Consider the following 144,179-nt stretch of genomic DNA (forward strand, 5'->3'; position numbering starts at 1 on the left):
ATAGTAATTGCAAATGGTGAGAGCTAAATGACATTAGCAGTTACACCCCTGCTGACCAAACAGACGTCAAGACCCACAGGCACATCTTTCCACACACATTTGCAGACAAAGTCATAAAGCAGAGGGTCATCATGCACCCAGTGATGTTCATAGGAACATACAACATCCCCAATCCTGCTCCATTACAAACAACTGCATCAAGAGGTCCCTCCTACACGCCACAGCAACATCCACACAATCCTCAAAGTAGGTCACACTGCCACTCCATATACACAATACATCGCATCATTGCAAGAAACAATGTTCCACAACACACTAGCAGTTAGACTCCACTATGGCATGAGGCAAGGTAATACACCACACTGGATTGTCTCCTCCCTTGCAGACCAGAGCAGATGATTCAGCCTAATACATTTCACAGCACAACACACAGAGTACTGATGCTGAGTTCCTCAGGGACTGTCCCTCAGTACCTTTGTCTACTATGTCTACATGGCCCCACTTGCTGAGAACATCAGTGAACATGGACTCTGCATAGTACCCTACGCCTAATACACCCAGCTCTGCCTCTCCCTCACCAAGGTACCCAACATCACAGGACACAACTAACCACAATGGATGCAAGATGTGCCAACAAGTATGTGCCTCAGCTGGACAAATATCCATTTTTTGTCAAAACAGGCCATCATCCTCACAACAACCCCTACCACATGGGACTATACCTGGGGGTTCCCTGGGCTGGATGAACAGTTCACCACTCATATGTGCCATACAAACTATACATTGTACAGAACACATCCCTCACCCTGTCATTATGGATAATAGCAGTATCCTCACCATACTTCTTCACCCTCTGCAAACTCTGCAAGAGCATCAACATAATTGCCAACAAATGCATTGAATAGATCAGCCACACATCCATCATCATCAGCCTGTTCAATGGGAAAGCCCTGAATATCAGTATCATACATTCCCTAAGGACAAAAATGATGAATGTCCAGACAACCGTAGATAGACGTTCCCTGTGGCTCCCATGATAATACCACTTCCGCCAGCACATACAGGAGTTCTACTGCATCCACACCCATACAGATATACTGACACTCAAGGAGCTCACACACGCCTACACAGTCAGCCACAACCCTAGCCCAGCAAACCTCTACCAATGAATCTGCTTCTAGGCCCACAAGACATACCTCTGCAATACAGACCTAGCCATGGTCACATTTCCCTGCATCTACATAGCCAGCCTGTGAACCAGTTTTAGTTTCCACTTGCAGGAAAGACGTGGGTCATACTGGCCCTCAGCATTGGGACAACACTGCAAACATTGAGCTACAGTCTCAATACCAGGTGGCCCAATTAATGACGGCCCTTGTGCCATCTGACCCTCACTTGTTGTGACGTTGTGTGACGCCTAACCCTGCCTAATAGTCATCAGCCATCACCAAGGCACATAGTCATGGGATAATGCTGCATGCAACAAATCCGATCCTTGAACGCATTGATCTGCGTTACAGGCACGTGCAATGGGTGTTGCTGGGTGCCTTCCCAGCAACATCCATTGGCTTTTGACACTGCCCCAGATGTTATAGGAACATGAAATGTGAGGCACTGTCCAGAAATGACACAGACCCAGGGCAGGCGTGAGGAAGGCACATTGTTGACAAATATGATGAATTCTCCTTGTCTTCCCTTTTTCTCACAATGCAGTACATATAGTAAGAGGAAGAGGCCGTTGTGATGATTGATTAACTGACAGGTGTCCGTTCCTATACAAGTATGATGTTGCCCGCAAGGCAGACACACTTGCCCCATTGTGCAAAGGTGACTGCGTTAGCGCTGAACAAGACATTGTGCTACAGTGCTGGTGAGAACAACAAGACAGCGCAGTATCTTGCAGATACGGCACGGTCCTGCTCTTCATCCTGCAAAAGGGTAGCGCAACAGGAAGGCCTGCTGTGCTTCCCTACGGCAAAACGTCATGAAAGAGGTCCCACAATCTTTACACATGATTGTTGATCACATGGGCTCACCTGAGACGCAATACCTAAAGTCCCTCAAGGATGAGTATTGGCCTGTATGAAATAGTGATAGTGTAATGAACATTTGGCTTACAATACCTAGCATGTAACGGTAATCTCAGATATGAGATCATTGTTGACATTCCTTGGCCAGCAAGTGTAAGGCTCACCCTAAGCTGATTTCACAACTTCATATGCCTACAAGTCGGACTCATTGTAAAAGAAAAACATATTTTATTTACAAAAATTGTTCACACAAATAAAAAGCTATGGTAAACTACACTACACTTATTAAAATTTGAATTAAAATCCTACACTAAGCTAATCTAAGGCACTAACATCTACACTTATCTTGTCTAACTGTTCCTATACCTACCTCACACATAATACACAACACACAGATGAGCCCCCACCCCCTATGCAACAATCACACATCTGGCATACATACACTTAATCTAAACACATACTAATTAACCTACCTAACTAAACAATGATATATTTTTTTGTATTACATTTTTTTTATACATCTTCAAATACATTTAACATACACTATACATCAACCCCCCACCCACTCCTAATAACTTAACACTTATCCTAACACTATTCCTAAGTACTACAACTATCCTAAATGCTAACTAACAATAAAAAAGGTAAACAATAACAAGGTCCGTAACTTGACATGTGACATTCCATGTCATGGACAACGACCACAGTAGTGATGGCGTTGTTCACTCAGTGTTTATTGCTGCTCGTCCATTTGTTGAATGGTGGCTTTCATGTCAGCAACCATGGACAACAGGGTGGCCAGCTGCAGTTGCATGCCCGCAACCTTCAAAGTCAGTTCCTTTTGGGCCTTTTCAATATTGTCCATTTTGCCCTCAATATTGCAAATTTTGGCCATCAGGAGCACACTGTCGATCTCTGGGGGAGCTGCTGCATGCCCTGTTGCTGTTTGTCCGACTTGCGCACAAGCCAGGTCAGGTGGCGCTACTGCAGCTCCATCTGTCTTAGTTGCAAGGGGCTGTGCAGTGGTGGCTCCAGATGTTGGAGCAGTGGTTGTCACAGGGGTCATATCAGAGGGATGTCCAGAAGTGGAATCACTTGAAGATCCGGAAGCAAGACTAGCTGTGGGTGCGACCAAACCAGATGTTGATGGTGCTGAGGTCTGTATGCCTGAGGGTCCACTCTGTGTTGGAGATGCAGTTTCCATTTGGGGATCTTGATCTTGACATGATCCAGTTGCTGGTCCAGAGTCCATGTGTGAGGTTTTTGGCTTTTGCTTCCTGCTCCGCATGTTGCATGGGGGAGTGGGAGTTGGTGATGTCCAGGCTCCAGCAGCACGTGAGTGGTCATGTCGGCATCCCATCTGCCTGAATGAACGACCAACATTCTGTATGTGGCGGTATCTTTCGAGACGGATGCGATACTGCCTCTCCTCATCTTGTGACATGTTTTCTGTAATGGAGCAATGACATCCACATCAGTCTGCACTTACACATTAACACCTGTACACATGCACATTAATGCAATATTCGGCACTTTTTGTCAAGGGCCTATCGTTAACAGGGCATCAATTTCAAAGCATGTTGGCATCATCATCGATGGTCATACACAGGGATGTTAAGTGATGTTGCGTAATACCTAACATGATAAATAATGTAGATGACATGTAAGGCCTCAATACATATGAGATGGTGCATTCCAATGCATTTGTCCTAAGCATGAACCCAATGTTCGCCATTCACATATGCAGGCCCCTTCTCAACATGATGCCAGTGCATCTGTGTGCAGGCAAGGTTTGTATAGGCATTGTAAGTTGACACTTCATACGCAGATACAAAGCAAGGTATATGGACCATCATCCCTGTATGATGCACAAGGCAACACACATGTAAAATGCACCATGGAAACAAAACATGGGCAAATTAGGATTGTGTTGCAAGGAAAAACACAGGTGTGCAATGCTATTGATTTGGGCACCGCCTCCTATCATTTTATACTTGTACATGGGGTGCTGCTTGGGAGTAAATACGTGCTGCGTTTTCACACAACGCAACACACACTGCACAACACTTTCATGGTAGACGCATCTTGACAGGGGACGTCATATCATGCCCAGCATTAAGGCCTGGTATGTGGATTGACTATGCATGATAAATGATGCAATGACCATTTAAACACATGTACATCATTGCATATTTACTACTGATGTCAATAGGGAATTCTGCCGGTGACCCTTTTAGTTGCATAGGTAACAGCATGAATGTTGTGCTAATTAATTATGGACTTGCAGCACTGTTGCATCCCTCTAACAATGGCAAGTACTGACACACGTGGGGCACAAGGAAATCCTACATGTAGGAGGTATATCTATGTTGTACTACAATTAGCATGTGTCATGTAGCCATGGTATAAATACACTGACTGTCACGTAGCCCAAGGCTCCTTGCTCAGCACAACACTCTTCGACATCTCCATGAGCACCCTTGCCGCCATTGCATGCACACACCACCACAACATAATCTCCTATGCCAATGACACCCATCTGGTACTGTCCCTCACCCAAGACCCAGCCCCAACCAAAAACAACCTCCATGAAGGAAAGGAAGACGCTGCAGAATGGAAGAAGCTCAGTCAGCAGAAACTGTAGACACACAATACAGAGGTTATCATCCTTGGCAAATCAACATCCGCCAGGGACGACGCCTATTGGTCCACAACAATGGTCACTGCAACAACACCCACGGAGCATACACCCCACTTGGGATTCATCCAGGTCTACTCACACACAACGAACAAACAAGTGGACGTCATCTCATCCTTATGATTCTACACCCTGCGCATGCTCCGATAGATATCCTGGTGGTTCACCACCGGGACGTGTGAGACGGTCACCCAGGCCCTCATCAACAGCCAACTGTACAACGGGAATGCCCTATACACAGGATCCACTGCCAGACTTCACTTAGAACTACTACCCATAGTAAATGCATCGGCACAACTCATCCTTGACAGCCCTCACCACAGCAGCATTTCTACAGGCCATATTGACCAACACTGGGTCACCGTCAACACAAGGATCACGTTCAGGCTCCTCACCCACACACACACAGACACATGACATGGGCCCAGAATGACTCCTCAACCGCCTCTCGTTCTCAGATCCTACCGGCCACCTCCGCTCCACCAGCCTCCCACTAGCCACCATCCCAAGGATTCACTGACCCACCACTGGAGGTAGATCATCCTCCTACCTGGCCACCAAGACATGAAACTCCCTTGCCGCACAACTACGACTGACCAGGACCATCTTACCTTCATTAAATAACTGAAGACCTGCCTATTTCATCAGTAGCAGCACACCCCCTCCCTTCAGTGCCTTGAGACCCTCACACCTGAGTATGGTGCTCTATGGAGGTATAGATGTATTGTTTGATTGTGGTCTCATTTTATGTGATAGATACTTTCAGCAGCACAAGAAGTGTTACTGTGTCCCTTGCACACTGCAACACCTCATACATGTGACCCTTATCTTTGAGTTTATGCATTTTCACATAGTGCCATTCAGTCCTTGACACTTCCATGCACATGTGATGTGTAAACATGATGCATGCAAAAATGATGCTTTTGGACTGTCTGCATACAAGGCATGCATGAGGAGACATTGTAAGCATACAGACAAAGATAGTAATGATTTCACACTCACCAATGGCCTTAGGATTCTTGAAGGACTCCACCTCATCCCTTGTGTATGGTGGTGGACCACCTACAAGGGAAAGACAATAGACCAGATTCTCGGCGTATGTTGCATATTTCAACACAGTTCAGAGATTACATGAGAGTCAGTGGTATCTTCAACATTGGCTTACGTTGCGTCCCATGAGGCAACCTGATTCATACAACAATCTCTGGCTAAGTGCTTCACATGTGAAGCAGACTCTTCCACTGCATGTATAACACACATGTGATCCCTTGTTTGTGGTGTCACATTGAGATGGCATTTGCCAAATACATGCACACTTGTCCCATATAGCAAATATGTTTGCATTGTGTAGATGTATGTGATTCTGCTTTTATGGGGACTTTGGTACAATGGTGAATGTGAGCATTTGAGTATTCACAGATGTGCCAGCAGAATAATGCGTCTCACACAAAAAAGCAAATATCCGCCATATGTATTCAAACAATTGTGGAATTTACGTGGCCTTTTAGAGAAGTTTGTCCTCCCTAATACACACATGGCTTGTCATTTGTTTATTCATCATTCACAGATGTACTGGCACCCTTACATGTGTCAGTGTGTCAGCTTCTTTGATATGTGCATTGTGACAACAACTGCTAGCAACATGCAATTACACACATACACATTGATCTGTGTGCAAGTACCACATGTACACGTGTACATGGTATTAACATTACATACACTTTTCCAGGCCTTGTAGATGTGTGCCTATTTGCCACGTGACTTAGCACAATAGTGGCCTAAAATTGTGATTGATGTTGTTGTTTCAGCACAACAAACATGTGACCGGACGTAATCCCAGCTGTATGATGAATCCTATGTTTGGGTATGCTAACAAACCTTACTCAGGCCATGGTATGCCATCATGTTTGCACATTGTTGCATAAGTGTATTGTTATTATCATGTTGTTATCCATTCTGCACTGCATTTAACATCACAAGTAGTTACTGTACATCCAGTCATTAAGTAGAATCCAAGTAATTAAATGTGATACTTCCTGCACACAGTCATGATGAAGGAGTGAAGGCATTGCATGGTTTGCACTCAGTTGACACTTGTGCATCTTCGCTGCATACAGATGGTAATGTAGCACATTGTGCATAGTGAAATACACGTACAAACACATTTGTGGAGAGATTTAGAACCACTACAAGGTTACTGGTGATGCTGGCAGACATATGCTCCTCTGAGGTGAAGTCCCTGTAGATCCTTACTGTATGTACAGGGCCTACAATGTGTGATGGAGGGGGGAGCATGAAGTTTGCATCCAAGTTGCTGTTGATGTTATGTACTACTTAGGATGTTTAGGCCCATTGTTAATAGGATATTGTCACTGCGTGAAATATTGTATCAAGAATCCATCATGCATACATATGATATACCAGGATGGAACATGTTGTTCCCTTAAGGTAGCATATTTGTGCCTTTCCCGGGCCTTGCCCGCAAAGTGCTGTCATGCAGTAGGACACTACCTTTTGCACCATGATGCAAGGGTGGCTGTGTTGTTTGGAAGAAGTTTTTTGTACCGTATGGGATACCTTCCTGTACATCAATGGTAAGACACTGCATAGACTTTTTTCATTGTGTGCTGCACAATGCAGCTGCACACAGGGAAATATGAAATACATGGATACATGAAAACTTCACTCCCCGTTGCGCATCACTTACACCTCCCCAGGGCAGGCATGTGCTTTTAGCGCTGCCGCAGACTCGTACATCTCTGGCCTTCTTTTCATAGGCCTTGCGCCGCCAGAGCCTTACTTTACCACATGTTCATGAGTGATGCTGCGGCGGCACAAGGCCTTCATTACAAAGGCCCCTGGAGCAGTGACTAAAGGCCATGGATGTTGGTGTAGACATGCCGAACAACACCCATTGCACGCCCCTCTGACACAGAACAATGCATTGAAAGGGCGGACATTTATCATGCATGATTATGCCTCAATGAGCGGCATAGTCCAGCATGATGTAGATCACTCTGGCTTGTGCATTACCAGAACGTCACTAGGGGCCATATGTATCAAGCCTTTTGTGAATTGCTAAGTCTGAAAATCGCAGAATTTTGGCGTTGGCAAATTGCAAACGGCCTATTTCCATGTCTTAGGATGTATGAAACATTTGCAAATTAAGGAATAGCAACGTTTTGCAAATCCTTATTTTGCCATAGCATTGACAGCCTGATTCATCAAGCCGAAATCGGCTCGCAAAGGGCCAGATTCTGAGAATCTGGCCCTTTGCGAGCGCTATTTTTGCATTTGGGATTCATCATCCCAAATGCAAAAATCGGTAATAGCGATTTCGCTATTTTGCGAGGAATTACATTTAAGGAATCTCTATTTGAGATTCCTTAAATGCAATTAATCATCCATTTAAAAATTGTGAAATCGCTATTTCGGCCCGCTATTTACCGCGAGGTCAAACCTCGTGGTAAATAGCGAATACTTAGAAAAATGTTTTTAAAAGCATTTTTCTAAGTTGCATGTTGCACACACACATGTCCTTTGGACATGTGTGTGCGCAACACCTGTTTCAATTTGCAATCAAGGGGTGCTACAGGGTGTCCTTTGGACACCCCTGGCACCCTTTAAATCGCGATCTTATTTGCGATTAGCTAATTCCTAATCGCAAATAAGGAATACTCCCCATTCATTCCTATGGGCCCTTTGGCCCATAGGAATGAATGGGGAGTTATTCCTTATTTGCAATTAGCAATTTGCTAATCGCAAATGAGGAATGTGTAGGAATCGCAATTCTTTTTGCGATTCCTACATGAATCCCGTTTTGCGAGTCTATAATAGCGATTCCTTATGAATCGCTATTATAGACTCGCAAAACGGGTATTTGATGAATCAGGCTGTTAGGGAATTGCAAATTTTCCTTAAATGCTAAGGGGCAGATTTATGAAGGCCTTGCGCCGCCGGTGCGTCACTTTTTCCCATGTTAAAAATGACGCACCGGCGGCGCAAGGCCTTCATAAATCTGCCCCTATGTATGTAGCATTTTTGTGTAGCAAATTATGTTTGAGATTTAGCAAATTAACACCAACGTGTAGTTGATGGTAACTTGCGTTTTTTTTCCAAAAATGCACATTTTAGCATTTCTGAAGGTGGCTTGTGATGCACACACATGCCCATAGGGCATGTATGTGCACCATATGCACACACATATACTTTTGAGGGGTGCAGCAGGGTGTCTTTGAGACACCCCTGCACCCTTGCAATAATTCACAAATAGCGATTAGCAATTTGCTATTTTGCAATTAGAGAATTTTTTTCTAATCATTCCTATGGGCCTCCTGGCCCATGGGAATGCATTGAGAATTATTCCTAATTGCAAATTTGAAAAATGCAAAGTCGCAAATAAGGAAGATTAAGGAATTCCTACAAAATAGCGGATTTTCTTCATACATGCCATTTTGCAATTCATAAATAGCGATTCCTTACAAATCACTATTTATGATTTGCAAAAGGGTTTGTTAATAGATATGGCCCTATATCTGATGTTACAGCGGCGCAAGGGGATCATCTGTGAGGCCCCTGTAGTTTCACAATGGAATAGCTTAACTTTAGAATACAGCTGTTAATACATGAAATAAATGTAATTTGACTTACCAACTGTTCCATCAACCTCAATTCCGAGGTGGTCCAGGAGATCCTGCTCACGGTTGATGTGATCAGCCCACCGATGCTTGTACTGTCTCGGGGTCCTGTCCACTCCAAAGATTCGCAACATCTGGTACCGCACCCTCTCCCACCTCAGCTTCCTTTCTTGGGTTGGGTAACCCATCAGTACCCTGCCTCCACTCCCAATCATATTTGGGAGGTAGTGGACTATCAGCCACAGTAGCCCCCCATACTCCTGCTCAGTAAGGTTCCTAGACCTGGGTGGCATAGTGACAAAGCACAAGCCACGCTGTGTGAATGCTACAAAAATAATTTGGCTTTCACAGGAATCCCCCTATTACTATATGTTCCCCAAAACAAAACACAAATACCCCTATTACTAAGTATTAAATCCACTAAACAGAACACTAATCCCCCTATTACTAACTACAACTGTATCTGAAACATCAACTGCTACGAACCAGGAAAGTACGACTGCTTCTAGCGCCAATGGCATGACCATTAGCCAGGAAGACATGGGTCTATCAATACGGACTGAGGATGATTGCCGAATACTACAAATAATCAGGAACGGCAAGCAAGAGAGTGCGCCGGGGCCAAATGGCATTCCGCAGGCAATCTACAAAGAGGACCCCAAGTTCTGGGCACGCAAATTTAACACACTCTTTCGGGCAATTAGCAACTCAGGTCGGGTCCCGGAAAGCTGGAGGGGCGCCATCATTAACCCCATCTATAAAGGCGGAGACTGCAAAACCCCAACTAATTACTGCTTAATAGCCCTGATTGACGCGGAAGCTAAATACTACGCATCACTGGTGCTAGCTGATCTAACACAATGGTCGGACATGAATAACAAAATCCCGCTAATCAGACCGGGTTTCGTCGCGGGACAGGTACCATGGTAAATGCAATGGCGTTATGCTTGATTGGTGAAAAAAGTCTACAAAACCACCAGGAACTTTACACCTGTTTCGTCGACTTTAAGGCGGCCTTCGACCGTGTCAACAGGAAATTACTATGGGCCAAACTGAAGCAGCAGGGCCTGCCAGACTCAATCCTAACGCCGATCATTGACCTGTATAGTAACACCTGGACGCAGGTAAAGATCGACAATGGACAGAGGCTAACTCGAAAAATCAACACCTCTGACGGATTAAAGCAAGGCTGTGTGCTGGCCCCCCACCTTTTTAACTTATTCATGGCGGATTTAACAGTAAGCCTTGACCAGACCAATGCTCATCCACCGCGGCTAGGGAATCTCTGCATAACACACCTGTCCTATGCCGACGACGTGGTCCTATTAAGCCAGACAAGAATAGGCCTACAACGTCTATTACAGGAACTGACCCGCTACACTAAACAGAACTTGCTAGCAATAAACAGCACAAAAACAAAGACTATGGTTATATCCCGACGCCACAAAGCACAACCAACCTTCACCATAGACATTGTCAAGCTGGAAGCGGTTGATAGCTACAAGTACCTTGGGATACTACTAGACAAGCGTCTTAACTTTACCATGCATTACAACAGCATGGTAAAAAAGGGCACAGTCCTATTGCACGCTTTCAATAGCCTGGCGACAGAACTCAAAGGCCCCCTGGTCTCCCCCCTGTTAACAACAATGAAAGCAAAGCTACTCCCAACTATAGCTTACAGGAGCATCCTACATCACGGCAAGAGCGCACAACTCCTGGTCAAAATTCAAACGAAAACCTACAAACGTGTATTTGCGCTGCCTAGCAATGCATCACCGGCACAATTAAGACTTGAATTTGGCTTGCAATCCCAAGTGCTGCTGAAAAAGTACGAGACGATAAAATTTTGGTACGATGTTTGGATGAACCAAGAAATTGCTCTACATCGTGCCTTGTGGACAACAATCAGTAAAAGTACTAACTCTCACTACGCCAAATACCTCAAATCTTCATTAGAATTAACTGACTTGATTGCACTTTGGGAATCCAAGATTCCAGTACTCTCCTTCAAACAGCTGGTAAAGAAGGCCGCCAACAGGCATTCGCTGCTCGACGATAAACTAACTTTCAGTCGTCGGTCCCATGCCTGGATGACAATTCAATCATACAAAAAACCAGCACAGGCAGCCTACCTAGACCTTGCATTTTCACCAGTCATCAAACGGAATTACCTTAATTTAAGACTGGGTAGCTTCCCAACAAATGCAGAGTCACCAAAGTGGAAGCCCCAAGAATGTGATGGATGCGGTCTATGTGGCGCAGGAAGACAAGACCTTATCCATCTGATCTGTATCTGCCCGGACCTGATCCAGGAACGTCGGAACTGGTTAAAAACCAAATTTAAGGAATATGGAACACGCACCTGCCGGTCGGCGATCATACTAATCCTGTGCTCAGTAGATCCGCAACTCATCTGCAGAGCAGTCAAATTCATTGACAATTTCGAGAAAAAACAGAGAACTCTCGCAAAGTCTTGATTCTGAAAAATGCTTATTATTTTAACTCGAAAGACACTTATTTATAACTTTTTATGGCACACATAGCAGTGCAAATCTTCTATGTTTTAGTACATTGCCGTATATATACTTTGTAATGGTTTTCATTAACTATACAATAAAGTTTCATTTCATTTCATTTCATTTCCCTATTACTAACTATGACACCCCTAAACAGAACACTAATCCCCCTATTACTAACTATGAAAACCCCTAAACAGAACACTTATCCCCCTATTACTAACTATGAAAACCCCTAAACAGAACACTAATCCCGCTATTACTAACTATGAAAACCCCTAAACAGAACACTAATCCCCCTATTACTAACTATGAAAACCCCTAAACAGAACACTAATCCCCCTATTAATAACTATATCAATTCAATTCAAAGATCTTTATTCGGAATAAATCATCCATAAAAGTGCATAACAAATACAATGACAATGACAATGAGTACAAAAATAAACAAACGAACGAAGTTTAGTCTATCCAGCTCTACAACAATGCAAGTACATATTAAAAAACAGTATATGCGATTTATAAAAATCCGATCATTTAAAAATAGCGACGACGTTATTAATTTTTAATGCAAAATCAAAAACTAAAATCAAGGCAAATATATATGCAAATAACAGACGTGCAAATTGTTTAGCGATATAAAGTGCGAAAAGTGCAATGTGCAAATTTTATCGATCAATGTGCAAAGTGGCTCGTGAGCGAACAGCAGCTTTGAGGAAACAGCTCACTCTTAATCTTATTTCATCTGATTCTAACATTAATAAATTCCTCAACGCTATCTTAAAATCCGAGCAGTCATGTTTCCGACAGTATGGCATTAAGTAATGAACAGTAAACATTTTATAAAAACCACAAAAAAACATAAAATGCATTAGACTTTGTTTCATAGTCGGATTACATGAACAACTTAATGTTTCCAGATGTCTATTATAGCCCAAGGGAAAATTTAACAAATTTAGGATGCTCCCGTCCCGAAAACGGAACAGTAAACTCCTGTTCCATCTACCAAGATTTAAACAAAGGTATTTCTGGTGGGGGGCAGGGTAACAAGCAGAATGCTCCAAATAGCCCATATACTTTACAACTGTACATTTTTTAACTTCATTCCTTTCTCGCTCTTCTCTATAGATGTTATACAGAGCCCTTTGAATCAGGATCTTATGTGAGCGGTCTATAAGATTGGGAGATGTAAACAAGTGACCATGCCCTACACTTATTAAACATTCATTCACCGCTTTCAACCATGGTATACAGTGTGCCCTGTCACACTTTAGACAATCTAAGATTATGTCACGTGTCAGTGAGGCTGCAGGGTTCTGCCATATCTTTAGCCAAAAAAGGGCCGGTCTTGATCTGACAAAGTCCTCTATAAAAGGGATATTTAGTTCACTGTGGCATATGTAGTTTGGGGCACCAATGACTCCACCCAGCACCTTCCGACAGAATCTATTTTCTTCTGTCTGGATATGGAGACAATTTGTGTATCCCCATACCTCTGCGCCGGAGGTACCTGTCGGGATGCATTGGGTTTGATAAATCTTAAGTAAAGGCGAAATCACATCGGCGTGATTCGGTTGGCGCAGAGAAATTATTGAGTTAATCGCTTTACCCAATTTATTCCTCGCGTAGGAGACATGTGGTTGCCAAGAACCAGTGTTAGAGAACAACAACCCCAAATATGGGAAAGTGCAAGTGCTTTTTAAAACATTTTCCCCTGACATGATCTCAATACTTTTATACTTTTTTGGACCACAGGACATAATAAGTGACTTTTTAAAATTTGTGGTTCAACCTAAATCGGCCATAAAAATAACAAAACCTGAAATTAAAATACGCAGTGCCTTCGGGGTGCGGCCCATTAGGACCGCATCATCCGCGTAAAGGAGAGTAGGTATGGGAATGCCGTTTACATATGGTACATCTTTTGTTAAGGTGCTCAAGGTGCTGCTCAGCTCATTAATGTATAAAATAAAAAGCAGAGGGGCCAGAACACAACCCTGTCTGACCCCCCTGCCAATTAAAATATCACTAGAAACTTCGCCCGTGTGATTTATACGCACGCTGGCTCTTAGGTCACTATGAAGGTAGGATAAAAAATAAACTAAATAATCATCTAAACCATAATTGAGTAAAACAGACCATAAACGGGAGCGATTTACAAAATCAAAAGCAGGACTCAAATCCATGAAACCAAAATATAAGGGGGACTTTTTTGCAATAGTATATTTGGCCATTATTAAGTTCAGGTTCAAACATTGTTCTACTGTGCCCACGTTGGCTTGGGTGTAAAATAGAGCTTTCCTCCGCCCAAGTTCTAATTCTTTTAAAAATAACCCTACCTAAAACTTTCAACGTATTATCAATTAATGATATTGGGCGATAACACCCAGGGTCCTGCCTATCGCCTTTTTTGAAAATAGGTACGATGGTGCTGCAAGACCATGTTTCAGGGATAGATCCATGGGTTAGGTTATTAAAAACATTACACAGCAACGGGGCCCAAAAGTCAATTTAACTTTTTAGTTGATCAATAGAAAGGCCGTCAGGGCCAGGGGCTTTGTTACCGGCACTTTCTATGATAGCATCCTCTACCTCCAGCAGTGTGATATTCAAGGGTTTTGGGGGGGGGAACAATTTCTGTGGGGTTGCCAGATTCAGCATAGATCTTCGAAAAATGAGCAACCCACACAGGCCCTGTGATGTTACAGTTAATTGGTGTTATGTTTGAACCGAGAGATCGTAGGTTCTTAACCTCCCTCCAAAAACCTGGGGTATCCTTTAGGGCAGCCGTTCGGGCAAGGGATTCCCAATGATCTTTAACTAATTCATTGGATCTAGTGCGAAGGTTAAATTTGTACCTTGCTCTCAATAACCTCACCCGGGAGGTATCCCGCGGTTTGGCCACGAGAGCAGCCCTTAAATCCCGATTTGCTTTTGAACAAGCGGTGTCAAACCATCTTGGAGTTTCATCGATGTTCCTGGATGCTGGTTTAGAGATCTCACTTTTTATTGCGGAGCAAAGTTCACAGAATGATTTAATCATATTGCCCCCGCAACTGTCAATAGCAAGACAGTCCGAGATCAGTGCTGGATGTTTCTTAATCACACTGGCCAATACACCCTTGTTATCTACCCCCCTCCAGACAACCCTTAATCTGTCCGTCGAGGCTTCCAAATTAGTTGCCCCGATTTCACTATGTGGTATATTACCACCTAATGATTTCAAGTAAATCACAATTGGGTAGTGATCACTGTGTACGTTACACACTACCTCTGCCTTTAATAAAACATCCGCAAGGGAGGGAGACACAAATATATAATCGATTGTTGTTGCGCTCCCATGGCCGATGTAAGTGGGGACCGGGACAGAACTTGTACAGGTACCGGCAAACTCCATGGTGTTCACGAGTTCTCTGGTTGCAAGGAGGTTGGATAGTTCTACACCTCTCTTACAGGGGGGATTTCTAGAATGAATATGTGCGTTGAAATCCCCTCCTATGCAAATACCATCATACTTCCCATATTTCCGTCCCTCCACTATTTCATCAATAAAATTGAACAGATTAAACAAATTACTATTAGGATGAGAAATAAAATCATTGTTGTAGAAGTTGATTAGACACAGTTTTACCTTTCTTGTGTATGTCAGTGCCATAAAACTTGGATCGTTAGTTTGTATTACTTCTGTTTGTACATCTGCAGTTATCTTTACTCAGATCGATAATCCCCCACTAGGGCGGCCAAGAGAAGGGGCCAATACAATCCTATTGTGACAATTATACCCTTCAAATAACAGATGGGTTGTGCACCAAGTTTCCTGAAACATCAAGACATCATAATGGTTTACCCAATCTTTCCAGGCTTTGGTTACCATTTTAGCCTTCAGCCCAGCGATGTTCCTTCTTGTAATAGACAAGTCCTCAACGGGTATTGGACGAACATCCTGGGAGGAGGCCTTGGCAGTAGCTGTTAATTTGGCTAATGGATCACATTGTACATTGGATAACAGGGGAACGTCAGATGGTATCAAAAACCCCACAGGTTCTGCTCTCTGCGAAAGTTCAGAGTCGGACACCACTACTACTGAATCTTCCTTGGAGTCTTACAGTCAATCCAAAGTACCCTGGTCAGATAGTGCCGAGAATCTATTATATAAAGGAAACAAGGGTGGTGGTTGCAACATTCTATGTGGGGGTCTGTAAAAGTAACTCAAAGGTAAGGGGGTCACCACAGTAGTTGGGCCGTGCTGGTTATGATTCTTATTTAGTAAAAAATGTACTATGCCCGGGTTCCTGAAGTTGATTGTGATACAGTCTCCATTGATGTTTTTGATCAGGGGTCCGACCCAGGTCACCCGGCGTGCAGAAAGGAATGCATTGAGAATTATTCCTTAATTGTAAATTTGAAAAATGCAAAGTCGCAAATAAGGAACTATGAAAACCCCTAAACAGAACACTAATCCCCCTATTACTAACTATGAAAACCCCTAAACAGAACACTAATCCCCGTATTACTAACTATGAAAACCCCTAAACAGAACACTAATCCCCCTATTACTAACTATGAAAACCCCTAAACAGAACACTAATCCCCCTATTAATAACTATTAAAACCCCTAAACAGACAGACACCCCTTTACACACAACACACAGGTAGACAATACACTACAGTACAGAGACTATTTGGACACAGCAAGCAAGACACACACTGTAAAACAACTGCAGGACAGGACACAACTCTCAAGCACTTGGCAAACACACTCATAGACCTCTCAGAGACTACAAAGGAGAGAAATAGAAAGTGAAAGTATGATTTGACTTCCTGTTTGTGAGCAGGGCAGGCTGGTTACATCATTTCCTGTTGCGATGCGACTCGTTTCCGACGATGCGTCATAATTGGCATGCGACAAAAAACTAATTATGTCGCATCGTTAATTAGAAGCATGTGACATATTTTCCCCTCAAGGTGCGACCAGTTGTAGTAGAAGCGTCATTATTGGCATGCGAATAAAACCTAATTATGTCGCATCGTTGATTTGAAGCATGGTACACTGATAAAATATTTACCCTTACGGTGCGACCAGTTTTTGTCGAAGCGTCATTGTTGGCATGCGACCAAATCATTATTATGTCGCATTGTTAATTTGAAGCATGGCTGACTGATGACATATTTTCCCCTCAAGGTGCGACCAGTTGTAGTAGAAGCGTCATTATTGGCATGCGAATAAAACCTAATTATGTCGCATCGTTGATTTGAAGCATGGTACACTGCTTCAATATTTCCCCTTGTGGTGCGACCAGTTATCGTCGATGCGTCATTATTGTCATGCCACCGAATCATTATTATGTCGCATCGTAAATTTGATGCATGGCTGACTGATGACATATTTTCCCCTCAAGGTGCGACCAGTTTTACTAGATGCGACATTATTGGAATGCGTCACAATCTTCATTAATGGCGCATTGCTGTTTTTATCTGACAATGTTGTTGCATATATTTACAGCTGTATTTTTGACGCTGGGCAAAAGATGCGTGTTTACGCTTAGCATGAAAGTGTCTCAACAGGAACACTAAATGTTTGCGTGTAAATTTGTGGTGTTTGTATATTCAGCTGAGTCAGACTATGACATATGTTGACCAAAGTCACTTTTGGGCCTTGTGTAACGTCACTTTTGTGCCTAGAGTCAGAAAAGCATGGGTCAGATTCTGACTTATGCAGACCTAACGTCTCCCATCTCCCTCCTCCCGTATTTCTCAAAATTAATGGAGGCCCATGTCACCCGATGTCTGTCAAACTACATTGAATCCTCCTGTCACCTCGAGCCCAATCAAGCCGGCTTCAGACCTGCCCACTCAACAGAGGCAGTTATCTTGGCAGTCTTGGACACACTCAGGAGCAACGCGGACGCGGGGTCCCCCCAAGCCCTCGTACTCCTGGACCTGTCATCCGCGTTCGACACGGTGGACCATCCCATCCTTCTCCACCTTGTCAAACAGGCAGGCATCCAGGGCACCGCTCTTGAGTGGGTCAAGTCCTTCCTAACTGGAAGAACTCAAGCGGTCTGCCTAGGACCCTATACTGCAACAAAAACCCCCACGTCCTGTGGAGTCCCACAGGGCTCCTCCCTTTCACCGCTCCTGTTCAATCTATACCTCCGGCCGCTGATCCATTCTCTTCAGAAATGGGACATTATTGTCTATAACTACGCTGACGACTTACAGATCATCCTCCCGGTCAATTCACCTCATGCCATCAACACGTTCCACGCTGTCATGATCCACATCCAATTATGGATGAACCAGAACCAATTGAAGCTCAACCCCGGGAAAACCGAGCTCCTCCTCCCTGGACTCAGTCATGCCCACTGGGGCCCTCAGTTCTGGCCCTCGAAGCTAGGTTCCCCCCCAGCCCCAGTAAACTCAGTAAAGAGTCTGGGAGTGATCATTGACGCTGAACTCTCCCTCAGAGCATCAAGTGGGTGCGGTACTTTCTTCCTGTATGTACCAGCTCCGGAAGATCCGTAAAGTCCGTCACTTACTCCCTCCCACCGCACTTACCCAAGTGGTCATCTCACTCGTGCTCTCCCGCCTCGACTTCTCTAAGTCCATCTACTACAGTCTCCCACAATCCCTGGCACACCGCCTCCAAGTTGTCCAGAATCAAGCGGCCCGTCTAATTCACAAAACCCCCAGATGGCAATCGGCCAAACCTCTACTCCACAGTCTGCACTGGCTCCCAATAGACCAGAGGGCATCTTTTAAGGTGGCCTGTCTCACATTCTAAACCTTTCACTGCTCCGGCCCCGCATTTCTGAAATCTCTTATCTGCCCTCACCGCCCAACACGAACCCTCCGATCAGCCCACCGTCATCTGGTAGTCACTCCCAATACTAATACCAAGAAATTTGGCGGTCGCCGTTTTTCTCATCTGGCTCCTGAGCTTTGGGATCTCCTTCCTCTCTCCATCAAAGACTCCCCTTCCCTTCTGAACTTCTGGAAATCGCTTAAAACCCACCTTTTCCCTTCCTTGGGCTAAATTTCCGCCACTCACGCTTCCTTCCTCACTCACTCAGTCTTATAGCGCCAGGAAGCCTATGGTGTCAGTGCGCTCTATAAATTTCACCTAAGATAAGATACGATCAGACAACGTCACTTTTGTGCGTGGAGTCAGGAATGCATGGGTCAGATTCTGACGTAGGCAGACCCAACGTCACTTTTGTGCGTGGAGTCAGGAATGCATGGGTCAGATACTGACGTAGGCAGACCCAACATCACTTTTGTGTGTAGAGTCATGAATGCATGGATAAGATTATAAAGTATGATACACCAACTTCATTTATGTGCCTGCCACATTTGTTCTATTATGCAAACTTGTGTGAGCACTGAGGGCTACTTTTTCATGGATGGTCATATTTTGCCTCACATCCACTGTGTAACATATTAATGAATGTAATGTTTGTCCTATTATTTATTTACTTTCAATATGACTTTGCAACATACAAGTACTTTGTAATAATTTTTCCTGCTGTGTGATTTCATTATGTGGGCTCATCTTCACCTGTGCTTTTTTCATTTTCTGCACCACAAAATCTGGATGGTAAATGTTGCTTTTTGACAATTGTGAATTTAGAACCAAATTTATGACGTTTTGGCGTTGAATAATACAGCATGCATTCCTGCGGCACTTCCCTACAGCAAGCAAATAGGGCGGGAAGGTGCTGTGTCTATGACATACGTGAGATTCCTGTGCGCTGACGCACAATGGCCGGCCTGCCTACCTGCACTATGTATGCTGTTTTGCATGGAGGAATATTTTTGTACAGAAAGGGTCACCTTCATACATACACATGCGCATTCATACCCTGCACACAGACACACATGCACTATGGTGCCAGGGTACCTGTGTTGGCCAGACACTGGTGAGTGTGGCCATTGCAGGCGAAATTGCAAGGCAGTACAATGTAAATGGATGTGTGGCCTGATGTATGTCTGATGTCAGCCTCCAGACATGAGAGTAAATGTCATGTATATACTCCACATAAGAGATTGTCATGCAACTTGCAGTGTAAATTTTGGAAAAATAATCATGCACAAGGTACAAAAGGTTGTATGATGTAATTTAATTAGTGCAAACAAAAATTCAAGAGGCATAATGATGATGTTATTTTTCACATTTTTAAAAAAAATTACGCACTATGTCGGCACGTCTGCGGATGCCTGCTGCTGTGCTTTGGTTTACTGGAGCATGGCCTGTACATTGATTGAATATGTATGTTTGCGATTTATGTACAAATGTGCAGTTGCTGCCGGAGGTACTAATTGCACATGTGTACAGTCAATGGCACCCAGCACATGGGGTAAGCCTGCTATGTCATAGAATCCTTGCTTGATCTCCATCTGCTGTTGTGGATTGTTGGGGAAACGGAGGTAGCGGGGTGTCAGATGGATGATGGCATCCAGGACAGTTGGTAGGAATGATGAGAAAGCTGGCTGGGATATTCCTGCCACTTTGGCAACTGTTGTCTGGAAGGAGCCCGACGCTAGCATATGCAACACAGCCAGGAGCTTTGCCTGTGGCGGTATGTTGGTAGGCCTGATGGTTGTTACCTCTAGCCTTGGTCCAATGAGTCGTAGCAGATGTTCTATGGTCTGCTTCTTGAGGCGAAATAGACTTATGACCTCCTCATCCCTGAGGCCTCTCAGGACGCTCCTTGGACGGAATGATCGCTCCTTTCTCCGGCGTTGCCTTGGGGGGTGGGGGGGGGGGTGGATTTTGTGGGGCGGGGGGGTGTGGTGGGATTCCTGCTAGTCGTCTCTGTCTGGCAGCTACTCGCAGCATTACCACCTCCATGGTGTGGGGATAGTTGCAGCAATGTCCACTCTGGCCTCTCCTCTTGATATGTGCCGATGCGTCATTTCCTGCACGTCCGTTTTGTAGGCGCATCAATTCTGACGTAACCGCGACGCTGCGCTATTTCAGCTGCGGATGCGTCGAAAGTGGGAAAAGTCATAAATGTGGATGCGTCACTTTTGCGCATGTTTTTCCGGAGTAACGCCCACCTTGCATACATTAATACTTACGTGTCGCAGGGCATTGTGACGCAGTAGTTTTTCCCGCACAGCGTGCTCAAAGTGGCGCTTCGTCGGAGATGCGCCACTTCATTAATATGGCGCATGCGTTGCGCCGACGATGCGTCATTATATTTGACGCATTGACGGCGCAAGCTCTTCATAAATAAGGGCCCAAGTGGCAAGTACAGAGTAGTACAGGACCTGAGACAGGTGAACAAAATCGTTGTTCCTTGCTGTCCTATTGTTCCAAACCCAGCAGTGATTCTGTATCAGATCCCCATGGATGCTGAATGGTTCACTGTGATTGACCTATGTCACGCATTCTTTTCGATCCCTTTGCATCCAGATAGCAAATTTCTTTTCTCATTTGCTTTCGACAGTCACGTGTTCGTTTGGAATCGCGTCCCCCAGGGGTACACAGAAAGCCCCTCAATCTTTAATCAGATTCTGAAAAAATGTCTTGAATCTTTAACCTTACCTGGAAACTCAGTTTTGGTGCACTATAGAGACGACCTCTTGGTGGCGTCTAAGAGTCAGAAAGACTGTGTTGTTGACACCATTGCCCTACTGAACCATCTAGGTCATGGGTACTCACAAACTTTTTCTCAGGGGCCAAAATTACAGTCTGGCTTGTGGCCGAGGGCCGCACAGATGGGCCTGCGTGAAGGTGGCGGGGGCGGTTGGAGAGGCGGGGTCAGAAGGGGCAGGGCTGCTAGGGTGAAAATAAAATCACCCCCTTTTCAAAACATAACTAGACAGCGCTGTATTTCAAAATGCGATATATGTGTGTATGTAAACCGAATAAATGCTGTCAATATTTTATTTTTATTGGGATCTGTGTGTTTCTGACCGTAGGTTTCTATCTTTGCCTTGTTTTGTCAAAAACACAGTTCCCTGCTCTTAGGCCCTCAGTTGCACAGATACTTGGACACACTCTTCATTTGTCTCTCAGAAGACACAACTCATACCCCTATGCCTCTTAAAGTCGCTACAAGCAATCCTTAATGGCCCTGTTGAGAGTTTATAGTACCAAATCCCAAGATCATCCAGCAAAACTCAGAAGCGTAAATGCTAAGTGGATTGATAGAGGTAGGTTTTCTCTCCTCTATCCAGCCCGCTGTGCACACCCAGGCTCATGGAACTTACCACAAGCAAGTAACCCCAGGTGAAACAAGCATCAGTGACAGCATGCTGTTATATTCCTAATGGACCGAGACAGTACATGCATAAATGGTCCCATGCTGTAATGTGCATGCTTGGGCCCACACAATACATGCATTCATGTACTAAGCTGTAATGCACATTTACAATGGCACAATGTCCGGCATAATGGGCAAGAGAGGTGCTGTGTCTTACGCTGCCTTCTCCTAGTCAATGAACTCTCCAAACAATGCAGCAGAGGTATTGTAGTGTCATCTCCAAAATGACTATCAACTCAGGTAGCTGCATGTCATTTCATAATAATGCATGTATCAGGCAGCACGTCTACTACTATTCTTCCCTATTCTTCCCAGAGCCTCACACTCAATTACTCTCCTCTTAGGGTCTGCTGTGATCCTATGTTTTCACTCTGTCCCTGCACTCTGACTCTGACCCTACTGGACCCTACCTTATGACTGTTTCATGATTGCCATATTCCTCTACTTTAACCCCTCATCCTATCACTACCCACCACTTTGGCCTTAATAATTCAATTTTTTCCTTACCTGTCCCACAGCCTAGCACTCTTTCTCATCTTCACACTTCTATTGTTTTACCCTCCATGTACACCACTTATTATACCTCTCCCCCTACCCATGTTTATTTCCTTATCTCATAAATGCCCCTCACCCTGTCCCTACCACCACTTTCTATTACCATCATCGCAATCTGTTCCCAGTACCCCTTTGCTCAGCTCATAAGCTTCCTCTGTTTGACCCTCCAACTTCATGATTACACCCCTCTTCACTCTGCTTATACTCATTTCCTGACCCTTCTATTTCACTATGCTCATAGCCTGTCTTTTTGCACCTACTCTGGCTCCAATTTCTCTCCACACCTTGACTTTTTAATGCTACTCCTACTCTCCCTCCATCAGACTCTAACCCTATCTGGTCACACCTTTTTGGTGCCACACTTGTCTACTTTTTTCAGCATTTTTTCTCTCACTCTCCTCATAAGCTATCAAACTGCCTACCCTCTAATTGTGACCTAACACCTCATCCTACACCTAACCTTGCACTGTACGCTAATGCACCACTCTGGGCCTACCCTCTCATTGTGCCCTACTGCGTCACTCAGCGCCTACTCACTCATTGTGCCTGTAGACCTTCACTCTACTGAAGATTCACTCTATTGATAAGACAGTCCCGTTGTCCTTCCTGCAGTTCTGCACTACACCTTCACTCCACTGCTTCCATTGTTGTCGTAACCCTCACTATTTCCTTGCCCATGTCCCCGGCTTAGCACTCACCTTCCATATATATCGCTCAATATAGTCCTTATGTGTAGAGCAGCCCACTCTTCCTTTCCTTACTCTGCTCCTGCCCCCTTAGACACCTCATAACCTTCAATACCCTTACTCTGCGCTAATATTTCACATTGCTCCTACTCCCTCGCTCCCTTCTGTTAACCCCTAACCATTCCATACCTTCTCACTGCGCTTTTCATTCTGCTTTATGCTTTACTCATACAGTGTGCTAGTCCCTCTGTTTTTCCTTTCTCTGCCCCTTCCCCTTATCTTTACCATCTAATTCTGCCTCTGCCCATTCATCTCTAAGTACACACTATACACACCCTTCAGCTCTGACTCTACCTAATGGTTGCCAAAACAATAACTATTTGCTGTTAAATTCTGCAGCATAAAAGATCTGATGATACATCTGTGCCACGACTCAGACAGGTAGTGTTGGAGGACTATACATTATTACACTTTAAGTAATGCACAAAGCAAGTTCAATTGCCTGTAAGAAATGTGGGGAAGCTGGGATTTATATATAACTGTACGGCTGCTTCCGAGGCATATAACATTGTGTATTAGCTGCATCACCCTCCCCCAATTCCATCTGTAAACTTTTCCTAGCACCACTGTTGTCAACAGTGAGCCTATAGGTACCTCATGTAAAGCCATACCGTAAAACAAAAGGTTAGGCGCAGCCAAAGGATCGACATGAGGACATTGCTGGATCTTCGTTTTATTTATGTGGTTTACACCACGTGCGGGCATTGAGAGCCTGAGGAAGGAAATGCCGAGCTTGACTGAAACCTAACCCGGGGCCATAAAATTATACATTTAATTAAAGAGACAGCTGTTTTAGTATCACCCATTGAGACATTAAAGAGGCCACACTACGAGCAGCATGCACCAGCAGCACAGAAAATGCTCTCAAAGGCTGCGTGAGAAAGTGATGTCAGAGAGGCAGGTGCGGGCGGGGGCACCGGGTGAGAAATTGTTTTTGAGTCTGTGCCTGCTGTCTTTCATGGGGGGCCGCATGGAGTGACCTGGCGGGCCGCAAATGGCCCGCGGGCCGTACTTTGAGTACCGCCGATCTAGGTGAAGGAGGACATAAAGTATCACCTGACAATTTGCAGTTCTGTACAAAGTCAGTAAAATATCTGGGGCACCAGATAGAGAAAAGTATCAGAAAAGTTACTTCAGAGAGAATCAGAATAATTCGAAACATGCAGTTACCCAATACTCAGAAAGAAGTCAGAATGTTCCTTGGAGTTGTAGGTTACTGTAGGCAGTGGATTGTGGGATTTGCAGTCCTAGCCAAACCTCTGATCAAAATGACAAAGAAAGGAGCAAAGGACCCAGTGGAATGGGATGAGGAAAGCCTGACAGCATTTACTAAATTACCAGAATGTCTGTGTACAGCCCCTGCATTAGGGATGCCGGATTATTCAAAGGAGTTTGCACTGTTTTGTGATACACGAGACAATTGTGCACTGTCAGTCTTAACCCAAGCCCATGGGTTGACTAGACGTCCAGTGGCATATTTTTCTGCCACTTTGGATCCAGTGGCTGCTGGATTACCTGGATGTCTGAAAGCTGTAGCTGCAACCTGCACGAGTCTTGAACAAAGTGAATCCATTATTATGGGACATCCTGTAACTGTGTATGTTCCACATGCAGTTGTAATCCTACTGACCAGAACAAAAACCCAGTATCTCACCCCTAGTCGGCTGACTAAGTACGAAAGGATCCTAGTAGGCGCTGCAAATGTAGTCATTACACGGTGTAACATATTGAACCCAGCAGCCTTGTTGCCTGAGTCACTGATTGCAGAAGCAAAGGGAGAGGTCGAGCATGACTGCATTGACCTAACTGAGTTCAGTACTAAACCACGCCCAGATATCAAAGAAATGCCCCTGCCTGTAGAAGATTGCGAGCTGTTTGTGGATGGCTCATGTCTGAGACACGAACTTGTAGGCCTAAGTGCTGCTTATGCTGTAGTTACGGTAAAACGCACTATAGAAGCATCTTGTCTATTTGGAGTAAAGTCTGCACAGGTAGCCGAATTGGTCGCATTGACAAGAGCCTGTAAAATTGGGAAAAATAAAAGAATAACAGTATATACTGACAGTCAATACTGTTATGGGGTTGTGCATGACTTCGGCCAATTGTGGCTGCAAAGGGAGTTTCTGACTTCTTCAGGTACTCCTATAAGAAATGGAAAAGTTGTACGAGAATTACTGGATGCAATCCAGTTACCTAAAGAATTGGCAGTGGTCAAGTGTGCTGCTCACAAATCTGGCACTGATCATGTGACAGTAGGAAACCGATATGCTGACGAAGTGGCCCAGCATTGTGCAAGACATCGAATGTCAGTAAATATTAAATTGGGGGGATATGGAAACAGCTGCCAACTTATGGTATTTGAGGAGGTGCCTACATGGGAAGAATTGAGAGATTGGCAGTATGCTGCACCATCAAAGGAAAAAGAAAAATGGAGAAAGCTTGGTTGTCGACAGAGAAGTGAGGATGGTGTCATTGTGGGCCCTGACAGTATGCCTGTGTTGCCTAGACGCTTGCTTGCTTCTATGGCCAGACTGATACATGGAGAGACACACGTTGGTAGGGACGCCATGATTTGTGTTTTCCAACAGACATGGTACAACCCGAAGTTCAGGAAGGTAGCAGAATCACTCTGCCAGAGGTGTTTGACATGTCAGCAATTTAATGCTGGGAAAAGAACTGTAGTCGAATTGGGAAAAATTGGGAAGTCAGGAGGTCCCTTTGTAAGATTGCAGGTAGACTTCATTCAATTGCCCCTTTGTAAAGGAATGAGATACGTCCTTTTCATTGTCTGCCTGTTTTCAAAATGGGTGGAAGCTTACCCAGCCAAAAAGAATGACGCCATGACTGTAGCCAAATTGTTACTACGAGAGCTAATACCTAGGTACGGGGTTCCAGTCACAATTGAATCAGATAGAGGTGGGCATTTCCAGAATGAGGTAATCGATCAGCTATGTAAAGCATTCAAGATTACACAAAAGCTGCACTGTGCATATCGTCCAGAGGCTTCTGGAGTAGTGGAACAAATAAATGGCACTATCAAGTCGAGATTAGGGAAAATGTGTGAATCTACTGGCATGAACTGGATAGAGGCTTTACCTCTTGTTCTGATGGAAATCCGAAGTATTCCAGACCGAAAAACAGGCCTGAGCCCCCATGAAATCCTGATGGGAAGAGTGATGAGACAAGCATGGGTACCAGGAGACAAACTGATAAGCATTTCTGATGATTTGGTACTTGAGTACTGCAAGCAACTGGGTGACCAAGTGCGTTCTATCTCTCGCCAGATTGGGGAAGACGCCGTCGCCAGTCCAACAACTCCAGTCCATAAATTGGTTCCAGGCGACTGGGTTGTACTCAAGAAGCATACTCGTTCAAATTGCCTTGCACCGAAGTGGAGAAAACAACGCCAAGTGATACTGGTAACCACGACAGCGGTGAAGTGTGCCGGCGTTCCTAAGTGGATCCATGCCAGCCATACCAAGAAGGTGATCAGAGACAAGAATACTGACGCTGAACGTTGTCCAGCTGAGGGGTCTCCAGACGTTGGTCCTGAAGTAGCTGATGACGAACAACCGAGCACCAGTCAAGATGAGTGCAGACCTATAATCGACCTAACTGATGACCCAATCAGAACAAGAAGTCAAACTTACGCAGACAGAGAGTGAATAGTGAGGACGAGACAGGAATAGGAGAGGACAATCAGATTATCGAAATCCATGTCAAATCTGAAGGAGAAGAAGAACAGATAGGGACAGAACAGGTGATTGACACACCTCCAAGAACTCCTGAAATTGAAAAGTGACAGACAGAAATTAGGGCGAAAGTTCAAGCGGAAGAAAAACAAAGGTTTCGAAGTGCTTGAACAGGATCAGATAGAAATAGACGAAAGTGTTCAGGATACTGAAAGTGAAACACCCAAAAGTCAAACTCAGTTTACACCTGAACAAGGCCAGCTTAGCGACCAGGCAGAAGAAACAGATACAAGACCTGGGACTAGTCAGACAGGAAGAGAAGAAGCAGAAGCAGAAGTGCCACAAACCAGTGAAAATAAAAGAGCCTTAGAAGAAAGCCAAAACACAGTGCCAGCTAAAAGACTAAAGAAAAAGAAACATACTGAACCAAGGTTTATTAAAAGACTGAGACTGAGACTAAAAACAGTAGAAGAAAAACTTGAACAAAGAAGACAAAGTTCCCGTATAGCAAAGCAAACTGGAGAGAGCTCCAAAAGAAGGAGTGATCGAATAAAAAGACTGAACGAAAAATATCAAGATCCTGAATGGACTTATTTAGTGTTGGAGGAATTTGAGGATCTTGATATTACTGACGAAACTGACGAAGAACAGACAGCTGATCAGTCTGCCGAAGAAGACGAACCAACCTGAAATTGTTCAGTGTAAGCTACCTGTGCAAAGTTACAAAGAGGGGTTGAGAAAAGCTTCTTTTGAGCAGAAATGTCTGATTCAAATGTGAATGGAAGGCCTAGACGTAATTGTTGTAAAACATGCTGCAAAGTATGTATATGTAGTATAGCTATAGTATTAATATTATGGATAGGACTAACCATTTTTATTCCTTATATAGTGAGCAAAAATACTAATATTGACCCTACACAGATTGTGACAAAAGACACTGAAGAACTGACAACACGAAGTGTAGAAAGACGTGAGAAAGCACTTAGCCTCAGACAAACAAAACGAGACTTAGAAGCACCAGATGAGGAAGGACTATATTATCACGGAGTTAAAAACCAGACTCATTTAAATGTATTCGCAAACTTGTTAGTGCATTACGTAGAAACAATGGAAATAGAAGATTGCTATGTCTGCATGAAGCTACCTACTTCTGTGGCTGAAGGCGTGACTTATCATCACCTGCCCTTGACTTATGGAATTTCCTGTAGTATTTTAGCTAGCTTATTTTATAAAAGAGGACCGTTACAGTACTATTACTCAAACTCAGACGTGATATTTTCTGAACTCCCTATACGTGGAAATCTGAATCCTGTACATACTAAAAGTGACGTTACACGTTATATGGGAGAATACTTTCTGACTATAGGTACAATAGATTTAAATGAAGCACACAGAGATAACTTGACCTGTTCATTACATGAACAAGAAAAAATGTTTCTAAACATGGCAGAGAAAAGGAGGGAAAGTTTCCAAAGAAAGGCAAATGATAAAAGACAGAAAACTCCTAAATGGGCTGAAAACATGGAAAGCACCTCAAATGGTGGGAGTGGTCCTGCTTTGTTGCTGGATTTCGAGAGGAAGGGAAAACTTTGTCTTTACCGCGAAAAGACTAGTTATTATAATAACATTTTCATTGGTTCCAGTCAATGTGAACACAATTACAAGGTAATTGGAGGTTGGGGTTTCAAACATGGGTCAGAACCTGTGTTTCCCGGAATTTATTATATATGTGGAAACAAGGCTTATTTCAAATTGCCGGATCACTGGTATGGAAGCTGCTACTTTGGCATTGTCTTCCCGAAAATATACCATGTGAATGAAATTGCTGGAAGCAATGAAAACACTAATGGCTTAATGCGTAGTAAAAGAGAAAGCGTAGGTGAAATAATGGGTAGTATTTTTAGTGCACTGATACCTGGAGTGGGAGTGGTTCTGAACACACACAGAATTTGCAAATTGTCAACAATAGTGGATCTGTTGTCTACTGACACAGCTCATGGATTTCTGTTGGTCAATACCGAAATGGTTGCGATCAGATCTATGGTTTTGCAGAACAGACTTGCTCTTGACACTTTATTAGCAAAAGAGGGCGGAGTCTGCCGGATGTTGAAGGCGCAACATTGTTGCACTTACATACCGGACAAAAGTGTACAAATCAAAAGGTATGTAAGGAACATTACAAATTTGGAAAAGGAACTCAAACCACTGGAGGTTGACAGTGCCTGGAAGAGACTTACTGATGGTCTCTCCGCTGAAGGTCATTGGTTTTCTAATTTAGGTAAAAGTTTCTTGTTTAAGGTTCTGATGCCAATTGGAGTAATAGGCTTCATCATATTCCTCATATTTGTCTGTTGCAAATGTCGCAAACACCAAAAGAAGTACACTGTGAATAAAAGAGGTGTGAAAAGGAGTGTGGATGAACTTGAATTAGAGGAACTAAATAATCAGATTTACAAAAGGGTGAAAAATTCTCACCCTAACAAAGAAGTTAAAGAAAAACTGAATCGAATGTTGGAAGAGATTGAAATGAACAAAGTGTGAAAAAGTTGGCATCTGATTTCATTAGGTATGATGATAGTAAATATCATCAAAGAGGGGATTGATGGAGAAAGGATTCACATATTACGCGACTTGCTTGGATTCATGAACCTCGAATAATTTATAACAATGTAATTCAACCTGTTTGTCTTACTAATTTCCCTTTATTCTGACATTGGGGTGTCCTAGAGACGCTTGCATACGTGTTTACTAATTCAAGAACTCTCGTTCCTAAAATGGCCGCTGCTTGGCGGGTTTCTTTCTGCGCATGCGTTAGTCACACTCACGTGACGTGACGCACTTGCAGTTCTGGTGGGAAACTTTGGGCTTGCGCACTTGCTTTTAAGATGGCTGTCTGTGTTCTCATATGGTGAAGCTTGCGCTAATGTTTTATGTTGTTGTCTGTTGCACTAAAATCCTAACGCCATAGTATATTTTTAAATAAAGGGGTATAGAGTAGCTATTCATGGTATACAGTGTATTCATTTATTTCTGTGTTTTAATTTGTTTTCGCTTACTTTTCATGTACCACGTTCTTGAGGGTTTGCGAGACACACATGAATCCATCTTGAAAAGCTCTACTGCGCATGTCACCCTGGCAGAGGGAAGACAACCTTGAACAGTGGAACTCAGCCAGCTGGCAGCCACAGTCAAGATGCTCCTGAGAAAGTGACCTGCGACCCAGCAGGATGGAGCCGAACTGTACTGCAAACGATACATTTGTATTATTTCCATTGTATTCTGTAGAGCCTGTCATGGGAACCCCAAATTCACTAGGCGGTCCCAGAATATGTAAATATGAGCTTGTAGAAGTAAAATGTGATTGGTGTGTTGACCTATCCTACTTGGGGACCAATCGAAATTGGGGATTCTGACACTTGCAACATTTGGGGGGTGGTACACTGACCCGAAAACAGTATAACTAGCCTAGGTTTAGCTAGAGAAATTGTCCGACTTGTCCGAATAGCTGACCTGTCACTGACCCAACGCACTCAATAGGTGACTTTATACAGAGGGCTGAGGAGCACTCTGTCCGAAATATCCATAGACTCAGAGGTTTTACTAAACCTTAAGTGCTGGCGAAGCACTTTGCTGGAGAATTCGCTAACCCAATCGGGGTTCTGGCCGATAGCTGCAGAGAGGGTGGAGCGCAGGGGTTGCTTCCAAACTGCGGGTGCTGGTTGTTTCCTTGGGGGTCCTGTCCTGATCCTAATCTGGGTTTCCTGTCCTGTCCTTGGGTGTCCATTCTGCACCTGCTGTCCCATTGATGACTGCTTTTCCTTGGGGTATTTTCTGTCCTTAACTGATCCGTGGCCAGGGTTGGTCTTCACACCATTCTAGGTAAATATATAGTGCTGAAACTCTATACTGCACCTTCTATTTTCTGTCTTTTGCTTTAATAAAGATCATACCTTTGCATATGTTGATTTTCCATGCTTTCGCAAACTACTGAATGAAAGCTCATACTTTATTACTATTTTCTAGCATGATCCTATGTTACCCTTCCTTTAAGCACATTTCTCCAGAATTGTTTATGAAATATAGATGTGTTTATAATTTCTTCCTTATTGCTAACTGAATTGATAATCCTAGAATTATAGCGTGTTCCCTTTTTCCCCTTCCTATAGTGGTATAGGATTTCCAAACTTTCACCTAACCTTTGAAGTAATTCCTAGTAGTGAAATTCTAGTTTGTGCCTAAGTCTGCTCCACTTATAGTTATTCATTCTTGAGTTCCATACCTGAAAATCTGCTTAGCAGTTTCTTATTCTTAATCTTCCTTTAGACTCATAAATGGTTGCCCTGATTTACTTCTTGTATGGATATGTGCTTTTCGTTATCTTGATTATTGATTGCCTCTTGGTTGTAAACTTGATGATTTCCGAATCTGAACTTTAGATAAAATCTTTAAAACTTCCCAGTAGTCTGTGGTCATTTAATGAAAGTATAAGAGTATATGTTGGTATTTGGTTGTCTGCCTTTCTTTCACAGCTAGCTCCCTGATCCATTGTGGTCATAGGTACCCGTAACGGTGGATTGGTAAGTCGGGTACGCGAGAAATAAATAGGAAAGGAACCAGGGTTGCTGGTAGTAGAGTGTAAGGTCACCTGATTAACGTATATAATAAAATTTGGTTATGGGCCCGATACGTATATGGTGAAATTGTTGGCCGGGTGACCTGTGCGCTCTATCAGTACTACGGTGGTGTGATGTACCCAAGTAGCCTAAATCTGTGAGTGTGGCCAGGTTTACATCTTTGGCCCCAAACAGCCTGAAAAAGATCCACAACACTTCTTCAGGACCCAAATAAATGGGGAAAACCCTTCCATACACCTAAGACGTGATATGCAATGTAGGTATTCCCTCAGAAGAAAATACCTGTTTGAAAATATTTAAAATTGATTTTCCAACCTAGACAATAAATGATGAGAATAAAGAAAACACACAGTAAACAAATGTTTTGTATGTATGGTCATATACGCCACCAGAATCGCTTTTCCAGCTTACTGTATCAGAGTGTCTCCAAAGGTAGACATGTACATGCTATTGTTGGCGCTGATCAGTCTCCACAACCTGAAAGATGTGAAAAAAACACACTAGTGCATAAAATATAACAGAACAGGCAAGTGGACATACGTGGAATGTGTAATTGGATTGATTGTTCTCAGGGAAGAAGGATAAGCAAATGGCCAATGAGGAGAGAAGGGGCGAGCTTGAGCCAATAGGAGCTAGCCCCCTTGTATGCTGGTGCAACAGAAGCATCATCCCTCAGTGGCGGCCGTCTCAGAGTGTATAGTGGTCAAATGCTGGCCAGCCCAAAGACAACCATGGTTTTTTAAATGGCGCGTCTAAGCAGTAAAATGGGACAGTTGAATATTTTCTTAATGGAGAGTGATGGTACGAGAGAAGCATGGTGCACCTAAGTGCTCTAGCATATATAGTGACAGAGAGCAAGTAAGGTGCACATAACTACTAGCCATCCCTCATGGTGGAATCTAGGCATATTAGCGCCTGTATTCATGTTGGAAATATGGTCCTCTTCATGTAATAAGTAACATGGGTGGCAAAGTGGTCTATTTCCAATGCATTAGAGTGCTTGGAGAGCACTATTGGGCAAACGGCTAATGAAGAGAAGAGAGAAGAGAAGGGATACGCTGGAGCCAATAGGAGCAACCCCTCGAGTGCTGGTGCGGCGGAAGTATCATCCCTCAGTGGCAGCAATCTTGGAGTGTGTAGCGGTCAGATGCAGGACGGCACAAAGTCATCAATGGTATTAGTAAGGGGCAGTCTAAAACAGCTGACACGCAGTCAAATGTTTTCTTATTGGAGAGTACTGCCTCATTGGTATCAACAGAAATATTCATGTTAATGAAGAAGAGACCCCTGCCAAGTTGTAAAATACTTATCATAAGCACTGCTTAGTGTGGCGTGAGAGACTCTATAACTGGGCATTTCATATGTGACATGGTGTCAGTGGTGATATGGTAGATCAGATCGCATGTATGAAGAGAATATCAGTGCATCCATGGTAAGGGAGTATCTGATTTTGCAGGGGACTGACTGGGGAATTACACCTTGCACCAGGGGTTTTAATTATTCAGACATTTGCTGTTGGCAGAAGGCAGAGAGAGGTAGAAAATCCACTGTTGCTCTTTTCTGAAAATGTTAACAGGGCCCCATGAGTTAGTTGCTTCAAAATTGTCCACCGGAGGTCATCTTAAGAGTAATTTGTGCCGCAAATGTGATTGGACATTTTTGTAGTGCTGTGTCTGCAGTGGATGTTGCTCCAGTGCTCCATTATTCTTGGTTTGGTGGCGCTTGGGGTCATTCCCACGTAATGAAGGCCACACAGACAAGTGATCAGGTAAATGCAGTTTGTGTATTGCAGTTAGTGTGATTTTTCTGTATCCAGGTGAACTGGGGACCCAACTTGACCTCTGTGGAATGGGATGTATGTCAATGCAACGCGGTGTTTACACCGCGCTACCATTACAACGCAGGTATGACAACACAAGTCGCTACAACGACTTGCGCTGTTGGTGCTGGACTTAGGAATAGAACGATTTACTATTCCAACTCCAGCCTACGCAACAGTAGGGAAGGTGTTGGAATAGTAAATCTACTAAATCTACTATTCCTTAGTCTCTAGCGCCATCCAGCGCAAGTCGTTGTAACGACTTGCGTTGTCATACCTGCGTTGTAATGGTAGCACGGTGTAAACACCGCGTCGTAATGGATGTTCCTTGTGGAATGTTTATAAGAGGGGACATTTCCCGTAGGACTCGCAGGGTTAGTGTCTTGTCACAGGTGGTAAGACTCACAAGGTGTTCTACATATAAGACTGTTGAATGCGGGGCCTGGTGTGTTCCAAGAAGTCCTTCAGGTTCTGGGTACACTTAAAAGCAAATCGTGGCTGTGGAATCTCAAGTGACCCAGTGCATAAAATACCCCAATGGTTCAAGACGGTGCGTTTGATCCGATTGGAGTTGGGGTGAAGATAGGGACACAAGTAAGGACATTTTCAGAGGACTTGTGTTGGTCTCCAAAAGAGATTCCCATCAAGTGTTTTGTGTACTTTTCTCAGCTTGTTTGGTAACTCTGGATGCGTAGTACCAGGAGGACAGATTCCTACTAAGTTTTTTGGCCTGAGCGCCATAATCTTTCAAAAAGCTGCAATTTCTCCGGACACAGAGAAACTGCCCATATGGCAAGTTCACCCATAAGACTTTTGGATGGTGGCTCTCAAATAAGAGAAGACTGTTGCAATCAGTGGTATTTTTATATGTCTTTGTGCATAGTTGCCCTTCCTTAATGGAGATTAGAAATCCTGGAATGGTATCTGCCTTGTTGAGGCAGACTGGGTGAATCTCAGGTACGGGTTAAGAGTACTGATCCAGCATCCAAATTATTGGCATGTGGTGTTATCACCTTTCCAGAAGACCAGAATATTATCTATGTATCGTCGTCACTTTAGAATGTCGGTATTGAAGGGATTCATGTCCATAAAGATGTGTTGTTCTTCAAAATGGGCCATTTATAGACAGACCAGGCTTTGGGGCAAATGTGCTGCCCATTTAAGTCCCTTGCATCTGATGATAGATCCAGGTCTTGAATTTTAAAAAGTTATTATTCTACGCTATCGTGGCACATTCAATGATAAAGTCGATCGGTGCTGCTACTGTCCAAGTTTGTGCTCTGAGGCAGGCCTCAATGACCTCTATGGTGGCGACTTGAGGGATGTTGGTGTACACAGCCTCTAAGTAGTAGTGTCAAAAGGAGGTTGATTACCTTTTGATCATTGGTGTCATCAATCAGGTTCAGCATTTCCCATGTGTCTTTGAGGAACAAGGGGGTCCTAGAGACCAGTGGTATAAGGTAGTAGTCGCAGAATTTACCCAAAGGTTCCAATAGAGATCCAATGCTGCAGACAACTGGCCTTCCTGTAGGGGGGCTGTTTTTTCGTGTATTGTGAGCAATATGTAAAAGTAGCCGATCCTTGGTAAGTTATTCACAAGGAACACTGCTTCATGTTTAGAGATTCAATCTTGTGCCTCCGCCATCATGACCACAAATTGAATGTGTTTCATCAAGGTCTCAGTTCGATCTGAGCTCATAGAGCAGTGGTATCTACCATTCACTAGCTGGTGTAGGCCTTCTTGGTTGTAATCGGTGATGTCCATCACAATCGCTCTGCCCTTGTCTGCTGATTTGATCACGATCAAAGGATCCTCAGTCAAGGCTTTAACTGAGCTGCGTTGTTCTGGAGGACAAATTGTTGAAGAACCTAGGAGCTCTTATCTGTGCAGTCTTCTTCAGTATGGCTTTTTCAAAGGTGAGAACCTCAATGGGTGTCATGGCTGAAGTAGGTGTCAACTCAGATAGAATCCGTAGTCCTGAGTCCTAACTGTCAGGGGTTTTCCTGTCCTGAAAAAAAGCCTGAAGGCGAACTTGTGGAAGAACTGGCGACTTTTGCTTATGAGACGGAATTGCTCTTGCAAAGAGGAGGGCACGAATACAAGGCCATTGCGCAGTACTGCAATCTCGTCTTCGGTCAGAGCCCTCTTTGAGAGGTTAATGATTAGTCCTCCTTGGCTGACTGACTCCTGGTCTGCATCTTAGTTTCTTGCTGTTTCCAGTGCACTTGTGTGTTGCCTCCTCTTCTTCTTCCTCTGCTCCCACCCAAAAAAGGTTGGAGAAAGGGGTGTTGGAAGAAGGGCTGCGGTGGTTGGGGGGGGACATCTGGAATCCAGGCTACCACATTTGTCGGTGTGCTGAAAATGGGGGTATTGGATATCCAAACATGGGTGGTGGGGGAACCTTTACCCGTCGGTTCTCATTGCTGCCCCAACTGTCATTACTCAAAATGCTGCTTGAAGAATGATGTGTCCTGGGAGATGTGATAGAACCTCCGTCTGACGAGAGCTTATGCTGATTGAGGTCATTCTTGTGCTCGTTCATCTGGGCATTGATCTCCGAGAGCTGTGAATTGAATGCTGAGATACAGCTTTCAGTGCAATCCCTGTAATGTTGATTTGATGATGAGTGCATCAGACAGGAATTTGGCCACCTTGATGATAAGAATGAGCCAGTAATGTGTGTATTCCATGCAATTTGTGACCATTCTCATCTGAACACCACATCATCAAGAAACAGGCGTGGTGCTGCGGTCACTAAGAGCCCGTTGGGTGCTATATTGGCTCTAAGGTACTCTGTTATGATGGCCGCTTGCATGGCTATCTTGGCTTATTGCTTCTTTAGGGCCGTGATGGAATTCCAGTCATCTTGGTGGTTGCTTGTCGGTGTGCTACTGTCTGCCCCAAATAAGGATGGTGTATTTAAAATCCAGTGTTATCAAATTAGCTGAGAAAAGAACACAGAACAATCACAAGGAAGCTCTCTTGGAGACCAACACAAGACCCACTGAAGATGTCTTTACTTGTGTGACCACCTTCACCTCCAACTCCGATCAGATCAAATGCACCATTATGTAACATTGGGGTATTTTATGCACTGGGTCCCTTTAGATTCCACAGCCACAATTCACTTTTAATTGTACCCAGAGCAAACTGAAGGACCTCCTGGTATACATGAGACCCCATGTTCAATAGTCCCACATGCAGAAATCCTTGTGGGCCTTATCACCTGTCACAAGACACTATCCCTGTGGGTCATGCTGGGTATGCCCACTCACTAAACATTCCAAAGAGGTCAAGTTGAGTCCCCAATTCACCTGGATACAGGAAGGTCACACTAACTGCAATACAAAAAAAACTGTGTTGACCTGATGACCTGCGAGTGTGGCCTTCATTACGTGTGAATGACCATGAGGGCTTTCAAAGCCAGAATATTAGAGCACCCTGGCAATATCTGCTGCAGGCACAGCATTACAAAAGTGTGCAATCACTTTTGTGACTCAAACCACTCTCCAGATGACCTCCAGTTGACGAGTCTAGAAGCAACTAGCTCATGAAGCTCTGTTAACCTTTTCAGAAAGGAGCAATGGTGGATGTTCTGCCTCTACACCAGCAGCAAAGGTGCGAATGATGAAATCCTTTGGTGCGAGGTGTAATTCCCCAGTCAGTCCCATGCAACATCAGGTACTCCCTTACCATGGAAGTATTAATATTTGCTTCACACATGGGATCTGATCTAACATATCACCACTAACATCATGTCACATATGGGACGCCCTGCTTTGGAGTCTCACACACCACACTAAGCCGTGCTTATGATAAGCATTTTGTGAATGGGCATGGGCCTCTTCTTCATTAACACAAATGTTTCTGATGATACCAATGAGGCAGTACCCCCCATGAAAACATTAACTGCTTAACCGCGGTTCGAATTCCGCCGTGGCGGTTTTAATCAGTGGGCGGGGCCGCATTGGCCAACGGACGTGTGCAGCACTACGGAGGTAGTGCTCGCGACGGCCGTTGGCCAACAGGAGCACTTAATTGATTAAACTGTCTTAGTCTACTGTTTTAGACACTGCTGTACTAATACCATATATGACTTTGGTAATTTGACTGCCACATAATCCAAGATAGCTGCCACTGAGGGATGATACTTTCACTACACCAGCATGCAAGGGTTCGCTCCTATTGGCTTGAGCATGCCCCTTCTCTTCTCCTCATTAGCCATTGGCCCAATAGCACTATCCAAGCATTCTAATACATTGGGAATAGACCACTTGGCTGCCCCATGTTACTTTTTAATGAGGAGGCCCATATTTCCAACATGTACGTAGATGTCAATATACCTAGATTCCACCATGAGGGATGGCTAGCAGTTATCTGCACCCGGCTTTCTCTCTGTCACTATATATCTGAGAGCGATTAGGTGCACGATAGTTTTCTACTACTGTCACTGTCCATTAAGAAAACATTCAAAAGTCTCAGTTTACTGCTAAGATGCTACCTTTCAAAAAACATTGTTGACTTTGGGCTGGCCTGCATTTGACCACTACACATTCCGAGATGGCCACCACTGAGGAATGATACCTATGTTATACCAGCATGTGAGGGGCTTGCTCCTATTGGATCAATATCGTCCCTCCTCTCCTGTCCTCATTGGCCATTTTGTCATCCCTCCTTCCTGCAGCTGCACGCACCCCACCTGAGATCAATCACTCCAATTACCCACACCTTAAAAGGCTTGTCTTCTCCCCTACTGAGTCTCTATCCAGGTGACCGGAATAAGGTAGGTCTCTTGCACTCTGCGCAGAAACCATATGAGTATGGTTGCTTCTCTAGAAAGCTTTCTGCTTTTCCTTTTCTTTTCACCCTAAGGTCATTTGGGTCCCCTTGATTTATTGTTTCTTAATGCTGAGTATCATTGCTCTTTCCACAGTTAGCAGCTAAGCTCTACCCTCTGCTTTTGACCTATGGGCCATTATAGATTGACCTAAGGATTAGACATGTCATTCACCCCTGAGGACAACTAATCAATTATGATAGACTGTGTAACACCAACACAGATTGGTTTTATGTTGTCTGTTAGACCAATGTCCACTTGCCTGTTCTGTTAAATTTGATGTATCAGCGTGTGCTTCACTTCTTTCATGTTATGGTTATTGATCAGCGCCAACAATAGCATGAGCATATCTACCTTAGGAGACACAATGATACAATGTGTTGGAAACGGGATCCTCGTCTGGTGACGCTTTGGACCATACATTCAAAACATTAGTTTACTGTGTGTTTTCTCTATTTTCTTATTCATTTTCTAGGTTGGATGATCAATTTAAACTTTTTGAACAAGGTATTTTCTTTCAGGAGAATATCTACACGGCATATTACGCCTTAAGTGTGGGGTATGTTTATCCCCCTTTTATTTTAGGTCCTTAGAAGTAGCGGAGATCTATTTTGGGCCATCAGTCGTGAAACATGTCAACCTGATCACAATCACAGGATACATCATGTCCCTGTAGTAACCTCTACCAAATTATGTTTTTTTAATCCTGCCACGAGAACCATCACAGTAAAGTCAAGTTGGGTGTGTCTTAGGCAGTTTTAGTGTCCCTTTATTTCAATATACACATTCACTCCACCCCATACATTCAAAACGCCCTCACACTGATGCTTCTCATCAGACTGCAAAAAATATGAAAGATCTCAGCTAAAGCGACCCTTTCTGGAGCCCTACGAGGAGCAAGTCCAATGATGATACATTACATTCTCATGGATGTGTGCGAAATAATTATTAGGATGCCTGCTTCTTTGCCCACACTTTTTTCTTCTTCACTTTCTGGAAGGAAAAGTACCTCCACTGCTTTTTGCATTATCACTTTCTGAGCCTAGGTACAGGATCTTTATTGGCTCCCACTACCCCCCCATATCGTTGTTTTGAGTAATATTCATGCCAATGTATAAATCTTTACAATTTCCATAAGATATAACATAACATTACATAATAAACATTTCTCTCAACTCATTAAAAGCTATTTCAAAGTGAGAGACGACGTGTGTGAAGTTTAATCAAAGATGAATGCTCCTCGATAAGTAAGACTCTCATAGAGTGGGCAGGAATTGCTGCTTATTCTGAACTCGGACTGTCTTTAATTCACTCCCATATTAGGGTTTTTATTTTCCGGTGCATCGGTAAGTGCCTCGCCGCCTGTGATGATACTGCGCTGATCTTACACTTTCTTCAAAGCATGTTCTTATCTGCCCGGTTCATCTTAACTCCTAATCATTCTGTAACTATCAAGTGTATTTCTTACAATAATCATAGATCTATTCCCCTGAGAAAAATGTCACCCTGTACGACCAGAACAGACACATGTTGAGAAGGAAGTCATATGGGACTGAGGCGCATCTGGATGTACATTGTTCAGGTTTGCAACTTCATTAAAGGAGCTTGACGGTAAATTAATGATGACCTGTGAAACCTTCCTCACTCACTACTTCCTCTCGTCCAAAAGTGTCATATCTACTCCATGGATAGCAAAATTATGTCAGACTGAAAACCCTCCACAGAGTAGACGAGGACTAAGTTAGCAGAAAGTAGACAAATAGTTCCTTTGTTCAGGTGATCACTGCTTCATTCCAATGGGATAGTTAGGCGCCTCTTTAGGTGATCCCTCCTGATAGATGCAAGTGATTGAATAAGATTAATCACATTTAATCAATGTAGCAGATAAAGCGGAAGAAGGTCTAAAGCTATGTAAAAGCTTTGAAATTATTCTCTCAGAGAGACCTTCTAAAAAGACAACAGAGCTGTCTGTTTCTGCCTGTTGTCAGGGAGGGGTTCTCAAGGATTGAAGGGCAAAACAGAATCTGGTGTAATCCCTGTATAGTAGACTTAAGGAAGAAAGGATAAGCCCTCCTGCTAAAGAAATCTCACTCCTTCATCACAAAGAGGGCTTGTGAACTGAACTTTCCTTGCAGTGCCTTTATGTGAAACACTAGAGGGAGAACCTAGTGAATGACCACCGATAATGACTGAACTCTCATATTATTATCCAAAGATGCTTCTTCAGTTCCATGGTACGAACACCCCAGCATAGTTGTATAAGAGTATCCTTAAATCATGCTTTCTGGGCACTGAATATATTTGCTTTAGTAGTGGAGAATCTTTCACCAATGCCAGTTGTAAACACTGAAGGTCCAATCAAGAACCCCATCTTTAGCTTTTCTTTCTAATATGGAATCTCTTCTCCTAAATATCTGTGTTTGGCAATGTCTCCCTGAGGCTGTGAGTTGTCTTTGACTCTTAGCAGGATATAGTAATCGGCTTTCAAATATGTGCCAGAGGTCATGAATTCAAATGCCGTCAAGTACTTGAAGAGTTCAAGGGTTCCCTCTTAGCTACTGAGCTGATAAGAACCATGCATCTCTTTCTGTGTCATATTTTGAACTTTCCTCAGCAGTAGCGGTTTACATTTGCAAAAGTGTATTTTACAATTAGGTAAAAGTTTACATGAAAAAAAAGCATAAATATGTCTAAAGACTTATGCGGTCTACAGTACAGAAAACAAAAATGTATCAAATAGATGGCCAGTGCAGCCTCCCGTGCCTGATGTGTATATAACATTTGTTGAAAAAATATTGATATTTGTTTAGAAATTTATTTTGAAGGCACTTATGATACCAAATGCAACAACCTCTTAAATTCACCATAAAGGACAAGTAATTCAACTTCACTACCTCCTTTGGATTACTCATGACTTCAGAAGTGATAGAGCACAGACGGAAAGGCCGCTTTCCACGACAACTCATATTTAGGAATGTGGGTGTTCAATACAAGACCGGGTCTAAGGCCAGGCCCTGGACTCAAGGGTGGCGGTGCTCAGGATCAAACGTCAGGCATGGGTAAAGGCTGGACTCTGCATCCCCAGAATACAGAATACAGCTACATTGAGGAAAGGGACGGGGATGAGGATATATTCCATAGCACACAGCTTACTGTGTTCAAAACTGCTGCTGAAATAGTGACTGTCCCTGGCTAGGAGGCAACTGGTACTGACCCTGGTGTGTTGTGTTACAGGATTACCTGTCCTCTCTTTTGGCAAGGTGGAGGGGCCTTCATGAGGTTAACGTGAACAACCCACCCGGACAAATGGCAGCGTGATTGCATTATAGGTGCTTGGAGCATACTTCTGATAGTGCCCAATGCTATGTTGGCTAAAATACTGCTTCCAAGTTATTAAAATCAAATTGGAGTGCTCAGTCAGATCTCATTGGAAGCAAACCTGCCTATAAGACCCGGCAAAGAGATCATAGATGGGTCTAAGAGGGGCTGCAAGCAAGACAGGAAAACTTGGGGTATAAGCTGCAGAGGGCTGCATTCTTCTCTGCAGGTTTTGTCCTCACCCAGTAGAAACACTCAGTTTGCTTGTCTACTTTCTTTCTGGTCTCCTCCTTTGACTTTGTGCACATGTTCAAGTTTAACCGCGTGAACACCGTAAGATTAATAAATTATGTTTTCATTTATAGGTCTTGTAGCTGTATTTTTTGTCGTTTCATAGCGTTTCCACATGTCTTGACGATACTATTTTTAATAAATGATTAACCCAGGCACAAATAAATATCACTTAGGCCCAGGGCATTAAGTGGGCTGGGTCTTACCAGTGCACCATCTGTTCTAAAAAGCATGTTCGGGGACGGCTCACTATCAGGCTCTTTATTTGCCCACACCCTCTGGGCAGAAACCTCAGTTTTGTCTGACTCCTGTTTTCCCTGGAATGTCTGCTTGTGGGACTTGGCCCTTTCCCCAGAAATTTTTAGTTTTTTTTACCCCTTTTAATTTAGAATGCCCCTATTGTAACAACAATGTATAGGCCTTGTGTAGTGAGGAAAGCCCTGTGTACTGTGAAACTGATGTTAAGATGCAGGTGTCTTGTACCCCTAACATGGCTGCCACTGACCACTGCTGCTGCAGCGGGGTTAGTGGGTGCATTCTAGTGGCTAGGGCCTGACTGGAACCCTCCAAACAATGTATCAACTTAGCCTGCCAGCCTGCCCACAGGTAGAATGGTGGAACCTCCTAGAACCCCCTGGAACCTTCTGGAACAGGTGAGGTGACACCAACTGCCACTGCCAACTGTCAACTGGCACTGTATAAGGAAAGGAAGGAAAACTTTCCTGTCAGAGTGACTGAGGGGAAGACCTGGGGAAGAACCTACGCAGGAGGATAGGCAGTGGGGGTCAGGGCAGGGTCTTATGATGCTGGAAATGACAGGGCCTAGAGTGCTGCTTTACAAGTATTGAGGCATCCTGTACCCCCCCACTGACCTAACCCCGCGGCAGGGAACCCCCAGGGACCACTTGAGGGGATTGGCTGAGGAGATCTAACACCAGCCACCAACTTAACCCCCTTCAAGGAAACAAGAAACCAAAGGGCGCAAGAAACATCACGCCAACAAGAAACTAAGCTTCTATTTACAAGGGCGCAAGAAACATCACGCCAACAAGAAACTAAGCCTCTATTTACAAGGGCGCAAGAAACCTAAAGCGCTAAGAAGAAATTAAATCATCACAGGACTTTTGAAGAAGCAAACAGGTATTGGCGCGGTACTGACCCTGCGGTTCCTGATGTCACCTGGGGTCTCCCTTGCTAACCTGCTACTGGGGTGTCACCTGTCCTGTATATCTAGCGCTGCCCTTGCTGACCCTGTGAAGAGCGCTGAAGTAATGGAGGGGGTTGCTGCCTTCTGAAGCGCTATATTTGCCTGAACTGCAGCACCCTGAACTGAATGTTATTAGACCTGCTGGTCTTGCCCCCACCTCCTGTGGGCCAAAGCGCTATAGCCCTGCACCCTGCTGTCTGTGAAGCGCTAGAATCCTGGGCGTGATTCCTGCCTGAAGCGCTATATTCTGTGGTGCCCTTCAGCAGCGCTACCTGGAATGAACTGTCTGCCGAGCGCTACCTCTGCTGTGAATTGCCTGCTATATCGTAGCGCTGTGAATCCTGAAAAGCGCTATCCCCCTGAAGCGCTGTGTCACCAAGAACTTCTGTGGCTCTAGAAGTTGCTGCCTTCTGAAGCGCTGACTCCCTGCTCCCCCAACGCTCCTTTGCTGTCCCTGTGAAGAGTGCTGAGGTACTGAAGGGGGTTGCTGCCTTGTGAAGTGCTGTACCTGCAGGGTGCTATTATCTAAACCTGATTGCCTGCTGAAGCGCTGTCCCCAGCATTGCCTGTGGCCAAGTGCTGTCATGTGAGGAACTGAGGTAGTGCCCAGGGAAGCGCTGTAATTTCACTCCAAGCGCTTTCTTGAATGTCCCATAGAAGCGCTGTAATTGTGCCTCCAAGCGCTCTCTTGTAGGCCCCAGAGAAATGCTGTATTTTTGACCTTAAGTGCCCACCTGTTGGCCCCTATGTGCCTCTAGTGACGTGGAGGCCATTTAGTTACTGTTTATGCCTGAGGACAGGCTTGCCATTCATTAACTGTTTGGGCCCTGGTTCCGGCGTAGGCCTAAAGACATACTGAGTTCACCTGCGATGGCTTAGCCCTGCATAGGGGAGTCCAAGGCATAGTAAAATGCTCATTGAGAATACTTTACTGAATTGCTTATTGAAATGTTCACCTTAATTAACAGAAATGTTTTACTAGTCTAAAGCAAGGCCTGTGCTTGCTTAATGAGATGTTGCTCTCTAGCAATGAGTAATGTTCTATTTATAAGTTACTTAATGAAATGCCTATGCCTGATTCCTTCCCTGTAATGTTTACTCCTGATTAGGGGGATGTTACCCATGATTGGGGAAGAGTTTTGAAGTGGTTATTCCTGCTTGGAACCAGGATTATTCTGAACTATAGACGTTTTATTACACCCCTGCCCCAGTGTTATAACCTCTACTTATTTACAGGATTACTCTTGGGTGCTGAGAGGTTTATGCCTGCTTAATGTAGGAATTAGAATGTTGATCCTGGCCTGGGGGTGGAAACGCCAACAGCTGCATAATGAACTGTGTCTGCTGACTAATGAAACATTTATTCATGTTGGTTGAAAGGTGGAGCACATGCCCACAGTTATGGAGTGAGGTGCTCCTTGCTTTAAAAGAAATGTTTACATTTACTAAAAGGCTTTACATGCATAAACCAAGTCTTCTAAGCTCAGGCTTGCCTGTTAAAAATGGTTATCTCTGCCTTGAAGAGGTGTTAACTGTTGATTGCTGAGTAGGGGAACGTTAATGCTATAAGGATATAGTTACACTGCCTAATGAGATGTTTTATCCGCAGTGGCGTGTTTTTATTCCTGCCATAGGAGTTTCATTCCTGCCTAAGGAAATGGTTAATGAAATGTTTTACCCTCAGTGAAGTGTTTTACTTCTGCTAAACTGATTATCTCTATTGCAGGAAATGTTTTACCTGTAAGCTCCTGATTAATAGGGGAGAGGCCCTGCCTGTTCAGGCATCAGGTAATAGGATGGTGTGTGATGCCTAAAGGAATACTTTATGCCTAATGAAAGGTGTTGACCTCATTTGAGGCAATGTTTACTCCTGCCCAGGGAAGGGTCTCATACCCCTGCTATAACAGAGATCTACTTACACCTGCTCAATGTAGGGATATCTACTTCCCTGATGGACTGTTGGTGTAGCCCTGATACAGTTAAACCTGCACAAGGGGATGGTTACCTAGATTGCAATGTTTTCTCCTAGTTAGTGCTGGCTAATGCAATGGTTAGCTGGGCCCAATGAGAAGTTCTCCCAAAGGGATGCCCAACCTTGTTATATGGAATAATTATTCTTAATGAAATGTTTAATTCCTATTACAGGAGGAGAGTTACGTCCACATACTTTTGTGGCAAATGAAATGTTTCATATTTAAGGAAATGTTTGAACTACACTTAACGAATTGTTTATTCCTACAGCGGGGAGATGTTTCTGTTATGGAACTGTCCCTTTGTTTACCTGAGGAAATGGATATTGATGCTTAATGCAGTGTTGTTCTTATGACTTTGAGATGTATTCCTTTCAGGTACTGACCAAGAAGCAAGGCGTAGGTCGGGCCTGTGTCCCACTAAAAATGTATTTAACTATTTATTGATCCAATATTTAATATTTATTGCAGAACGGATATTTATTCATCTAATATTGATCGCAAGTTTTGAGACACATGTATTTTAAATGAATTTATGATTTCCCTGATCCTGCTCTATCTATCTGATTATTTATCTTAATACACATTACTTGTTTTTATACAAGATACAAGCTCTGGAGTGGAGTCATTTATTGCGTGCCCAGGTTTCTGTCTCAGTGTGAGTGTGTGCTGCATGATCGCTTAACACATGTGCTTTCGGATGCCTACCCGCTCGTGCCATGCTACCCTAGGGGACTGGTGACCCCAGTTCCAACATATTGGTGTCGAGCGGTGGGATCCAGGACCTGTGACCATGCAGCACCCTCCATTGGGACAGGGTGCACAGCAATTGGGCTGCACAATTATTGTGTGTGCAAGCCTTAGTAATTGACCCCTCCACTGTCTAGCCTGTGAGTGTATCAGGGCCTGTTTGACCTATACTGTCACCCACATCCTAGAACCTTTTCCTGAATTATCTGAGTCCTCACCTGGCACTGGAGTGTTGTGTCAGGGGATGGGGGTGCCTGTTGGGCGGAGGGAAGAAGGAACTCCGTACCACTTTGGGGGCACGGGTAGGAGCCCACCCAGAGGGGAGAGGGGATGGGGACAGGAGGGGCAGGTCACACCCAGGGAGGCGGGCACACCAGAGAACCTTGGAAGGGGGTGTGTATCGTCAAAGAGGTTAGAGCAGAAAAGGGAGAGTGTGAGCCTTGCAATGAAGGAAGGGAAGCTGGTGCACAGGCTTCAGCTAACAGAGACAGAGCTGAAGACCTTGAAATCATGTGTGCCAGGTACTTCCATGGTGGCAGCGTACCCGAGGTTCGGGGTTTGGACCAGTCACGGGGTGTAGAACCTGGACTGGGGTTTCAGGTGCAGGGATTGCCTGACCTGGAGGGTGGGGTACCAGTAACTATGGACCCTACCAATGTGACTTCCAGGGGTACCTATCCGGGGAGGAGGGTGCGGAACCCTGGAAGGGGGTGCAGAGGGAGGAAGGACTCTCCTCTGGCACCGGACCAGCCACGGGGTTCAGATCCTGGGTTGGGTGGCCAGGTTCAGGGGTTGCCTGACCTGGCGGGAGGAATCTCTGTATTCAGAGTTCCCCCGGTTGTGACTCTCAGGGGTACTACTCCAGGTGGGAGGGTGCGGAACCCTGGGAGGGGGTGCAGGGAGAGGTAGGTCTCGCCCCTGTCACCAGGTCAACTTAAGGGTTTAGACCCTAGGTTGAGGAGGAGAGTGGAAAAAGGTACCACGGGCCTGGGGCGACTGCCCCCCACTCTGAGAGAGAGCAAGGGCAAGAGACATCTGAATTGTTTAGAGGTCCGTCCTGGCTGCATCTCACTGGGGAACACCAGTGGGGTGGTTGGATTAGCGAGAATGTCATGGTGGTATTGGGCCTGCGTCCACCTTTTTCCGCCCCAAGCAGGGAAGCCCATCAAGGGAATGATCGGACTACCCTGGCTTTTGGCTGGGGGGGGGGAGATGTGTGGGACTTGGCCCTTTCCCCAGAAATATTTCGTTTTTTTTACCCCTTTTAATTTAGAATGCCCCTATTGTAACAACAATGTATAGGCCTTGTGTAGTGAGGAAAGCCCTGTGTACTGTGAAACTGATGTTAAGATGCAGGTGTCTTATACCCCTAACATGGCTGCCACTGACCACTGCTGCTGCAGCGGGGTTAGTGGGCGCATTCTAGTGGCTAGGGCCTGGCTGGAACCCTCCAAACAATGTATCAACTTAGCCTGCCAGCCTGCCCACAGGTAGAATGGTGGAACCTCCTAGAACCCCCTGGAACCTTCTGGAACAGGTGAGGTGACACCAACTGCCACTGCCAACTGTCAACTGGCACTGTATAAGGAAAGGAAGGAAAACTTTCCTGTCAGAGTGACTGAGGGGAAGACCTGGGGAAGAACCTACGCAGGAGGATAGGCAGTGGGGGTCAGGGCAGGGTCTTATGATGCTGGAAATGACAGGGCCTAGAGTGCTGCTTTACAAGTATTGAGGCATCCTGTACCCCCCCACTGACCTAACCCCGCGGCAGGGAACCCCCAGGGACCACTTGAGGGGATTGGCTGAGGAGATCTAACACCAGCCACCAACTTAACCCCCTTCAAGGAAACAAGAAACCAAAGGGCGCAAGAAACATCACGCCAACAAGAAACTAAGCTTCTATTTACAAGGGCGCAAGAAACATCACGCCAACAAGAAACTAAGCCTCTATTTACAAGGGCGCAAGAAACCTAAAGCGCTAAGAAGAAATTAAATCATCACAGGACTTTTGAAGAAGCAAACAGGTATTGGCGCGGTACTGACCCTGCGGTTCCTGATGTCACCTGGGGTCTCCCTTGCTAACCTGCTACTGGGGTGTCACCTGTCCTGTATATCTAGCGCTGCCCTTGCTGACCCTGTGAAGAGCGCTGAAGTAATGGAGGGGGTTGCTGCCTTCTGAAGCGCTATATTTGCCTGAACTGCAGCACCCTGAACTGAATGTTATTAGACCTGCTGGTCTTGCCCCCACCTCGTGTAGGCCAAAGCGCTATAGCCCTGCACCCTGCTGTCTGTGAAGCGCTAGAATCCTGGGCGTGATTCCTGCCTGAAGCGCTATATTGTTATGTTATGTTATGTTATTTTTGAGCTTCTATAGCGCACGGCCACTCCAGTTGGAGCATCCCGGCGCTTTTTCGAAGGTACCCACTAAAAGAGGGAGAAACATAACACTGAAGGGAATTGTAACACACGCATATTCTGTGGTGCCCTTCAGCAGCGCTACCTGGAATGAACTGTCTGCCGAGCGCTACCTCTGCTGTGAATTGCCTGCTATATCGTAGCGCTGTGAATCCTGAAAAGCGCTATCCCCCTGAAGCGCTGTGTCACCAAGAACTTCTGTGGCTCTAGAAGTTGCTGCCTTCTGAAGTGCTGACTCCCTGCTCCCCCAACGCTCCTTTGCTGTCCCTGTGAAGAGTGCTGAGGTACTGAAGGGGGTTGCTGCCTTGTGAAGTGCTGTACCTGCAGGGTGCTATTATCGAAACCTGATTGCCTGCTGAAGCGCTGTCCCCAGCATTGCCTGTGGCCAAGCGCTGTCATGTGAGGAACTGAGGTAGTGCCCAGGGAAGCGCTGTAATTTCACTCCAAGCGCTTTCTTGAATGTCCCATAGAAGCGCTGTAATTGTGCCTCCAAGCGCTCTCTTGTAGGCCCCAGAGAAACGCTGTATTTTTGACCTTAAGTGCCCACCTGTTGGCCCCTATGTGCTTCTAGTGACGTGGAGGCCATTAAGTTACTGTTTATGCCTGAGGACAGGCTTGCCATTCATTAACTGTTTGGGCCCTGGTTCCGGCGTAGGCCTAAAGACATACTGAGTTCACCTGCGATGGCTTAGGCCTGCATAGGGGAGTCCAAGGCACAGTAAAATGCTCATTGAGAATACTTTACTGAATTGCTTATTGAAATGTTCACCTTAATTAACAGAAATGTTTTACTAGTCTAAAGCAAGGCCTGTGCTTGCTTAATGAGATGTTGCTCTCTAGCAATGAGTAATGTTCTATTTATAAGTTACTTAATGAAATGCCTATGCCTGATTCCTTCCCTGTAATGTTTACTCCTGATTAGGGGGATGTTACCCATGATTGGGGAAGAGTTTTGAAGTGGTTATTCCTGCTTGGAACCAGGATTATTCTGAACTATAGAAGTTTTATTACACCCCTGCCCCAGTGTTATAACCTCTACTTATTTACAGGATTACTCTTGGGTGCTGAGAGGTTTATGCCTGCTTAATGTAGGAATTAGAATGTTGATTCTGGCCTGGGGGTGGAAACACCAACAGCTGCATAATGAACTGTGTCTGCTGACTAATGAAACATTTATTCATGTTGGTTGAAAGGTGGAGCACATGCCCACAGTTATGGAGTGAGGTGCTCCTTGCTTTAAAAGAAATGTTTACATTTACTAAAAGGCTTTACATGCATAAACCAAGTCTTCTAAGCTCAGGCTTGCCTGTTAAAAATGGTTATCTCTGCCTTGAAGAGTTGTTAACTGTTGATTGCTGAGTAGGGGAACGTTAATGCTATAAGGATATAGTTACACTGCCTAATGAGATGTTTTATCCGCAGTGGCGTGTTTTTATTCCTGCCATAGGAGTTTCATTCCTGCCTAAGGAAATGGTTAATGAAATGTTTTACCCTCAGTGAAGTGTTTTACTTCTGCTAAACTGATTATCTCTATTGCAGGAAATGTTTTACCTGTAAGCTCCTGATTAATAGGGGAGAGGCCCTGCCTGTTCAGGCATCAGGTAATAGGATGGTGTGTGATGCCTAAAGGAATACTTTATGCCTAATGAAAGGTGTTGACCTCATTTGAGGCAATGTTTACTCCTGCCCAGGGAAGGGTCTCATACCCCTGCTATAACAGAGATCTACTTACACCTGCTCAATGTAGGGATATCTACTTCCCTGATGGAATGTTGGTGTAGCCCTGATACAGTTAAACCTGCACAAGGGGATGGTTACCTAGATTGCAATGTTTTCTCCTAGTTAGTGCTGGCTAATGCAATGGTTAGCTGGGCCCAATGAGAAGTTCTCCCAAAGGGATGCCCAACCTTGTTATATGGAATAATTATTCTTAATGAAATGTTTAATTCCTATTACAGGAGGAGAGTTACGTCCACATACTTTTGTGGCAAATGAAATGTTTCATATTTAAGGAAATGTTTGAACTACACTTAACGAATTGTTTATTCCTACAGCGGGGAGATGTTTCTGTTATGGAACTGTCCCTTTGTTTACCTGAGGAAATGGATATTGATGCTTAATGCAGTGTTGTTCTTATGACTTTGAGATGTATTCCTTTCAGGTACTGACCAAGAAGCAAGGCGTAGGTCGGGCCTGTGTCCCACTAAAAATGTATTTAACTATTTATTGATCCAATATTTAATATTTATTGCAGAACGGATATTTATTCATCTAATATTGATCGCAAGTTTTGAGACACATGTATTTTAAATGAATTTATGATTTCCCTGATCCTGCTCTATCTATCTGATTATTTATCTTAATACACATTACTTGTTTTTATACAAGATACAAGCTCTGGAGTGGAGTCATTTATTGCGTGCCCAGGTTTCTGTCTCAGTGTGAGTTTGTGCTGCATGATCGCTTAACACATGTGCTTTCGGATGCCTACCCGCTCGTGCCATGCTACCCTAGGGGACTGGTGACCCCAGTTCCAACACTGCTCTTATCCCACTGCCTGAAGAATAAATGTTCATTGCTGCTGAGAAGCGTGGCTCTTTTTCCAGTGCAGCACACTGTGCAGAACAGCAAGACACGTTCTAATATAATGTAGAGTACATCATTACAGTGTTCACCACAAATGACATTAACTTTCATTGTCCTCTACTAGAGAAGGTTTCTCACTTTCATACGCTTGTATACTTTTACAGTCAAGGCAACTATGATACTTACTTGCTGTTGTTACACAAAAGGACATATTCCCCAGCCAGGGCACTCCAAGGCCATGTTATGCTGTTCTCACTTTTTTTAATCTGTCCATTTATATAGAGCGTACTTTGTCCTATGGCACTAAATCACTTTACATGTAAACCATATGTTTTTACGTGCCAATTGTTTTGCAGTAAGAAATGCTCTGAGTGTGTAATCGCGCCGGGAAACCTCTTGGGATAGCTGTGTGCCTTACTAATTCAAAATAATAATAATCGAGGTATTGGAACATGTATTTTGTTAAACGCCAATGTTGCTGAAAAAACTGTTATGGGAGAAAGGAAAGGGCTTTACCTGAATATCCTTCTTTAAAGGGTATGAGATAGGGGGAGAAGGAGGAATGAGAGACTAGGTCGCCCTCCAAAGTCTTGGTGCATAAGTTGGAATCCAAATTACTGGGTCCCGAGACCAAGCTCAAGTTAAGGAAACTGAACTAGTTGATCAGTGTAACGTTACAAGAAAGAAAAATTTCTTTCTAGTGTCCCCTCACTCACCGGGGTTGCCCCACGGTGACATGCTTCATCATTGGGGCCATGTAGCGATCTCGTGGTCCCGACAGCGGAAATGGTCCTATCCCTACAAACATCGCTGTTTGCCGTCCCATCACGGTACGATGGAAAACATTAGAACGACTACAGCTACCAGCATGCCGAGGGGCAGGAAGAGAGGAGAACTGGGGCGGATCTTATTAAAGCACCTCCTTGCCACTGGTCAGGTGCTTGTCAATCAACCTGGTGTTCGAGGAATGGCGGATGGTGTTCCCCGCCGGATTTCAGCTTGAAGAATCGCAGCAGCTACCTGATGTTCGATATTGTGCAGCCTTTGGGGATACGTTTTTGGAACTAATTCAGAGGTACTTTTGGCGGAGAGAGTGCGGGCTCGCCTCCTCCGCTTCTCACGAAAACCAACTTGAGAGAAGAAAAGCCGCGGTGCTTTAAACGCGCTGGAGTGCGTTTAAATTGCATTGTGAGCGCGTAAAGGTATTAAGAGAAAACGCGACTGAAAGAATAGACACGTTTCTTGCAATTCCTTTCAGGGATTTTTGTGATTGCTTGTTTGGACATTTTCGTTTCTATCCCAGTTGCTACGTTTGGAACTACAAAGTATCACTGCTGGTTAAGTACCGTTTGGGCGCTTATTGAACGCATGTTGTGAATCTTAACAACACTTGCATTTTCTACGGAGGGAATCCCTACCGGTTGTTGTGTATTTTGTGACTGTGAAGAGACACGTGTTCTGGTTGTCAAGTAAGACTACGTACTTTCAGTGTACTGATCTCCAGAGGAACTTGGGAGTGGTGCTGCACAGCGTTTATGTTTGTTCCTGTTTTGCCTTGAAACTACCTGTGCACAGTTACCTGATTGACTAAGGGAATTCTGGTGAGTAGGGATAAAGTACCTTGATACCTTGTGTGGGAATTAGAGGATAGACTTTATATCTTCTGCTTTGTCATTTCTTACTGCAGTGTGACATCTATCCTGGTATATGAGCGGTTCCTTTGACCAGACCCGGAGGGAAACACAGACCCTACAGAGAGTTTATTATTTTACCCACTTCCCTTTTCCCCTGGGTACAGGTCCACACAGGAGATTGGCCGTCTTCTGTTGGGGGTTGTGCTAAGAGGAATAGTGAGGCTTTTCTTCCGTCATCGTCTCTGCTAGTCACAAGAATAAGGTTAGTGGCGTTTTGTCTATTCTTGCGCTGCTGGCAATCTCGACAGATTGACAAGCCCAAGTATATATGCCAGGCCTAGACGATGGACGTTAATGTGGTATTGGCCTCCGTGGTGGAAAGCTTGGCTGCATTGCAGCACGAGGTGCAATCATCACGTATGGAAAACCAAACATTGTATAAAGAAGTAGGCACTCTACGTAGGGAGGTCACAGGACTTACACGTAGAGGAACTGGAGGGGTTTCTTATATTAAGCCAGCTACCCTGCCCCCTCCTGTATCACCTACACAAATTCCATCTTCAGGTGCTCAAGGGGGTGGGTTCTCTGTACATCCTCCTACTATACCTCCCCCTACTGATCCAGCACACACCGTTCATGTCATTCAAAATACTGGGATTCCATTGGCACCTCCTGAGCGATTTTATGGAGACCCCAGAAAATTTTAGACTTTTTTGAATCAGTGCAGATTACATTTTTTATGTAAACCTGTTGTGTTCCATGATGACCCTGCCAAGACGGCACTTATGATATCATATATGGGTGGCAATGCGGCGAGCTGGACAATCCCTTTTATGGAAAAGAATGATCCTATGTTACACAATCTCCCCCAGTTTTGTTTGGAACTACGGAAACTCTTCGATAGAAAATCGCATATGATGACACTTGATAGGGAATTGATGACATTACGACAAGGTTCCCAGGATTTGCTGACATATATTACTTCCTTTAACCGGCTTATAGTTGAAACGGACTGGCCTCCTGAAAAAAGAATTTCATTGTTCTACCAAGGATTGAGAGGAGAATTGAAAGATGTCCTGGCTCAAGTCGTTCAACTCCCTCCTACATGCGAAGAACTTATCGATTTGACAGTTCAGTTAGATCATCGACTCCTGGAAAGGAGAGGAGACAGAAACAGAGGAGACAGTCGTCCCTTCTATCCTAGATTTAAAGGCCCCAGTGAAGAACATCCAAAAACATCGGAAGGAGCTGAACCCATGCAAATAGGTGGTATACGTAGTCCTCTCCCACAGGAGGAAAAAGAAAAAAGACGAAGACTGAAACTATGTCTGTATTGTGGGAAAGGTGGACATTTTATCAAGGAATGTAGAGCACGTAACGCCCTACCCGGAAGACCTTTCGTGCCACGTGTACAAGCACTTATGCAGTCCGACAAACCGGCGGAAAACTAAAGAACCCAAATCAGGAAGAGGTCTCTGCCTTGGGTTCTCCAATTTCTATGATCTCACCTGTACTAGCTAATACGTTGCATCCAGCTGTTGCACACATGAATCTGAAAGTCACCTTGTGGGTCACTTCTCAAGACGCTTTGGATATCGATGCATTGCTTGACTCTGGGGCTACCGGAAATTACATTGATCAAGAATATGCTATGAAAACTGGAATTGTGTGCGAAAAGAAGGAAAAGCCTGAGCTGGTGAAGGCAGTTGATGGAACTGTTCTGTCCTCCGGTCCTGTGGCTTACCACACCTGTTCCTTGTTAATGCAGACCAGCCAAAATCATCGGGAATACATCCAGTTCGATCTTATTGATGCTCCTCAATTTCGGCTTATTTTGGGCATGCCCTGGTTGACCCTTCACGATCCTATTGTCAGTTGGGCAGCACGTACCATCACTTTGTCTTCTGAATATTGTAAGGAGCATTGTAATCAAGATCTTCATGCTACCAATACTCCTGGCATAACACCTTCAGTTTGTCTGGCGACGGAATGTACTCTAGAACATTATTGTTGTGCTACTGTTCTTCCCGAGGAGTACAATGACTATCTTCCTGTGTTCGACAAACAAAAGGCTACCAACCTGCCCCCACATAGTGTATATGACTGCCGTATTGAGCTGGTGCCCGGAGCAGACATTCCGTGTAGTCGGGTTTATGCCTTGACAGAGAAAGAAACACAGTACCTGAAAACCTACATTGAAGAAAATCTTACATCTGGCTTCATTAGGCACTCAACATCACCAGCCTCATCCCCTATGTTTTTTATTCCCAAGAAGGATTGTGCCGAATTAAGACCTTGTATCGATTATAGGGCAATAAATCGTGTGACCATCAAAAATCGATATCCTCTCCCCTTGATACCCGTGCTCATGGATCAGCTGAAAGGAGCCTGTTTCTTCACCAAATTAGACCTTCGTGGAGCATATCATCTGGTCCGGGTTCAAAAAGGGGATGAGTAGAAAACGGCCTTTCGAACGAAATTTGGGCTGTTCGAATATAGGGTGATGCCTTTTGGGCTATGTAACGCCCCTGCTGCGTTTCAGTTTTTTATGGATGAAGTGCTGCGAGGATGTTTGTAAACCTTTTGCGTCGTATATATACACGACATTCTGGTCTATTCATCGACTTTTTCAGAGCACGTAACCCATGTGAAAACTGTGCTTGGCAGATTACAGCAAAATTCGCTTTATGCAAAGCTCGAGAAGTGCCTGTTCCATGCTGAAGAAGTTTCTTTCCTTGGTTACGTAATTAATGCACAAGGCTTTCAAATGGACATGAGCAAAGTCGAGACCATTACAAAGTGGAATACCCCTCAGAACGTCAAATCGGTGCAGAGCTTCCTTGGTTTTGCAAATTATTACAGGCGGTTTATCAAGGATTTCTCTAAAATCATTCATCCGATTTCCCGGCTCTTGAGGAAGAATACCCCCTTCGTGTGGAGTGAAGAGGCAGCTACATCATTCCAGTTCCTTAAAAAGCAGTTCACCCAGGCTCCAATCCTTCGTCATCCAGATCCGCAAATGCCTTTTTTGCTTGAAACAGATGCATCTCAATACGCTGTGGGAGGTGTGCTATCCCAATGGCATCCTGTGACAGGTCAAATCCATCCTGCTGCTTTCTTCTCGAAGAAAATGACACCTTGTGAGATCAATTACACCATCACAGACAAAGAGCTCCTTGCCATGAAGAGGGCTTGTGAAGAATGGGGTCACTATCTTATGGGTGCGGTGCATACCGTCGAGATCTATACGGATCACAGGAATTTACTGTTTTTGAAGACCGCTAAGGCACTCACTCCCCGGCAATTACGGTGGACGTTGTTCTTCTCTGATTTCGACTTCATCATTAAGTATAAACCCGGGCCACAAAACGGGAAAGCGGATGCCCTTTCTCGCATAGGAGAAATAGAAGAACAGCCGGAACCTGATGACGTCGAACCTCCTTTCATATTGACGGAAGTGGGTGATCTGACCCCTTCAGTAGCCCTACTGTCTTCTCAGGACTTCTTGGAGGACGTGAAGATCGCTCTTGCAGATATGAACATGCAGGAATGGGTCCAGGAAGATTTAGAGCATCGTGCAGAAAAGGATGATCTTGCCTATCATGGCACTGCACTATTCATTCCAACTGAAGCATTGCGGCAGCAAGTGTTAGCCTGGACCCATGATTCCACGTTGGGTGGGCACATGGGAACGTATAAAACCATTGCCAGTGTGGAACGTTCCTTCTGGTGGCCCCGAGTCCGAGATGATGTACGACGCTACATTAGGAACTGTGCAGTCTATGCACAGGGAAAAGCCATCCATATCAAACCTGTAGGTCTCCTCAGACCTTTGCCTATTCCTCCACAACCCTGGCATATGCTATCAATGGACTTTATAGTTGAAATGCCACCCTGTAACGAAATGACTGTGATTTTGGTGGTTGTAGACCATCTGACAAAAATGGGACATTTTGTACCATTTGCGGGCCTGCCCTCATCTGCGGAACAGGCAGGGGTGTTTCTCCAGCATATTGTGCGGGCTCATGGTATCCCTTGTGTTCTGATAACTGACAGAGGGACTCAGTTCACGTCTAGATTCTGGAAAGCTCTGTGTAAGACACTGAACATTGATGCACGACTCTCTTCCAGCTACCATCCCCAAACTGATGGCAAAACGGAACGTCTGAATCAGACGTTGGAACAGTACCTCAGATGTTTCACTCTGCAGAATAATATGGATTGGACCACGTTGTTATGGATGGCAGAATTTGCCTATAACAACGCTGTGCACACTACCCTGGGTTGTTCTCCTTTTTTTTGTCTCCATGGCTATCATCCCAACACTCTTCCATTTGATTTGCCTGTTCGTTCTCCTGTACCCAGTATACATGAACATCACGCACATCTTAGAGCAGTGCTTATAGCCGTAAAACACAGTCTAGTTGATGCTCAGTCCACTCAGAAACCTTTTGCCGACAGGAAAAGAACTCAGGAACCTAGTTATGAGGTGGGGGATAAGGTATGGCTCTCCACAAAGAATCTCCATCTTAAGGGGGTGAATAAACTGAAACCTAGATATGTGGGTCCATACAGTATAATTGAGGTCATCAATCCTGTAGCGATGAAGCTGTCACTTCCTAGTTCATGGTTGGCCCATCCTGTCTTTCATGTTTCCCTGCTTCAACCTTGTCCTCCCGATACGAGACTGTCTGAGAAGCCTCTTCCTGTTGAGGTGGATGGACAGGAGGAATATGAGGTTCAGTCTATCCTAGATTCTCGTATGGTTAGAGGGAGGGTTCAATATTTGGTGGAGTGGAAGGGCTTTGGGCCAGAGGAGAGGACTTGGGAACCTGTGAGCAACCTGAACTGTCCGGAGTTGGTGGAACAGTTCCATTCTCTACATCCGGGTAGACCTGGACGACTGCCGGGTCGGCAGTCCTCGAGAGGGGTTCTGTAGCGATCTCGTGGTCCCGACAGAGGAAATGGTCCTATCCCTACAAACATCGCTGTTTGCCGTCCCATCACGGTACGATGGAAAAATTAGAACGACTACAGCTACCAGCATGCCGAGGGGCAGGAAGAGAGGAGAACTGGGGCGGATCTTATTAAAGCACCTCCTTGCCACTGGTCAGGTGCTTGTCAATCAACCTGGTGTTCGAGGAATGGCGGATGGTGTTCCCCGCCGGATTTCAGCTTGAAGAATCGCAGCAGCTGCCTGATTAGATGTTCGATATTGTGGAGCCTTTGGGGATACGTTTTTGGAACTAATTCTGAGGTACTTTTGGCGGAGAGAGTGCGGGCTCGCCTCCTCCACTTCTCACGAAAACCAACTTGAGAGAAGAAAAGCCGCGGTGCTTTAAACGCGCTGAAGTGCGTTTAAATTGCACTGTGAGCGCGTAAAGGTATTAAGAGAAAACGCGACTGAAAGAATAGACACGTTTCTTGCAATTCCTTTCAGGGATTTTTGTGATTGCTTGTTTGGACATTTTCGTTTCTATCCCAGTTGCTACGTTTGGAACTACAAAGTATCACTGCTGGTTAAGTACCGTTTGGGCGCTTATTGAACGCGTGTTGTGAATCTTAACAACACTTGCATTTTCTACGGAGGGAATCCCTACCGGTTGTTGTGTATTTTGTGACTGTGAAGAGACACGTGTTCTGGTTGTCAACTAAGACTACGTACTTTCAGTGTACTGATCTCCAGAGGAACTTGGGAGTGGTGCTGCACAGCGTTTATGTTTGTTCCTGTTTTGCCTTGAAACTACCTGTGCACAGTTACCTGATTGACTAAGGGAATTCTGGTGAGTAGGGATAAAGTACCTTGATACCTTGTGTGGGAATTAGAGGATAGACTTTATATCTTCTGCTTTGTCATTTCTTACTGCAGTGTGACATCTATCCTGGTATATGAGCGGTTCCTTTGACCAGACCCGGAGGGAAACACAGACCCTACAGAGAGTTTATTATTTTACCCACTTCCCTTTTCCCCTGGGTACAGGTCCACACAGGAGATTGGCCGTCTTCTGTTGGGGGTTGTGCTAAGAGGAATAGTGAGGCTTTTCTTCCGTCATCGTCTCTGCTAGTCACAAGAATAAGGTTAGTGGCGTTTTGTCTATTCTTGCGCTGCTGGCAATCTCGACAGGCCATCCCAGTTCTCTACGAAAAGGGGCGTGCTACGACTCACAAACTATGAAGGAGCACTTATAAATTAAAGACTATGGGCCTCATTAGGTTGTCGGACGGACCTGCGTCCGTCCGCCATCCCCGTGGAAGAGGGACCGTCCGCATGGGCAGCGGTGGTCCCTCCATGCAAATTAGGATGTGACCGCCACCCTGGCGGTCACATCCTGGATCTTTAACCTTGCGGCGGGTGCTGCTTGAAGCAGCACCCGCCGCAAGGTTAAAAAAGCATGTTTCACATTTACATGCACAAAGCGGCAGGCACCGAGAGGTGCCTGCCGCTTTGTGCATGCAAATGCAGGGGGGTACCATAGGTACCCCCCCATGTGCACCTCCACCCCCCCTTTACCCTGGGGGCCCGCAAGGACCCCCCAGAAGCAAAGGTCCACATGCTTTTCCACGACGGAAAAACCGCCGCGAAAAAGCATGTTTACTCATGCTTCCTAATTTGGCTGACGGTGTCTTGTAGACACCGCGACCAAATGGCCCGGCAAAACCCGCGGATCAGCGGCGGACGGACCTGCCGTCCGCCGCTGGTCACACCGCCATCCTAATCTGGCGGTGGGTGTTTGATGTGGCCGCGGCGGTGAATCCGCATCCTCCGGGCCGGCGGTGGCTTCCGCCGGCCCGGAGGATGCAGATTCACCGCCATCCTAATGAGGCCCCTATGTGTGGTGCAAAAAGGTGGTGGAGTGGGTGTGGGTGAATTAAAAATACCGTGCTTAATGGGCCTCAACAAATTTATTATGCTCCTTGGCAGGTACGTTTAAAAGTGGGGTAAATATCACTGTAGACCAACCTGTAATGAGGATTGGTTCAGTGAAAGTGAAAGGTCAACATGTTTCATGCTACCCCTAGCATTTCTTCAGGACCATGCCGGGACCAGCCCTGCATTTGCCGCTCCTATGTCCCTAATTAGGGAGTCATAGATTAAGACAATACACTAAATAAAGGCATGCGTTCACAATGGAAATACATACGTTTGTACCGAATTTCGATGCTGTAAAAAGAAAGCACATTGTTAGTAGCATTCATCCCCTCGTGGTGGGGAGGGTCACATAGTATACTTTCATGCCGCACATATCCGGTACTATGGTGGATGGTTGCACCATATTGGTGCGTGCAGGCTGTCATGCCAAGTGTTGGACGTTTTAACTGTGCTATGCACTATCCTTCTTTAAACACAGGAAAAAACAGAAGATGGCCTATTTAAAATAACCTTTGCAAATCTACCTTTTGAGAGAGAAAAGACTTAATAGGAAACAAATTATTTGAAAAGCACCGAGCATGTTTACCTTCAGATATAGCCAACAGAAATAGATACCATTGACAAAGCTGACAGCCCTGGCTTGTTGTATATGTAATGTTACTTGCTGTATTATATATCTGGATGCAGTGACAGAAGCACCAAAATGTCAGAGGGGTGGATCACAATGCAAAAGCACATATTTTTAGCTTACGTGTTTTTAAGCCAAGTGCTTATTTATATCTGCCTCGCCCCTTTGAGAGACCCACCAGTGTTTTCATCCCACATAGACGCTTCATTGCAGGCCAGGGTTTATTTCACAAAGCACGCTCCAAACAGTAACTTGCTGCATTCCATTTTTTTTCCTTCTGAGCGTGATGAACTGGCAACTGTGGTAAACATTTATGCACGTGGTAATTCAGCATTATTCACAGCTGGGTGAAGCATAGTGATATTGTGTTGGATATTTGCATATTGCACACTGGCAGCTGGGGTTGTTGCAAATTGCTGGGGGCTTTGTTTCAATGATTTTGTGGCTAATCTTGTTAATCGTTCTCTGATTCTAACTTCTGTGGCCGTGCTCCCCCCATACTGCAGTGTAACTGAAAGTGCGGGCGATTAATTGTCCCTTGCCACCGCCCACCTGGGCTATCTGAAGGTAGAGCCTTTCAGTGCATAGTGTGGCGCACACCGAAGGAGCCTCTCACTCCATGTGCCGCTTGTTCTATAAAATGTGAACATCGGCTACTTTTCTTAGAAAGTAAATGTGGGTAAAAAGGTTGGCATGTGTATGGAAATGAGTGGCAAACTGTACGGTATCACACTATACACAATTTGGCAACAGTGGAAGTCGTTTTACAATCATTTTCTGATCTGAAGAAACCTGTTACATATGTTTCTTTTCTTAAATAGGACTATACTGTAATTGCATGTACAGATGATTTTCCTAGGATTACATTTGTACACATGTGCTGCTTTTGTGGGCATTTTCCCTAGGGCAGGATGACATGTTGCATATTTATTAGCACTCATGATTTCTGCATCTACAATTTTGTCAACTGCCCTTATATCGTGGCCAAAGCACACGCAGCCATTTTCTTTGTCGGGCATAATGCTACCACCGATTCATAAACCACAATATCTGCTTGGTCACTCTATCTTGCTTTCTGCCTCACTCTGCGAACGCGGAAGAAAACACATATACGCTGGCACAGGCAAAGCGTTGCAGCGCTATTCAGGTATCTCCCTGATGGTAAACTACACAGCTAGATGAAGTCATGTTTTTAGGTCTCGGCCTGACGAAAGCAGCGCATGCACTGCTCTCGTCATACGAGGGCTTCTTGGAATTTATACGATTCAGAAGCTCGCTTTCCACTCTGCCCGTGTTTTGCATTGGTGCACGTCATTTTGTGTCACCGTTTATGCATAACCGGGTGATCTGATTGTCCAGTAGGGGTTTTGGTCCCTCCTGGTTACCACCCTCTCTCCTGTTGGCCCCGCCCACCGGGATTGCATCTTTTACTGGCGGCGGGAGACAGTGGCTCCTAATTAGCAGCTACGTACTTCTTTGTTACCACTCGGCTTTGGCAAAGGCAGCCGCGTTTTTATTTTTGCACTGCACTTTCACTTAAAGTGAATCACGATGCAATTATAAACAAGCGGCTGCCTTTGCCAAAGCCAAGAGCTTGTTCTTCTTTGACGGAACAGTTTGCACATCATTTGTTATGCACAGTTGAAAATGGGACATTTTCGTTTCCATCCTCCTGGACCTTCATTGGGGATTGCGCGAGGGAAGAGAATGCGGTGAAAACTCAGTGCAGTTGAGTGGGTTAAAACTACTAAATTACTCAGCCCTTAAAATAAATTGCATTTTGGATGTTCAGCACATAGAGAAGGATCACAATTACCCACTGTGCCATTTTAGTATTATTATTCAGCCAACCCCATGCTACTCGTGCGTCCACCTCTTTAAGCTGACAGTCTGACATGGTCCTTTTGGGATGTGTAACCTTACCTACAGTCACTGTATATAGTGGGCACAGACACAACTAATTTGTACTGCCTTCAAAGCATTTTGAGAGTGCGTTTAGTGAAAATGAATGCTTTCTAGGCTGTCAATTGAGACACAAATAAATAAAGGCTGTTAAAGTAAAAGAGATTTTTGGGAAGAATATGGAGATCGGTTCCCTCTAACAAAGCAACGCGCTGGCAGAGATTCACGACATTGCTAGGACAGGCGATGCCTCCCCAATATGGGCTGGAAACTATGGTTTGCTGCTGCCTGCGATGCTTACCAGCCCCCTGCAGGTGAACAGCATCTCTGGCATGTGTTGCAGCAAATAAATCCCCCCTTTGCATCGTGGCCCACGCTTCTCTGAGGCCTGTTTGGGCTGTGCTCTAGAGAAAATATATCTGGAATTGTTCCATGTTCTTCTGTCTGATAACAGAAAATGTCTTTATTCATATTGATGCTGCTTTCCTTTTTTTTGAGAGAATTTACTTATTACAGTTTTGAAAAAGCCACATTGTGCGTTTTTACATTAAGGTAATGAATAAAAAAATCAAATAGCCTTCATTTTGTAATACCTTAAAACTAATAGGTGAACATCCTTACTAGTTTCGTATTTGCAACATTTGAACTTTTAAATGGATTTAAAAGTGAAGCTAGAATACATTTGCTGCAAAAGTCCAAAGGTTCTGTCAAAATATAATTGTAAATTTTTTCTAAGCACTTCATCTAACAGATTTGGGTACTTAAGAGTATGGACACCAACTAAATGTCCATAATCTTCACGACAAGGAACCCAAGTGGTTAGGAGCCATATATATTGATGCTTCCTTGTTTTGTATTATGGTGGTGAGCGACACAAGGAGCATCTTGATTTTATTGCATTAAAACACTCAATGAAACAAAGTGGTGATGAACACTTTCTCCTGCCAGTATGAAAGGGTTTATTTTTACTGTCTTGGAGTTGCAGATCTCCAGAAGGGTTTCCCATGCATGGTCACTCAACACCTTGGTCCCCGAATACCTGTGTGTTGGTAATTTCTGACATCCACATGAACAGCAGTTTGCAAAGGGGTGGGAATTGCATGTCAGCTGGTAGTTACAGCATCCCGTACTTACGGGTACAGTAAATATATCTCTATTCTTTAAATACATATTGGCAGGTCAAAGCTGTCAGAATTTAAGAGGGGAAAAAAACTATGGCAGGTACCTTACCTTGCAGATTTGCACCAAGATCTGAATGTTACTTCTAGGAAACTCGTAATAGGTCTCTATTTATCATGCCCAATAAACAATGTATCCCATGGTATTACTTATCTGGTGCAATAAAAAGTAACCCAATGATGCTGCCAGGCTCTATTTACCTGTCCAATGTGTGGACCTGCTCAGTGACCTCTCTAGAGCAGTGGTCTTCAAACTTTTTTATGCTGCATCCCCCGCCCCATCTAATAAAAAAATAATAAATCATCACCCGCCACACACAATCTTTCTGTTAATTTGACAATGCTTGAAAATGTTTATGCATATTTAAACATTGCACTTAAGTTCTGTTATCCCTTTTAAAAATGCGTTCAAATACATGATTGCCAAACATACTATTCTGGTAACCAGGTCTTACTAAAGTGTAAAAGTATCCACAGTGGGATTATCAGAAAAAAGCGGGGGAGGTCTGAGGAGTATTTGGAGTCCCTTCCTATTTGACACCAATTCCCAGCTATTATATAAATGAAAAAATATTTTAGTGATGGCCCATTACATAGCGGCTTACTGGCACTCATTTTTTTCACTTAAAACAAACACTGTGATCGCATGATGCCTTTCTTGCCGCCCTCAGAATCAATTAAGGCTCCCCAGTTTGAAGACGTCTAGACTTGAGATTGCCATTTTTCCTTCCAAAGCCAACAGTGCCTCCATCTTATGACGTTTTCTGGATGAAGATGCTTCTAAAGAGTCTGTTTGATTAGACCTCTCCAAAGAGTATCTAAATATAAACAATAAGTCACACTTTACTCCTAGCCCAGCCAACGCACATGAGTAAATCCACTTCCGTAAAGGAATTTCAGGAACAAGGCACAGATGAAGGAAAAGAGAATACTGGGGTGGGTGTGCTGAAAAGGGGCGTGTTTCAATGAACAAGATAAGCCCAACGACCTAAACACAACAAATCCCACCCCCCTGTAGATGACAGCTCGTGTCACAGACACACTGGACTTTTGAGAGGAGCAGATAGGCAAAACAACAATTGAAAATGCAATAGATCTTGCATTTCATTAAGTTAAAGCCATTTGCTTTGCTAATGGTGTTGTATAGCAAAACAAATGGCTTTAACTTAATGAAAGGCGAGACCTATTGCATTTTCAGTGCTTGTTTAAGTCTCTGGCTCTCTCAAATTGAGACATACTGCATCTAGTATATGGGCTTCCGCCTGCCTATAAGCTTCCCATTTGCTGCCACCATCGTCATTCTTCAATTTTATCCACATCATTCCACAGCACAACATGCCACATATTTTCACTACACAACTTCACACCACGCCACACAATTCCGCATCAAAGAATTCCAATCTACCACAACTCTCACTTGCACTATCACCAATCCTGTCATCTCTCCCCTACACACTCACTGCCCCTTCATCTCTCCCTCATACTCCCTGTCTCCTCTCTATACTGCCTGCTCATACAGGCTTCCTGTACCACCTCAAGCTCTGCACTGGTCCAACTCTCGCCGCCCCCCATATGGGTCCCTTCTACTCGTACCTCTATCTCTCTCTGTCTCTTACTTTCTCTCACCTTTCTCTCTCGCTCTCTCACACTCTGATCCCATCTCTCTAATATGGTTCAATTCAAGTCTTCAAGCACAGTTTCTTTCCTGGCCTTTTCAAAAAAAATTCTGTTCCTCAAACCCACGCTCTGCTCATCTTCTTCAGGTGTATTCTGCTACACATGTGCTCCCTCTTTTTGCATCTGTGGCTTGCTCTCCCATTCTTTCTCACACACTCTTTCTGGTCCTCTATCTCAAATGCAATCATCACTTCGTGCACAAACTACCTATTCCTGTGTATCCTCCTTTCTATCCATTCTGTGCAGCTCTCACCCCTTTCTATTCACCATGCCACATAATTCCACCACAGAAATACACCATACAATTCCATAACGAACAATTCCAATACAACACACATAATTCATCTCAACACCACATACATCCACTACACTCAAAACCAAGACACACAGGTTAAAGACTTTGTCATTTACAACGTCGATAGCTCTAACTCTTGCAAAACGAAGACCTATTGTATTTCAAATGTTTGGTAAATTATCCAAGCCAATAACTACGCAGGTCTCTGCTTATTGACTGAGTGGTATTACTGGTGATGAAGATGCTCAGTGGCTGACAAAAGCAAGGCAATGAAATATTCAGACTAGATAAATAGTTTAGAAAAACGCACCAGCACCAAAAAAGGCGGTGCCTACCTTAACTAATAGCTGTCAATCCAGAAACATGTAATAGGATTCTCTAAGAATACGTCAGTCACAACATCAGTCTCAGCTCTTTCTAGGTAACCTAACACTCTGCACTGGTATTGCATGTATGTATGCATAGATATTTCCATAATCTGAACATCGGAAATATTGGAGAGTTGATGGATGGGCCAGCCTATCAAATAATGTACTCCATTTGGACAGGGCAGTGGAGGCATGTACTCCACTGGCCTGGCAGACTCACAGCCCACCATATTGTGGGATTTCTGCCAGCCTGAAAATTCCATGCTAGTTTGTAGGACTTGAGACAATAACATGAAAAGTTGTTGGAAAATCTAGCTTGCACAACTGCAGGGTCGGCTTTGACTGTGAAGTGAATAGATGGTGTTTCATTGATGCATTTCACCCTGATTCGAGTGCATCTATTGCACAAGAGGCAATTCTTGTTGATTTGTCCTCTAGCTGGATAGTAAATTCTTTCTTTAAAAAAAAATCTTTTGATTGAGTTTTTAACAACTTTAATATCACAATACTGTAACACTGCATCGTCATCCACACCATGCTCCCCTTGCACAACAACCCATTGACTTCCAGAATACTATGAAGTAGACCCCACTTAAGTCAACTGCGACCAGTCTGAGTCCGGTAAACTATGGATGGATATGTGCTCCAGACAACTGTGTGCTTCCCCCAAGAACATCCTATGGGTATTTTTTGCTGCTCTTTCCACTGTCCCAAGACTCTATCATACTTTTGTAAGCATCCTCTGGACCTATACACTGCTTCCTTAACTAAAGAGCAGTAACCCATCCTTCTTGGCCGTTTTGAGATTGGGGGGCCCCATAGATCTCCAATGGCCCACTATGTGACGTTTAGCCAAAACACAACCTATCCCAGCCATCATTTTTTGTCCCCTTACCCATCCCATCCGTGGAATACTTCCATTATTCCTAATAGGTGTTTGTGTTCTATCAGAAATCGGCATACCATTTCTTGGTTGGAGAAAAGCAGGTTCCAATACACCTGAATCACCCGGCATTCCTATACCACATGCATAAGAGAACCTCTGGCCTGTCCGCAACTGAGACATTCACGGCCGCTGTCACTCCCCTTCCTCCACAGCCTATCAGGGGTGTAATACATTCTATGAAAGTATGTAACCTGGTCTAATCTAAAGCGAGGCAATATTTCCAATACTCCAGTTGCCATTGTTTGCCTCAATCCATTTGTTATCATCCAAGGGCCGCAGGTCTGATTCCTTTCTTTCCTGCAATTTGTTTAGCAGGTCTGGAACGTTTATCACCAGAGTTCTGTATGAGCAAGATCAGTCCTTCCTACCGATAGCTGACATCATGAGTCAGATTTCTTATGGGCTGTAATCTGTGAGAGCTGATATGTGTGCCTTGTACCAGACTGCCAATTGGTAATTTCGATTATGCATCATTAATTAAAACCGTTGCATACACATAGCATAAGTGATTAAATAGGATTGATTATGTTAAATAGCAAGGTAAAAATGATAGTTATAAGAGCCTTATTTGTCCAATTATGTCCATTTAGTGATCCTTTGGGTTAAAATCAAAAGAAAACTGCTCTGTGCTCCATTTGTCCTTTCCGGTGCCGATGTTGTTTTGCCTGAAAGGGAATCTTGCATAGATTTGCATATAAATAAGTCTTGTGCTTATTGCCGCTATGCAGACTAGGCTTATGAGATTCGTGGGACCAAGGGTCTCCTATGATGGTCTTTCTGCTAAGCAGTCCTTTGATGTGTGTTGGCTGTATTGTAATGCTTATTGAAGTTGTACGATGTGCCAGGATAGAATGGTTCTAACTTCAGACTCTTCTCTGCAATATTGAGAATTTTTGTAAATCGACAGGTCAATTGCATGTTGACAGATATGAAACAAATCAGCACTGCCTGTCTGCAGGAACGGATCCCGTATGGATTAATAAGAGGTAGCAAGAGTAGATGTTATTCTTGTACTAGGCTTTTGCAGCTGCAAATTATGTGCGCGAGATCTTCTGAGGCTACATAGTTGACAGATGTTGTCTCTGGGTTTCCTCTTCCATGGTGGAAGGTGTGGAAAGATCGGCATTACACCCATTCTGTAATGTAAAAGTTTCTCTTTCATATGGATATTGAATCCATAACTTAAATATTTTGGTAGTTTGGCTGCTACATAGTTGTTTAGTATGTACCAGGCATGTACTCTCTTCACAAGTGCAGGCTTATCTTCTTCCAATGACAGTGCTTTGATGGTCTTGTTAACCACTTTCTTGATACTAGTGTGGGACGCTGACATTGCCCATAGGTTCTCCTGACCAAGCGGACTTAGGAAGGCTCTAAGATACGTCCCCACCGGTGAGTTCTTTCTTAGTGATACTTCAACCCAAAGTTGCCAGTTCAGTGTATCTTGCTCTTCCCCTGTGATCTTGTGCCAGCATTTTATAAATGCACCCCTTCTGGCCAGTAAATGCTTCTGTAACCCAAACTCTATCCTTATTTGGGCAGGGGAGGTGTATTTTGTTCTAAATAACCTGGTGATTATTTTTCCACAGCAGTGGTGTCTCTTCCTCTCATTGTCTCGCTCCTGTATGTTATCGTTGGAAGCAATTTAGCTTGGATAACCTCTAATAGGGCTCTGAGATGGCCCGGCAATCACTTTTTAAAAAGTTCTCTTGGCGAAGGATAATGTATTACCTTTTTGTTTCAGTGTTTCCATATGAGGGTTGAAGGAGCCTTTGTTATCTAGTAGAACACCCAAGTATTTGTATTCCTTTGCTGATGCTAGTCGGTGTGTGTCTAGAAACCTAACTGCTGCATGTCAGCACTGTTAGAAAAGAAAGAACTGGGATATGTGTAAATCGTATTCAGCTTTGATTGGGTCAGAGAACATCATATGGTGTGTCTGCTAGACATCTCCCAATTTAGAGATCCCCAACTTATCTCAGTGCCCTGGATCCCTACCGTTTCCGATAGCCATGTACTCATCCACAGTGGCATATTCCTAGTGGGCACCCTTCACTATCCAACCCACTGCAGTGCCTCTTTCCAGCTAATCACAGGAATGGCTGAAATAGCCGGAAGAGTGGGCAGGGGGGACTCCCCATACATCCAAAACCCTGGGTCCTGCCCGGTTAAGAGAGTCCGCTCGAATCTCGTAGGTGGGTCCCCCCCGATCCCCAGAGATCCAGTCATTAACCGAAAGCAGGTGGCCTGACTAGTAATACAGGGTAAACAACTGTGTTAAGGGTTTTAGTGTATAGGAAGTGATGGCGCTCAGCAAATATATGTATAGGGTGTTTGGATGAACGAGTGAGTATGGTGCTAAACAGGAAGGGGAGACCCTTGTAACCCCTCAATGTGTGTAGGGAAGACCCTACAGCAAAACAGTACAATGTTATCCTGTGCACTCATACAAATTAAAGCAAGTAAATGCAACATTCGACGCAAGCAATATGTGCAGAATTCTTCAGAGATACTAGATATTCTTTATTCTTTGGAGAAACGCAACCAGCCAACACGTGTTTCGTCAGGGAAAAGTAATCCCACAACTCTTCAGGGCTGTTGAAAGTTGTGCAAACGTAGTTAAGTCCCAAAGCCGGTGATAATTCCAACCCGGCTGGGTGGACAATTGGATCGTAGATATTTCCAAGACAGCAAACTGAGTCTATAGGAAGTCTTGTTTGTGTGAGGTATTCGGGAAACCGGTGATAATTCCAAACTGGCAGTCAGCACATCTCATCAATGATAAGATCGGGTCTGAATTGGTTTATAATATCATAACTAGGCTTTCCTGTTTTCAGTTTCTATTTTTGGTAAATTCTGGTGTTTTTTCTCTGTTTTTTCAAAACCTTAAAAAACAGTGGTTATCAGTGGTTACACATTTTTACGCCATTAAATCAACAGAAAAGGTGTTTTTCCGGTGTTTATGGATTTTTAATTTAATTTTAATTATTGCTTGCTTTCTGCACTGATAGTGCATGTGTATAGGAAGCGTGTGCACAGGGTATATAAGGACCAAATAAATGTTTACTGCACTAGAATGTACTACAAAGTCAATAGCATTCTTCATTAACTCTGAAAATTGTAAAGATGCTTTCAGCATACCATCTAGCAAGTGACGAGGGTCTCTTACAGGGAAGCACTTCAGCTCAGGTATCGATGACAGGCCATCGCACAACTTTTTTATATACGCAGCTGCTTTACTGCAAATACAAACAATATCACTCCAATCTTTATCGAACTTGGTAGGAACTTTTTTTAGCAGCATTCCAATTGACACTGTGTTCCATGTTTACCAAACACCTGGTGTCATGTTTTCACCACTATCTCAGATGCTTGGTGGCAACATTCTTTTCACATATATCTGTCACTACACCTTGCTTTGAATGTTTAAAGACTAGGGTGTTTTGCAATTCATTTACAATCTATACGGACTCACTAGAAAAGGGGACTGATGTATCAAAGGATTTCACCCATTCTCTTTTTGCAGGAAAATATGATGCTACACATTAGGAAAGATTCTTATGAAATCAGCCATTTCAGTGAAATCAAATGTAGCCAAAATTTCAAATATGATTTTGATATTTCCTGATTCTCTACAGTTTATAAAATAACTAAATAAGACTAAAAACATGCTTCTAAACACTGCATCTTTAGACCAAAGACAACAAAACTGAAAAAAGCAGAAGGAAGAAGAGACAATGTTTTAATGACATACCAAAACAACAAGCCTCAAGCAGAATAATTTTAGGCCAGTCTTTCTGATTGCCACCTTGTATAACAAAGTTACATTGTATTGGTCCCTTCACGAAGAAATAAAAATGACTTTCACTCATCTTTTCCTTTCTTTAAATGGCACTTAGTTTGTGATTGCAAAGGTGTTTTTTCAGTGTTTATATGTTTACACCGATAATAGCTATTTTCCTTTCGGTGGGGTTTTATCAGTTATTATAGGTTTAAACCTAAAACCAGATAGCCTAATCATAAAGTAATGGTGTCGCGAGTAGGGGATAAGTAAGAGTCCAAATGGTAATACATTAAAGTTGTACGGGGTCAATATCACACCGGAATGCGGCAAAATCTACGGTCGGCGCGAAGCTAACAAATGGACAGAACACGTGTGTGTGAGTGTATTCCCCACGTCTTTTAGAGAGAGACAAAAACAACCGTGCATCCTGTCGGCACCCGTTCTAACACGTGTGTGTGTATTTACTTGCTTTAATTTGTATGAGTGCACAGGATAATGTTGACTAGTAATACAGTCTGATGTCTACTGTCCCTAGTCTGCCATCATAAGGGGATTGTATGCCGTTCTTATTGGAGATTCACAGCGCAGATCCTCCCTACTTGTAGCTATTGATGTTGGCCAGTAGGGTTGTAAATTAATGGGTACAGATTTTGTGGGGCTAGTGTTGCAAAACTTAGAACAGCTATGGCAAGGCCACCGTTTTGAAAAGGGCTATACGCCCCATAATGATCGGGGGAGGGAGCTCCATCTTGCCATATATCCCTACATTTGCGAGTCAAAGGGGTGATTTCCCTGTTTCACCGTTCCTGTGGGTCTCTTGATATGCGCATGCTCTAATGTTAGACATATGGTTTCTGATTGGCAAAAATATGCACCCTGTCCAAGCAGAAGCCATAATCCTGGTCAGGGTAAGCTAGATCCACACTTAAAGATAACCTGTGCTCACCCTCTGGCGAGGCTTATCTAAAGAGACAATGTGTAAAGTATTTGTGCAACACACACACGGTAACACAATGAATACACCACAAAAAGTTTCCAAACAGGTTGAAAAAAAGCAGGTTATCATATTTTAAACAAAAAAAAAACAAAATGAAAGAAATCCAATGTACAGATTCTGAGATATTGATTTTTAAAGACATAACTGCAGTAAAGTGCTTAGAAGCAAGTATTGCTAAAAAGGTTACGCTGGACCAGGTCAAAGTCAAATATCAGGCTGAACACATGAAAGCGCAGGTCAGCTAAAGGATCCACGCAGGACCCAGTGAACAAAGCATCTTTCCTGGTCACAAACAGTGAGATGTGTCGATCTGTGCCATGTAGTGAAGGCGATGTGTCTCTTCCGAAGACGGGTGCTGAAGTCAAGAGGTGTCGAACAATTTGTTGCATCGGATTCTACCACGCAGTCGAGGGGATGCATCAATCTCACCATGCAGTAGTGGCGGTGTACGCTGACTGATGCATCGATTTCTGAAGGCAAAGTGCTGGTTCCAATGTGATGTGCTCATTTTACTGGGCAACCGGATCGATGCACCCGTTCTGCTATACACAGACACTGCAGGGAAGGAGCTGCTGGGATAAACTCCGGTCTGGGATCACAAAAGTGGAAATCCCTCACGGATCGTTCACAGCAGCCCCACCCTGACACGGCAATCACAGCAAGTTTCCTTACCTGCTGGCGGCGGAGAGACATCGTCCAGCGAGGTGGCTCGGAGTCCAATCTCCCATCGAAGATGCGGGAGCGGTGATGGGAGCGCACTTGAGAAAAGAAGTGCACCTGAGCGATCTTGGGAGATCATCATCCTGGACAGAAGGACACACCGAGGAGCGGAGGTCCTAACACCTCGTTGCTGCAGGTGATTCACGGGAATCGCCGCGCGGCTGTGAAGACCGAGGTGAGAGTCCCCAATGTCTGACTCGGAAGGGCCGCCTAAGCCCCACTTAGTAGAGGACAGTGACGCTCACCACAGTCCCGTACGGCCTCCTTTTCCATAATCAGCGGCCTCCGCTAAGCAGCTTGGGACTATCAAGCGCAGCTCTCCTGTCAGATTGTCTCGCTCGAGCAACGGCCAACAATTAAACGCTGCAATACTAAAACATTATGCCTGTCCCTAAAATGGCCGCCAAATAGGACACCGAGATCAAGCAAATCAACCACATTAAACACGCCTGTCCCGAAAATGGCTGCCAAACAGGACAAGTCGAAGAAATGTTAATAACTACATAGCCCCAAACGCTGAAAGCCCACTCTCATCAGGAAACAAAGCAAGAAAGACACTTTACTCAATAGCTACTAATTAACCAGAGTCCAAAGCTAATGACAACTAGCAACAAACAGTGGCTGGAGGAATATCAGAATCTGAATTGCGCTTTCTCTACATAGATGGAAAAAAAAAGATATAATTAGCAAATAATTGATAAGAAACAGAGTCCTCTGCAACAATTGAGTCTGAATTGCTCCTCATCAGCACAAACAGCAAAAATGGACAAAACTAGTCAACAAACAGCATCAAATTGAGGCTATGATTATCAAATTAATCCAAGTCTCTTGAGCTACGGCAGAGGAAAGACCTCGACGCCTGTTTCTAAAAGGATCGCCAGAGCAGTCAATGAAAACAATCAATCACCAGCATAATTCCCTATTGCTTCAACTCCGATTAAATCACCCACAAGTCCTCATAGTCTACATTCTTCTGTAATTAGTAGATCACCCAATACCAGGTCTAGAGAAGCCCTCCCAACTCGTCCCCCTCCTTATCACCCCCCACGAGAGATAATCCCCCGAGAGACATCCCCACTTCCCCCTCGAGAAGCTACCCTCCTCCTTACCCCCCCACCTGACCAGAACTCACTCTTCTTACCTCAACAGCTTTCCGTCCCTTCTCCATCCTGAACAAACCCGCCTTCCTCTTAACATAAAAAATGCCACCGAACTTGCATCCTGCTGCCACCCCGCTAACTTCAAAACTCCTGATTCCCCATGGTCCAAACTCCTTCGCAATCGCTTTTCCCCCAAACTCTCTAGTAAAGCGAAGAAACTCTTTAAACACAGACTTCTCAGACAACATCCCGATACTCTATTCGCAGACACCTATCACTGCGTCTCCAGAGGCCAGATCAAAATGGACCTTATCTTTCACATGGACAGGCCTGACTTCTGGCACTCTACTCTTAACACACATTTCCATATCTCCAAAACCACCACCACCCCCCTCAGCCGCAAACGGACGACCTCCATCCCGAATCTCCAATTGAAGAGCGGATATATCTCCATTACCATCTTCACGAACGGCAAAGTCCTAATCCAGGCCAAAAACGCTCACCTTGAAAGCTTCGATTCTCTTTTCCTTTCACTAAAAGAAGCCCCCATGATAACCTCAGGTTTCGAATCTATCCCAGCCTCCCACTCAGAAAGTCACCCATGACAGGAGAGGCATCGGGCCCCTCCTGCAGCTGCCCAGACACCACCCGCGGCATCAACCCGAGCCCTCCTTTGCAACTCCATTCCTCCTTTATCCACCTACTCCCAGTCCATCAGACAGCCTGAACCCCAAACCCCCCATTGTAACTTTATCCCTCCTCTCTCCACTTACCCTCCGACAAGCAGACAACTTGGACACCCAGGTCCCTCCTCAGCCCATTTCTTAACTCCTAGGAAGGAGCATCACCCTCCACCTCAGCCCACTCACAGCACCCCCATACCTGAATCACTCGGGATCCGCCCCCGACCATGAGGCAGCATTCCCGACCACCAGACAGCCCGCCCTTCCATGCTCCTCCTCCCCTCCTCTATTTACTCCCAGTAACATCACTCTCCAGCTCAGCCCACCCACAGCCCACTGTACCCTCACCACTCGGGACCCGTCACATGCCCTGAGGCAGCACTCCCTATACCCCGGAACCCCACGATAGACTTCCCAGACAGTCCCTTCCTCAAGAAGCATCTTGATCAGGACTCTCTTCCCCCATCAATCATCCATCAAGTCAGAGACCCCTCCCCCTTCTCCAAGGACAATGCGGCTCTTGACTCCCTTCTGCACCCCATGGTCCCTCCTCCCTTGGTACCTCCTCCCTCACCCAAGATCACTATGGCTAAAGACACTCTCCCTAACCCTGACCCGAAAGTCCTTCCAGACACACTTAGAGCTAGTTGGTCTCATCCAACCAAACCTAGGTAAGGAAACACCCCCCACCAAGCCTCATGTCCCCCCAGACCTAAAGACGGGCCCCCCAGTAAAGGGAAGAGCAGCTCCTTGGAAATACCCACAAGAGCAACCTCCTCACTTTCCCCGCAGGGAATTATACACACAACGGCTCCCTTCGACCCTTCGCTGAACTCCTCCCCTAAATCCACGATCCAAGAGATCCCGGGATTCAGAAGCAGATACCCTCGTCCGAGAGCCCCTAGACCCCCGTCCCACCTTGCCCTCCTTCCTAAAGTCCAACCTAACGAATTCAAAGAACAACCCCCATCAACTGCATGCTCATCAACTGAAGATCAGCCTCTAAACATACATCTGAACTAGCGGAAGCTATATTCCCCCAAGACATAGACATAGCATTCATTACAGAAACCTCGCTCAACAATCTCTCCTACTCTAACATGGGCATGTTAGTACCACCTGGATTCACGATGATCAACAAGGACAGGCAGGGGAATGGAGGCGGGGGCATAGCAATCATCCACAAGAGCAACATCTCCATCACGGAAATCTCCTCTTGTGCTTACAGCTCCTTTGAATGTCTTTCAGTCAACATCAAAACTCAGGATTCCAGGCCCACACTCTGCCACCTTCTATACCACCCTCCAGGCAATTCCTCAGGATTCGTGGTTCACCTTTCCGACTTGATTGACCACTGCGCACTAGGAAACTCTAACAACATAATTCTGGGTGACCTCATTCTAAGGTGGAATGAAACTATGAACCCACTCATTCAAACCTTAAATAACCTACTTCTAGCTAACAATCTGATCCAACACTGCTTAGAAGAAACTAACTACAGAGGAGCTATCCTTGACGCCTTTACAGCCGAAAGCAAGGCTAGCTCCATCGATCACATCCTCCCCGTTGACTGGGCCGACCATCACATAATACTCTTTAACATCACCCATCCGATCATAACCAATCCAATTCCCAATCGAGACCCTCCCAAATGGGTCAGGAATACAGCACAAATTCCACAAGCGGACCTAGGAGAAAGAATCAGTTTGCTGCTCCCCATCTCCACTGAACACCTCTCTACAAATGATCTCACGTCTCTTTAACACACCAATATGAAGCTTACACTGGATCAAATTGCTCCCTTGTAGCCAAAGAAAGCTAGGAACATTCCCTCTAGAACATGGTTCACCACCGACATCAAAGAGGAAAGAAGACATCTAAGAGCCGCAGAAAGAACCTGGAGGAAAAATCCCTCAACCCTCCATCATGATCAACTCCAAGCAGCCCGCAGGACATACAAAAACCACATTAAGAACAAAAGGTCAGCTTTCTTCTGCTCTGCATTAGACAACGCAAAATACCGTCCCAAAGAACTTTTCAATATCATAAGGAACCAAACCTCCAAACCCATACCTCCCTTAACTCAGGCATCCAAAGCTCGGTGCGACAGCTTCGCAACATTTTTCTACGACAAAATCCTCAAGATGGACCTCGCACTGGGCTTAAATCCCATCTCTCTCAATGAGAGCAAACTGTCCAAAACCCCTGTCAATGCTTCAGTGAAATCTCCAAAACAATGGACTGCATTCATTCCCATCCAGGAAGCAGAGATAGTCAATCTAATATCCAACGCAAGCCCTCAGCCCATGCCCTGGACCAGCTTCCGCCTCTCATGACCAAAGACCTGAAGCTAGTCCTAGCTCCAATATGGTGCAAAATCATTAACAGTTAATTGAGCTCCGGAATCGTACCAGACTGCCTCAAGGTAGGGCAAGTCTCACCACTATTAAAGAAACCAAGACTAGACACTGAAGATCTGAATAACTTCAGACCGGTCTTGAACCTTCCTTTTTTGGCCAAAATCATGGAAAGATGTGTACTCCCTCAGCTAACCCAGCACCTAGAAGACATTAAACTCCTAGATCCCCACCAATCGGGCTTCAAAAAGGGATGCAGCACTGAAACGGTAATCCTCAATGTCATAGATGATCTACTCAAGTCTCTAGACTCAGATCAATGCTGCCTTCTCATCCTCCTAGATTTATCGGCCGCATTCGATACAGTCAACCACAATCTATTCCTAAGGGTTCTGCAAGAAAGAGCCAGTCTACAAGAGACGGACCTTCACTGGTTCTCTTCCTTTCTTCACAACTGATCACAGAGACTAAAAATCAAAAACTTCGAATCGATCTCCACCCCGTCATCAGAGGTGTTCCACAAGGGTCTGTACTCTCCCCCAGCTCTTCAACATCTACATCGAACCCCTCACCTCTCTACTCAGAAAATCGAACATCCCCTTTCATCTATATGCTGACAACAAGTAGCTCTATCTGGAAACGTCCTCAATCGATGACATCCAGAGACTAAACAACACGCTCAAGGAGGTCCAAGAATGGCTCATCACCAACCACTTGAAACTGAACCAAGAAAAAACAGAAATACTACTCATTTCCAGCAAACATGATAACCCTCAAATCGAAGAATGGCTGAAAGCCATAGATGCCCTCAATGGTAACCTCTCCTTGGCAGACTCGGTGAAATCTCTAGGGATCACCCTAGACCCAAAACTTGACATGAAGAAACACATCTCAAGATCTGCTAAAAGTGCCTTTCTCAACCTAAGATTACTATACAAAATAAAACCCTTCCTCCCACCCAAGGACCTTCAACAAGCCACCCAAGCTTAAGTCCTCTCCAGAATAGACTACGGAATCACGACCTTGACGGGGGCAGCAAAAAACCACCTTGCCCCCCTGAAGACTACACTCAACGCAGCAGCAGGAATGGTCTCCAGAATTAAGAAATTCGAGCACATCTCTCCAGCCCTCAGAGAACTCAGATGGCTCCCAGTGGAGTTGCAAGCCAGATTTAGAACAGCCTGCCTCACGCACAAAGCCCTGCATACAGGTAAACCAGAATACCTGGCCGCCAAACTCAAAAGGGCAGGCCAGTCCAGAAACCTCAGGAGCTCCAGCTCTCTATTGCTCATCCCACCAAAATCTCGCAAGCAAAGAACCACAGCCAAATCTTTCGCTGGAAACGCACCCAAAATCTGGAACTCAATCCCACTCCACATCAGAACAATCCCTTTGTTTTCAAAATTCAAGAGCCTTCTCAAAGACCTCTTCCTCATCCGCATTTGAGAGAACTGATAGTCCCTGGACAGTCCTTCAATTGACACTCCATTGCTACTAAAATTCGAGTCTGACAACATGGTCTCAGCTCAAGAAATCCTGTGTGCTCAAACATTTTGATGGCCGATTTTGTATGGTTGGATATTAGACCCTCTCCTCCGAAGCAGCTCAAGAAACCCTTCGATGTTTAATCTCTTTGATTGATAATTATGTATGGCTGATTATCTGATATCTGACTAGCCTACCCCGGTGCGTCTTCCCTGCAGTCATATGCCAGTCTCACGACTGCCCTAACCTACATCTTCCCCCACTCCCCTGGATCCCCTAGATCTCACACCTGCACATTAATGTATATGATGCATATGTTGTGAAGCGCTCTGATACCCTTTGGTCTAGCCAGCACTATACAAAACATCTAAAATAAAAAATTAAAAAAAATAAAATAAAAACAAGATGCGTCAAATTCTGTGCTGCAAGTATCTGGGCCACATCCAGTGAGTTCAGGCGCAGGAGTAGGGATAGAAACGTTAATATCCATGAGCCTCAAGCAAGAGGAGGCAAGCAAACAAGTCCTTGGAGATCACTTGGAGGGAAAGTAGAGTCCAGCTCTCCTTCAGCAGAGTCAAAGAGCATCAGACAGCAGGGTAACAAAAGAGAAAAGCAAACCTTCCAAGCATGCAGTCCAAGGATTAATTATTTAAGCAGCACAGTAGTCCTTGTAACAGAGATTAGAGTTCAAGATCCAGAAGTGGCTATTTTTTTTGGGGGGGAAGGGGTCAGAAACCCAGTACTTATTCCCAAAAGTGCCTTTGTTGTGGTGTGGGGTGACTTCAAGGCAGCTATCTGAAATGCATATGTTCCCCTTACAGGCCAGACCTGTCTGCCAGGCTATATGTGGGGGGTAATCAGTCCTTTGTGTGGGGACAGGATATTACTTATTCAAGTGAAGTGTTAACCTCTCCATTCCTTTTTTTTTTCTTCTTTTTTTGAAAAAAGAAAAACAAAGTGTCTGCAAGATTAACAATAAAAACCCATTCTGACCTGGGTGCCCAGGGCCTATGTTTTTGCATTTGCTTTAGGCCAACCAGGCCAGCTTCTTTTGTGCGAGGCTTGGTGTAATCATTGGACCATTGAGACCTTAGACCAGCCTCATTTCCGTACCCCAAGATATCAGTGGTGGCCAGATGTTTTTATCACTATTATCTACCAGGCCTTGGTCCAATTGCGCCATGCCCAATGCCGCACCCAACCAGTTCTCGTACAGCTGAGGTCAAGGGTCTTTCAACAATTTACAGATCTCCCTGCGGGCAATCAGAATCAAGCAAAGAAATAAGCCCACTTGCACGGCCGAAAGCTGGCTTGTAAGGTCATTGTCCAGACCAAACATGACTTGGCCTAGGTTTAACTTCAGCTTGAATTTAAAAATGCCTTCCAGGGCATGCTCCACATTATACCAAAAGGCTCTTAAATGAACACATTCCAAAAATATATGTTTATCGTCCCCTCAACCTAATCACATCTAGGACACTTGGGAGGTGGGCAGGAGGCGAATCTTGCAATTTTCTTAGTGGTATAATACAGCCTATTAACAACATGAAAATGATTCTTTTTAAGAGAAGCCGGTTTAACAAACTTATATAAGGTTTGAAGAGATAGGGCATATAGATTAACAGATGTATCTCCCAAAACAGATGAATTCATACTAAGTGAGAGGGGGGAAGCTCTACATCCTCAGGGTCTAATAGGCTCCTGTACCAGAATCCAACCTCCTTTTTTTTGGGATCTGCATTCTGAAGTCTATACTCGATCTCCCAATTTCCGCCTATATGTTCCTTCTCTGCTGAAAACCAGGAGCATAATTGCAAATAATTAAATCTAGAGAAGGAGTCACCAATTTTAGATCTTAAAACATCCAAAGGGAGGACTCCGTCAGATAATATTAGGTCAGACCAGATCGTGATTCCTGCCTTCTTAATAGGGGAGGCTAAATTGTCTTCTAGAGACACAGGCAGTCCCGGGGAATCCCAGATTGGAGCAAAGTCTGAATAGTATCCTATACCCCATCCCGCCTTAACTTTATGCCACACATTAAGTGCTGATATTAATACCTTTAGGGGAACCTTCTTGAAAAACCTTGGCGCCCCGAACTTATAAAGAAATCTGATACCCCCTCCCTCGAAACTGGCCATGACCCTCAGAATCTTCCCCCAGTTAGTTTCACCAGGACTAGAAAGTAAACAGCGTATATTTTTGAACTGGAAGGCAAGAGAGTAGCAGAGCACATCTGGAAGGGCTAAACCGCCCTTTAGAAGTCTTTGTTTTAGCTTCTTCCAGATTAGCCTGGAGTTTTTATTAGACCATATGAAGCTGCCTATTTACTTTGGATTTTACTCAGGAGCTTACCTGGGAAGTCAAGGGGAATAGTGCTAAATAAATACGTCAATTTAGGCAGAATAACCATCTTGACAAGATTTACTCAGCCATAGATAGTAAGTGGTAAATTCTGCCGTCCAGAAAAAAGATGGTCAATTTCCTCTGCCACTTTCCTCAAATTAATCAGGGGAATATTAATTAAATCCTGTACTATAGTTAACCCCAACTACCTGAGCTCCTTGCTGCAGCTTCCGGACCAGCTATCAACGGCCCAGCACATTACCTCAGTCTTGGAGGAGTTAACTAAGTACCCAGAATACAGACCAAATTCCTTTAGGGTAGTTTCTACCTTAGACAGCACCTCCGCAGGGTTGTTAGTATAGACAAGCAAAATAGTCCACATATAGGGATAACTTGCACCTGTATTCTGAGACTTGGAAAGGAGTAATTTGTTCATCTAATCTCAGAGCTTGGGCAAGAGGTTCAATATAAATGTCGAACAATAGGGGAGAGATAGGGCACCCCTGTTGTGTTCCCCTTTTTATACTAAAGCTCGATGTCGGTGAACCATTCAAAAGGACAACTGCAGAGGTGTCCTCATAGCATCTAATAAGGGTTTGTATGAATGTTGAGCCAAATCCCATCATTTTCAGAGTTTCCCAAAGGAAGACCCAATTGGCGTGATCAAACGCCTTGGCTGCGTCATATGCAGCCACTGCCAAGGGTTCCGACCATGCCAATGCCAAATCAGTGCTGCCTATTATCTGTAAAGTTTGTTCCTGTATGAACCTTCCCGGGATGAAACCCTTTTGATCAACATTGATCAACTGTGGAACTATCTTGACCAACCTCCCTGACAAAATGCTGGTAAAGATCTTATAATGCGTGTTTAACAGGGAGATTGGTCTATAGGAGTCAGCTTTAAGAGGGTCCTTTCCCGGCTTCAAGATAAGCACTATTGTTGCCTCCTTCCATGACAGGGGGACCCTACGTTCAGATCTGAAAATGTAATTAAAAAGTTCACATAATCTAGGAACTATCACATCCTGAAGGGCCTTATAAACTTCGCCCGGAAGAGCATCCGTGCCTGCGGCTTTGTTGTTCCTGATCTTTATGTGGAGCTTAATTTCCTCTTCCATGATGGGGCCATCTAGCATGTTCCGACCATCTCCTGTCAATGTTGGTAAAGCTTTATTTTTCAGCCACTCCTGATTACTATTGGGGCTTGAAGTTATCTCCTCTTTATACAGCTTAGAAAACACAGAAAGGAGGCACCTTTGCATATCCTCTTGATTACAAGAGGTCGCACCAGTCTCGTCTATGATCAATTTGTTGATGTTATTCTTTACTCGGTCCGCCTTTACCTTCCATGCCAGAATGGCTCCTGCTTTTTCACCATATTCATAGTTTTCCATATTATGGGCTAACCATTATACTTTTACCTTTTGGTCTAGCTTTCCCCTGTACTCTAATCGCAGGAGCTCCAAGTCGCTAAGAATTTGTGTCAAGTTGTCAGGTTGACAACTCAACCTAACTCCTTCCAGCCTAGATATTTCTCTTTCCAGTTTTTGGAATTCTAGCGCCTCTACCTTATTCTTAGAGCTTATCAGGCTTTGTAACAGGCCACGAATATGGGCCTTAAATGCGTCCCAGACATAGTCTAGTGATGTTGAACCGATATTTTTAGAGAAATTCTCAATGGTAGATGTTTCAATAGCACTGATTATTTCTTGGTTAGATAACATTGCCCTTTTTAGTGTCCACCTAGGGGTGGAGTTAGACTTAGACGTATTCCCTAATTATGAAAAAGTGATAGGAGTGTGGTCAGATAGAATACTTGGGAGAATACAAATATCTTCTGGGTTCTCCAGGCCCAATCTATCTGTAAGAATATAATCGATTCTAGAGGAGTGGCCATGCTTTTTACTGAAAAACATGAAACCTGGTACTACGACCTTCTTAGCCCTCCAAGCGTCTACCAGTCCGAGCTCGTGGATCATATTGACCATTGCCCGACGTGTGTGGGGGGCAGCAGCATGCTGACTATAATTTGACCTGTCTTGAAGGGGACTGAGAAGAACATTAAAATCCCCACCGATTACTACCCTGGTAGTGACATCTACTAATTTGATCTGTACTCTGAGTAGACAGGCAGTGTCATCGACATTGGGGCCATAGTAGGACACCATGGCAAGCTCGATCCCCCCAATGGCCACCTGTACCAAAATCCATCTACCAGATTGGTCGGTTAACGTGGACTTAATGGTACCACCAATGCCAGATCTAATTAGGACCGCAACCTCCTATTATGTACTGTTTGTTCGGAGCAGCAAAAATGTTCAATCCATCTATATTTTCCGAAGACAGTCTTACACCCAAGATAACTTAGGTGAGTCTCTTGTAAGAGACACGCCTGGGCTGAAGATTGTTCTAAAAATTTCATAATCAGCCTTTGTCTTCGCGGGCATCAGAGCCCATTGACATTCCACAAGATAAACCTTATCCTAGTGGTCGTCATGCTTTACAAGTTCTTCCTACCTCCCTCCCCTAACTGGACACCCTGAAGACGACCCCACCTGTGCTCCCCCTCCCCCCCGCCCTCCTCCTCGAGTGATCCCATCAATCCCTCACGACCCTGGGGAACCCACCCTTCTCCTCTGAGCATACGCCCTTTGGTCAGGAGACCCCCCTATGTGCGGCTGAAAAATAATTAGACAATTAAAGGGAAATATAAACTGATCCCACCAGGACGGCAGCGGCATTTGACTATACTATACATTCTCCCTCTGTTTTTTATGTCCTTATTTTTTAGCTTATTAGTTCATTTAGATACCAGACACACCGTTAAAAATTATACCTCACTAACACCTCCACTTCCATTTCTGATCTTTTCTACTAGAGTATCAACTTCCTCTATTTGGCTCAGATTATACATGTGGTTATTCCACATGATCCGAAGGGATGCAGGAATTCTTAACTGGGTCTTAGCCCCTAATGAATTCAAAATTGCCATCCTTTTGCCCAATTCCCACTGCTTTGTTGCAGGGATGTGGGAAAGATCGGAACAAATAGAAAATGAAAACGGACTGGAGAATGAAGTGCACTTAAGATGACCAGCTTTCAAGGCCAAAGACAAGATTCTCTCCTTATTAGCCTAAGTGAGAAAGTTCACCAGGATTTTCCTTGGGCGCTCTTTTCCAGGATTTCTCCTATACGGATCGCGATGGACCCTTTGAATATCGGCCATCAAATCCAAATCCACATCTGGAGAATCTTTTAAGGTAGTCCCTTTCAAGAGAGAAACCACAAAGTTCTTGATGTCCCCCCCCCTTCCAGATCTTCAGGTACATTTAAAATGTTCACATTATTTTTCCTGGAATGATTTTCAAGGCGCTCAATGTCGTCCTTCAATTCCCTGTTTTGTTGGACCTGCTTGTCCATCGTGGCAGAAGGAGAGCATAAAGCCTCCTTACTCTTGGGGATCTCTGTCTCAAGGGCATCCGTTCTCTGTGAGACCTCTTCACGTTTCTGTGCCAGTAGTTCACAAGAGGCCTGAATAGCAACTTGATTGGCCTCCGAGATTGTGAATCTCCTACCGATAGCCTCTTTCAGACTTAACAAGATGTCTGCCAATGTCCCAGGTGCGGTCGATGTCAGGGGCAAAAGGGGGGTGGAGGGCCCATCCAATTGAGACCCAGATACAGTAGATGGGACCTCTTTCCCCTCCTCCAGTGCAGTTCTACAGTCATTTCCCTGGTCAGTACTCTGATTATCTAATGCTGAAAAGCTGTTTGATAGTCCCACTGACGGATGTACTATTATCTGCTGGTCTTGTAGCGCATTCCCCTCCCCTGTTTTATTAGAAAAAGAACTAGAGGAGGGCTGAGGAATTTCTACCCCAACAACGGGGCCGACTAAAGCAGCAGTAGAAGCGGTAGAGATGGTGGCCATAATGGTGTTTTTATCTTGCCTCTGGTCAGAGGTGGTAGTAGAAAGAACCTTATAGTAAGATTTCAATGATGGCGTAATTTTAAGATTAGTAAAAGGCCCCCCACTCGCTTTTTTCCTGCCTCTTCCCTTGCCAGGAGGTGTACCTTCCACAATATGGCTTCCCTTCCCCCATCTGGAAACAGCCTTAACTTCTATAATAGGGGGCGGATTTACCAGAGGTTTAGGCACGACTGCGATAGTATTAGGGACCCTATTGCATAGGGTATATCTGCAGACAACTGGTTCAGATGACAGTATTGCAGTAGCCCGGTTTGAATCACTGCTGGAAACACTACACACTTGCTTCTCCATGCAGTTATTTTGCTCTTGCCGTGAGTATACAGTCTCAGCCATATCAACATGCAGCTCTGGAAAGACTACGTCCTCTACAATTTTAACCTGTTTCTGAGCCACTGCACCCCCACCACAGACCTCTAAGGGAGAAGGAAACAGGGCGACAGCTGAGCCCCGCAAGACCAGCACAGGAAGCTTCAAGACCTCACCTTGACCTCTGTAACGAAAGACTCCAGCAGCACCAACTTTACCGTTATCCAATAACCGTGCTTCATCCTCTGCCCAGGCTCTTTCCACGCCGCTCTCTCGACTAAGTGCGGGCTCAGCGTTGCCTTCAAAGTAATAGAAAACAGACCCACCGAGGGAGGGCTGCCGGAACTGCAAACCGGAGGTTCTCCGCCTTCATTCCCTTGCCGCCCCAGAATACGGAACCACGAAGGCTCCAAAACCGCTCCTCCCTCAGCGTCGAACACCATCCAATCAACGCCTCACCAGGACGCTCCAGAGGGCAACGAAAAAACAACATTCACTCCATTTGAGGTGAGCATTTTAAAATATTTTTTAAGAAAAACGTATTTAGGGGAGCATTATTAGAGGAAGAAAATAACTTTGCAAACCGCTAGCCGCTATGGTGAAGGATCATACGCTGCACATCGGGGGAGCTCCGCCATGGCCGTTTGCTTCCGGCTGCCATGTTCCCCCTTAACCTCTCCATTCCATCCAGCCCAGGCAAGGCCATCAGAATGCAGATGTATGTAGGTGGGTACTCAAACACTCCTATCCTTCCTGTGTTGTGGCTGTCTAGAGGAAATGCACAAAGCATAGCTGTCCGCCACCTCAGACATGCATTGGAAACGGGCTGTCAGGCACACAAAGCAGTAAGTGCAGAGATGGGTCCACTTTCTAAAAGAGACATTTCTAAAATAGTAATGTTAAATTCAACGTCACCAGTAAGTAGGGGTTATCACTTCCATTCCAAACATATGAAACAGCAAAACAGCTACTCCTCTCTGATCAGGAATTATAGCTAAAAAAGTGTATTAAGGAATTCCTGAAGCTAATCTATGAGAGGAGTGGGCCTCACAGTAGTGAAAAATGAAATATGCTGTTTGTCACTACCAGGATGTGCAAACTATAAAGTAAATGTCCTACCTTATGCTTACATACCACCCTGCACTAAGGCCTACCTTAGGGGTGACTTATATGTAATAAAATTAGAGTTTAAGGCTTGGAAAGTAGTTTAAAATGCCAAGTCGAAGTGGCAGTAAACTGCCCACAAAGGCACTGCAATGGCAGGCCGAGATTGGTTTGACAGGTTTCTTCTGTTGGTGGGACAATCATGGCTGCAGCACACTAGCGGCAGTACATTTAAAGAGGCTGTGTATATGGTATACCACCTTACAAGGGAATTACAAGTAAATTAAATAGGCCAATTAAGTATGCACCAATTGCACACATGCTTAGGGAAGAAGCACTTGCCCCTTAGCACTGATTAGCAGTGGTAAAGAGCTAAAAATTCTATGGCCAACAAAAGATTCAGCAAAATGTACAGCCAAAAACATTGGGGTAAGACCACCTTAAGACTGACAGGTCTAACGCCAAGTATTTAAATGCTCCAGATCGCCGGGGAGTCTGGAAGCAAATCTGGAGGAGAACCCACCATACGGTTTATGGCTGATTCCCCCCAGTTCACCCTCAGGCCTGACACTTCTTTGCAGATTTTTAGAATATAAATTAGCTTTAGGATGGATTGGTTTAGGCACTGGATATAAAGGAGGACATTGTCTGCATACAAAGAGATGCAGCCCTCTAATTTTCTGAAATACCTCAAGCTCTACACCTGCACATCCCGCCAATCTATTTGGCCTGTGGTTCAGTTGCAAGAGTGAGCAGGAGAGGAGACAGCAGGCCTCTGCCTATCCGGAACTGCTGTGAGTAAATCCTGTTCACTCTGACCCAAGCCCATAGCATCATGTATAACAGCCTCACATACTAAAGGAATCGACGACCCAAATTAATATTTTCCAAGATATTGTGGAGGAAAGACCATTCAAATGGGCCAAAGGCCTTCTCAAAGTAAAATTGCATTATGGCTGTGTGGTCAGATACAGAATGTATGTGGTTCAAGTACATATTTAGCCTCCTAAGACAAGGCCTTGTGCCTCTGACTGGCATAAAGCTGTTTTGATCGCACTGCACTAGGGGTCTCACCTGTTTCAGTAGCCTGGTTGCTGATGCCTTTGCAACAATTTTGACTTAAATATTTATTAGGGTGATCAGTCTGTAAGATGCGCAGTCTGTAGGTGGCCTATATGGTTTGGGGAGGACTACCACTGAGGCACTCCAGATATCATAGGGAAGTAGCAAAGCTGTCTCTGTAGCTTCAACTATCGTAAGGTAGTGAGAGAGTAGTGTTGATGCAAACCTTTCCAAGAATTGCATATGGAATCCATTTGAACCAGACACCTTCTCAAATTGCATCTCCTACAAAGCTGCAAATAACTCCTCCTTTGACTGGTGAGCATCCAAATTCACCCTTCCACTGCTGGAGAGCCTCGGCATGATGAGGGTTGCAGCTAAGGGGTTTTGTTGCTCCAACCTGCCCGGCGGCTTCGATTGGTAAAGTGCCTCATATTAATGTGTGATTTGTAATGGGTCACCTCACTGTCGGGCCCAATGTCTATGGGACAAATCTGTCTTCCAGAGTTGGTTGCAAGCCTGTTTAGCAATTTTCCTGTTTTGCCTCAAATTCGTACTTTTGGTTTTTTTAAATCAGACACTGGTGCCCTGGCATGAGTCATCAGTTTCTGTTTAAGGGCCTCCTTAGTAGCCTCTAGACTACAAAGTGTTTCATGATCTCTCATTTGGTTATGGCGATATTCTAATTCCCCAATCTGCCTTTCCGGTGCTGCACTTTTCTTTCTCCTCCTACAGGGTATGCTATTGTTGCCCACCAAAGAACTGCTTTCATTGCCTCCCACAATGTGATTAGGGAGACTTCTATTGTGGAGTTTGCTCTTAAGTAGAGTTCTATCTTTTTCTTCATGTGTTCTTAAAACCTAACATCCTTCAGCCACCCAACCTAAAGGCTCCAGTGCATGTTAGACCTACATCTCCCCAGCCCCATCGTTAATTAAATCAGTGATTGGCCCAGCAGTACCCCTGCGTGCATTGTAGGTCCTGACGACTATCAGAGTCCAGCAGCTGGGAGGAAGAAGTAGTCTAGTATGTGACCTATGGGAGTGGGAATAATATGTGAACTCACATGTCGACTTGTTCTTTGACCTCCACGGATTGCAAAGCCGCTGGGACTCTGCACCTGGTGCAATGGTTTAGCCCCTCTTTTCACATCAAGTTGTAGGTACATGACAACATTGAAATCCCCCCTACGATAAGCTCCTCATCCAGGCCTGAAGTGATAACTGTCATCAGATTTTTCATCGTACTCGCCTGCAGGGTCGGTGGAATATACACAGACACTACTGCCAATGGAATGCCAAACAGGAAGCCCATAACCACAACATATCTATCTATGGCATATCAGATAGTGTCCACGACCATCAGAGGAAAAGTAGCTCCTCTGGAACCCCTAGTGAGCTCTGCATGATTAAAGACATAGTGTTCAAAAAAGGCACCCCTATTCCCAAGAAAATGTGTCTTTTGCAACAATGGAACCACTAGGACCAGATTGTGGGCCTCTCGAAGGATTGTTATGCTTTTTATTTTTTCCAGCAACCCACTGAAATTCCAAGACAATTGCTTGTAGTGGATGGTGTTGTTGTCAGAGGTCATGGCCGGTCAATGCGCCCATTTGACTGGGGTCCGCAATCTGTCTTGCATGAGACGTAGTATTGTGACCAAAATCAACCCTAAAGTACCCAACTGTTCCCCCAACAACCCTCTACTCAACACCTCTAAAGTGGCAGCATTTGTAGTCCTAAAACAAGCAACCCCAATAGAAACAACACATAATATAATGTAATACTAAATCAAAATAAAGTACCCACAATGATCTTGTGCAGTGGGGAGTGCTTTGCCTCGAACCAGCCCCTCTCTCCAGAGGCAATGTGTCTCTTCTCCCTCAGCAAATGAGAAAGCACTTGTACCTCTACATGGAAGAAAGAAAGGAAGGTGACAAAACCCACCCTCTATACCGCTGAATAATGTCTCATCATCCACTAGTAGGGTCCCCTCCCCAGTAATCACCAGAGCTTTATGAGGAGGATGTTTATCCTCCTGTTATAACCAGATTTGGCCTCCTATCAGACTGCTGCATTTCAGCCTAGAGTGGGATGGTTGACCCCCTTCAGTCTCCCGAGATGGCATTGGCTCCTTTGTTGATATGGGCAGTTGTTTCATCTCCGCCGCTCAGATTCAGGCATCTTAAGAGCTTTAAAATAAAAATGGTTCCCTACTGATCCATAACTTTTAGTTTGGCAGGGTACATAAGCACATTCAATGTACATAGCCCTGACTTTCCACTTAACCTCATAGAAACATTTACGAAGGAGCTGCACTTAACTGTATAATCGGGGAAGAGCATAAACTTGGAGTCGGTGCAAAGGATGTCGGGATGTTGGCGAGCCTGCCGCGGGATAGAGCCTCTGCCTACAAAGTTCAGTACCCTAATGATAATGGCTCTAGCTGTGCGACGGGCAGAGGGCATGGGGCCGGCGCTCTGCGTGCCCTTTCCAGAACGAAGTAGGGGGATAGCTCACAATCCGGGACTCTGGTTCTGAAATATTCTGTGAGGAATTTCTCTGGGTGCTCCTCCCCCACGCTATCTGGCAGGTCTGCCAGCTGGGAGGGGACAGAAGGGTCTTCCCTACACACAATGCAGGGGACATCTGCCCATGCATGTCTCTGTGAGGCCATGTCTTACTGGCTCAGTGTTGGGGCCCCCCTCTCTCCCCTCCTCTCTCCAGATGTCCTCCTGAAACACCACGGTGTTCAGGGCTGGCCTAAGGCTGGGCTTTTGTGACCGTCACTGCCCCCTTTGGCCATAGCAGTCTCCCAGGACTTCCGGACTCCCAGAGGGAGATCACCTCCTGAGGTTGAAGCCATGTGCCCAGTCTCCTAACTTTGAGGCGAGACATCTTGTATGGATCCCGGCCCACCTGGGCTGTAATCTTAGTCCTGGATGCTCATACTGCCCATCTAATCTCTTCTACTCTGGCCCACGAATTTGGCTCACTGTCACAATCCGCAGTGGCTGCCAAAAAGTTAAATGCGGTCCCTACCACTCCCCTCCCATGTGGCTGTTTCCTCTGTGACCCAATAGTCAATGCGGAGGTACAGATGTATCGCCGCTGTGGGATTGTAGCTCCAAGTTGGGTACGTTGGCAGCAGGCCAGTCTTCCGGCATGTCCTTGTTTGGTTAATGCTTTTCTCTCATCCCTTGCTCCCTGCATGTGCTTGGGTAGGACAAAGGGTACATGCTTAGGGGCCGCAACATGGATGTTTGCATTAGAGAAAAGGTCACCCCATAGTCGGCTCGCCCAGTCTGCAGTTGCAGCCCTGGCCACGTGTGGCACCCAGTCTGGCTCCTCCACTCTAAGGTACCTGTTCCACTGTTTCCAGCCACCACTTGGAAGTGAAAGCGGCTTCGTGCCACAACTCGGCCACTTGGCTGTCTTCTCTCCTTTGCGCAACCCAGGAGTTGATGCACAGGGGGGTTCACAGTGACTCCACAGCTTCAGGTGAGGTTTGTCACCAGCAGGCACATGTCCCGGCAGGTTGTACGAACACCCAGGCTGTCGATCGCCAAAAATTGCCTCTCATCCTGGGCTCCCTGGATGGGCTCCAGTGGGCCAAAGAGGGTTAGTATATGGGCCACCGCATCGGTGCTTACAGCTGAAAAAAGGTAGCCTAATGGTCAGATTCAGCAGAATTCTTGGAACTGGCACGGAGCTCGCGTAAAATGCAGCCTTCATCATGCACTGCTTGGCAACTCCTCCCAGTAATTTCTTTCTCAATGTAGTGGAGGTGAGTGATCTGTCAATGGTAGGCGAGAACTTTGGGAACCAGGGTGGTATTTATAAGATAAGGTAAATACTATATGGTTTAGAAAGAGACATACACAATTTATTGGGTCAAGAGCAGAGTGACCACTTCTGGTAGCAGCACAATTGTACACTGTCAGCTTACCATTATTCACTGTTTCTGCATCTTTGATCCATTACTCACAAAAGTAATAATTCTGCTTTTAAAGGTGATGAACACAAGGTGCTAAGGCCGTGAAATGCCCAACTAGGAAGTGAACATAGTATGCTATTTCTTGTACAAATGTTTTTCTTAGATTTTTAGTTTCTTGAGGTGTGCAGCCTTTCATGACTTCCGTCTCTGTGAGACTCATGAGAGTGTAGATGTGTTGACAACGGGCTTGGTAATGCTAATCTTTTAATTATATTTTCAGGATCCAACTATTCTGCTTGAAGAAGTAACACCACCGGAACACAGGGATGCCTTCGACATGCCCACCATTGCAGCTGAGAAATATGTGAGTCTTGTATAAATTCTATACCATCAAGTTCATGTGCCCCCTCTTTCAAACTGTGTGGCTTCTATTCCATCTACACAAATCAAAAAAAATCCACAAGATATCACAGGAATAACTGCCCATTGAAACTGCCCTCCATTCTCAGAAACAAAAGGTATTCATTACAATATTACCAAGGAGTGAATGGTATAGTAACTCACTCCGTCTCTCATCCAGTGGTACCCTTAGAGAGCTAGAACCCATTTTGCAACTTCAACGCTGGTTTTAGAGCACAGTGTAAATGGACAGAGGTGGAAGCTATCTCTTGTTGAAAACAGGAATTAATTAAAACAATCGCCCTTCTGACTACAAGACTAACCTCTTCTGTGAGAGAAAAAAACAAAGCACACAGGGGTTGATCGTATTTGTGGATGAGCAAGGAACTATGGAATCAAAAATTCCCTTTCACCTTAGGAGCAAATTTAGCTTTTTCTATCCTCACTTCTAAACCAGGCAAATGATTCAGCTAACATTGGCATTGAGCAACAGAGAAAACAATCTCCTATTCCCTGGGATCAACCAGTTACTGGCAATGCCCACAGTTTACCATTTTTGAGAAAAATAAGTCATCTGTTATGCATGTTGTCACATCTAAATAGCCTTCTCGTTTCCATTCTCTCTTTTTACCAGATCGAGGACATGATCAAAATTATGAAAAACACTCTCAAGTTATGTGACTACATACTTTCTAAATAGGGTGAGGTAAGATTTTGATGCTTTTGTTTTCTGTCAATGTGAGTGAGAGTGTGAGTACTATCAGATTGAAAGGATAACACAACAAACCATCCTTAATCGATGGGGTCACTGGAATGTAATGTAAATGTAAGGTGGATTTGTACAGTGCTGCGTGAGGGTAGCCAGGCGCTTTTTCCATACAATTTTGGGTTTGCTGTACTTACCAATTAATCCACCCTATGCTACATAGATTGCAGATTTCCACAAATAAATGTATTGCTAGTTTAGAATAATCAAAAATAACAGAAGGTGCTGCGCCATGGCAAACATTAACTACTCACCAGATGACCTCACCCATGTGCTATACTGGTATAAGAGAGGCAGAACAGCATTAATGTGTGATAAAATAGCAGAATAGTATTATCACAGAATGTAATAAATTATGCTGCATAATTTTCACTGTGTCCCATAATTTGGGCATCCAAATGTGCCTACTGAATATTGATATTGTCGGACACTAATATAATTGACAAAAAAGAGCAAAAAGTAAATATGAACAGATTTTCTGTAACTAATTCCACATATGTGTACCAAAAATATATATACATATATCTTCATTTATGTGGAGTTAAGAATGGTAAATATATCTGCCCCTCTTTGCATTTACCATTCAATATTTTGTCCCTCGATATTTTGTAGATTGTCATTAGTGCGCCACAATATTCTTGTACCAGACGTTCAAGAGTACAATTGGTCCTTCATAGTCTCATAATTCCAGAAGCACTTTTGACAGAAGGTCTTTGATTAATGTTTTAAATTACATTACAGTTGGGTGTGCTGAAAAGGAACGAAATACATAGGTTTTCAAGAGTCTAGAGAAATATGTAACCAACAATGGACATGGAGAGACTGAGGGATCACATCCGATTGGAGCTGGAGAAGGTGCGATTCTGGAGTAGGGTTGTCCAAAGCAGTTGTCATCAAAGAAATACCTCTATATTGGGAAAGTTTGGGTGAAAAACCTTGTAGAAGAGAAAGACAGTGGACTCGATTCACAAAGGTAAAGTTAGATGAAAGTCTAATTTTACGACTTTCGGTATTCACAAAAGGCATTGACGTGTAGTAAATGCCCTTTGTGAATACCAAAAGTCATAAAGTTAGCATTTCATCTAACTTTACCTTTGTGAATTAGGCCCTTTGTTTTTATGAATTCATAGATGCATCATCTGAGACTACAGCCACCATGAGCTTAGCTGTCATCCCACTATGGATGCTTTGTGGTTTCAAAAGAAGAGCATAATAATTCAGAAAATCTGATTCAGATGCAAGGGAGGCACGTGAGCAAGCATTCATATCTGCCCCCTTGAGTCTAAGACTGGTATTTATCAGGTCGGCATCACATTGTTAAAAATAATCCATCTGATTACAAAACACCTACTGCCTGTTTAGGAACTTCACAGAGTCTTGAATTCTGAGGAGTAGCTCCTGTGTAGTAGAGGGTGTGACACTGAAGGGGAGAAGAGGCAGCTGCTGGAGTACAATATTTGAAGGCAGCACATTTTTATGAACTAACTTACCTCTTGTCATATTTGAAGCGGCACAAACTCTTCAGTGCTGACTCCCCCTTCACCTTGGTTAGATGTATTCAAATTCTTTGCAAGCCAACATTGGAAACAAGGCAAAATATAATTTATGAGCTCATGATGCCTCAATTGCTTGCTGCACTGTAAGGATGGACAATTTCCTACTTGACCTATCTGACCATGTACCTTTCAACTTTCAGGTTCCAGCCTAAGTGCCATCTCTTTGGCCTTTGATTCGGACCACTGTGGCTGATATTACGACAGCATTTATTGAGGCTCCCTCACCATCTCCCTTTCTGATAAGCATTCAGTGCTGAAACACCATATCCCACCAGAGGACATGCAGAGAACCATTAGAAATCATTGAACAGCAACGCTTCACCAGCTATAGAGAAACACGTAGATTCAACTATGTGATTTGGTGAAGGATGATGACCCTATCTAATGAGTACGGCTGAGGATCACCTTGAATGACAACGAAGGATTGCTTCCTCTGGTCTGGGGCTCCTACATCAAATAATTAACCGATATCGGCTATGATACGTTGGTTCATCAGAACCTGAGCAATATTAAGCAGTTGTAAATAGTTATTGTACAGCCATGGTGAATTTTAAAATGCCTACTATTTGTAATGTAGATCTGACACTTTAAAATATTTGTATTGCGAATGCTGTTTCCCAGACCCACTGAATATAAACATTGTACATTTTTTGTATGTATTCTATTTTCTGATATATACATCTGCCGTGTGGATTCCTCACCTTGTGAATATCCCCCTGCGTCAGCAACGTTCAGAATTTTTCTTCGTAGCACGCCGGCGTGAACGACGTCATAGGAGCACGGCATCGCGCGCGACTCCGTCTGACGTCACCGACTCCTTATAAGACCCAAGTCGGCGTGATGACGTCAGTTCCCTTTTTTCCGCGTCGTCGACGCTAACGGTTTCTGGGATCTCCTGCGATACTTAGTATCTTCTTTCTATTTCGTGTTACTATTTCTCTATTGAGTGTTCCTTCTTCGTCGAGGAAGACGGGATTCAAACAGTGTGGGTCATGCGCTCGCATGATGTCGATCACCGATCCACATGGCGATTGTTTATGGTGTCTTGGATCAGACCATGACGTTAAAAACTGTCGATCCTGCTTCAAAATGAACCCTAAGGACTTACGTGAACGTGAAGCTAAACTTCTTCTAGCGAAGGTAAAAGGAAGAGAAGCCGGTAGATCATCGAGATCGACGTCCAGACGCTCGAAGTCGAGACAGAAGTCGTGATCGAAGTCGAGGTCGGCTTCAAGATCGAGGTCCAGAGCGAGGTCGAGGTCCAGAGAAAGATCGAGATCCGGATCCAAGTCGGCTTCGGGTCATGCTTCTGGCTCTTCGAAGAAGATGCACAAGAGTAGAAAACATAGCTTGAGACATCACTCTGGTAAAGACTCTTCAGATTCGAAGAAAAAGTCTCGAAGACATCATAAGGACTTCGTATCTCCTTCTCCTTTACAATCTCTTCGAGGTTCCCCAACTCCGGAGCAAGAACCTGATCCGGAATCACACCATTCTTTGGATCATGAAGAAGAAGAAGAAGTTCCTCGGACTCCGACTCCGGTAGAAGTCCCTTTAAATCTCGAAGGCCAGGATGAACCGATGCCGGAGCAACCTCCTTCGGAACAACCAATTGGTTCATACCCTCCCTTTCCTGGTCCGGGACAGGACCCCTCGCATTTTCTTAATGCAATGTTTGGAGTCTATACTAGAGCAATGTACCCCACTGGTGCACTGGCTGGTCCCATGGGTCCATTGTCTTACAACTTGGGCATTCCTCAAACTTACGCCCCGGCTCCCTTTATGCCATTTATGCCGGTGCCTTATACACCTTGGCTCGGTACGGCTCCGCCGAGGTCGTCGACTCCACATGCGGCTTCGCCGGCTCCGGATCGACCTCGTGAATCTAATCGAGATACCACGCCGATTCGTGAATCTCATCCTCCAACTGCCCCGGCTCCTCGCTCGACGCCGGATCCGACTCCGTCTGAGTCGTTACCGGATCAGTCGACTTCGATTCGTATGGAATGGTCGAGGCGCAGACCTCAACGCCTCTTGGAAGAAAAGGAGTATGAAGATCCTTAAATGGAGGAAGGTGAACTTCTGGATCAAGGGGACTGTTTTGCCGACCTTCATAGTGCCAGTGGCCTGGAACTTTCTCCTGAGTGGGGTTTGCCATCAGTTTCTGATGCACCATCAAAGGACGTGACACCTTACCATATTGTGATTAGAAAGGCTGCGGATCTACTTAATCTGACCTTGCCTACTGTTGAATACAAACCTAACATTCTCACAGAGGTTTTGCATTTACCCTCATCCATAATAGAGCCTACACTTCCATTCACTGAGGCTTTAACTGAACTAATAATGGAGGTTTGGAAGAGACCATTGACTGCTCCTGCGGTTTCCAGGTCTGTAGCAAGACGTTACAGAGTGGCACCTGGTGACCCCGAGTTCTCTCTTCACATCCTTCTCCTGAGAGCTTGGTGGTACAGGCCGCTTGTTCCAACAGATCGGCAGGTTCATTTCCTCAAGTACCAGCAGACAAGGACTCCAAAAAATTGGACCAGTCTTCTAAAAAGATTTTCTCCTCAAGTAGCATGGCTCTAAAATCTACTAATGCTACTTGTCTGCTAGGGAGATATGTACATGCTTTGATGGACTCTGTGAAGCAACTGTCATCTAAGCTTCCTGAGGATGATAGGAAAAACTTTAATGAAGTAGTCTCCGACACTCAAGCTGCAGCCCGATTAGTCATTCAGAGTGGCATGGACACGGCGGACTCTGTTGCCAGAATTATGGGTTCTACTGTTGCCACCAGAAGGGCTGCATGGCTAAAATCTTCTGATTTTTCAGCAGATGTTCAATCCACTTTAATGGACTTGCCTTTTGATGGGGACAGGCCTCTTTGGAAAGAAAGCGGATGTGGCTTTGGAGAAATTCAAAGATAGCCGGACTACAGCAAGATCTTTGGGTCTTCAGGCTAGAGGTTCTGCAACTAGGAGGTTTAGGGGATTTGGTAGATCCACTTTTCGTTCCTATAAGCAAGGCCAGCAGCAACAACAACAGCAGAACCCTTTGTATAAATCATATAGAGGTAAACAAAGGGGACGTGCTCGTGGACGCCAAGCCACCTCCTCCTCTACTTCCTCCAATAATACCCACCTCCCACCTACAACAGCAAAGCAGCCCTAGATCCACCATTCTGGATCATGCGGGTCCGGTAGGGGGTCGGCTTACTCATTTTCTACGGGATTGGGAATCGGTTACATCAGATCTTTGGGTTCTCAATCTCGTAGAAAATGGGTATGCACTTCCCTTCCAGGAGTTCCCTCCCAATTACCCTCCTTGCCAAGGTTATTGTTCGGAGGACCACCTACTTCTCCTGCAGGAAGAAGTCCTGGCACTGTTCCAAAAAGGTGCGATAGAGGTGGTTCCAGAGCAGGAAAGGGGTCAGGGGTGCTATTCCCGGTACTTCCTGATCCCCAAGAAGAATGGCAGGCTTCGGCCAATCCTGGACCTCAGGATTTTGAACCTCTACCTCAAACAGGAGAAGTTCAAAATGCTCACACTTGCACAGGTTCTTCAAGCGCTGTTGGAAGAAGACTGGATGGTGTCGATCGACTTGCAGGATGCGTATTTTCACATCCCCATTCTGAAGTCGCACAGGAAGTATCTCCGCTTTACGGTGGGATCGCAGCACTACCAGTTTGCGGTCCTTCCGTTTGGGCTTACTACTGCACCTCGAGTTTTCACCAAGGTGATGGCAGTGGTGACTGCGCATCTCAGAAGGTCGGGGATTCCTGTGTTCCCCTATCTGGACGACTGGCTAATCAAAGCAGATTCGCCGGAGAAGGTGCTCCAACATCTGCAAGAAACGACTCAGTTGTTGCACAGGTTGGGTTTTTCGATAAACGTACCCAAGTCTCACCTGGTGCCCTCCCAGCGCAACCTGTTCATAGGTGTGGTACTGGACACTACTGTATGTCGCGCATTCCCTCCACCTCAAAGGATTCGCGCATACAGGAAATGATTCCTTTATTCTACAATGGAGCGGTTGTTCCAGTCCTGAAGGTCCTTTGCCTGCTCGGTCTGATGGCTTCTTGCATTCTGTTGGTCAACCATGCACGCTGGCACATGAGGGCGCTCCAGTGGTGTCTCCGCAGGCAGTGGTATCAACACAACGGAGATTTCGGGGAGTCAGTGAGGATCTCCAGATAAGCTGCGGCGGATCTATCTTGGTGGGGCGTAGAAGGCAACCTGTCTCAGGGGAAGCCTTTTCAGCTGCCTCTTCCGGTGGCCACAGTAATAACGGATGCATCCACTCTAGGGTGGGGTGCTCATCTGGGGGATCTGGAGGTCAAGGGTCTTTGGTCTCCAGAGGAAAGGTTGCTTCATATCAACCGTCTAGAGTTGCGGGCAATACGTCTAGCGCTCAAGGCCTTCCTCCCTTCCCTTCGCGGTCAGTCGGTTCAAGTCCTGACGGACAACACGACCGCGATGTGGTATATCAACAAGCAGGGAGGAGTAGGGTCACAGTGTCTCTGCAGAGAGGCTCTACGTCTCTGGTCCTGGGTTCAGGACCATCAGATTTGTCTGATGGCAAATCATCTGGCCGGAGTTCTGAACGTTCGTGCAGACGTTCTCAGTCAGCAGTTCTCTGCCGACCACGAGTGGAGGCTTCACCCGGAGGTTGTTCACGACATCTTTCAGGTGTGGGGGACTCCTCGGGTGAACCTGTTCGCCACTCGCGAGAATGCTCACTGCCTGTCATTCTGCAGTCTCCAGTATCCGATGCCAGGAGCTTTGGGGGACGCGTTTCAGTTGAGTTGGGGAAATCAACTCCTTTACGCGTTTCCCCCCATACCCTTGATTCCTCTGGTTCTGAGGAAGATTCGCCAGGACCGGGTCCAAGTCATATTGGTCGCCCCGGATTGGTCAAGAAGGGTGTGGTACACAGACCTTCTCCACCTCTCCTCTCACCCGCCGCTCCGTCTCCCTTTCAGGGCAGACCTCCTCTCTCAGATGGAGGGGCAAGTTCTACACCCCCACCTCCAGACATTACACCTTCATGCCTGGAGATTGAGGGGGGCAACTTGAATTCCTTTTCTCTCCCTCACGATGTGGTGGATGTCATTCTTTCTGCCAGGCGTGACTCCACTAAGTCCATTTATTCATATAGGTGGTCTAAATTTGTCTCTTGGTGTAGGGAGAGGGATATTGACCCTTTGAAGGCTCATTTATCTGACATTTTGCAGTTTGCTCTTTCTCTGGCGCGGCAAGGATTTGCTGTTGCCACGGTCAAGGGGTATCTTTCAGCCTTATCGGCATTTCTCTGTTTTCCGGATCAGCCTTCTCTTTTTAAGTCTCCTGTGGTTTTAAGATTTTTGAAGGGTCTCACTAATAGATTCCCTCCTACTCCTTTTGTTTTTCCTCATTGGGATTTGAATCTTGTGTTGACCTATTTGATGGGTTCTCCCTTCGAACCCTTGCACAAGTGTCCCATGAGGCTTCTTTCTTTTAAAACGGTCTTCTTGGTTGCAATTACCTCGGCAAGGAGAGTAAGTGAGCTTCAGGCTCTTAGTTCCAAGCCCCCATTCTTGACCATTCATGCTGAAAGAATGGTTCTCAGGACCAGGGCTGCTTTTCTGCCTAAGGTGGTAACTCCCTTCCATCTAGGACAATCCATTACCCTTCCTACTTTTTATCCTCCCCCTCACCCTTCCAAGGAGGAGGAGAGACTTCATCGGTTGGACCCAAAGAAAGCAGTCAGTTTCTATCTCGATAGGACTAAAGACTATCGTGTTGATGATCAACTCTTCGTGGGTTTTGCTGGCTGTAAGAAGGGCAGAGCGGTGCACAAGCACACAATTTCCAGGTGGATAATCCTGTGCATCAAGATTTGCTACTCCCTGGCGGGTAAGGACCCTCCTGAGGGTATTAGAGCACATTCAACTAGAGCAACGTCTGCAACATCTGCTTTGTCTAGAGGTGTTCCTGTTGAAGACATTTGCAGGGCCGCGACTTGGGCCTCCCTCCACACTTTCGCGAAGCACTACTGCTTGGATACTGAGGTGAGGAGGGACGGCCACTTCGCGCGCTCTGTCCTCCAAGATTTCCTGGTATAGCAGAGTGGACACCCTCCTCCGGGAGTGGGGACTGCTGTGGGACTCTATTCACAAGGTGAGGAATCCACACGGCAGATGTATCTATCAGAAGAACAAGTTACTTACCTTCAGTAACGCTTTTTCTGGTAGATACAGTATCTGCCTGTGGATTCCTCACATGCCCACCCGCCTCCCCGTTGTCCACTCTGCTATATCTTGTTTTATGTATTTATATTTTCTGGTTTTTTATGCTTTTGCTACGCACTTTGTGTGCAGTTTTGATTTGTATGTACTGTGTACACTGTATATATGTATATTTACTGTCGTTGGTCCGTCCGGGTGCCTCGAAGGCACAGAAAAAAGGGCGGAACTGACGTCATCACGCCGACATGGGTCTTATAAGGAGTCGGTGACGTCAGACGGAGTCGCGCGCGATGCCGTGCTCCTATGACGTCGTCCACGCCGGCGTGCTACGAAGAAAAATTCCGAATGTAGTTGACGCAGGGGGATATTCACAAGGTGAGGAATCCACAGGCAGATACTGTATCTACCAGAAAAAGCGTTACCGAAGGTAAGTAACTTGTTCTTTAGGGCCTTTGGAAGTAAATATTTTTTTTTTAAAAGATAATAAATCACTCTTGCCTTTAATGAGAACTCTCATATATTCTTGGCTGCACGGTAGTCCTTCAAGATCGAGTTTCAAAACTAAGTAGGTGTGGGGCCCATTGCATCACCATGTGCCACTCTTGAAAAATCACTCTCAGCAAGGTTTTTCTATGCAGAATTTAATATTTGGATGGAACATGTTTCTTCAATCACATTCTAAAGTTTGAAACACAGGGACCCACTGATCTTTGTCTATTAATTCGCTTGAGTCAGTCCTGTGCAAGGGAAACAATATGAAAAAAAGAATTCCTGTCAATAGCCTGGGCGGTAAACTGCTCCATTCGCGGAGTTTGCAGAGTTTTCCCCACTCTGCACTCGGCACAGAGTGCGGAGTTTAAAAAAACTCTGTGTAGTGGCATGGAGCTGAATTTTTCCTCTCTGACGGGTCGCCAACGTTAATTTGGCAAGCACAAGCTAGAAAAATACACTGCTAGACTATCTCCCAGGGAGATTTCTGAACACTGGCGGTCACAGCAGGTGAATACCGCTCACATTGAGAAACCTGCCACTTGCGTTGAGGAAGCTGCCACTCGAGTAGAACATCAGCTCAAGGGGCAGAAGGAAGCTGTACCCTCTTGTGCTGCAGGTGGTACTGTTTGTGCTGTAATAATCCCGGTACAAAAAATCTGCAGCATGACTTAACTCACTCCGCCGCATGCGGAGCTCAGCGGAGCACGGTGGAGTATTTTGTGACATCATGAACTCCGCCCAGGCCTACTAATTTGTCCCTTGTTTATGTAAACGCTTATGCCAGAAATTAAAAAGCCATGAAGAACTTAGGAAATCACATTTACACAAATTACCATAAAAACAATCAATGTTGATCACATTTATGAATGGTCTTCAACTATTTTCTTTTTTTTCACAACAAAATTTGTATTTTATTGATCAGGTAAAGCATATATGCAGTTCTCCACAGTCAGGAGAGCCCTGCCAAAACATCAAAGCATGTATGAGCACGGTGCAAACCCAATCAGAAACAACCCCATCCAACCCCTCCACCACCCACGACCCCCCAACGATCCCTCTACCCACCCCTTATCCCTCCCTAACCCAGTGCACGTAATTACAGCCAGCCGCCAGCAATCGTTTGCATCCAGCAAGAAAACTAGCGTCTCCTTAGGCCTGGAGCCCATCTATCAAAACCACCTCTTCATCAGGTTCCGCTGGAGGATCCAAAGTCAAACCCCTATATTCCGCCCACCTCTTCCATATCTTGAAATGTTTTCGGGGGCACCCTCTTGCCTCGAACACCGGGCGCTCTAGCCCCATATAATAATCCATCCCTGCTTTCCAAACGCTCAGCGGGGGGGCTCGATCACTCTTCCACGCCTGCGCCAAGTCCCGCTTGGCCACGACAAGGCCCAGCAGTAACAGGTGACGCTTGTAGATGTTTCCCCCAACGCCCTCCAGCACATGGAAAAGGGCCAGACGATGAGTCCGGGGAAGATCCCATCCCAGTACCTCCGATAGACAGCTCCATACACCCCGCCAGAACCGGGTCAGACCAGCACAAGACCACACAGTATGCAGCAGAGTACCCATCTCAGCTCCACATCGCAAACACTCTGGGGACCCAATCAAACCCGCTTTCCACAGTCACTCTTGCGTATAGTGGGCCCTATGTAGATATTTGAATTGAACCAGTCTTAGGCGCACCCCGATTGCGATTGCAGTCCCTCGCGGGGACTCCAAAGCCTCTCTCCAATCGTCTTCATCCAGTGGGCCAATATCCCGTTCCCAGGCTTCTTTCAACTTAAGTAAGGAGGAGGAGCAATGGGTGACTAGGGTTTGATAAATACGGGATACCTTCTTGTCTCCAACTCCGGCAGCGACTCCAAACCCACCAAGCTGGGTCCAAGCGCGTGGCGGAGCTGTAGGTATTTAAAAAATTGAGTGTTGGGGATATGGAACTCGTCTTTGAGTTCCTGGAACGATTTGAGGGCTACGGCGGATACGACATCTCCTAGCGAAGAGATCCCAATAGAATCCCATCCGCCGAACCCCGGTAGCGAGGCCAATGCGGGGAGTCGCCCGTTATTCCACAAAGGAGTCTCCGCTGTCAGTCTACCCCACCAGCCCATGCGACGCAGCGCCTGTCACCATATCGTAAACAATCAATCAATGAGGGGAGGAAGAGTGCTGATCCATTCAGTCTCCTTAGGAATAATCAAAAAATCACGGCGGGAAGGATCACTTGTCCTGCATAACCAGGGTATGCAGGTTGATGTGGGGTGTCTCCCAAATAAAAGACCCTCATGCATGTGTAATATTAGGTTCTCGTAGCGGTATATGTTGTCTCCCCGCTCCTATTGACACATGTGTGCATAATTCTTGGGTCAGTATTTTATGCACCCTCCGCCAGGAGGTAAAAACCCTTGGTTAAAACAGTAGTGATCGTGAATAGTGGGTGATAAGTGCTCAGGGAAGGTTCTTTAAAAACACGAATGAACAGACTGAATCTTTAATTGGTCTGGGTTCGGGTATACTCAAAAAGAGTAGGTTTTCTAGTGTGCAGCTATGGAATGTATTAGGAATTCAAGCGCACTAATTATGGTGAGGTTAAAATGGTCGACATGTTTCAGCCCTATTCGCCTATGTAGGTCAGTGGGCTTTCCTCAGGACCAGAGAGAAGGTGAATAAAGTGAGAAAAGAAAAGGTTTTGACCTGTTTCTTCAGTTGGTGATAGGTCGCATTGTACCTGCAATTGAAAAACAATTAAATACATAACAAGGGGAGAGGGGTAAGGGGAAGACACACTTTGCGTACTCATTGTACAGTTACCAAAATCATTCCGATTTTGTGAAAACACCTAAAAAATGGCAATACTTTATCCAGATTCGTACTTAAGTGGGGTGTCGACTCTCTCATTCTCATGCTTCTGTGGGTTGTTACATGCTGTGGGCAAGAGACGAGCGAGTGCATTATGATGCTAGTACAAGAAAAATCAGGTTTGGCGCTGTGGTTCTTGTGAGTTCTAGAGTTGCCGTCTACATAATCGTGATATTTGCCCTTTATATTCACCTTTATTCAGAATTCATTGTGGAAAACAGAGTGTTGCTTGCTTATCATTACTGGTGCGCGCAGAGCGGATGCGTGCTCTTGTTACTCGTTTTTAACAAAGTGGGAGCGAGTGACATGCTGTGTTTACACGGGCTCGGTTTTCTATCATATGCGCTCGGAGGTGGGGAGCGGTTCTATATTTGATGCGTGCTCTTGTTTACTCGTTTTTAACACAGTGGGAGCGAGTGACATGCTGTGTTTACACGGGCTCGTTTTGCTCGTTTTTTTATCATATGCGCTCGGAGTTGGGGAGCGGTTCTATATTTGAATGCGGCGCAAGTGGCAATTATTAAAAACATACCTAAAGAAGTGATTGTTGACACTTCATCGGGTTGGTGGCATAAGTAGGGAATGCCTCACTGTAAGGAATAATGAATAGGCAGTGAGGGATGGTTTAATTATACTTGCGGTTCAGTCGGTGAAGAAACGCGGGAACCTCGAGTCACTACCTCGGGCTCTTCTCCTTCTGCGCAGCTTGTGCTGTCTCTGCCTCCTTCAACCCGGATGTGCTCACGGGTTTGTTTCCTATGGGTTTTGTGCACTGATAATAGAAAGCGAGGAGTTACTCGCCTTAGTACATTGATTTAGAGAGGGAGTTAGAAGAATTTAAAATAGTGATGTGAATATAGGTATTCGTATTCTATTAATAAGACTGGCAACTCAATGTAATTACAAAATAGTTTTTGTGGAATATTGATTTGCAGACAATTAATACTGAATGTCAAGTTTATAGGAGATGGACGTCATATCTATAGGTCAGGACAGCTAGTTTGCTGAGTGTTGCGTTGCCGCATGTATCTTTGTATATTGTTATTTATTTAGGCTCAGCCAAGGAATTCCATCATTCAGGCCTGTGGTGTCTGTATTAAGACGGTGTACCCAGCGTTGCTCTTTTTCAAAGAGGATCTTCGCCGCATTCTTGTCTATTACATCAAGGTTAAACCATCCCTCACTGCCTATTCATTATTCCTTACAGTGAGGCATTCCCTACTTATGCCACCAACCCGATGAAGTGTCAACAATCACTTCTTTAGGTATGTTTTTAATAATTGCCGCTTGCGCCGCATTCAACTATAGAACCGCTCCCCACCTCCGAGCGCATATGATAAAAAAACGAGCAAAACGAGCCCGTGTAAACACAGCATGTCACTCGCTCCCACTTTGGTAAAAACGAGTAAACAAGAGCACGCATCAAATATAGAACCGCTCCCCACCTCCGAGCGCATATGATAGAAAAACAAGCAAAACGAGCCCGTGTAAACACAGCATGTCACTCGCTCCCACTTTGTTAAAAACGAGTAACAAGAGCACGCATCCGCTCTGCGCGCACCAGTAATGATAAGCAAGCAACACTCTGTTTCCCACAATGAATTTTGAATAAAGGTGAATATAAAGGGCAAATATCACGATTATGTAGACGGCAACTCTAGAACTCACAAGAACCACAGCGCCAAACCTGATTTTTCTTGTACTAGCATCATAATGCACTCGCTCGTCTCTTGCCTACAGCATGTAACAACCCACAGAAGCATGAGAATGAGAGAGTCAACACCCCACTTAAGTACGAATCTGGATAAAGTATTGCCATTTTTTAGGTGTTTTCACAAAATCTGATTGATTTTGGTAACTGTACTATGAGTACGCAAAGTGTGTCTTCCCCTTACCCCTCTCCCCTTGTTATGTATTTAATTGTTTTTCAATTGCAGGTACAATGCGACCTATCACCAACTGAAGAAACAGGTCAAAACCTTTTCTTTTCTCACTTTATTCACCTTCTCTCTGGTCCTGAGGAAAGCCCACTGACCTACATAGGCGAATATGGCTGAAACATGTCGACCATTTTAACCTCACCATAATTAGTGCGCTTGAGATCCTAATTCATTCCATAGCTGCACACTAGAAAACCTACTCTTTTTGAGTATACCCGAACCCAGACCAACTAAAGATTCAGTCTGTTCATTCGTGTTTTTAAAGAACCTTCCCTGAGCACTTATCACCCACTATTCACGATCACTACTGTTTTAACCAAGGGTTTTTACCTCCTGGCGGAGGGTGCATAAAATACTGACCCAAGGATTATGCACACACGTGTCAATAGGAGCGGGGAGACAACATATACCGCTACGAGAACCTAATATTACACGTGCATGAGGGTCTTTTATTTGGGAGACACCCCACATCAACCTGCATACCCTGGTTATGCAGGACAAGTGATCCTTCCCCCCGTGATTTTTTGGCCATATCTTAAACACCACCTGCGTGGCTCGGGGCAACCGCCGCCGTAGTCTGGCCGAATACAAAATCGTATGCAAGGTGTGAACCCCCATCAGCGAGCGCTCCAAGGTGTAGGCTGGGTCTCCTCTATCTCCATACCACCATTCATTTAGTACTAACAAGTGAGAGGCTTGGTAGTATGACAGTACGTCTGATGTCGCAAGACCACCACAGTATGTGGACAGGAAACATGTACGCAGCGCCACCCTGGCGGCACCCCCAGCCCACAAGAAGCGGAACAGCACCAAATTAACCTGCCGGAACCACTGGGGTGCGACCGGGTGTGGGTGGTTCTGCAGCTGATACAAAAGGCGTGGGAGCACAACCATTTTAAAAATCGCAGACCTACCGAATATAGTAAGAGGCATCCGGGACCACGTTTTAATGTCCGACTGAACTCTTTCCCAGACTGGTACCACATTGCGCTCCCAAGAGATCGTCGCAGACTCTGACAGGAACACACCGAGGTACAACAAGCCTCCGACCGCCACCTTTAAGGCCGACGTCCAGGAACCCGCATACGCCCCATCTCCCAGCACCCACAAGGTGGACTTACGCGGGTTAAGGTACATACCCGAAACTTTGCCGAATATGCGCATAATTTCCAATACCCGCGGGCCCGATCTATCTAGTTCCGTAAGGAAGAAGAGGACATCGTCCGCATAAAGTCCGATCCTGTCCCACCGGAAGCCCCGTAGCTGCGCATCAATTCGCACCCAGGAGGCCAGGGGTTCCATAACTAGCGCAAATAAGTACGGGGACAGCGGGCAGCCCTGGTGGGTCTCACGACCGATTGGAAACCCCCCGGGAAACCGCCCCGGAGACCCGCACGGCCGCCGTGATGTCTGTGTACAGCAGCTTAACATATGAGATAAACACAGGACCCAGGTTAAGGCGGGGCAGAAGCGCGAACAAGTAGGCCCAGCTCACGGAGTCAAACGCCCTATCTATATCTGCCAGGAGCAGGGCAGCTCGTTCACCCGTGGCCCCCATCGCATCCACAGCTGTTTGTGCCCGTCTGATGTTGTGCTGCGTCGCCCTATGCGGCATGAAGCCGGCCCGGTCCGGATAAACCAGATCAGCCACGTAGGGGAGAAGCCGGTTCGCCAACGCCTTTGCCAGTAGCTTAACCTTAATGTTAAGCAACGATATGGGGCGATACGAATCATGTCTAGCAGGCGGCCTACCCGGTTTCTGGAACACCACCACCTCGGCGTGTCGCCAGTCTGTTGGCAACCGACCCAGCTCCCGCGCTGCCTCCAATACAACCCTGTAGTGGGTCCCCAATTGGAGCTGGAATTTCTTGTAGAATTCGCATGGTAAGCCACTCGGCCCGGGTGCCTTTCCGGTGTTAAGCTGTGCCAGCGCATCCCCCAGCTCCTCCACTGTAATGGGGAGGTCCAATGCCGCACGTGTCTCGTCTGAGACGGCCCTCATGGGCAGGTCAGCAATAAACTTGTCTACCGCGTTGACCGGGAGGCAATCTTGCGGCGCATATTGTTCCGCATAATATCGCGCAAAGCTAGCCGCCAGCTCCACTGGATCCGTCACCGTAACACCAGCACTATCTGTGAGTCCAGGCAGCGTAATCGGCTGCAGGGTATTCTGACACAGTCTATGAAGCATAGTACATGACTTGTCTCCCCATTGGTAAATCCTACTGCGCGTGGCTAGCCATGCCTGTCGGGCCTCATCTATCAGTACAGACGCATAGGACTGTTGCGCCTGTAGGAGTAACCGCACCGCCTCGCCGTCCCCCTCCCCCTGGCACCGCCGCTCAAGGACCTTCACACGCGCCGCTGCTGCAACTATGACCTCCCTGCGTCGGCGGCGAGCCGCTGCACACCATGCTATGTCCACTTCCCGCAACGTGGGCTTCATAGCTTCCCAGACGACTGTCACCTCCGTCTCCGCGCCAAGATTCTCCTGCCAGTAGTGGGCTATCACCCCCTCATATGATGGATATAGTCAGCCTGCTCAAGATGCCATGAGGACATTCACCACCGAAACGGCTGCCTCCTCTTGTACAATTCAATATCTATGGCCACTGGGGAATGGTCGGACAACCCCCTTGGCAGGATAGCCGCCCTTCGCACTCTGCTCAAATACGCACAGGGCACAAACACACAATCCAGCCGCGAAAAGGAGCCATGCACGGCTGAAACATAGGTATACTCTCGGGCCGCAGCATACAAGTGTCGCCAAGCATCAACCCAGCCCAACCCGTCCACCATCGCACGCAACCGGGTGGGGGTAGCAACCGTTAGTGTCTCCTGCAGCCTCCGGCGGTCCACACTCGCATCCAGCACATCATTCCAATCTCCTCCCATCACTGCCAGGGACTCCGGGATTTCCGCAAACAGCTTTTCAGCCAGGGACCACTGCAATGGGGGAGGGGCATAGACACTCCCAAACACAACAGGTTCCATACCCACCATCCCCTTCACAAAGATATACCGACCCTGCGGGTCCAGCCACTGCCTCTCATGAATGTAAGCCAACCGTCGATGGACCAAGATGGCGACCCCCCTGGAGCCCCTCGAAAAGCCAGCATGAAAAACCTGCTGATAGCCAAATCGCTGCAGACTATGTACTTTCGTCCCCATCATATGCGTTTCTTGTAGTAGCAGTACATCTGCCCCTTCCCTCTTCGCCCATCACAGGACGGCACCCCTCTTAATTTTATCCAACATTCCCCTAACATTCCAGCTCAATATGCGCATAGACGCCCCCGGGGGCCCTGGAGTTAATGCGTCAGCCATGATCCCAGGGAACACAAGGCAAGAGCACCCAGCAGCAGGCCTGAGTACACAACACCAGTACTAGTATGGCATTAAAAATCACGTGCACATCCCACCAGCCTCCCTCCACCCCCCACCTGCACCCCCCAGAACACCCCCCCTTAACTTCCCATCCCCCATTCCCCGCCCCCCACCCCTATACCTCATAGAACACAGAAGTATCTGTCGCGGCATGGGCGACCTCGGCCCCAAAACAGAGCGCCCAAGACCAACCATACCAATGGATCCCAACTACCCACTCAACCACGAAGAACCCCCCTTCCAACACCCACCCACGTAGGAGGCAAATAGCCCCTGTAGACAAGCTCCCCGAACCCCACCCCGCAGCCCCACACAGTCACCAATGTGTAGAGCGAACAGTGTCAAGTTACTCGGTCCCAATCCATCCGAGCAGCACGGCATATCCAGCCGACCACTCACAGCCCGAGTCCACGACATCAGTAGGCCACCTCGCACTCCAATGTCCTTCAATGTTCTTTGCCGGATTGGTCCGAGTCTGTAGGTGCCCCGTCTTGTGCCCCGCTGCGAGAAGAGGAGCGCTTCCGCGACCTAGATCTCCTGTGTCTCTTACCCCGGACACTTTGGTCGGCCCGCTCCTGAGAGGAACCCCTGGAGGAACCCGGGTTCAGGCCCGGTTGAGCATGCGGCCGGACCCTCACCGTCTCATCAGTCCACTTGAAGACCTCCTCTGGGGTATCAAAGAAGTGAGTCCATGACTGGAAAATCACCCGCAGGCGGGCCGGGTAAAGTAAAGAATATTGGAGCTTCAAGCCACACAGTTTCACCTTGGCCGCTATGAAAGAATGTCGTAGCTGCTGCACCATCTTCGTATAATCCGGAAAGATCATGATTTTCTGGTTTTCGAACATAATAGAGCCTTTTGCCCTCGCCTCTCGTAAGATGGTGTCTCTGTCATGGAAGTTCAAGATCTTAGCGATCACCGGTCGGGGCCGCGCCCCGGCGGGCGGCTTTTGCGTCAGGGCTCTATGGGCACTCTCTATCACAAAGCACCGTGACAGTGCGTCCGGGGGAAGCCAGTCCTCGAACCACCGGGACAAGAAGTGTGTTCCATATTCCCCTTCTCGCATCCTTCGGGAAATCCCACGAAGCGGAGGTTATTCCTGCGCGCCCGCCCTTCGGCATCCTCCACCCGGAGCGCAAGGCCCCTCTGAATTTTCTCCATCGCGTCCACTTTCTGCTTTAAGGTCCCCACATCGTCTTCCACACTCGAGAGTCTGGATTCCGCCTCCGTGATGCGAGTCACTGCATTGCGAAGGTCCTGGCGCAGCAAAGTCACATCAGCCCCAACCGCTCCTATTTTGGCGTCAAGCATGTCCCTGGATTGGGTTATCGCCGCCATAAGCGCTGCGTTGTCCGGCCCCGCACCCTGGCCCCCTCCAGAAGCTCCGGCACCTCCACTCAGCCCAGTGTATTTGTCAATGGGCCCCTGCTTGGCGGACCCACTGCCCCCTCCGCCCCATGTCATGTCCAAGGTATTATGTGTCTGGCCGCGTTCAGGCTCTGCAATGGGCCTCAGGGTATTTCTCCAGAACCCCTCCCGGCCGGCCTTGAGTCTTGCACTGCAGGGGTCCCTCACACCACCGTCTAGACTCCACGCCAGCCGGCCGCGGCGGCCCGGTAGCCCTTTGTCCACACACACAGGGGCCCGAGGCACTCACATATCTTGCTGCGGCACCCCTGCTACTGCCCCCGGGTGCTCCCGGGTCTCGGGCACCACACCAGCAGGAGCTCCAAGTCGGCCACCGGTCAGGTATTCCAGCTAGGGCACCAGCGTTGCGTCCAGTACAGCAGGCAGGGCCGCCCGCCTCGCCGTCCGGGCTGGTTCCGGGCACCACCACCAGCAGCCAGGGACCGCCAAACTCGGGGCCCCGGTCTCTGGGCCGTCGCGCAGGCCGCAGCCCCCCTCCGACGTCCACACAGCTCGGGCAGCCACACAAAGAACAGGGGGCACAGCGGGACGTCCACTCTCCGCTCCGATGCTAATCCGATGTCCCGAGTCAGCACCAGCAGTAGAAGCCGCAGGCCAGTACCAGGACCGCCCGTCCAGGCGTCACCAAAATCGAGGCCGCGGCTGTGCATGCCGGGACTAGGCCTCAGGCCGCCGCCGCTATCTCCAGTCCAGGGGGCCCGGGAGCTCCTCTCGCTACACCGGAATGCACCCCCCCGCCGTCCGCTACCGTATCAAAACCCGTAGGCTGCAGATCGGGTCCGGGAGCCAGGATAAGTGCGCAAATTAATGTCGGGCCGGAGGGAGCTCTAACAGGCTGCGTCCACCATCTTCACCCGCTAGGCCACGCCCGTCGGTCTTTAACTATTTTCAACCCTCATCACAATTAGGGGTGTTTCAAGGGACAAAAAGAATCTCACTCTTTGAATTGTTATGCAGTGTCCTTGAGCAGGGTAATTGGCTCATACATCTTTCTTGGGGAAATAAATAAAGGACAATGTTTTAAAAAGTGACCTCAAATCACTTTTTCTACTCTTTACTCATTTCAAGAAGGAAGAGATGTAACTGAGGGACATACGGCTTCTCTGGCATTGGTCAGAGGCAAGGTAATTAGTAAACAACGCCCAGTGGCTGTCTGTCTCAAAATGTCCTTAGTGAGAGAGAATTTGCTTGTTGTTTTGTAAAAGTGGGAGGGATGGAATCAAATGAGCAGGATGAGGGTTTGATGCTTTTTATGGCAGGCTTAATGCAGCAATCTCTGGATGGATTTCTTTCCTTGTGATGCACCGTGTTACTTCATCTTTACTTGATGTATGAAAACTCATATTATTGGGTATAGTGCCTCACTAAAGTCCCATACTAACTGCCTTTTGGGGTAGAAGTCTTTAAGGCCTAAGGAGGTTTGATTGTTTGCAAATTCTCATAACAATATGATAGTGCTAAGTTTTTTTTTAGTTTTTTTTTTTTACAGAGAACTGGACTTAGTAATGGAGCACTAGGGTGTGGCTTAACAGCTAGGACGGCTGACTTTGAAACTGGGGAACCATGTTCGAGTTGGGGAAGCTCAAACATCCTGTGATTCTGGGTAAATCACTTAATCTCCCCCGCCTAAAAAACGAAAATAATGAAGGTATCCATCCATAATGCAACGGATGCTCATGTACAGGGCTCTGATACCTTAGGGGGGAGCTCACGCTATATCAAACTGGAAAGAAGGTGCTTCACCCAACAACAGGCAAGCATTCATATCTGCCCCCTTGAGTCTAAGACTGGTATTTATCAGGTCGGCATCACATTGTTAAAAATAATCCATCTAATTACAAAGCACCTGCTGCCTGTTTAGGAACTTCAGAGTCTTGAATTCTGAGGAGTAGCTCCTGTGTAGTAGAGGGTGTGACACTGAAGAGGACAAGAGGCAGCTGCTGGAGTACAATATTTGAAGGTAGCACATTTTTATGAACTAACTTACCTCTTGTCATATTTGAAGAGGCACAAACTCTTCAGTGCTAACTCCCCCTTCACCTTGGTTAGATGTATTCAAATTCTTTGCAAGCCAACATTGGAAAGCAACAACAATTTGTACAGAGTTCCCCTGGTTAAGTCAACTTATATCTAACCTCTCTCACGTGGAGTAGTAACCAGAAAAGGTGAAGGTGCTACACCCTTTTTACGGAATTAAGGATACCTCACACAAGTCACCGGTTGGACGGCCACTGTCATCCCACCCGATGATCGTACAGTGTCATCATTGGTGTCCTGCTCCTGCGGCAGGCTGGCGATGCAATGCCTGTCGGGCAGCCCTAGGTGCTGCACTTTGTCGGAGATCTTTTATTCCTTAGCCAATGGGTGTGTGAGTGTGAGGGGCCTAAAAAAGTGCAATAGTGAGCGTGAGTGGAGTTTAAAAAAAGTCAGTAGGGTCCATTAGGCGAAGCTTTAATGTTATGGCTCACTGCTTTGTTAAAAGAAAAATAGAGGGGTATGAAGGCGTGGTAATAATGGTGACCAAACCTCATTCAACCCTCAGTCAGAGTGTGGTCGACATGTTTCTTGCCCCTACGGCAATTCATCAGGACCAAAGTGCTCATATAATTGCTGCCGATACCTCTCTAATTAGAGGAATCGGATATACGACCTGGAGTGTGTCGTGGGATCAACCCTCCATTGAAGCCCTCCCTGGGACTAGGAGAGGAAACAAAAAGAAGTGTACATTCAATCACTTGTCTGTTTAAAATTGAACATTGTGGCACATCAAAAATTAACATGCAAGTGATGCGTTCTGAGGGGAAGCAATTGAACAGACCCCATCAGGGATAGATACTCATGTGAGAGAGGGTTAGAAAGTATAGTCAGACCGTGGAGAGACCACGTCCTGCTAGTGACAGATGTGCTCCGCCATTCGCGTGCATAGTTGTATTTACATTTCTAGCGTGTCATGCCGTGCTATATGTCATGTAAGTAACATGCAGGCGCCGCTTGGTGTGCGCGTTCACACACAGGAAACAATTCAGATTAGAATTGAGATTAAAAGGAATGAGGTAAAGAGGAAGGCACCGTGGTAGCACTCTATCTCATGGGACTCGGTAACTCGTCGCGCCAGGGTGGTCAACAGTTCTTACAATCAGTGATCGACCCCGCCGGGGAGAGAGTAAAAACAGGGGGACAAAGAGAGAAATCTTACCAAAGTTCCCTGGTAGAGAAGTCCACCGGCTGACTTGGTGGGGCCAGAACTTAACGTAATTCACCTGGAAAGAGTACAGAGCCACCGTTTATCAGGGGGTTACTAAGCGGTGATGCTCACTGTTGGTGGTTGGTGAAGCTTGCGGCTCAATTGCCGCGGTCGTGGAGGTCGCGTCAGATCAGTGCGCCTTACCTTAATTGTTGCTGGCAATAGGCATCTAGTCACCTACCCCTCCCACGTCGGTACCGCTACAGGACAGCCGGTCAGACCGATGAGAGACTCCCGCCGCATATGAAAACGCGGAAAGCGGGCACCATGGTAGGCGTGTCCGGTGCGTGTTGCTAGGCAACGCGACGCGGGGGTGGAAAGCGAAGATTACCTAGTCATGCCGAGACGGTGAATGTGGGCGCCATCTTAGAACAGGGAAGTTGTTTACTTGGTAGAGACAGATAGTTAATGGGAACCGGACTGTCAAGTCCGAGTCTATAGAGACAATTAGTTACGAGTCTGTATTATCTGGCTAGCAAAGTCCAAGGCACCGAATCATTGAGGCCGAGCTCATCGGTACGCAGACGATGAACCCATCTTTGTTCCAATCGAAACAGGGCTGGTTGGCTTATTGTGGCATGACACTCTAGGACAGTCCAGCGCATATTCTCTGTGGAGTGATTGTGTTCTTTGCAGTGATCGTACAGTCTCGTATGTGTCTTTGAGCACCGAATATTGCTGTTGTGCTCCATGATTCGTTGTTTTACAGGGCGCATTGTCATCCCAATATAGAGCATCCTACAGGGACAGATGAGAACATAGACACACCTTGAGCTATTACAGTTGGTGTGTTTTTTAATTGTCCAGATGAAGTCCCTCGGTAATTCAATAGTTTTACCCTGGATGGTTTGAGGGCACACTACACATGATCCACACCGGTAGTGTCCAGTGACCGGTGGGAGGTCCCACAAGGTTTTGACCGGGTGTGTACTAGATTTTTTAGGGCGAGTGTGAATCAAAGTGTCTTTGAGGTTCGCTGTCCTTTTGAATGCAAAACGTGGGCGTGGTAATTCCATACCTGCTGTGTTGAGGATCCCCCAGTGTAAGTTCACAGTCTTTTTAATGAAAGATGAATGCTTGGTGTAGGATGTTACACATGTGATTGTGTCATCTTGCTTTTTAGGGTGGATTTCAAGCAGTGCCTCTCTGTGATTGTTAAGTGCCCTTTTGGATGATGTCTTTAGAAGTCGTGTAGGGTAGCCCCTATCCCGGAGCTTATGTTGCAGGATACTGGCTTCTTGTTTATAGTCTTGGACCGAGCTGCAATTTCTCCGCAGGCGGAGGAATTGCCCGAAGGGCAAGTTATCCCTCAGAGGTCTCGTATGGTGGCTCTTATAGAGGAGCAAGCTGTTTCTATCAGTCTCCTTTTTGAAGAGGGTAGTACTGATCGTTGCCGGATCCAATCGGATGGTCAGATCTAGGAAGGGTATCGATGTCTCGGCAATTGTGCCTGTAAACTTTAGGAAAGGGTCCTGCTGGTTGATCCAAATGCAAAAGGCCTCGCAACTGGGTCGATCACCCTTCCAGAAAATCAAAATGTCATCGATATATCGACGCCAGAGGGTGAGATTCTCTCGAAAGGGGTTGTTTTCTGGAGGGTAGATGTAATTCTTTTCAAACGAGGCCATATAGATGCATGCCAGGCTCGGTGCGAAGGTCGAACCCATCGAGGTTCCGCGGACCTGGTGGTACAGTTGGGCTTCGTATCTGAAAAAATTCTCCGTCAGGGCTATATGTGCTAGCTCCATGATAAAGGCTATTGGAGTGGGGGACATCCATTCTTCTTGTCGCATCAGTGAGTCGACTGCTTCTAGCGTTGCTTGTTGTGGAATGTTAGTATACAATGCCTCTACGTCTAGAGTTAGGAGTAGGTCGATGTCTTCTCTCCCGTCGATATCGTTGATAAGACGGAGGACGTCTCTGGTGTCTTGTAGATAGGATGGAATCTGTTTAACCAAAGGCTGGAAGAAGGCGTCACAAAATTGGGACAACGGCTCCAGCACCGATCCAATGCCGGAGACAATTTGTCTCCCAGGAACTGGGGTCGTCCCCTTGTGTATTTTGGGGAGCGTGTAAAAGTAAGGTGTTACAGGGTCCAGTGTCACCAAAAATTCAGCTTCCTTCTTACTTATCCACTCATTCGTCTCAGCTTCGATGACAAGGGCCATGATGGTTGTCGTTAGCCGTTTAGTAGGGTCCTCCATGAGTGGTCTGTAATGTGTACTATTCGACAATTGTCGTCTGCATTCAAGGTCGTAGTCCTCATAGTTTTGTATCACCGTGGCTCCCCCTTTATCTGCCTGCTTGATGACAATGGATTCATCCCTCCCCAAAGCAATGGAAGCTTGTCTTTCTGCAGTAGTTAAATTGTGGAAGGGTTTGATAATCGGTGTGTTGCGTAGGCTAGTTAGAACCGCACGCTCGAAGGTTAAGACTTCTGGTGGCACCATCCCATCAGTAGGGGTGAAGGTGGATGGTTTCTTCAAACCTGTGTCTAGACTGGGAACTTCAGGTTGGTCTTTGAAGAATGCCCGAAGGCGTATTTTCCTGAAGAATTGTTTCAGCTCAATCATTTCTAGGAAGTTATCAGGGGTAGGAGTGGGGACAAACCCCAGACCCTTCTCCAAGACACTATTTTCTGTTGGTGAAAGGATTCGGTTGGATAAATTGACGATCAAACTCGTCTCCCCCTGGCTGCAATGCTCCTGGTTTCCATTGCTGTCGGTACTGACGGTTGTTCCTGCCATTGTACTCCTTTCTGCCCGCCTCGCTTTCGCCCTCTTCCTCTGCCCCAACCTCTGCCTTGAAAAGGTGGCGGGTTAAGGGGGTAGAATTGCGGGGGGCCTTGTGGATAGAAAGGGTATTGCCATGGTGGTGTCATATGTGGTGGACCGTGGAATACTGGGCCTTGATGGAAACCTTGTTGCCATGTGCGTGGTGGGCGGGGATTCCTAGAGGGATTGCCACCACTGGAGTCACTGCTTGATGATCCCCGTCTGTTGTCACTGGCTGAGTTCTCATCAGACGAATAGTTGTTCTTTTTCCCTTTGTAATCATCTTTCAAATAAGGATATACCTTTTCTTTCGCAAATTTGGCAATATCCTTCTCAAGTTTTGTTGTTTTCTGTTTTAGTAAAAACTCATGATGATCAGCCATCTCTTGGTTGATCTCAGAAAGCTTGGTGGTAAAAGCTGTCTTGTTATTTTTTGATATTGCGTTCTTCATGGTTGCCTCTAAGGCTGAAATTCTTTCTAGCAATGCGTCAGCAAGGCGCTTCGCTGTTTGTGTGATCAAAAAGAGTAGATCCTTGGTGCACTTCCAGGAAACCTGGCACCAGTCCACTTTGAAGCGTTTGTCATCCAGAAAGAGTCTTGGGATTATATTGACAATTAAGCCCTGAGGTGCTATGTTACTCCTCAAGTATTCGGTCATCATGATCCCATGGAGCGTAATTCTTATGAGTTCTTTCTTCAACTCTGTTAGAGTTGTCCATTCATCGGAAGATGCCCCAGATGTAGAGGCCGAAAGGTTGGTCAATATTGATGGCGCTGATCTTAGTGCCTCGGCTATGGTGTCCTCATCGAAGCTTAAGCCCGGTACATCCTCCATCTTGGCAACCGGGTTCGCTCTCGGAGCAAGGATGCGGAGCCCCGGACCGTGCCAGCCAGAGTAGAGTGTAAGAAAGGTGCCTTAGTTGAGCAGTCAATACTGACTCGGGTTGGACCAAAAAGGTGAAAAATTCTTCACTAATGGTAACCTAAAAGAAGGGGTTCCCGTGCAAAAATGCACGTAAGGAATTATATCAAATAGGGGGGAACAAGAACGGACAATTTTTCACGGGGTCCAGTGTACATGTCCTACAATAGAAAGCAACAACAATTTGTACAGAGTTCCCCTGGTTAAGTCAACTTATATCTAACCTCTCTCACGTGGAGTAGTAACCAGAAAAGGTGAAGGTGCTACACCCTTTTTACGGAATTAAGGATACCTCACACAAGTCACCGGTTGGACGGCCACTGTCATCCCACCCGATGATCGTACAGTGTCATCATTGGTGTCCTGCTCCTGCGGCAGGCTGGCGATGCAATGCCTGTCGGGCAGCCCTAGGTGCTGCACTTTGTCGGAGATCTTTTATTCCTTAGCCAATGGGTGTGTGAGTGTGAGGGGCCTAAAAAAGTGCAATAGTGAGCGTGAGTGGAGTTTAAAAAAAGTCAGTAGGGTCCATTAGGCGAAGCTTTAATGTTATGGCTCACTGCTTTGTTAAAAGAAAAATAGAGGGGTATGAAGGCGTGGTAATAATGGTGACCAAACCTCATTCAACCCTCAGTCAGAGTGTGGTCGACATGTTTCTTGCCCCTACGGCAATTCATCAGGACCAAAGTGCTCATATAATTGCTGCCGATACCTCTCTAATTAGAGGAATCGGATATACGACCTGGAGTGTGTCGTGGGATCAACCCTCCATTGAAGCCCTCCCTGGGACTAGGAGAGGAAACAAAAAGAAGTGTACATTCAATCACTTGTCTGTTTAAAATTGAACATTGTGGCACATCAAAAATTAACATGCAAGTGATGCGTTCTGAGGGGAAGCAATTGAACAGACCCCATCAGGGATAGATACTCATGTGAGAGAGGGTTAGAAAGTATAGTCAGACCGTGGAGAGACCACGTCCTGCTAGTGACAGATGTGCTCCGCCATTCGCGTGCATAGTTGTATTTACATTTCTAGCGTGTCATGCCGTGCTATATGTCATGTAAGTAACATGCAGGCGCCGCTTGGTGTGCGCGTTCACACACAGGAAACAATTCAGATTAGAATTGAGATTAAAAGGAATGAGGTAAAGAGGAAGGCACCGTGGTAGCACTCTATCTCATGGGACTCGGTAACTCGTCGCGCCAGGGTGGTCAACAGTTCTTACAATCAGTGATCGACCCCGCCGGGGAGAGAGTAAAAACAGGGGGACAAAGAGAGAAATCTTACCAAAGTTCCCTGGTAGAGAAGTCCACCGGCTGACTTGGTGGGGCCAGAACTTAACGTAATTCACCTGGAAAGAGTACAGAGCCACCGTTTATCAGGGGGTTACTAAGCGGTGATGCTTACTGTTGGTGGTTGGTGAAGCTTGCGGCTCAATTGCCGCGGTCGTGGAGGTCGCGTCAGATCAGTGCGCCTTACCTTAATTGTTGCTGGCAATAGGCATCTAGTCACCTACCCCTCCCACGTCGGTACCGCTACAGGACAGCCGGTCAGACCGATGAGAGACTCCCGCCGCATATGAAAACGCGGAAAGCGGGCACCATGGTAGGCGTGTCCGGTGCGTGTTGCTAGGCAACGCGACGCGGGGGTGGAAAGCGAAGATTACCTAGTCATGCCGAGACGGTGAATGTGGGCGCCATCTTAGAACAGGGAAGTTGTTTACTTGGTAGAGACAGATAGTTAATGGGAACCGGACTGTCAAGTCCGAGTCTATAGAGACAATTAGTTACGAGTCTGTATTATCTGGCTAGCAAAGTCCAAGGCACCGAATCATTGAGGCCGAGCTCATCGGTACGCAGACGATGAACCCATCTTTGTTCCAATCGAAACAGGGCTGGTTGGCTTATTGTGGCATGACACTCTAGGACAGTCCAGCGCATATTCTCTGTGGAGTGATTGTGTTCTTTGCAGTGATCGTACAGTCTCGTATGTGTCTTTGAGCACCGAATATTGCTGTTGTGCTCCATGATTCGTTGTTTTACAGGGCGCATTGTCATCCCAATATAGAGCATCCTACAGGGACAGATGAGAACATAGACACACCTTGAGCTATTACAGTTGGTGTGTTTTTTAATTGTCCAGATGAAGTCCCTCGGTAATTCAATAGTTTTACCCTGGATGGTTTGAGGGCACACTACACATGATCCACACCGGTAGTGTCCAGTGACCGGTGGGAGGTCCCACAAGGTTTTGACCGGGTGTGTACTAGATTTTTTAGGGCGAGTGTGAATCAAAGTGTCTTTGAGGTTCGCTGTCCTTTTGAATGCAAAACGTGGGCGTGGTAATTCCATACCTGCTGTGTTGAGGATCCCCCAGTGTAAGTTCACAGTCTTTTTAATGAAAGATGAATGCTTGGTGTAGGATGTTACACATGTGATTGTGTCATCTTGCTTTTTAGGGTGGATTTCAAGCAGTGCCTCTCTGTGATTGTTAAGTGCCCTTTTGGATGATGTCTTTAGAAGTCGTGTAGGGTAGCCCCTATCCCGGAGCTTATGTTGCAGGATACTGGCTTCTTGTTTATAGTCTTGGACCGAGCTGCAATTTCTCCGCAGGCGGAGGAATTGCCCGAAGGGCAAGTTATCCCTCAGAGGTCTCGTATGGTGGCTCTTATAGAGGAGCAAGCTGTTTCTATCAGTCTCCTTTTTGAAGAGGGTAGTACTGATCGTTGCCGGATCCAATCGGATGGTCAGATCTAGGAAGGGTATCGATGTCTCGGCAATTGTGCCTGTAAACTTTAGGAAAGGGTCCTGCTGGTTGATCCAAATGCAAAAGGCCTCGCAACTGGGTCGATCACCCTTCCAGAAAATCAAAATGTCATCGATATATCGACGCCAGAGGGTGAGATTCTCTCGAAAGGGGTTGTTTTCTGGAGGGTAGATGTAATTCTTTTCAAACGAGGCCATATAGATGCATGCCAGGCTCGGTGCGAAGGTCGAACCCATCGAGGTTCCGCGGACCTGGTGGTACAGTTGGGCTTCGTATCTGAAAAAATTCTCCGTCAGGGCTATATGTGCTAGCTCCATGATAAAGGCTATTGGAGTGGGGGACATCCATTCTTCTTGTCGCATCAGTGAGTCGACTGCTTCTAGCGTTGCTTGTTGTGGAATGTTAGTATACAATGCCTCTACGTCTAGAGTTAGGAGTAGGTCGATGTCTTCTCTCCCGTCGATATCGTTGATAAGACGGAGGACGTCTCTGGTGTCTTGTAGATAGGATGGAATCTGTTTAACCAAAGGCTGGAAGAAGGCGTCACAAAATTGGGACAACTGCTCCAGCACCGATCCAATGCCGGAGACAATTTGTCTCCCAGGAACTGGGGTCGTCCCCTTGTGTATTTTGGGGAGCGTGTAAAAGTAAGGTGTTACAGGGTCCAGTGTCACCAAAAATTCAGCTTCCTTCTTACTTATCCACTCATTCGTCTCAGCTTCGATGACAAGGGCCATGATGGTTGTCGTTAGCCGTTTAGTAGGGTCCTCCATGAGTGGTCTGTAATGTGTACTATTCGACAATTGTCGTCTGCATTCAAGGTCGTAGTCCTCATAGTTTTGTATCACCGTGGCTCCCCCTTTATCTGCCTGCTTGATGACAATGGATTCATCCCTCCCCAAAGCAATGGAAGCTTGTCTTTCTGCAGTAGTTAAATTGTGGAAGGGTTTGATAATCGGTGTGTTGCGTAGGCTAGTTAGAACCGCACGCTCGAAGGTTAAGACTTCTGGTGGCACCATCCCATCAGTAGGGGTGAAGGTGGATGGTTTCTTCAAACCTGTGTCTAGACTGGGAACTTCAGGTTGGTCTTTGAAGAATGCCCGAAGGCGTATTTTCCTGAAGAATTGTTTCAGCTCAATCATTTCTAGGAAGTTATCAGGGGTAGGAGTGGGGACAAACCCCAGACCCTTCTCCAAGACACTATTTTCTGTTGGTGAAAGGATTCGGTTGGATAAATTGACGATCAAACTCGTCTCCCCCTGGCTGCAATGCTCCTGGTTTCCATTGCTGTCGGTACTGACGGTTGTTCCTGCCATTGTACTCCTTTCTGCCCGCCTCGCTTTCGCCCTCTTCCTCTGCCCCAACCTCTGCCTTGAAAAGGTGGCGGGTTAAGGGGGTAGAATTGCGGGGGGCCTTGTGGATAGAAAGGGTATTGCCATGGTGGTGTCATATGTGGTGGACCGTGGAATACTGGGCCTTGATGGAAACCTTGTTGCCATGTGCGTGGTGGGCGGGGATTCCTAGAGGGATTGCCACCACTGGAGTCACTGCTTGATGATCCCCGTCTGTTGTCACTGGCTGAGTTCTCATCAGACGAATAGTTGTTCTTTTTCCCTTTGTAATCATCTTTCAAATAAGGATATACCTTTTCTTTCGCAAATTTGGCAATATCCTTCTCAAGTTTTGTTGTTTTCTGTTTTAGTAAAAACTCATGATGATCAGCCATCTCTTGGTTGATCTCAGAAAGCTTGGTGGTAAAAGCTGTCTTGTTATTTTTTGATATTGCGTTCTTCATGGTTGCCTCTAAGGCTGAAATTCTTTCTAGCAATGCGTCAGCAAGGCGCTTCGCTGTTTGTGTGATCAAAAAGAGTAGATCCTTGGTGCACTTCCAGGAAACCTGGCACCAGTCCACTTTGAAGCGTTTGTCATCCAGAAAGAGTCTTGGGATTATATTGACAATTAAGCCCTGAGGTGCTATGTTACTCCTCAAGTATTCGGTCATCATGATCCCATGGAGCGTAATTCTTATGAGTTCTTTCTTCAACTCTGTTAGAGTTGTCCATTCATCGGAAGATGCCCCAGATGTAGAGGCCGAAAGGTTGGTCAATATTGATGGCGCTGATCTTAGTGCCTCGGCTATGGTGTCCTCATCGAAGCTTAAGCCCGGTACATCCTCCATCTTGGCAACCGGGTTCGCTCTCGGAGCAAGGATGCGGAGCCCCGGACCGTGCCAGCCAGAGTAGAGTGTAAGAAAGGTGCCTTAGTTGAGCAGTCAATACTGACTCGGGTTGGACCAAAAAGGTGAAAAATTCTTCACTAATGGTAACCTAAAAGAAGGGGTTCCCGTGCAAAAATGCACGTAAGGAATTATATCAAATAGGGGGGAACAAGAACGGACAATTTTTCACGGGGTCCAGTGTACATGTCCTACAATAGAAAGCAACAACAATTTGTACAGAGTTCCCCTGGTTAAGTCAACTTATATCTAACCTCTCTCACGTGGAGTAGTAACCAGAAAAGGTGAAGGTGCTACACCCTTTTTACGGAATTAAGGATACCTCACACAAGTCACCGGTTGGACGGCCACTGTCATCCCACCCGATGATCGTACAGTGTCATCATTGGTGTCCTGCTCCTGCGGCAGGCTGGCGATGCAATGCCTGTCGGGCAGCCCTAGGTGCTGCACTTTGTCGGAGATCTTTTATTCCTTAGCCAATGGGTGTGTGAGTGTGAGGGGCCTAAAAAAGTGCAATAGTGAGCGTGAGTGGAGTTTAAAAAAAGTCAGTAGGGTCCATTAGGCGAAGCTTTAATGTTATGGCTCACTGCTTTGTTAAAAGAAAAATAGAGGGGTATGAAGGCGTGGTAATAATGGTGACCAAACCTCATTCAACCCTCAGTCAGAGTGTGGTCGACATGTTTCTTGCCCCTACGGCAATTCATCAGGACCAAAGTGCTCATATAATTGCTGCCGATACCTCTCTAATTAGAGGAATCGGATATACGACCTGGAGTGTGTCGTGGGATCAACCCTCCATTAAAGCCCTCCCTGGGACTAGGAGAGGAAACAAAAAGAAGTGTACATTCAATCACTTGTCTGTTTAAAATTGAACATTGTGGCACATCAAAAATTAACATGCAAGTGATGCGTTCTGAGGGGAAGCAATTGAACAGACCCCATCAGGGATAGATACTCATGTGAGAGAGGGTTAGAAAGTATAGTCAGACCGTGGAGAGACCACGTCCTGCTAGTGACAGATGTGCTCCGCCATTCGCGTGCATAGTTGTATTTACATTTCTAGCGTGTCATGCCGTGCTATATGTCATGTAAGTAACATGCAGGCGCCGCTTGGTGTGCGCGTTCACACACAGGAAACAATTCAGATTAGAATTGAGATTAAAAGGAATGAGGTAAAGAGGAAGGCACCGTGGTAGCACTCTATCTCATGGGACTCGGTAACTCGTCGCGCCAGGGTGGTCAACAGTTCTTACAATCAGTGATCGACCCCGCCGGGGAGAGAGTAAAAACAGGGGGACAAAGAGAGAAATCTTACCAAAGTTCCCTGGTAGAGAAGTCCACCGGCTGACTTGGTGGGGCCAGAACTTAACGTTATTCACCTGGAAAGAGTACAGAGCCACCGTTTATCAGGGGGTTACTAAGCGGTGATGCTTACTGTTGGTGGTTGGTGAAGCTTGCGGCTCAATTGCCGCGGTCGTGGAGGTCGCGTCAGATCAGTGCGCCTTACCTTAATTGTTGCTGGCAATAGGCATCTAGTCACCTACCCCTCCCACGTCGGTACCGCTACAGGACAGCCGGTCAGACCGATGAGAGACTCCCGCCGCATATGAAAACGCGGAAAGCGGGCACCATGGTAGGCGTGTCCGGTGCGTGTTGCTAGGCAACGCGACGCGGGGGTGGAAAGCGAAGATTACCTAGTCATGCCGAGACGGTGAATGTGGGCGCCATCTTAGAACAGGGAAGTTGTTTACTTGGTAGAGACAGATAGTTAATGGGAACCGGACTGTCAAGTCCGAGTCTATAGAGACAATTAGTTACGAGTCTGTATTATCTGGCTAGCAAAGTCCAAGGCACCGAATCATTGAGGCCGAGCTCATCGGTACGCAGACGATGAACCCATCTTTGTTCCAATCGAAACAGGGCTGGTTGGCTTATTGTGGCATGACACTCTAGGACAGTCCAGCGCATATTCTCTGTGGAGTGATTGTGTTCTTTGCAGTGATCGTACAGTCTCGTATGTGTCTTTGAGCACCGAATATTGCTGTTGTGCTCCATGATTCGTTGTTTTACAGGGCGCATTGTCATCCCAATATAGAGCATCCTACAGGGACAGATGAGAACATAGACACACCTTGAGCTATTACAGTTGGTGTGTTTTTTAATTGTCCAGATGAAGTCCCTCGGTAATTCAATAGTTTTACCCTGGATGGTTTGAGGGCACACTACACATGATCCACACCGGTAGTGTCCAGTGACCGGTGGGAGGTCCCACAAGGTTTTGACCGGGTGTGTACTAGATTTTTTAGGGCGAGTGTGAATCAAAGTGTCTTTGAGGTTCGCTGTCCTTTTGAATGCAAAACGTGGGCGTGGTAATTCCATACCTGCTGTGTTGAGGATCCCCCAGTGTAAGTTCACAGTCTTTTTAATGAAAGATGAATGCTTGGTGTAGGATGTTACACATGTGATTGTGTCATCTTGCTTTTTAGGGTGGATTTCAAGCAGTGCCTCTCTGTGATTGTTAAGTGCCCTTTTGGATGATGTCTTTAGAAGTCGTGTAGGGTAGCCCCTATCCCGGAGCTTATGTTGCAGGATACTGGCTTCTTGTTTATAGTCTTGGACCGAGCTGCAATTTCTCCGCAGGCGGAGGAATTGCCCGAAGGGCTGCCCGACAGGCATTGCATCGCCAGCCTGCCGCAGGAGCAGGACACCAATGATGACACTGTACGATCATCGGGTGGGATGACAGTGGCCGTCCAACCGGTGACTTGTGTGAGGTATCCTTAATTCCGTAAAAAGGGTGTAGCACCTTCACCTTTTCTGGTTACTACTCCACGTGAGAGAGGTTAGATATAAGTTGACTTAACCAGGGGAACTCTGTACAAATTGTTGTTGCTTTCTATTGTAGGACATGTACACTGGACCCCGTGAAAAATTGTCCGTTCTTGTTCCCCCCTATTTGATATAAAGCCAACATTGGAAACAAGGCAAAATATATTTCATGAGCTCATGATGCCTCAATTGCTTGCTGCACTGTAAGGATGGACAATTGCCTACTTCACTTATCTGACCATGTACCTTTCAACTTTCAGGTTCCAGCCTAAGGGCCATCTCTTTGGCCTTTGATTCGGACCACTGTGGCTGATATCACGACAGCATTTATTGAGGCTCCCTCACCATCTCCCTTTCTGATAAGCATTCAGTACTGAAACACCATATCCCTCCAGACGACATGCAGAGAACCATTAGAAATCATTGAACAGCAACGCTTCACCAGCTATAGAGAAACACGTAGATTCAACTATGTGATTTGGTGAAAGATGATGACCCTATCTCATGAGTACGGCTGAGGATCACCTTGAATGACAACGAAGGATTGCTTCCTCTGGTCTGGGACTCCTACATGGAGAAGTGTGGCTCACTGGTTAGAGGAGGCAGACCTGGAAGCAGAGGTCAGCCCGGGAACAGGGTTCAATTCCCGGCTCGGCGGGGTCTTGAGTCCTAAAATGTCCATGGACTCGACAATTCTCGCTCCGGTGCCTACTCGATTCACGGGTTCACACTCTGCGACTCTGGGCAATAGCTTGCTTAATCTCCACAACGGCCCCTCGCGGCGGGATGCCTGGCTTTCACCTTGCGGATACCCTGCCGGGGTTATCTCACAGGGGAATACCAGGACGGGTTCCCTAAGCAAGCGCTTAGAAACCGCTTGGTGATTTGCGCTATATAAATTCCTGTACATTTACATTGTACATCAAATAATTAACCGATATCGGCTATGACACGTTGGTTCATCAGAACCTGAGCAATATTAAGCAGTTGTAAATAGTTATTGTACAGCCATGGTGAATTTTAAAATGCCTACTATTTGTAATGTAGATCTGACTCTTTAAAATATTTGTATTGCGAATGCTGTTTCCCAGACCCACTGAATATAAACATTGTACATTTTTTGTATGTATTCTATTTTTAGGGCCTTTGGCAGTAAATATTTTTTTTTTAAAGATAATAAATCACTCTTGCCTTTAATGAGAACTCTCATATATTCTTGGCTGCACAGTAGTCCTTTAAGATCGAGTTTCAAAACTAAGTAGGTGTGGGGCCCATTGCATCACCATGTGCCACTCTTGAAAAATCACTCTCAGCAAGGTTTTTCTATGCAGAATTTAAGATTTGGATGGAACATGTTTCTTCAATCACATTCAAAAGTTTGAAACACAGGGACCCACTGATCTGTGTCTATTAATTTGCTTGAGTCAGTCCTGTGCAAGGGAAACAATATGAAAAAACCAATTCCTTTCAATAGCCTGGGCAGTAAACTGCTCCACTCGCGGAGTTTGCAGAGTTTTCCCCACTCTGCTCTCGGCACAGAGTGCGGAGTTTCAAAAAACTCTGTGTAGTGGCATGGAGCTGAGTTTTTCCTCTCTGACGGGTCGCCAATGTTAATTTGGCAACCACTCCTAGACTATCTCCCAAGGAGATTTCTAAACCCAGGCGGTCACAGCAGGTGAATACCGCCCACATTGAGAAACCTGCCACTTGCGTTGAGGAAGTTGGCACTCAAGTAGAACATCAGCTCAAGGGGCAGAAGGAAGCTGTACCCTCTTGTGCTGCAGGTGGTACTGTTTGTGCTGTAATAATCCCGGTACAAAATATCTGCAGCATGACTTAACTCACTCCGCCGCATGCGGAGCTCAGCGGAGCACGGTGGAGTTTTTTGTGACTTCATGAACTCCGCCCAGGCCTACTAATTTGTCCCTTGTTTATGTAAACGCTTATGCCAGCAATTAAAAATCCATGAGGAACCATTACCATAAAAACAATCAATGTTGATCACATTTATGAATGGTCTTCAACTATTTTCAACCCTCATCACAATTAGGGGTGTTTCCAGGGACAAAAAGAATCTCACTCTTTGAATTGTTATGCAGTGTCCTTGAGCAGGGTAATTGGCACACACATCTTTCTTGGGGAAATAAATAAAGGACAATGTTTTAAAAAGTGACCTCAAATGACTTTTTCTACTCTTTACTCATTCTAAGAAGGAAGAGATGTAACCGAGGGTCATACGGCTTCTCTGGCATTGGTCAGAGGCAAGGTAATTAGTAAACAACCCCCAGTGGCTGTCTATCTCAAAATGTCCTTAGTGAGAGAGAATTTGCTTGTTGTTTTGTAAAAGTTGGAGGGATGGAATCAAATGAGCAGGATGAGGGTTTGATGCTTTTTATGGCAGGCTTAATTCAGCAATCTCTGGACGGATTTCTTTCCTTGTGATGCACTGTGTTACTTCATCTTTACTTGATGTATGAACACTCATATTATTGGGTAGAGTGCCTCACTAAAGTCCCATACTAACTGTTTTTGGGGTACAAGTCTTTAAGGCCTAAGGAGATCTGATTGTTTACAAATTCTCATAACAATATGATAGTGCTAAGTTTTTTTAAAGTTTTTTTTTACAGAGAACTGGACTTAGTAATGGATCACTAGGGTGTGGCTTAACAGCTAGGACGGCTGACTTTGAAACTGGGGAACCATGTTCGAGTTGGGGAAGCTCAAACATCCTGTGATTCTGGGTAAATCACTTAATCTCCCCTCGCCTAAAAAACAAAAAAAACTGAAGGTATCCATCCATCATGCAACGGATGCTCATGTACAGGGTTCTGATACCTTAGGGGGGAGCTCACGCTATATCAAACTGGAAAGAAAGTGCTTCACCCAACAACAGGTTGTCAGGCACACTACCAAACAATGGGATTTCATGCCATTCTAAATAGGAAACATCTACAACCAGGCTAAAATACAATATAACCCTGTCTCTTCTAAAGAGAGGAGGAAAGACTATCTACAGAACTGAGAGCACTACTTGTCCAAAAGACATTCCAGCTGATAAAGTAGAGGCCAGTCATGTTGGTTGTAAAATGGTGTGCAGGTGGTGTTACATAGCTTTTCAGATCTGACAGCAATGGCAGGCTTGGATTTCCACTAATAAAAAATAATATTTTGCTTTTGATATTTTTAGCCCTAATTTATTGTGCCTTTGTTGGGATGACAGTTCTCATCTTTGGATGATACTAGAGGATGGGGCTTTTTAAACCCCAGTATATTAATCACCTATTGCCTGCATAATGAATTGAACAGACACAATTGTGGTAGGAACATCATAGTCCGTTCCAACTTATCTGGTAGGTTTGGTCACAAATGGGCTTTCTTCCACTGTATATGGCCCATAGGGAGGGGTGTGAGATATCTGTGTATTTTCCCTGTACCTGCAGAAACACTCACATTTTCCTACAGATCTGGAAGCTAGCAAAACCTAGCCAGGAGTGCTTTTAGAAAGAAGTGATATGATAAAGTGGTTCCGGAAGTTGGGCCATTTCCCTGGTTGCTCCAAATTTCACATTTGAGTGACATACTGATATTGTTTAGGAGACACATATGTATCTATATCTCTTCAATAGAATCAGGAAACAAGCCCCCTTATCCATCATGGCTTGTTTAGTGTAACAGATACAAAAGAAACCTCAATGTTACTAAATCGTGGCTGATGAAGTAAATATTCCACAGAAAGTGCATCCTGTGGTTACAGCCTACTTGGCAGGTAATAGAGAGGAAGAAGTAGTCGCATTCATTACAGGGACATGTTCACTCGTTAAATCTATTATTAATGGGTAGCTGTAGCTGCAGCCGATGGTAACACATGATGAAAAAAACGACTTGTTATTATACCTGCCCAAAATCATCATTACCAATGCAAAGAGCTTCTCTTACCATATTCAGAGCACATGAAGTGATATCAAGGAGGGTTACCACACGTCATGGAGCCAGGGTGGCCGAGTCCATTAATGTTACCTGTCAGCAATGGCCAGAATTAGTGAAATACAACTCTCACCTACCAAGAGGCCAACAGTAATTAGTGGATGGCAAAAACATTCTACAAGAGATTATACAAGTTTACTGACAGCCGAGACAATATGTATTACATGAACTGAGACTGCAGCAGGTTTACTTCACTTGTTACTCCTACCCCGATTAATCACCTGACTATAATTGTTACAGGGCAAAATGAGATTTCTCTTAGGTAGACATTAAGACATGTTGTGTCATTTTTAGGAGGCCCAAAACAGAAAATGGTTGCTGGTCTTAATTTATAACAATGAGAGCCTTTCACCAATGGCGTCCTGCGGCTAAGCTTACCGACTAACCAAAAACTGAGCAGCAAGTATACCCTTTTAACACTAGGCCCTCAGGGTAGAGAAGTTGAGCAGACCAAGGCTTGCTCAGGGAAATGGTCAATCAATCAATCAATCAATCAGGATTTATAAAGCATGGCTAATCACCTATTAGGGTATTCATGGGCTGGCAGGCCTCACAGGCTTATTCGAACAGCCAGGTCTTGAGAGCCATTTGAAATTCTGAAAGTGAGGTGATTGTCCGGAGGGACGTGGGGAGGCTATTCCAGGTCTCTGCTGCGATGTGGGAGAAGTAGCGTTCTCTACTTCGGTAGATGTAGAGAGTACGGGCAAGTGAAACGGGGGCAGAGCGTGGTCTTCTTGACGCTTGGCGGAAGTTCAGGCGGTGGTTAATGTAGGCAAGTCCTTGGTTGTGTAGAGCCTTGTGTGCATGGGTCAACAGTTTAAATTGGCATGTTTTCTGTACGGGGAGCCAGTGGAGTTTCCTGAGGTGGGGTGTGATATGGGTTCATCGGTGAAAGCCAATGATGAGTCTGGCTGCAGCGTTCTGTGTGTTCTGAAGTCTCTGTAGGAAATGTGTGGCAATTCCTACATAGATGGCATTGCTGTAGTCCAGTCAGCTGGTGAGTATGGATTGTGTCATGGTGTGCCTCTTGTGTAAGGGTTGTAACCTGAGGATCTTACATGGCATGAGCAGAGTGAGGAAAGCAGGCAGAGGAGATGGCGTTAATCTATGATTTCATGGTGAGCTTGTTGTCAATTAATATTCTGAGGTTTCAGGCATGGTTAGAGCAAGTGAGTGTGGGTCCTAGTTCTGATGGCCACCAGGAATCATTCCATGTGTTGTTGCGGTTGCCAAAATCAGTACTTCCATTTTGTCTGTATTCAGCTGCAAGCAGTTGTTTTTCATCCAGTCTGTGACATTTGTCATGCATCTGTGGAAATTGGTTCTGGTGGTGGTGGGGTTGTTGGTGAGTGAGAGGATGGGTTGGGTGTCCTCTGCATAGGAAATTATGTTGAGAACGTGGGATCTGACAATGTTGGCCACTGGGTTCATATATGTGTTGAAGAGTGTGGGGTTGAGGGATAAGCCCTGGGGGACACCGCAGGTGACCTCCTGCGTTCAGAGGTGAAGGTGGGAGGTCGATCCTCTGGGTTCTTCCTGTGATGAAGGAGGTGATCCATCTGAGTGTGTCCCCCTTGGATGCCGATATAGTGGAGTCTTTTGATCAGTGTGTGGAGTATAGGCTGCCGAGAGGTCAAGGAGGATCAAAGCTGCTGTTTCTCCTCAGTTGAGGAGGATTTGTATGTCACTGGTGGCTGCGATCAGAGCAGTTTCGGTGCTGTGATTGCTATGGCACCCGGATTGGGAGGCGTCGAGTAGCTGATTCTGCTCCAGTTTGTCATGAGTTGGCTCAGTATTTTTCAAGGTGCCAGTAAATGTTGCAGAGGTGATATAGGTATTGAGTAGGGTGGTGAGTTCCTGGCCTATCCTTTGGTTTTCAAGGTTGAAGATGTTGTGCGGGCATAGGTCTGTGGGATGAATTTCATTGTGGAATTGGTGTCTTGCGTAGAAAGGATGTTACAGGTGGTCAGTGTGTGGTTCATGTCAGTTATGGTGGTGGCGTATCTGTTGAGGACGTCCATAGGTGTGGGTTGGGGTTCGAGGTTTCTGTATATGGTTCCAATCTTGTGGATGAAGAAGTAGGTGAGGTTGTCGCACAGCTCCTGTGAGGGTGTGAGGGCTGGGGAGTTCCTTAATGATTAAAAAAAGTTCCTTGGTGTTTCTGGCACTGGTTTCGATGCATGCGGCAAGGACTGTCTTCTTTATTGCCCTCAGCAGGCAGAGGGTAGAGGTTGAGGGAGGTTCTGAAGGCTGCCCTGTCTGAGGTGTCCTTGCGCCGGCTCCTCTACAACTTTTTGCTGTCTCGTTTCGCTGTTCTGAGTTGTTGGGTGTACCAGCTGGCCTTTTTGGAGGATTTTCTCTGGACATTGCTCTTGATGGAGACAATGCTGTCTGCGCAATTGGTGATGAGGTCCTATAATTCAGTGGAATGTTTGCATAGTGAGCGGGTTTTGAGAAAGGTGCATGCGAGTTCATGTTTTTGGTCAGGTGGTGTCTGTGGTGTAATCATGGTGGGGGTAGTTGTGGGGCTGGTATGTGTGCAGTGGCAGCTGAGGTAGCACTGGGTGCAGGTGTAACATCCTACCGTGGAGCGTGCTCGCGCAGTGGCAGTGTTTGTTGTGGCAGCCGGGTTTGAGGGTATAGAGCTTGGCAATGGTATATCTTTGGGGTCGGGAGAGCCAGGGGACATGGCACTGGGCGCAGTCCATGAGCATACTGGCACAGACAGGCTTGCCTTTGGTGCACCTTCGCCGCATTAAGTGGGTCCTGGGGTGGGCGAGGCTCCTGTTGGTAGGAAGAATGCTAAGTTGGGGAAACTCCTGCGGTGTCACTATATCAGTCTGGAACAAGCAGGAACTAGAGTCAACAAGCAAGAGGCAAGCCAGGTGCCGAGGTGCCTACTAAATGGTGTATGGTAAAGTCAATAAGACATCCAGTGTCAGCAATAAATCCAGGTCTAGCCATTGTTTTCACTCAAAAAGAAAAAGTAATTCACTTCTAACATACAAATGCATACATTTCATAAATTTGAGAGAGTAAGCAAATAATACACAACTATCAAAACAATAATCGCTGTGAGCTGAGACTCATAGAACTAATCTAGGTTACTCCTCAGAGAAAGGTATAACATAATTCTTCAATTAATATTAGGACATTAGCCCTTATGGAGTAAGTGGTGGGTAACATTATTATTTTTACTCTTTTAAGTCCGTCTATTCCTCCCCAAGTAATTGTGGTGAGGTGGATCATGGATAGTACCCAATGACAATTCTTTGTGGGTGACATCACCTTTCTATCTTTATTGGTTCTCACGCAAACAAAAGGCTGTGAGTGCCAGTGAAAGGCAAGACCACACTGAATGTTGTCTTTCCTACAAACCCACCAAGCGGAATCACAGTGGCTCTGCCTCAGCCCAGCTGATGTTGCCCCAGACGTTCCCTTCCAAATGTGGTGCACCTGCCCCTGTCTGATGTAGACAAGCAGCAGCAGCACCAACAATGAGGAGACTGTAAACCGCTCTCTGGTTGTGTTCCATTGAGTATTCACTGGGGGAATCTTCCTCAGACCCAAACACAACCCCATCACCCAAATAACCAGTCCACCCTATATTGCAGCACTGATCAGGAGATGGAAACATACGCCACCACTGATTCTGGAGAGTGGTCTGACCTCGTGCCAAGCTGCTTATGGCACTTCAGTTTTTCAGATAAGGCTATCAAATGTGATTAAGATTTTCTCAGTTTCCAGTAATCACAAGCTCCATGTCTTCATGGCGGGAATACCACAAAATGCATTTGTGGTATCCCTGGTCATGCCTCAGCTACAGGAGATAATTTCCTGGACAGACAGTAGTGCCACTAGGGTCTCAGTGCCTCTCCACACATCCTGAGGTGCAGATACTTCTCTGTTTAGCCACTCGCGTCTTTTAGTTCTTCTGCTCAATTCCTCACTGTTCCCTCCTTATAGGTATGATCTTCTTCGTGTAGGAGCACCTCTAGCACCCTTCTTAAGCAGTCAGCTAGCTGCTTTCTTCAAGGTAGACTCCATGCATCTTTTCCCGGTAGACTGCAGAGTGTCAATGTTCATATTCTCACACATGACAGAGGGTAGCTGGCATTTAGAAGCCCCAACTCTCAAGCGAAAAAGAATTTCTGAGTCTCCATTGCTGTGGGACCCTGGATTCTGCAAGACAAACCATGACACACTGGGGGGAGGGGGAAGAACCCCCCCCCCCAATCCCGAGGATCCCAGCCGGGTGCTGTATTACGTGCCTGCGGACCGGGAAAAACACTTTTCAGCCCTAGAGCTGCGGCGGTTCCCCTCCATGCAAAATGGCGGCGCAGACCCCGACTGCCTGCGAGGCGGCCTCCTGGCATCTGCTTTGGGTAGGCCTAGCTACTGCAGGGTCCTGTGCTGAGGGGCCGATCGCAGCTCAAAATCCTTGCTGCTTTGAGAGGGATTCTGGGGGGCGCCGACCTGGAGGTGAGGAGCTGTGAAATCTTGCCCGCTGCTGCCCGGTGCTGTACTCAGGGATGTGAGCTGCGTGACCCCGGGGCTTCTGAAAGGCCATGGTAGGCCTCTCTGGTCTGTGATCCTTCCTGCAGGGGCTGTGGATGACTATGTGCGGTCCGCGGGTGCAAGCTGCAGGCAGTGGGGCCTGAACACTTGATGGGGGGCCCATTAATGAAGACCCCTTGGATTTAACTTTAAAGACGGCTGTCGGCGGCGGGGGCACGGCCCTGCAGTTGAGGCCTGCGCAGGGGACCTGATTGGAGCACAGACTCCTGCTGCAGTGTCAGGGGGACCCGAGGTGCTTAAACCCGGAGGGGTGAAGACTCGCTAGCCGGCTGCATCAGGCATCATACAGGAGCGTGCTTCAAGTGAGCCCGGGGCACCAGGAGGGCCGTTCTGGGCCCACTCTGACTGTGTTCCTCCATGACAATGCTGCGCAGTCCGTGTGGGTGGACTGCTGGATAGTAGGGACTGGACTTCTACTTGGGGGCACACCACCATAGGCACTTAGTCTATACCTCCTGAGACAGCCATCGGCTGAGGGGGGCGATCCGCGGATTGGTGGTGGTTTCACCCGGTATTCCCTGAGAGGAGACCTGGAGGGCCGCAAGTTGATCCCTGCTGGACAATAACTCCTGAGACGGCCCTCGGATGCCCTAGAGCCCGGCACGAGGAGCACTAGGGAACGCATATTCCAGTGGTGTTCTGCGGTTCTGGAAGTAGAGTGCTATGGGGGAACTGCCACACACCCCTGGCCCGGATAGGCCCGAGATAGATTCTTGCGCCTGGAGTTACGGATCGAAGGGTCACAGAGACAACCTTGACGAGCCCACACTGGAGATGGGGAAAGACAGGCCCCTTAGAGGAGCACAAACCAAAAAGATTATGCAGTACACGGTGCCGGGCTCAATGACGGCGAAGTGCATTAGACCGGACGCAGAGCAAGGACCGCCGCAAGGATGGGCGGCCCAGGATAAGGCTGGCATTCTGGAGGCCAATAGAAACTCACGAGTGGTACTGGAAAAAAAAATGGACGGTATGGCCATGGATATAATTCATTTGTGCATCGACCTACGAAAGGTGGCAGACTGAGTCACTACCACAGAGGGAGACCTGACCTCCCTACGGACAGAAGTCCAGCACTTGCAGGCGACAGTGTCTGCACTCAAAGAGCACACCTCTCATCCCGAAGACAGGGCAGAGGATGCTGAGGCGCGGTCGAGGAGGAACAACCTCAGTTTTTTGGGCTTTCCAGAAACAGCAGAGGGTCCAGCGGCTGACTTATTTTTGGAGTAATTAATCTGTTCCGCCCTTCCCGGTCATCGGCTCTCCAAGATGTTTGCGGTGGAAAGGACCCATCGCTCCCTCGGTCGCCCCCCCAAACTAGGGTCGCCATCTAGAGCTCTGACTGCTCTCTTGTTTAATTTTAGGGACTGGGACATGATCCTGCAGTTTGTCCGTAAGAATAGTCGCCCCAGGTTTGAGAATCAAGAGAGCCATATTTATCCAAACTACACAAAAAAGGTACAAGACTTGCGGAACGACTTCCTGAGGGTCAAACGGAGACTGAGAGATCTTAATGTAAAATACAGCTTAATGTATCCGGCCCGGCTCCGAGTACAATATGCTGACAGAGTCCACTTCTTCAATGTTCCGCAAGAAGCCGCGGACTGGATGGATTCAATGAGCCTGGAGGGGCAGGACCAACATCAGGGATGGCAGCAACAGAGAAGACGGAGTGGTCGACAATGAAACCAGCATCGCCGCACTGGAGAACAACGGTCCAGCCCACAGGGATACCAGACGGAGATCGCATCACAGTGGGGCCAGACGGCACCCTAAGAGAAGAGTTTGGGGGCATACCGAAGCAAAACCAGTTTTCCCCACTGGGTGGGAGCATAGCTGTTGCGGCGGGGCGCTATTCCACCACACTGCAGTTTAGACACTCCAACTGCAGTGCGCTGTGGCAGCCTGGCTAGGTCATTGGTCGGACGGGGTTGCGCAGTGCCATGCAGATTGGTTGTAAAACGAGGACTGAGAGTTCTTGCTGACTGTTGTTGATGCTTCCAATGTTGCAGGGGATTTGAGGGGAGGGTGGAGGCAGTGGAGCGGAGTCCTGAGTCCTCAGACATGGGTTGGGTTGTGAGAATGAGGTTCTACTGGCTGAGGGTGGGGGGTGGGGGATGTTCCATTATTCTGTTTTATTGTTCTATGATGGGAAAGTTTTATGCCAAGTCACTAGAGGTCTTGAGAGCTTTCGGGGGGACAAGGAGGGATCCCAGCACTATACTTTGAGGTCCCTCCCACTTCTACAACAGGTATCGTGGTCATGTAGGATTTTCGACTTATGGCAGGCGACCAACAAACCTATAAACTTATAACATGGTGGCTCAATAACATGTTCAAACGGATTCGGGTAGCGACTTATCTTAGGCGGTATAAGATAAGCAAGTCCTTTTTACAAGAGACGCATCTCTGGGGGGACTTCCTGAAATAGGGGCCAGTTTTTCACGACTTCCTATTCAGGGTTTGCAAGAGGGGCGCTTATATGGGTGGCGCCTGTAGTCCCCATTACGGTTTTAAAATGTAGTCCTGATCGAGACAGGCGATATGTGGTAGTGGAGGGGACATTGGATGGGAGCCACATGTGTCTAGTGAACATTTATGCTCCGAATACTGATGATGGGGACTTCTTGAGTAAGGTCCTGGGAACATTAGACTTGGCACCAGACGTGGAACTGATTATTGCAGGAGACTTTAACTGTGCCTTTGATGGCGAGCGAGATAGGCACCCCCGAAAGTGGATGCTAAACCCAAGACACAGGAAGCCATGAGCCAGATGCTTAGCAACTATCACTTACTAGATATATGGCGGCACCGTAACCCTGAGGGTAGGGTATACTCTTGTCATACTCCGGCAGCTAACACATACAGCAGGCTGGACTATTGCATTATACAGGTGACGGCAGCCAGTCGGATACTAGAGACACAGTACCTGGCCCGATATCTGTCTGATCATTCCCCCCTGCTGGTGGCCTACATTTTGGGCCGCCCGCGTTCCATAATACTGCTTTGGAGACTTAATGCTTTGACAGACCCGGTCTACAAAGAGACGATTGCAGCAGGGTTGGAAGGCTATTTTGAGGTGAACTGGAACACGGCCAGCTGAAGGGTGCTCGAATGGGATGTGATGAAAGTAGTGATGAGGGGGATATGTATGTCCACTCAGGTGGGGGTGAGGAGAGTGCTAGAGCGGGACATAAAACATCAGGAGGAACGCTTAGCGGCCTTGGAAGCAGTATTTCCTACAGACCCAGAGGGACCGGCCAAGTGGGCGGAGCAACAACGAAAGATAGGGGACGTATGGGAGTCATAATAGGACCACAAGTAGACGTCATTGGTACACCGAGGGTGATAAGGCTGGACTCCTACTGGCACGTTTGATCAGGTTGGAGACACAGCCTCTCCTGATACTGCCCTTAAATCCGATCAGGGTCAGCTGGTTTATACGCAACATGAGATTAATAGGGTATTTACCACGCACATCCCAAAAATATATTCCGTGCCTAAACCCAAGGGTTGCTCCCCAGGTTTTGGAAGCCTACCTTACTGAGATGGAGCTACCTTGTCTTGAGGGGGCGCCCTTCAGAGGGGAGGACGTAAGAGCGGCGATCGCTCACCTGAAAACAGTTAAATCCCCTGGGATGGACGGCCTGGCGGCGGAGGTGTTTAAAGAATTTGGGGGAGTCCTGGTTCCTAAGCTCCTGGACATTGTTATGGAGGCTGGTGAGACAGGCATACTTCCTGCCTTCATGCGTGAAGCGCTGATTGTGATGATCCCCAAACCGGGGAAGGACCCCCTACTTCCCACCTCCTACAGGCCGATCTCTATGTTGAATGTCGACCTTAAGATCATTAGTCAGGTACTGGCAAACAGACTACTTCTGTATCTCAGGGAACTGGTGCATGAGGACCAGTCTGGTTTTATACCAGGGAGGAATGCACTGCGGAATATCAGCAGTCTTGCCCATGTCATGCAATCACTAGAGGGCAAGGCCCAACAGAGTACCTTGGCATTCCTGGATATCGAACAGGCGTTCGACTCGCTCAGATGGTAATATTTATGGCAGGTGCTATTAAAAATGGGAATAGGCGAAGGCTTTGTTAATTGGGTGAGACTCCTTTATACTCAGCCAGTGGCAAGGGTCTGCACGGGGAGCTATGTCTCGGATGCAATGTCAATAGCCAGGGGGACGCAACAGGGGTGTGCACTTTCCCCTTGTTGTTCGCCCTGGTGATGGAGCCATTAGCGTGTCATCTCCGTAGGGTCCTCCAGGGGCAGAGCGTTCGAGTTGGGCCATGGAACATATTGTATGCGGATGATGCGCTGGTGTATCTACAAGAGCCGACCCACTCGCTTCCGATATTGCTGGCTGCTTTGGATCAATTTGCCGTAGATTCTGGACTCTACGTCAATAATACTAAATCACAACTATATCCGGTGGGGTCGGAGGTTGAGAGGGGCGGAGTCCAGCTCCCAGAGGTGGGACTTCCGTGGGTGCCAGACACGTTGCGATATCTCGGATCTGGATAAGTAGGGACAGGGAAGTCTTTCATCACCATAATATGGGGAGGTTACTTAGGGGTCTTTGAAGCAGTATTGCCTTCTGGAATACGCTCAAACTCTCTCTGATGGGGAAGATCGCCTTGATAAAAATGGTGGTGCTGCCGCGATGTCTCTTCACAATGCAGGGCTCCATCTTTGAACTCCCACACCAGGTATTCAAAGATCTTGACGCGATGCTTATACAATTGCTATGGAATGGAAAACGATGTTGGGTTAGCCTAGCAGTCATGAAACGCAATTGGGGTAAGGGGCGGTTTGCAAATCCCTCACCTAGAACTGTATTATTTTGCTTCCAAATTACAGCACGCGGTGGCTTGGCTCGATACAGACCCTTCCTGGGAAAGAACGCTTCTGGCGGACACATATGGGGACCAACAGTTGGGCACGCTCCTCTGGCAACCGAAAGGGCAACAGGAACAGTGTCCTGCACTGGGCAGATTGCTAGTTGCCATCTGGGTGAGGGTGGTTAGAAGACGTATTCAGGTGCGACCGTTAGCCCCGGAGGCAGACCTCTGGCTGATGCCGCCTTTCACGTTCATTGAGCGGGTCATGTCTATCGACAAATGGAAAACAGGAGGTTGTCTTATGCTGTCGGACCTCTATCCGGAGCAGCGGTTCATAACCTATCAGGAAGCGGTAAACTCTTTTGAGTTGGGATCGGGGCAATTTCTGCAATACGCCAAAATAGCAGCAACAGCACGACACCTATGGCCTACATTCCCGGAAGCCCTAGAACACACGCATACCCTGGGCATGACGATTGCCATGGCGGGAGGGTGGAGACTTGTCACCCACCTGTACAGGGTGCTCAGGGACGGCAAAAAATATGCACCTCTCAAAGATGAAGGAAGATGGCAGGAGGTGAGTCCATAGGAGATTACTCCACAAAATTGAGAAAATATACTTGGAGATGTACGCAAGGTGGTGATCTGCAATAGGTTTAAACAGATACTATACAACATGGTCTACATGAGCTACCTCTCGCCCAAGCGCCTACATACTATTGACGGTTCGAGAGATCCAAGGTGCCCCAGATGTCACTATGCACAGGCAGATTTCCCACATATGGTTTGGTTGTGTCCGATGATTCAGGTATACTGGACGGCTGTCTTGGAGGACCGCCATAGAATAGCAGGATGGAGAGTTGCCCTAGAGGTGCGTACTTGTCTTCTTGGTTTAATTCCCCGAGGCCCTAAACGAAAAACCAGTAGGAAGTTCCTGGTCTTGGGGCTTGTGATTGCTAAGTGGAGAATAGCGATTCACTGGCTGACACAACAAGGGCTGCTGATAGAGAACTGGAAAACAGACCTGAGGGAATGGGTGCTTGCGCAGGAGGGGCACATGCGTAGTACTAGAAGAGATGTCAAACTCCCGGAAGTATTGCAGGCGTGGGGGCTAATGGTCCGAGAGATAGAGAGAAGCTCCCCCAATTCTACACAGGCATTGTCGGATGATGGTAGTCATGTGGGAAATGAGTCCCTCAGACAAGGGGAGAGACAAGGTAACCCTGATTGAGCTGCTGTTAGACAGACCTCTGGGTGGGTGGGCCTGGTGGGAGGAGGGGTTGGGAGGGGGGGGTGTTTTAGTTACAAGTTTATCTTATTGGTAATGAAAATGACCACACTGATTGTCGGTTCAGTAAACACCTTTACGGGGCAGCCTAGATTGGATAATTTGCTGTTGAATAGAAACTGTAATGCTCATTGCTAAGAGTTGTCTATGGGATGTAATTGTCTATACATGTGAAGTGTACCTTGAAACCGCAATAAAGAAATAAAAAGAAAAACAAAAAAAAACATGACACACTGCCTGGTAGTTTCTGCCTCACATGTATACCATGTTTCCAGATAGAGTCCTTCAGGACTGTCCTGGTCTCATGGATCACAGGATTACTGTGGTTGGCTGGGCTTTGGAATTGGATCCGCTGCCACCAAATGATTGGTTGTTGGCAACTGAAATAATGAGAGATGCATTGTAGCAGGATCTGACTCTTTGATGCCGCACAAGCATGGATAACCTGGTGCCAAGGGCTGGATGCACCAAAGGTCTCTTGTTTTTTTTTTCCTGCATTGGCTGAAGAATGAGTGACTTCTCCTAGAAGCCACTATCTCATCATGTAATAAGTTATATACATTATTCACAAGGAGATACTAGTATCAGATGTCAACCACTGAATTATCATAGATATGGTACATCGAGTTTAAATTACATTTATTTCAAACATTCTGTCACAAACAGCTTATTGTCACCCCAAACAGTACAATACAAAATCTCATAAGGATTATTCAATAGCATGTGGTAATGCAGTTACAAAGAATCAAATAGTAGGCAAGTTATTCTTGAACAGTGTGAATTAATACAATTGCAACTGGAACCTAATTTCAAAAGTGTAATTCTTTAATATAGAATATTTCGAGCCAAAACGGGTTTCGCTGTGTTTAGCTACCTCTTCTTCAGGGCTGAAATTTAAAAAACAAAACAAAACTAGTTTTAGGACACAGCAATTCCCATCCAGATAGCTTGTAATTCACAAACAATCCAGTAAATCTACTCACAAATGGGTTTCCATTTGTGCTACATAAACTCTTCCTCTGGCGCTATACGGACATTTTCACTCCTCTTATATTCCCTACTTCGTAGTAATAAACCTAAATGTACTCAAAATCTTTTCATAGTACATTTTTTCTAAATAAAGCACCTGTCACTCTATGTTTATATCATAGGTTCACTACAACTCAAGGTTACATTGGCCTAATCTCTTCAATGTACTCCAAATCCTATTACACCATATTTACATCATATGTTAACTGGAATTCAAGATTACATTGACCTAGTAACTTCAAAATGTTAATCCTCATGCTATGATTAAACAAAATCTCAAGAGGTTGAGAGTTCTCCTCCTCTCCTGTTACAGTAATGGCTGAAAAAACCCTTGACAAGTCCAACTTATCTATATTCTAAATCATTAGAAATGCCTGGTTCACCACATTGTTTTATGCTTCTAAAATTCCAAAGTTCCGAGAATTATAAACGGTCTGAAAAGAAAAGGAAGAAAGGGATAAAGAATATGAAAACAAAATAATTTAGCATCATTCTACCATCCCTGTCATCAGAAAATATATTTCCCACTGGTTTACACTAGAACCTAGGGCCTCTATCTTTACACACTTTAAACTATAAATCAATTTCAAACGCCCCTTCAAATATTACAGTTAAAGCTTCACACATATTTACCAGGGGCATCCCAATCTGCTATAGAAACTACATCCATACTGTTAGACCTAGCATCTTTTGGCATGTTTCTGCTGTCTTCTTGCTATTTGACCTTCCGGTTTTGACTGGGTTTGATGGTTTAGGCCCCGATGTAGGTAAAACGCATTTACCGATTTTAAAATACCGAATCATACCGAATCGGTATTTTCAAATCGGTAAATGAAATGTAGGTAAAAAAAATCGGCTAATTACAGAATCGGTAACAATCGGTATCATGGTTCGATACTTACCGAATTGATATTTGCCGAATCGGTAAGTACCGAATCGGCGATTACCGACTCGGCAAATACCGAATCGGTAATTGCAATACACCCCCATGGGCCAAAAGGCCCATAGGAATGCATTGCAAATACCGATTCGGTATTTATCGATTCGGTAGTAGCCGATTCGGCAAATACCGAATCGGCAAATACCGAATCGGCAAACACAGAATCGGCGAGAAAGAAAAAGTGAAACTGATGACAACAGCCAATGAGGTGGAAGCACCCTACCCCACCCTAGCAGGGAGTGGCTACCCAGGCAGGTGCAACTCATTAGAACTTTCTGGAGAGGCAGCCTGAGCTGAGCATTCAGAGTGAGCAGCAGTGGTAGCACTATCCTGAACTGTGTGGAAATGGCAAGCAGCTCTGAGAGCCAGAAGGCTGAGCGCAAGCGCAAGGCCAAGTTCAGCAACAAGGAGCTGCAAGTGTTGGTGGAGGAGGTGGTGAGGGTACACAGGCAGCTGTTTGGGAGGCTGTCCCTCACACTCCCAGAGAGCACCAAGAGGAACCTGTGGATTGCAATCGGTGGGAGGGTGAACGCAGGTGGTGTCACCCCCAGGAGCCTGGACGACCTCAAGAAGAGGTTTTACGACATTCGCAGCCTCACCAAGAGGAAACTGGCCGAGCTGCACAAGCAGGCAGGACTAACAGGTGGAGGCAGGAACCCCGCGCCACCCCTCACTGACCTTGAAGAACTTGTGTCCACGACAATTGAGAAAGAGAGTGTGGTGGGAGTTGACGACCTGGACAGCTCATCCAGATCCACAGCAAAAGGTAAGAAGCATGCGCAGCATGACACACCCTACCAGACACCTCCCCTTTAGCCCCAATGCACAGCCAAACCCCAGCCCAGTACTGCTAGCAACATACATGAGCAATGCATCATGGTAACTGTAGTCAGCTAATGTAGTAACAAATGCCAGTGCACATTCAAATGAAATGCACCTAGAAAATGAATCAGAGTATTGAAAATGGGATGTGCAATGCTTTTATTGTAGTGACTGTAAGACATTTGCACTCAGTTCACAAATGCTTCTTTATACCTAGGGGCACCATCAGGCAGTGGAGCAGCAGCTACACAAGCTCCAGCTCCAGCGGCATCAGACAGTGCGGTGGCAGGGCAAAGCAGCATTCTACCATCACAGGAGGAGGAGGAGGAGAACAGCAGTGCCGGGGGCAATGAGGATGACACAGGACATACCCTCTCATTTCCGCACTCCCCCCTACTGTCACTAACGCCCCCAGTGCAGTTCTCACCCGAAGATTCCCCAACACAGACCCACCCAGCACCTGCCACATCTCCTGCCAGGAGGATCACCGTTGCACCATTGAACATCATGGAGGGAGCAGCGGCTCAGGCTCCAGCACCCACCCCTGCAACACCCGTGGCACACCAGCCCACACAGCAGGCCAGCAGCAATCGGCGCAGGCCACACACATCCAGCCCTGCTTTACCAGCACGTGAGGGCAGTGTATTCCCAGGGCTGGAGGGGAGTATGGTCCGGATCCAAAGGATGCAGGCCAAGTCGATCCTGGCTTGCCATCGCCAATTGCGGGAGCACAACCTGCACATGGGGGAGATGAGAAAGGGGTTTAAGAGTCTCGTTGAGAGCAACAAGGAAATAGCTACTGGACTGGGGCGCATGACTACTGCCATTACCCAGCTATGCAATAAGATGGAGGAGCACGAGCACTGTAGGCGCAGGGATGCCCGCATGCAAAACCGGTCACTCAACCGCCTTGCTGCAGCAACCGCCCAGCTATGCCGCCGAGGGGCTAACATGGAGGACTGCCTCACCAAGAACACTGCTGAGATGACCTGGGGCATGTCCCGCATCACCACTGCCATGGAGACACTAATCATATCAAACACGGTGGTGAATCCTGCCCTGGACGTGGGCGAGACTGGGGACAGCAGCAGCCCGGCCAGCGCTGTATCTGAGCCGCGCCGGAGCAGCAGGCGCTCCGCTGAGGCAGCCGGACACACAGAAGGGGGTGAGCCACATCCAAGTGGGTCAGCTAAGCGCAGCAAGAAGTAAGACTGCCAGGGTGGGTGAGGCAAACCGGACAATTTACAATCCCCACCTATTCTGTTATAGTTAAATTTGTAGCACATCAGTGCAGTAACGTTGTGCCAACATTAGTAAATTTTAATATGTTCCACATACATTGACGTGTCTGTGCATCTGTACTCACTCAGAAATAGTTGTCTGTTATCTCCTCACGTCTGTACCTCCCGTCACTTGGTGTAGACACTCCAGCAGGTTGTGTTAGTGGCACAGCTATGTCATCGTCAGGGTCCTCGTAGTCAGACAACTCTACCTCTGTGCCCTTCTTGACCGCAAGGTTGTGCAACATTGCAGATACAGCAATTATCTTGCAGCAGGTGATGGGGGTATATTGTCTAGCACCTCCGGTCTTGTGCAGGCATCTGAACCTGCTTTTCCAGATGCCGAAGGTCCGTTCAACTACATTCCTTGTGCTTTTGTGCGCACGGTTATACCTCCTTTCGCTGGGTGTTGAGGGGTTGAGGTAAGGAGTGAGAATGAATGAGCGGAGGGCATATGCACTGTCGCCTAGAAGAGAATGGGGTAACATTACTCACATGCATACATGTACTTCACACTGCTATTTAGGTTTTGGGGGTCTGACACTGTGTCTTACCTAGGAGGTATCCTTCACCGAATTCCCCTGCCGTCAGCCGTGCATAAATGCCACTATTTTGAAAGATATAGGAGTCATGGGTACTCCCTGGAAATTTTGCTACCACGTCAGTGATGACACACTTGGCATTACAAATCACCTGCACATTTATGGTGTGCGTTGACTTCCGATTACGGTATATGTATTCCGTGTCAGCAGGGGGACAAATCGGAATGTGTGTGCCATCTATGCAGCCAATGATGTGGGGGAATCCTGCCATCTGGTAGAAGTCTGCTTTTGTCTGTACCAGTTCTGCATGGGTTGCAGGGAAGGAAATGTATTGGTCCATCCTTTCAATCATGGCGTCTAGGAACTTGTGGAAGAACCGGGACAGCCAGCTCTGGCTCACCCCTCCTACCGCAGCTACTGCACTTTGAAAGCTGCCAGACGCAAGCAGGTGTAGGCTGCATAGCACCTGCACGTGCACTGGGATTGCGTGTGCCCTTGGGGTGGGGTGCTGCAACAGGGGTTGGAGGTCCCTAATGAGCTGTAAGATGGTCTCTGGGTCCAGCCTGTACCTCTGTAGGATCTCTGCATCTGTCTGCATGGACAGGGTGAGACGCTCTCTATACACCTGCTCCTCTCTCTGCCATTCCCTCTCTCCATCCTGCTGTAGCCGTAGCCGTCTTGCTATGACATAAAAA

Source organism: Lissotriton helveticus, chromosome 2_1, assembly GCF_964261635.1.
Source record: "Lissotriton helveticus chromosome 2_1, aLisHel1.1, whole genome shotgun sequence".
Lineage (NCBI taxonomy): Eukaryota > Metazoa > Chordata > Amphibia > Caudata > Salamandridae > Lissotriton > Lissotriton helveticus.